We start from the raw sequence: 113,567 nt of genomic DNA, 5'->3' as shown, positions 1-113,567 counted from the left end.
GTTAACCAACGTTTCAGAGATCATATTGCCTCCATCATCAGGGCGATATTTGAAGTTTTCACAGCGGTGAGTCTCAAGATTTCTGTCTTCTGGGTTCTTGCGCTGTGTAGTCTGGTCGATGTTAACCAACGTTTCAGAGATCATATTGCCTCCATCATCAGGGCGATATTTGAAGTTTTCACAGCGGTGAGTCTCAAGATTTCTGTCTTCTGGGTTCTTGCGCTGTGTAGTCTGGTCGATGTTAACCAACGTTTCAGAGATCATATTGCCTCCATCATCAGGGCGATATTTGAAGTTTTCACAGCGGTGAGTCTCAAGATTTCTGTCTTCTGGGTTCTTGCGCTGTGTAGTCTGGTCGATGTTAACCAACGCTTCGGAGGTCATATTGCCTCCATCATCAGGGCGATATTTAAAGTTTTCACAGCGGTGAGTCTCAAGATTTCCGTCTTCTGAGTTCTTGTGCTGTGTAGTCTGGTCGATGTTAAAAGTTTTCACAGCGGTGAGTCTCAAGATTTCTGTCTTCTGGGTTCTTGCGCTGTGTAGTCTGGTCGATGTTAACCAACGTTTCGGAGGTCATATTGCCTCCATCATCAGGGCGATATTTGAAGTTTTCACAGCGGTGAGTCTCAAGATTTCCGTCTTCTGAGTTCTTGCGCTGTGTAGTCTGGTCGATGTTAACCAACGCTTCGGAGGTCAAACTGCCTCCATCATCAGGGCGATATTTGTAGTTTTCACAGCGGTGAGTCTCAAGATTTCTGTCTTCTGGGTTCTTGCGCTGTGTAGTCTGGTCGATGTTAACCAACGCTTCGGAGGTCATACTGCCTCTATCATCAGGGCGATATTTAAAGTTTTCACAGCGGTGAGTCTGAAGATTTCTGTCTTCTGGGTTCTTGCGCTGTGTAGTCTGGTCGATGTTAACCAACGCTTCGGAGGTCATACTGCCTCTATCATCAGGGCGATATTTAAAGTTTTCACAGCGGTGAGTCTGAAGATTTCTGTCTTCTGGGTTCTTGCGCTGTGTAGTCTGGTCGATGTTAACCAACGTTTCGGAGGTCATACTGCCTCTATCATCAGGGCGATATTTAAAGTTTTCACAGCGGTGAGTCTCAAGATTTCCGTCTTCTGAGTTCTTGCGCTGTGTAGTCTGGTCGATGTTAACCAACGCTTCGGAGGTCAAACTGCCTCCATCATCAGGGCGATATTTGTAGTTTTCACAGCGGTGAGTCTCAAGATTTCTGTCTTCTGGGTTCTTGCGCTGTGTAGTCTGGTCGATGTTAACCAACGCTTCGGAGGTCATACTGCCTCTATCATCAGGGCGATATTTAAAGTTTTCACAGCGGTGAGTCTCAAGATTTCCGTCTTCTGAGTTCTTGCGCTGTGTAGTCTGGTCGATGTTAACCAACGCTTCGGAGGTCATACTGCCTCCATCATCAGGGTGATATTTGTAGTTTTCACAGCGGTGAGTCTCAAGATTTCCGTCTTCTGAGTTCTTGCGCTGTGTAGTCTGGTCGATGTTAACCAACGCTTCGGAGGTCAAACTGCCTCCATCATCAGGGCGATATTTGTAGTTTTCACAGCGGTGAGTCTCAAGATTTCTGTCTTCTGGGTTCTTGCGCTGTGTAGTCTGGTCGATGTTAACCAACGTTTCGGAGGTCATACTGCAGCATGACATCCGAAACGTTGGTTAACATCGACCAGACTACACAGACAACAACCCAGAAGACGGAAATCTTCGTTTACAGGCCTGTTCAGTTAGTCAAAAGAATATCTCCCCCCACTTTTTATGAAGTCCGAAGGTTTAGTACCTTGTTCACAAAAGCCAACATTGACTCTATCTGAGAGATATGTATTTCAACATTACTAAAATCCATTTTAATAATATCCTCTTGCGCTTGTATACCTGCGACGACCAAGGAAATGTTTCGGTTATTGGAATAATATTTTTAAATCACGTATAAGTTTTATATATCTCGTTTGTGTAATAATTATCATTCAATAATTCTAATTACATATTTCATTAATACATATAATTTTTATTATATATTAATCTCCATCCTCATGTTACTTCTTATTTCTGAGTTACAGATATTCTTAGCACTTTATTCTGAAACGAAAGTCACCTTTAGTGTTCCTAGAAAAGATTGTTTTCGTGATTATTTTGTATCTTCTCTCTCCGATATGTGGCGTAATGTTTGCCTCTGACCTGCAGACAGACAGATGTATGCGTCGTGACAGTCACGGGGTATCCTCTATTTCATGCTAAGAGGAATGTCGGACATTCCAAGCGGCCTCTCTTTGTAGACCGGCAGAATTTTAATATCGATGTTAAAACCTCGGTCCGAGTTCAGTTATCCGCGTGCCTTCAAAAACACTTGAGCTCGTACCTCTCAAAAGATTTTTTGCCACGAATTTATCTTCCGTTGTCTTTGTAAATGAAAATTCCTTAGAACGAAAGGGGATTAAAAGTCCTCTCCCTTGACCGATCTTGTACATTTTTTTTTTGAGCACGGTCCGATCAATCACCGGTCTTACCACCAGACGTCGTCACGCAAGATTCCAGTTTCTCGCAACGGCTATTATGAAGACGACTGCCTTGTGGGATGTTGCGTCTTGCAATCTCTCAGAATTTTTCTGAGGTACTGACTACGTCCATCTTCGGGGTATCTAAAGTTTACTGAGGGAAAACATTTATGTTGAAACAAAACACAAATTATCCGAGCATTGTCTTGAGAATCGCGTTGAATGTACAAAATTTGCAAAGAAAATTAAAAGTGAAAATCGACCTCCTGCCTCAAGACTCTTGCCAAGCGATGACTCCTATTCATAATTTTTGTTACCAGAGTCACCACCGTCAGAACTTATTTTCATTTATATCCGTATCGCACAAGCGTGACGGACATTGGCTATTATATCAAGAGTAGATTATTTAATTCAAAACACTTATTACTGATTTCATTATTAATGCAGGTGGTTGGTTATTCAAGGAGTTTAAAGATGTTTCTTCATGACTGTGTATACATTCCTGTATAACACTTTTATTCTCAGCCACAGTTTTCATATGTTTCAGTGAATGATTTACAAGGAAGGAACTTCATTGTAATTACCTCATATCCGTAACCATAACTCTGATATTTCATTATTGTACAGGAATATCGAATAATCAATATTGCGGGCACTTTAATAGGCCCATAACAAAACTAACATGCAGAGGTCTATTTGTTACATGTGAGAACTTCCAGAAGCTTCTGTGAGGATATCGTCTTTCCCCTATTTTAAGACGCCATCGATTGCAAGACTTGCCCTTGATTTAGTAATAAGTTATATCGATTTTTAGACGCACTGTATCTTTGTCACTTTTCGGACAACAGAGCTAGAATTGTTGTTTGTGTAAATGAAACAGAACTCCATAGAGCAAACTCCTTCTCGAGGATCTAATAGTACCTTGACCAAGTCAGAAATTCCCCCTCCCCCAATTTGTGGTACGAAAATTTTTCTTCAAGTGTTAAAAAAATTATCTTCGTAAAGTATTTCTGTTTATGTCGAATCCCGTGTGGTCTAACTGATTTGTTTCTTTTGTCGTTTTAAAACAAATCGAGAAACGCTAACAATTTTTATATTACGCACAATATATCCTCCTTAAAAACTGTATATGTTTAATGCTTCAGAGGATCAATTAATTAAACGTATCCCACTTATGTTAACTATTCGTGGGTTTTCAGCAGTAAAAATTATTCTACCATGGAAATCCACTAACAAAACATCTCTGAATAAAAATCTGTATAAATTCTTGGGGACATTTCATAAAGCAGGGGTCAGATGGCGTGACTGCATACCGTGTCCTCGCTTACCAGTGAGAAATGTCGCTCTCAGCGTCTAGTAGCTTAACATTATTTGCCTTCATTGCAAAGTCATGGCCCACGTCAAAACATTTGTGTCCTCAAAAGGGTTAGAGCGATTGTCCGACTTTGCTAATGAACAGTAGAGAGCGTCTGGAATAATTTAACATCCTCCAACGACGCAGGTCAGATTGTGGAGAATTACGTGCACCTCATTTAATCTTTGAGGCAGCCAAACAAATCGCCAGACAATCATTAACTTCTCTAAACGACTCGTTTAATCAGACTCCAGATCGCTGTTAGCCAAAGAACTCATCTTCTGGTTAATCAGATAAACATTTGCCGAAGTCTTGGTGGTTTTTGAAGATGGTGTGCTATAATGTGTAAAACTGTTTTTGGATTTTGTCCAGATCTGAGTTTAACTTAACCAGGGGTCCCAAAAAATACGATTTTCGTCCTCTTCTACCACCCCTTCCACCTTATGATGGAAGCAGAATTCAGATTCCGAAACGTCGTATTTTTATAATTTTCTTATTTAGACCGTGAACAAGGTCTAAAAGAATATTTTGACAAAAAACTTTGTATTATTGTTATTTAAGCAAACAACGAATTACTCGTTAATCAGACTATTAATAATTCTCTATTTTACTTATGATTTAAGTTTTGTAATTGATTTTTTTTAAATCTACGAACCAAACGATGGCCGGTTTCTGTACAATTATTTTTAATATCGTGATATTTGGGATTCTGAGGGTCATGAAGACGTTGTTGTGGGTCTCTGGGTTTTAACACCATGTGGTCTTATATGCCTGAAATGGGAGGGGGTACTTCAGCCCTGCCAGGAAACGTGGTATCTATCTCCACACGCTGTCACAATCCACAAGACCAACATCGACACCTTTCGATTGTGTCCTCTTCTCATATTCGTTTAAGTAATCCTCAATTTTTCTCAGATTCCCTCGACACTTCAGAACTATCTCGAGTACGTTGATGAAAGCTGAAATATAATAGTTGTAAGAAAAATATTTAGATTATTTACTATTTTAAAGTCGGTTAATAAAACAGAATTTTGAACATTCTTGTATCAACACTTCTATCCTTGTAACTTACTGTGTTCTCTTTTTTTTAATTTTGCAAGTAGAATAATTATTTCTTATCGTAACCCAGGAGCTGGAGTAGCAATAGTATTGTGGAAAATGTAGTTGTATAGTATTTTATATTATAGTCGAATTGCAGAAAAAAGTAGAAGACTGTAACACTTGCTGTTACATTATACATAAAACAGTCCTGTGAACTACGTCTAGCTTTTTATTCATGGATCGTTAAGTTTACTGCTTTTTGATAGGCGGTGCCTGTATATTTCTTCTCCTCCTATTTTCCTGTCTTTCTATTGCTTTAAAGTCCGGGGCTCTATCTGGGTTCCATCCTTTCTTCCTTCCTTCCTTTTAACAATCAATATACCCTCACACCCCGGGGATTATCTGACACGAGCTGAACCTAAGGCCTTTTGTACATACTCCTCACAAGTGAAATGGTGTTTGAAAACTTTAGGATTACTTCAATCTCTCTCTTTGTTTTATTTTTTTATCTCCTTCCCATTTCTTTTTCACGACAGCAGCCTGTAATGATGGGTATCAGTATTAAAAGGGTCCTAGAATAAAAGCGAGCTAATTAAGTCGTGTTTCCATAGGATTTTAATCTAAAATTACCTTAGCTAAAACCTTGAAGATCTCCAGTCGACTTCGCTCAAACGCTTGGACTCTCAGGCTTATTGCATTGGAGACCTCGCTTCATTTCCAGTATCTTGAAGTTTTCTTATTCCGTAATCCACTTTAATTTCTTGTCGTCTACATCTAAAGGACATCTTCGCTAATGTTATTTCTAATCAATAAAATAGTGGAACGCCTAGAGTGATCTGTACGTCATATGTGGGTTTTAAGGCGAAATATTTCATGTAATTAAAATTTCTTGTATTGAAAGCAGACTGATTTTTAAAAACATGTTGAAAAGTTGTAACTTAAATTATTCATGGCTACCGGCTCTAATGTAGACTTCTGTCACACCAAAATTCGAAACTGTAGACATTTTGTTAAAATATATTTAAAAATTGCCCATAGGAAGATATGTTGTACATGTGACAAATATTTCTTTTTATTCGTACATTTCAGAAAGCACTCAGTCGTACTTCGAGAGGTCAGGGTTAATGTGTTAAACCGATTTGTTAATGATTGCCATTTTAGGCTAGTCTCCCCTATCCATAAATCACCTCAACACGCAGTTTATTTTCGTTTTTAAAAATTTGGCTACATATTTATATGAAGACATATTGCATTATTTCCTTGCAAATAACCGTTGACCTATTAGGCTTAAATGTAATAATACTTCCATCTAGTCCTGGAGCTGGGGTTTCTAATCGGAGATCCAAATGGAAACTTGACATGCCTGAACTTGCATTTGCATATCATAATTGAATCAGCGATTTAAAAAATCAAACGCCTACTTCTTACCATGGAATTCCCATGCATTGAAAATCACATACGCGTGGGGCTTCCCGGAACTCATATTTCCAGTTTAAATACGCTGACAATTAGATTCAAGGTGTACAGAACTTATACCCACCATCATAGGTTAGATTGTGTTAGGTTAGGTTAGGCTCATTTGAGCTGGGTTGAGTTGTTACCTTGGATGAAGTTAGTTTTAGTTAGGCTATCTTGGGTGAGGCTACGTTAGGTTTATTTAGGTGCTTGGGGGTGACGAATCGAGTGTCCTGAGGACTGCTGGCGGATGACACGAGTTCGTTTCCTGGTGGAGTGTATCTCGGGGGTTTCACTGGCGGGCGTCTTGTGGGATTGATGAACAGGTATTTTCCCCGAGGGTTAGGTGCTCCAGATGGTGTCAGGGGGCCCTGCAGGGGTTTCTCCAATGGAGGGGTTGAGTCCCTGAGTGGGACGCTTCACACCGGGTGAGGCGGCGTGACATTTCCAGTGGGGCGCGCTTGATGTAAATTTTAATCATAAAAAAGACAATCTTATTTTGTTACTTGTTTCTCGTGTTGTTACGTTCGTAATGTGCGTATCTTTCCGCAGGGAAAGCGCATAAGAATTTTAATGCAACGTATTTAGTTTTCCCCTTGAATCTAAAATTTAAACTCAGCATATGCAAACATTTTCAGGGATTATATTAGATGCTTATAAATTGTGAACTTTTTTATGTATTTTCCGAAATATTTCAGTTGGGTACAAAATAGAAGAATTGAATTCCAGGAAATGATTTTGTTTTAAATTTATGATTGAATGTAGTAATGCTGTAGACCGTATTTTAAACCTTGCTTTATCCACACTTCATTCCCAGCCTGTTACGCCAAATTTCTTTGCTACTCATAACAATACGTGACAGATTAAATTGAAATCAACTAAAAATTATTTTATCTCATTCGTTTATAAGATTATAGATGCTTAATACAATATAGATAAGATATCCGTCTTCTGCGTTATTGCGCTGTGTAGTCTGGTCGATGTTAACCAACGTTTCAGAGGTCATACTGCCTCCGTCATCGCCCTGATGACGGAGGCAGTATGACCTCTGAAACGTTGGTTAACATCGAACAGACTACACAGCGCAAGAACCCAGAAGACAGAAATCTTCATACTAAGAATCGCCCTGATAATGGAGGCAGTATGACCTCTGAAACGTTGGTTAACATCGACCAGACTACACAGCGCAACAACCCAGAAGACAGAAATCTTCATACTCATCGCCCTGATGAAGGAGGCAGTATGACCTCTGAAACGTTGGTTAACATCGACCAGACTACACAGCGCAACAACCCAGAAGACAGAAATCTTCAGACTCATCGCCCTGATGAAGGAGGCAGTATGACCTCTGAAACGTTGGTTAACATCGACCAGACTACACAGCGCAACAACCCAGAAGACAGAAATCTTCAGACTCATCGCCCTGATGAAGGAGGCAGTATGACCTCTGAAACGTTGGTTAACATCGACCAGACTACACAGCGCAACAACCCAGAAGACAGAAATCTTCAGACTCATCGCCCTGATGAAGGAGGCAGTATGACCTCTGAAACGTTGGTTAACATCGACCAGACTACACAGCGCAATAACCCAGAAGACGGATATCTTCATACTCACCGCTGTGAGAACCTCAAGTCTTACACAATCTTCTATCTTCTTATCTATTATAAAAATTTGTGATTCTTCGTATTATTATATATATATATTATAAAAATTTGTGATTCCTCGTTGTCGTCAAAAAATGACGTCATCAACAATGTCAACTTATGTTTGTTTATACTCGGCATTGTTGTGGAACACAACAATGTCGAGTACAACACAACAATGCCGAGAAAACAAATAACGCTTAGTACCAAGCCAGTCGCATTATCACTGCTCTACAAGCAGCACGTCGCATTCTTGAATATTGACTGACAGTTGGCCTAAAACATCAGGAAAGTGAAAGAAGACGTAATCAACTATTTGAAGTACTAACTCCAACAAGGTAAACTGACACTCATTCGATATATTACGATTAAGAAAGTATTATGAAAACTGACTTTTGATCGATATTAAGACGAAGATTTGCTAGGGTGGGTTTGGAAGTAGTTAGTTGACTAACCAAGAACTGTTGGCCTCTGATCAGCGACGTAAAGAAGTAAAATATCAGATTACAGGAAGCGCTCCGAAAGGATTAGTCGTCGTTGTCGTCAAAAATGACGTCATCAACAATATCACCTATATTTGTTTATACACGGAATTGTTGTGGAACAACAATGCCGTGTACACAACAATGCAGAGTAAAGAAATAACGCTTAGTACCAAGCCAGTCGCATTATCACTGCTCTATATCGTCTCCGAACAGCGGCATTAGACTATTTAAGAAATTAAGAAAAGTGAAAGAAGACGTTACCAACATCAAAAAGGTAATCTGATAATAATAATAATATTCATCCAAGTCATACTGTTCTTCAAGGGTTAAAACACTTGAATAAGACACTAAATTAACACCCCGAAGGGGGTTAGTTTAGTGTCTTACTCAAGATTTTAAAACGCAACCAACCCCCCGAATGGGGAGTTAGTCAAGTGTTTTAAACCCCCATTCGGGGGTGAGGGTTAGTTTAGTTTCTTACTCAAGGGTTGAAACACTTGAATGAGACACTTAACTAACCCCCCGAAGGGCAGTTAGTTTAGCATGTTACTTACCCCCTATTGTTTTAACCCTCAATTCGAGGCGGTTAGTTTAGTTTCTTACACAAGGTTGGTTGCGTGTTACAAACTTGACCAACCCCTCCCGTAGGAGCTCCGAAAGGAGCGCCCTGCTCTAGTATATATAAATTCCGTGAACAATACAAACAAAGCTTACTGATGCATACATAGAAACAGCGCATTGTCAAAAGCCTTCATTTCACAGAAATATATTCTGGGGATTTAGACAACACAGCACAGAAAATCTCTTTGTTATGATTTTTTTATGAGCGGTGTTAACTCTTTAAAATATGTATTTAACTAAAAATCTGTTATAAATAATTTATTATGATGCAACGAATTAAAATGTAGTATCCTTAGAAAAGTAAGCTAGTTGAAATTCTGTACGTTATAGATTTGATATTGTTGGATCCATTTTAATATTAACCTAGCGTTATACTGCATCTAATTTCTGAAAACTTAGCTTTTGAATTTTTCGCTTATTTCAGAGTGTAATTCTTCCATAAGACAAACGCGATATATGTTTACCCTTGCATTTGATAAAATTAATTAACGAATTAATTGAGACAGGTTCGTGGCGTCTGCTTCTTTCGCAGTGTGGCCATTTTTTGAACACATTGTAGCGCATCAGTGGGGAATATTTTGTTGCGTAACAATTACCTTGGATCACATTAATTCAAGAATGACTTACGACGCAACAATGTCCTCGGGCAACATTATTGCAGTAATGACGTGTGTGATCATCTACAAAACTCCATGTTTTGTGCGTTACAAATGTTGGTTTATACTATTCAGGGAAATAATCTTCGATTATTCTGAGAATTATACGAAATCTATAAATACACTTTGTGGGGAAAATTTATAGTCACTGATTGTTAAAGATTTGGATAGTTCTCGATGTTTGATGGGGCTTATCCCCGAAACCCGAAGTGGGAAAGTAAGAACAATAATTTATCTGCCATCCTTTAATTAATTAGTTTATTAAATTTTTGTTTGGTCACGGAACTGTCCATTTATTAAAATAATTCATCTAACATTTATTACTTTATTCATTCATCCATTCAAGCATCTGTTCAGAACACCACGCAAAGTTCAATAATCTTTTCGGACACAAACTTCCTAATACTGTACAGTCCGTGAAATGTTGGTCCGGAATCATCAGCGGGTCACACGGTATCATTCACAATTCCCTTGTCCACTGTCCAGGATTCGACATTTCGACTGGTCGAGTCTGGTTGGCAAGTGTCTCAACATGATCCCATCTGCAGAATGTCTGTCCTTCGCTGGCTTTGAGGGACGAAATGGCACGCTTTTAAATGAAAGTTTTAGAAGGAAAGAACGGAAGAAATAGAATAAGAGAAGGGTTTGTCTGTTGCCTCTGTATTTTATAAACCTTATAATTCATCATAAAAGGAACTAGTCGATGTTTGTTTAAGGACATTCTGACGATATGATCGTCTGTACAAGTGCTGCATAATTATCTACCTGTAAGCGTATCCTGATTGATGCATGGATAAAGACGGAGTTGGTAGTGCGAGCTTTGGAAAAATGTGATGTGGCAATTTTTAAAAAAAGAATTTAGCTAAGGGGAGTACGTCGGTTTCGAGACCATTTCTGTTGAGATATCAGATGATGCAATTTCGAAGTGATCGTAAGATTAAATTGGTTACTGTATCATAATCTTGTCTGCTTAAATTGCGATTAAACATCGTGGTTTAGTTACTACGGAGACACCGTATGAGACAGTTGTTCACATAAAGGAAGAAAGAAAATGTAAGGAGAATGGTTTGATTCAAACAAAGAGAGTTGAGGACAAAAGGGAAGTTGGCCGACGGGCAGGCAGACCTGCGCCTGACAGTCCTGTGAAGGGAGCAACTCCATGACGGGCCACGGGGGACCGTGGGTAGGCACTGGAAGTAACAGACAACTACAGTAACTGTCAACCAACAAGTGGAAAAGCACGTAAGAGGCCTCCCTCTCACAGTCAGGCACAGAAACGTCGTTCATACTAAATTCTTTTTACCCCCCCTTGTCCTTTTAAATTGTTCAATGCTGCTCACGAGATATCTCGCATAAAACATGCTCTTATTGTCTGAATTAATGCAGTGTTTTTGAATACGTTGACAGAGATGTGTCCGTCGTAAAAAAAATACCCGGAAAACTCGTTTTTCAACAGTAGCAGATATACATTTTAATGAACCAACAAGATACGAGTATTTCAATAAATTATTCGCGTAAAAAAAGTTCACGACGCTCAAGGGCAATGCAAAATTTTACAAGGATCTTCTTCTTTAACTGCGGCTACTGAAGCTGCTTAGCTTTATTCTTCATCACGAGCAACTTGGTGGAATTACATCCCGTTACCATCATTTTCATGGAGGGACGGAGGAAAACCACTGACACATTAGCCAGGAGAACCGGTATCCGCGCCGAGATTCGAATACTGGAACTCCCGAATACGAAATAATTACTCTAAACGGTACACTCATTTCATACTTACCATATCGTAACAAAAAATGATGTATCATAGCAACAGTTAATCGATTATAGAATTCAGAGATTGTCTTAAGAGATCCAGGAGTGGGCTAGATAAATTATATTCTTTCCTCGTTTAAGTTAGTGGCGAAACAACACTAATTTGTACATCTACGTCTTTATTATGAACGAAGTTCTGAGACAAATACAAAGTCCTGTGAGTAATGGATGAAAAAGGCGCAAAACTATCGCTTCCTTTCATACTAAATTTCCGCTCGCTTTGGTATTGGAAACACAGTAAAAGGGGAATCATTTTTAAAGCGCATGCCAGAATGTTTCAGGAAGTGTAAACAGCTCACTAACTTTACTCATTAATCATAATCAGAATTACAAAAAGAGAAGCTTTCAAGAAGTTTAGAAACTTAAACTTTTCTTCTCGCCAAAGTTTACAGCTTCTAGTCCACTGCTTCTTAGTGAGTGTGATGTATATTGTCCATAATATGACTATAAGTCTTCACAATTAAGGCAGTTGAGGGCGATCATATTATGAAGCAAAACAAAGTAAATGCTTTTTAAATTGGATAAACTGTCTGATGAGAGAGAAGTGTTAATGACATTTCAGTATTAATAAAACCTTTATTTGGAAACATTGGAGCAGAGGAACCTCAAAACGAGTTACGCGACGTTTATCTCGGTGGAAATTACTTTGAGGGCCTAACAGAATGTAGGAATGTTAAACGGAATATTCATACTGTTTTATCTTCTCCAAGGATTCGTTGAGCAAATCAGTTAGGATATGGTGGGTTAGATGTGCGTCGCCTGTGGAGTCCCAGTCGATTGAAACCTTCAAATTGTGGCAGTAGACGCTTTCCTGATTTCCTGCCAGAATAGTAATTGTCGAAATTATACTCTTTCTTCTTAATAAGTAATTTTATTTTCCACAGTTAGACCGTGCCGTACATCTCGGCGTCCTTACATTGTCAGAAATAATTCAATTGATACAGTGTTTCCCTACGTTGTAGGCGTGTGGAGTTAGATTTCCAATGAGGTGGGATTTTTAATCACCATGTCACCAACTAAATTATTACTAGCAATGTAGGTGTCTCTACTTACAAGATTTTTGATCTAACATTAAATAAAGTGGACAATAAAATTGTGAATTAAAAGGAATTAATCGAGTTTCGATACCTGATATTTTGGCTATGATGTGAGAGGAGGATCCACAGTCACACTTCAGAAACAATCGAATCGGTGGGTTTTAATAGACCGGGTCCCAGTTTCATTGGCCTCGTGATGTAAGTCTCCTATCCAGACTGTAGAAAACTTCGTTGGAAATGCTCCTTTTATGGTTTGCTCAGCTTCAGAAAGGTTCGCTATCTGATATTCGATTCCTTATGTGAGCCGGGTAGTCTATTCTTGGCGCATCCTCCATTTTAGATGTCTGATTGGACAGACAGACCCAGCAGTAGCTGTTTCACAAAGAAGAATGCTGGGATAGTCACGAGGTACAGGACTAGAAGGCGATGGTTCTGAGCAGAGTAGAAGACCATCTTCGGAGTTTGCTTGTTGGTCGGAAACTCGGCGTGGAAGTATTGTTAAGTGTCTGCCTGCTTGCCTCTCAGAAGTGCCAGTAACCCGGTCCTCACTACCAATCTCAGAGTCGTTCTACGTGATTCCATTATGTTGTCTTTCCTTCCTTATTTCTCTATTCCTTCTGACCTCGCTTCATTTCCACACGGCGTGGTACTAAAGTCGCCCCGTTCCTCTCCCATTAATTCTTTATTCTTTGTATTCCTTACTTACATTCTTCGTTCATTCAATATTTTTTTATTTCACTGTTTAGTTACTTCTCATTTTTTGGTTGGTATTTCTCCATTTTTCTTTCGCTCGTCCATTAGACTTTTTTTGTATTTCATAATTTATCTCTTTTCTCTCATTTTTCTTTATCTTTAATACTTCATTAAATCAATCATTCTCTTTTCCTTTATTTCCTCTAACGGAAGTTCTTATATTTTTCTTCTGTTTCTCGCTTTTTGCTCGTGCGTACATTCTCCTTCTCTTGTCTCTACTTTTGTCTTATCCTTCTCGTTCATTGAATTAATGTTTAATCCGTCTCTCACTTCCTTCTGTTGTCAATCTGTGTTCTTCATGATTCGACCCCTAAATAAACTTGTCCACTCGTGCTGCATAGTTTAGTACACAGGAAAGGAAAATGGGACTTTTCACTTTGTCATTCGCTATCAAAGGGGTTTCTCCATGCTTTTAATATTTATATACAAAAAGAACGTTCTTCCCACATCGTTAAATAAAAGCTCTGTGTATGTGTGTGTTGTTGGGTTGTGCTGAGATTTGCGCTGGAGTGATGACATGGCACACAGGATGAAATATTTGAGACTTTCCTTCGGCAATGTCAGTGCAAATATGTACCAAAAGTTCAGTCCTTAACATTTACAGGAAAGGGACTGCTTTGGCTTTCATTTGATGCCATGGATGCATTTGACTGTGATGCCTCTTTCTCTGTGTGGAGCTTTTAAAGACTTGCATGTTCGTTGAGTATAAAATTCCATCAGTGATATTGTATTTGATCCGTTGAAGCACGAAGCTCATCTAAATAATAGACTACCTAAAAATTAATTTCCTACCACAAATAAATAAATAAATAAAAAAACACGTGTTTTCATTGCACAAATCCGTTTCTTATAGTTGTTCTGGAAAATAATGGGTATTTAACCTGAAAATAACGCAAAACTCATAAATATATTATTCGGGCAGAATAACAAAGTTACTTGATGTTAAAGTGTGTAGTAACACCGTGCTCGAAAGAGTAAATTAACATAAAATGTAACATCTGATAATTAAAATTTGTTAGTTTATCAACGCGCAAATTTTATTAATTTTAACACGGCAGAAATTTCAATATGGCTGGCAGATTGCACAAAGAGACTCGATTAACGTGTTATTATATACATTAAATCCACCGTAATATTTGGCGGTAAATAATCTTTAATTTTGTGAATTTAATTAACTCATTAAGCACTCACTCAGGTAGTCGAAAACTCTTCCACATTTGTAACCCGAATATTCATTACGGTGTTCATAAAACGCCACCACCAAAACCTATGCTAAACTAGTCAAATCCAGTCCAACCCCTCACAGTATAATTTTTCAAAGTCATTTTAATATTATCCTGTTATCTACATCTGTGTCTCCAAAGTGTTTTCTTCACTTTAAGTATTGAATCTCTTGTGTTTATTTTTCGTCAGTCCCATGCAAATTCTATGAAAAAGGAAGTTCTCGGTCTTACCATTCCAATGAGACTTAAGACATACTGAAAAATAAAACCACGTCAAGCTTGTTTACAATTCTGGAGAGCCAGTTTTGGTGAAAATTGCTGAGATAATTATATTCCACGTTTTCTGATTTGCATCTGTCGGAACCGTACTTGAGGCGAATTATCTGACGTAGAATCAGAATCAACTCCAGAAAATTCTCTAACTTAAAGAAAGTAAAACCTCGAAGTACCCAAGACAAAGCTGACATTTTATCCAAGCGATATTCAGTTCGAATCTTGTACAACGACACACTCCCCACCTTGTCGAAGGCAAATTCGTCAGCAGTTCCTCAAATCCGTTTACACATTCACCCTGTCCCATTCACAATTCATAACAAACGTAGCATCAGCCATTCGAAGCCGCCTGTGAGATTAATGAAACTCTGTGGCACCATAATCTAAAAAAAAGATTCGATCCAATTCCTGTCCCCTCTTAAAACACGCCCGAAATATCGGCTTCATCCAATCGCAGTAGACTAACATGTTGGCATCGGCTAACTCCAGTTTCCTGGTTCTTCTCAGTTACTTTATCATTCATAACCATCCTGTCATATTTAATTAATGGATACGGAACATTATCAGTTGACAGAGTGTTGTAGAAACAAAACAGAACACTACCTTATAGGTCATTGTAAACGCCTTCTAACGGGTTTACCCATCAAACTACGTGTATCTCAGCCCCCGTGGCCAATGTCCGCAAATACCTCAAATCAGTCAAGGAGGCCAAATTACCACAAAACCTTTTCTGATATTTGGGTAACCACACAAATTGTACAGCACTTTACTTTTGAGACATCTGGTGGCATCCGTGTTAGTCGACAGTAATACAGACTGAAGCTAGTTTTTTGACGTAAATACGTCTATAAGGAAGGGTCATTCGGCAAAAAAGGGAAACGAAAAAGGAGAACGAAAAAGTGTAACAAGTGTACCTAGGGAACGTCGTGTTTACTCTTCATTATTGTTTCCTAGGAAACGTTACATTACATTTCATTACATTCAGCTACCACAGACCCATCTTAAGCGTAACTAATTCAAGTTAAATAAGCAATGTCTTAATCAAACTTTACGTAATTATGAAGCATGAATAAAGGAAATATTTAGAATAAAGCCAATATATAAACTTCCTTTCCGTATACAGTTACAGTGGAACCGTGGTTCCACTGTATCTTTTTAATTTTATTGTATCCATGCAAGCACCAACAACATAAGTACAGTAACAATGTTAAAATGGCGTGGATAGGAATGGTGTAGGAGATCCAAAAAGACCTAGGCGTCGATGGGTCAGTATTATAAACGAAAACACATTTGAGAGAAATAGGGTTGGAGGGTACGTACTAGATTAATCTGGCTCACGAGAGGGGTCCTTGGAGGCTCCTATGAAATCAACTGTGAGCACAGATATTACAGCTAGTGGTTTTCTCGTTTCATAATGGGCTAGAATTTCTTGGGTAACAAAGCATTGGCTTTTCGAGATCTCTGCACAGTATAGTTACTTAATTAGTTGAGACGCAAGACTAGTTACATAACCTAAAAATATTTATACTTTCGTGTCCCGCGGCCTAGCCGCGCGGTCTGAGGCATCATGAATGCGCGCTGGTTCGAGTCTCGGGGGGGAAAAGAAATTTTCTCATGAGCTTTCGACCGTGTATGGGACCGGTGCCAACTCAACATCGTGAGGAAATTGGGGAGCTACAACAAGTAGCGTAATCCGGTCATGAAAACTGGCAATGGCTGGGGGTTCGTCGCGCTGACCACACGTCATCCTATATCTGGTTGGATGAACGTTCACCTCTGCTTAGGCATGTGAAACTGAGGCCAGCAGCCAGGTAGTCGGCTTTGGCTCTCAGAGGGCTGTTACGCCACGAATTTCATTTCATTTTCACCTATACTTTCGTCCTAAAGACGGAGTTTCATTCCTCATGTCGTGTCCTACAGATGCTACGATTATACTGGTATGATTCTTTTAGAAATGGAATTCTAGGTTAGTAATAAATTAAGAAAACCTTTGTTTCTTTACACTTTCTTTCCCAAAGTACAGTTCTTGCTGCAGTGCTATATTCTAACACCTTGACAACTTCAGTAAATTATTCTGCAAAATGCAGTAAGGTAAGAGTATAAACTTACACCACTGTCCAACGCAAATTTTCATACACATTAAAAATAAGTGCATACAGTCATTTCCTGTAAGTGAAAAATTTGAATTTACGTAGCCTTGCAAACATGTCATAGAACTGTACACGTGAAAATGCACTTATGTTCTCTCCTAATGTCTTTGGCATTCCTACACCTGTTTTTGACGTAAATACGTCTATATTTTAGGGTCAGTGTCATTCGGCAAAAAAGTGTTACGAAAAAGTGTTACGAAATAGTGTTACGAAATAGTGTTGCGAAAAAGTGTTACGAAAAAGTGTTACTAAAAAGTTTTACGAAAAAGGGAAACGAAAATGTAACTTCATTGTTATGTTACCTGGGAAACGAGAAAGTATAACTTCATTGTTATGTTACTTTGGAAACGTCATCTGTTTATCAACAAATAAACAACAATGGTTACCTACATAGTTACATTACATTACATTACTTTACCTTACATCAAATTACCTTACCTTACATTACCTTACCTTACATTACATTACATTACCTTACCTTACCTTACATTACTTTACCTTACCTTACCTTACATTACCTTACCTTTCCTTACCTTACATTAGCTTACATTACCTTACCTTACATTACATTACTTTACATTACATTCAGCTACCACAGACCCATCTTAAGCGTTACTAATTCAAGTTAAATAAGCAATGTCTTCATCAAACTTATCTCAATTGTAAAGCATGTATAAAGGAAATATTTAGAATAAAGCCAATATATAAACTTCCTTTCCGTATAGACGTATTTACGAAAATGTGTTACGAAAAAGTGTTACGAAATAGTGTTACGAAAAAGTGTTACGAAAAAGTGTTACGAAAAAGGGAAACGAAAAAGTGTTATGTTACTGTTTACTCAGCATTGTTGTTACCTAGGAAACAATATATAAAATTCCTTTCCGTATAGACGTATTTACGTCAAATTCTCCGGAACCGTGGTTCCACTATCACTTTTCATCTCCCTTTGCCTCATTCTTGCTTATGTTGCTACCACGTTAAGTTCATGATTATAGTTTTAGTAGGTGTATAATTTCCACACTTTGTAAGTAAGGCTGTTCATTTATGACGTAAATACGTCTATAAGGAAGGGTCATTCCGCAAAAAAGTGTAACGAAAAAGGGAAACGAAAATGTGTAAGATGGTTACCTAGGGACATGGACTGACAAAAATGGCCAGCTTGTATGCATTGTTATGTTACCTAAGAAACGTCATCTGTTTACTCGGCATTGTTGTGTTACATTATTGTCGTCAACAATCCGCTTTTGTTATTGCGGAAAGAGCTGAGCTGTGATTCGCTTGTATAAGAAGTGCGTCGTATAGTAGATTATTTTGTGCTGGTAAAAACGTTTCACAATATCACAGGTAACATATTTCGCTTACCACAGACCCATCTTAAGCATAACTAATTTAAGGTAGGCAGTTCTGTCTTACTCAAACTTTAATCAATTGTAAAGAATGTATAAAGGAAATATTTAGAATAAAGCCAATATATAAACTTCGTTACCATATAGACGTATTTACGTCAAATTCTCCGGAACCGTGGTTCCACTGACACATTTTTTTCCAAACAATAAAATGGTTTACGTACAAGGATTTAATGCTCCTGTGGTACTCTGAATTACTGAAAATGCGCCGTTAAATAAACTATGAATAAATAAAAAAGTTACAGTGGAACCATGGTTCCGGAGAATTTGACGTAAATACGTCTATACGGAAAGGAAGTTTATATATTGGCTTTATTCTAAATATTTCCTTTATACATTCTTTACAATTGAGATAAGTTTGATTAAGACAATGCTTAATCAACTTGAATTAGTTACGCTTAAGATGGGTCTGTGGTAGCTGAATGTAATGTAAAGGAATGTATTTTAATGTAATGTAATGTAACGTTTTCTAGGTAACAACAATTCCGAGTAAACACGACGTTCCCTAGGTAACCATTGTTATCGGATCTTACAAATATTCCTGTCACTTTTTCGTTACACTTTTTTGCCGAATGACCCTTCCTTATAGACGTATTTATATCAAAAAACATGGTCTACTATAACCACACAAAATCAGCAGATTTATTTGGAAACACCCGATAGTTTATAGGCCTCATCATTAAACGTGCGTTAATACGATCGTAAAATTACCCCAGAAACCAACATCCTAAAAGAAACTCGAACCGAGGAATGTGTATTCGAGTCTGTGACCTTAGACCCCGTAATTTCCTCTCCGAAACGAAAGAATTTTGCCTTGGCGTCGATCTGTTTTCGCGGTTACGTTCCCGTCAACAGAAACCATCCTTGTCGGAACTCGAACACAGTGTCGAGGCCTTCGTTTCCGTAATCTCCTCTTCGAAACAAAAAACTCTGATCCCTTCTTCTGTCTCGCATAGTTTCGGAGCTACAGGAACCGCCCTTGAAGGAGATCGAACTCAGGACACTTTTCCCAGAGGTCTGACATTCCTGTGTTCTCTCACTGATCAAAATGAATATTCGGGATTCGAAGGGAAAAACATTTTCCCTCGCCCAGGGGCGATGGGTTCAACATTGCCCGGGCCCCTCAAAAATCGAATTTGAAATGAAACAAGTTTAAAAAAAACACGAAGTTATTTTTAAACAAGGGCAAATTAAAATTCAAAATTCACATCAAGCCTCTTATCATTGCTTTTAAATTCATTTCCTTTCACAGAAAATATTTAATATTAATTATTGACTTCTTCCATTAATGATGGAATGTAACCAAATTATGACTTGGAGTAATTCAATTTGTATTTCTTTAACTACAAAAAATGTGTTCATATAAAACACGAACACCTGCAACAATCTCGGCCGGCATGCCATAAGGTTCATTTCTCATTTCTTATGCACGCCTGAATGAACCGTATTGCACACCATTCCTTTACTCACTGTTGCGTCATAGGTCACGTCAGCATTGTTGTACTCGAATAAACAGCAGGCGACAATCGACTTTCGTCAGTCTGGAACGAATTTTGCTGTGAACCGGTTGTAGGAGATACTTTTGTGTTGACGTATTTAGTGAAAACTTTCGGAATAACTCAAGTACTTTTCTTGTGCAAATTCCACTCTGTTCATTCTATCTTGACGGAGGATTTCGACGAAGAAACTAATGAATACCGAAACGTCCGTAGACATGTCGACCTTCAGTACGCAGGCAGATCACCAGGCTGGCTCTGGGACGAAAAGGAAATTACTCGAAGAAATTAACTCAACGCGCGCGAAGAAGTCGAAGAACGAAGATTGTGTGGGCACAGAAAACTGTGGCCTTCCGACCACAATCGAAGTTTTGACTTCAAATGGACAAACTGTTCCTTTGGCCACTGCCGATTTGCAATGGGCGACAACGCAGGAAATTGACTTGAACGAGGCTTGTACTCTCGGAAATAAAAATGGAGGAGTTGAAATTTCTCTTTTGGATGTGGACAGTATTTTAAAGCAGCTTTCTGATAGTTGCACGGATTCCAATGCAGACTTTTCTGAATCCATTTCACAAACGGAGCATCCAGTGGCAGAATTCCAAGACAAAAATGACCCCGGCGACTTCGGTGAAGATGATCTTTCGGGGCGTATGAATTTTTTAACCGACGCGTCGTCTAACGCCGCTGAAGTCGAGGACGGCCACAAAAGCGGAGGAGGAAAAGAGGAAGAAATCGCGTCCTCTGGTATGTGGACTGCGCTTTGTTCTTTGCGTTCTGTATCAGATTTTCCTAAAGAACAGAGTCTCCTTCGCATTTTCTCTGTACAATGATGTTACTGGAACCTCGCCCCTTCAACGCACACTCATTTTCAGAAACGTGGACACAGCGTATTCTATTACTCCAGCTTCGTATGTCTGTAACTCTTGAGGTACATTGCGGACAGCCATGTTTCTTTATACTGTTGGCCATATTCTGATCCTTATAATTTGAAAACTATGTTATAAATGGATTCTATTATTCTTTCAGGTAATAATAATAGCCTCATCGAGCGACCTGATCTGAAATTAGCAATTCGGCCGAAGAGACGCTGTCAACTTAAGGGCGGAGAGAAAAAGTGCAAAGAAATGGCAAAGAGTCATCCTGTTGCGAAAATACGACGACCGCCGAACGCCTTCATACTCTTCTCGAATGAATGGAGGAAGAAGATTGCTATCAAACATCCAGGAGAGAGCAACAGACAGATCAGCGTGAGGTAAGTTGCAATACAAAGTGTACTTAAGGACAATTAATTGTTAACAATTTAATGTGCACGACAAATTGTCTTCAAAGGCATTCGAGTTCAGCGGACATGCAGGACCATTGTACGCAAGTTAACGATTATAAACATGGCGCCGGTGCGAACCTGTAAAATTACGTGTGAGATTTCCCGTGTTCAGAACGCGCACTTAGAAATTTGTTCTACCCAAAGAGAGAAAAAGGCAAACAACATATTTCGTGGTGACGCTGATGATTGTGGTGATGATGAACTATGAGCCCTAGTAATTGAAAAAAAGTTGTCAATGGAACCACGGTTCCGGAGAATTTGACGTAAATACGTCTATACGGAAAGGAAGTTTATATATAAATATTATTCTAAATATTATTATATATGTAATGTAAGGTAACTATGTAGGTAACCATTGTTGTTTATTTGTTGATAAACAGATGACGTTTCCAAGGTAACATAACAATGAAGTTACATTTTTTCGTTTCCCTTTTTCGTAACACTATTTCGTAACACTATTTCGTAACACTTTTTCGTAACACTTTTTCGTAACACTATTTCGTAACACTTTTTCGTAACAATTTTTCGTAACACTTTTCCGTAACAAATTTTTGCCGAATGACACTGACCCTAAAATATTTACGTATTTACGTCAAAAAGGTTGACTCTTGTAAAATTCAGCACATTAAGTTAAAGGCTAGTTTGATTTTCATTGCTGGATTATAAACCTATATCTACCTAATTATAAACTTAACACATGATATGTAGGACAGAAGTCTAGCCCATGGTAGAGAAGTAGAATTTATGAGTCCGCCCGGAACAATTCTTCCACTGTAAAATTGAAAAGGCTCCAAAATTGGTAGAGAATGCATGAGGTGAATTCGAAATTGGATATCTCATTTCCATTTGCTGAAAATGTTCTGATCGTCGAGAACAGGTGAAAAATTTCGTGCGCTCTCGTACGGCACTGTCTTTGCCTTTACCCAGCTGCAACCCTTGGACGTTCGTCCTACAACCTTACAAGTTTTGCTTATTCTATATGCAGACTTGGCGGAATGTGGAACGAAATGGAAGGAGTGCAGAAGATCGAGTATTTTGCCCGCGCCCGCCAGGCGGTCGCGGAGCACAAGAAGAAATATCCCGGTAAGTAAACAATTCTCTTTTAACGTCAATAAGCAGTAGAAAGATTCCAAAAAATGCACCCGAGAATTCTGAGAAACATCAGCGATTTTGATTTATTTGGGATTGACTGCTAGCGATTTTAAGTAAGAGAACTTTTGCAGAGTATTTATTTTCTCCAAAACCTTTTCATCTACTTACGAGTCAATGAACCAGAACCCAGATATTATAATATTAAAATGGGAGGAACTTAAACATTTAATTTTGCAATTAGATATGATCAAAAGTCATTGTATTGTTCCTGTCTTTCTGTAATAAAAGACGCCAAATCACGCGATCAGAAGCAACCGTTTACGGAATGCTGTGACCTGAATGTCAGTCTTTCCGTTTTCAGATCATGTCTACAACCCAAAAGCGGTCCGCAGACAAAAGCGCCTTCGAGAGCAGACCCGTGGTAAGAAATTGAGACGCCTCACGACGACACAGACCACCATCGCCCGTCTGATGACTGCCCAAAAACATCGAAGACGAGGAAGATTCCCACGCACACAAGTTGTCGCTTTGTCAGAGGTAAGTCGTCGTCATACTCTCTGGACGAAGTCACTCGCCTGCCATCTGTCGCTTGCACATGGAAAACAAACAAGTGTGGAAAGTCAGTGGCGAAAGATGACTAGAGTAAACTATCGATTATTGGGGTTGGTTGGGAAGTTTATCTTCCTCTGTTTGTAAGAACGCATTGCAGTTGAACTTATTTAGCGGATTCCACTATTTAAATCCATAAAACTCTACTCTAAGTTTTAAACATTAATTTATCTGCTCTCGTATTTCTTTAAAAATAAATTGGCTGTTGAAAGCAAAGATATCTTACAAATAGCTTATATTTATAAGGTTGAAGTCTGTAATTCACATAAAAGTTCACGTAAATAGAATAAGTCCAGTGTCTTTCACCTTGAGTTTCGTCTCAAATTCCTTCAAAACCTGCATCCGTAGAGATCGCCTAACGCGAGATATTCGCTGCATCAGTTTCCATACTTGTTACCAATAATTCCAGTTCCTGTTCTGATCCACATGTTTATTTCTTTTCCAGATTCCAGAAATGGACGATATTCACTTTACATCTACTTTGTGAAATATCATGACAAAGCCAATTTAGAATAGTTAAGTGCTTAAATAGTTAAATTATTTACAGTTAAATACTTAAATTGTTTTAGAAAATTATTTAAATTATTTTTTTTGTTAAGTAGCTAAATTGCTTATATTAACAAAATATGAGCAATTTAGCTACATAACAAAAAATAAATAATATTTCAATTTTTAAATAGTTTGTAATTAAATATGAATTATATATTTAAGAATATTAAATAAAAAACATGTTCACAAACTTTCCTCTTGTTAATTTGGCAAAGTAATATTTGAACGAACTTGTCGTCCTCAGTGCACTAGTGGTTTATGTGGTCGCCACTGGACCCAAGGTACGTGGGTTCAAACCTGACCGAGGTCGATGGATTTTTGAGGGGTATAAAAGTTGTCAGTGGAACCACGGTTCCGGAGAATTTGACGTAAATACGTCTATACGGAAAGGAAGTTTATTTATTAGTTTTATTCTAAATATTTCCTTTATACATGCTTTACACTCGAGATAAGTTTGATTAAGACATTGCTTTTTTAACTTGAATTAGTTACGCTTAAGATGGGTCTGTGGTAGCTGAATGTAATGTAATATAAGGTAAGGTAAGGTAATGTAAGGTAAAGAAAGGTAAGGTAATGTAAGGTAAAGAAAGGTAAGATAATGTAAGGTAATGTAATGTAAGGTAAAGTAATGTAATGTAATGTAACTATGTAGGTAACCATTGTTGTTTATTTGTTGATAAACAGATGACGTTTCCAAGGTAACATAACAATGAAGTTACACTTTTTCGTTTCCCAGGTAACATAACAATGAAGTTTGACGTTTCCTAGATAACATAACAATGAAGTTACACTTTTTCGTTTCCCAGGTAACATAACAATGAAGTTTGACGTTTCCTAGGTAACATAACAATGAAGTTACACTTTTTCGTTTCCCTTTTTCGTAACACTTTTTGCCGAATGACACTGACCCTAGAATATAGACGTATTTACGTCAAAAATCCATAGCACAACTTCCTTCGGAGGGAAAGTAAAACCAGCGGTCCCATGCCGTAGATTTACGGCACGAAAAAGCATGAACGAGATGTTTCGTAAGGAAAACTCGCCGGCCATTTATCACACAATAAAAGGACAGAGTAGAAATTGTGCGGAGGCAATGGGCTGGTCACTCAGTACTGACAAATGCACACTTCGAAAAGTCCAGGAGAGAGAATATTTTAACTTGGTATCGCAATACACGACTATGTGCGCTGAAACATTTTTTATTTCAACATTCTCAAGATAAATGATCGCTGCTACTTACGCGACATGACTGAAACTTCGGCCAGTGAATAGGAGATGCAAAACAACCCAAAAGGCTCAAAATTGTAATCACTTTTTGCTTATGTACGACATGCTTAATTTGGCCCACAGTTTAACAACGCTCCCCTCTGCATTTGTCTTATTACCAGTCATATTTCGTTCTATGTAGGATTTGAGGTTGTGATGATGCAAGCAATTTTTACAAGTATGAAAACCTAGCTCAGTGTTCTGCTAACTTCTCACTGGAGTCGGCTTGCGTGTGTATAAATATAAACAATTAGTCCTATTTAATGACCGTAATAAAATAATGATTATCTGGCTTGCCACTTTGAATCACAAGATCTAAAATCACGACACTAATAAATATTTCACTTACTTTTTTTACTTAAGATATGATGAAATATCTGTCAACATGGTTGTCACATCGGCAACAGTCAGGACCCAGTGGTTATATTGAGTCAGGAGAAAAATTTAAAAGAAAACAGAACATCAGGCGACCGGTGTAAAGGAATAGCTATTCCGATATACAAGAAGGGATACATGAAACTACAAAGGAATTGCAGTGTGTGTCAGACATTCAAAATTTACAGGATACATTGTAATACAGTCAAAAATGTCTTAGGCTGCTCTCAGACAACCGTCCCTTAGCTGGAACACGCTGCTGCCACCGTTGGACAATTGCTGTAAGCAGTTCTGAAATGGCTCTTTCTGTAACGTCATGCAGTGCATCTTCAGTTGCAGCAATAACCTCTTGTTGGCTGTTGAAATGAAAACCTCTCAAATGATGTTTTTATCTCTTGAGTGAAGACTCATTAGATGGTGAGATATCATGCGATTAAGGTTAACAGCGATTGTTGCACAAGAATTGAGAGGTGTGCAGGTGTGTTCTCATGCAAGAGATTTATGTCACTGGTCACTGGTCAACTCCTGCAGCTGGTAAAACTTTTGTTTCATCTTTCCTAGTTGAGAGTTACATCTGAAATGAATTTGTAGTGCACAGTACCACATAGTCAAACTGTCGCTGAAGCTTTTCTGATCACCGTAAATGAGAAGATTTCCAGATCGACTGTTCATGCTTTGTTTGTTAGTTTTCTAGAATAAAAGTCTCATCCATGACAGTGATGGATCGACGGAGCAAGAGATGTTACCAGGTGTCACTGCAAATTGTCATCCACTCACCTTGTGCAGAGTACAAAGATGACAGCTTCAAATAAGTTATATTTATTTCCTGGCATAAAACGGGTTAAATCTTAGATTAAGGTACAGGTACAGTTTGTGCCCACAGTCTAGCTCTAATCAATAATCAAATGAATAATCAAATCTTAGAACCTTGCATACTGTGTAGAGTATTAGAATATAAAATGTGCATACAAACAAGTGTCGAGGTTGAAACGCGTTTGGCATTAATATCATACATAGTGTGAACAGTTGTTTGTATGCACATTTTATATAGAATAATCAAATATTCATAAACCAACTAAAGTAATGACTGAGCAGGTTAAAGAAGGCAGAGGTGCAACTGGGGCAGCGTGAACAGGTTACCTGATCTTGGTGTATATACAGGGATCGATCATCTGCTTAGGCCTTTGAGTTTATAAAGTAGAAAATCGTTAATGAATTTTTGTCAGTCTGAAACAAACTTTCACAAAATGTCCAGCATCAATGCTCATAAATTGTCTTTAATTATTTCTAGGAGACTATAAAAGGTCTGGTTAGCTGCTACTTTCTAGATGACATACACTTAAAAAAGAGATATGGTTTGTCCTCCTTTTACTATATTATATCAGAACTTTTCTGGAGGTTCCTCAAACCTCCGTTCTTATGTCACATGCATTACTACTGATTTAACAGGTGGAATTGGCAATTAGGCACTGAGGAACTGGATGGGTTATAATTAGTGTTAATCATATTGATAAGTGAGAAATGTTACTAACTCAAAATATCAGGGTCACCATATCAATTTTACCATTCCACACTAATATCTGGTAGGAATTTGGCTAAGAATAGCCATGATTTGAATTTATTTTTCTTCATAAGTTGCATATTTTACTGTGTATAAAAAGGAAATAAAAAAGGACATTTTAGTGGAATTCCAGCGGGTAACTGGAAAAGAAGAGGACTAAGAGAACTCTGGAAAAAAGGAATTCAACAAACCATGACTGGTCATGAAACTGAACTAAATGATTTACAATAATAGCAATTATAGTAGTGATCATGACTACATCATAACATTCAGTCTTAACTGACAACCCTCATATTATTGTATCAACTAACTTCTAAAATTATATATAGCATATTGCAAAATGCCAGCGCTGAAGGTTAAAGAGAATATACAACATCTAAGTTCAGTATGAATAAAAGGGCAATTAAAATAGAGACGTCATCCTAACACTTTAACTTTACCCACTGTCTCATCATGCTTTCAGATTCACCACGAATTGTTTTCAGTGCTCACTTCTGTCATGTGCCTCAGAACACACATACCAACAGTGCAAAATAATTTACAGATAGTGGTGCAATTTTCTGTAATTGTTGCGTTGGTTGTGAAGTGAGGTAAGGAAGTAAAATTTTTATGATCTGAACCATTCACGGACGCTAAGTATAATAATTTTTTCTCGGGCTACCAGCCAAGAAGAATTCATTATAAGTAAAATTTGGTTTAGTTTTGAATAGGTCTTTATGTTGGTTAACTATTTCAAACCCACTGGTAATGATATGCATCACCTGTTTTAATGACCAGTTCTGCATTTTACATGCTGAGTATACTTATTGGTTTCAAAAGTAAATAGTGACCATTTCCTTAAACAATAAAAACAAACAGATCTTTGTAATGCATACGTGCTGTATTTTCTCTGAGGTGGAGTTTAAATATTATTTTGATGAGCTTCGCCTGCAAAAGGTTAACATTTAATACCTGGCTATTTTTATTTTCAGCTTGTGTCAAGTGCAGAGCAGAAATCTTTATCAGTAGTATCTAATGATAAAATGTAGTTATTAGTGTAACTGAAAATATTATAACATAACGGTATTACTAAACATAACCTACGTATTCTGGCGACAATTGCCCTAACCTATCACTGATATTTGTGTATAATTTGCCGTCACTAGAACAGACACGAATCAATTCATCTTAAAGAACGTTAACGGTAATAGCAAAGGAAAGTCACACCAATATCTATATTTAATAAAGTAAGTCTGTGAGGAAAATAGTGGTCAACATCAATCTCCTTATCCTGAAATGGAATACTCACCGGTAAACAAATCGAATTCTTCGTCTATTTGGATCAATTTATATGCACTTCTTGCCCTGAAACTACCCTCTTTCGCAAGTCGGTAAAAAACATCACGTTTGTCCCGTGAAGATTTTCCCATTTTACGTCCTCATACAAATTAATTCACACAAAAATACATCAAATATAAATAACGTAATTTATTGCTCGGAAGTTACTCAAGGATGCAATCGATTTAAAAGCGAGGGTCAATTCGATTGCTACAACCTATCGAGGAAGTCGAAAACTTGAATGTAGCTGTATAGTGCACGCAAACGAACAGGGTGACAGTCGTCTTCAGTTAGTGAATCAATGATCGCGGTCTACTCTGGCACGTAATCCAGCACTCGTAGAATATAGTTCACTTCTGGGGTGCCATTGCACCTGTAGTATAGAATTATTTATATGTTTCGTATTTCGCACTTTATTCTTGTACACGGCTAAGTAGGTGGCTGCAGATCTGCAGGTCCTCTTAACAGTAGATTCACCTTTGCAACGGTATATGATGTCAGCAAGCTTGGTACGAACGGACTTCTGTAGCACATATCTGCCGTCAGTCAGCCGTGATTATGGCTTCGAGTAGCAGACGTTTTTTGTCTCCTCAAGACATTGATAGAACTGTAGACGACCGAAGCATAGTGTGTTGTGAACATTTTGTTCAAAGTTTCACTTAAATTCATCAATTATTAGGGAAGTTGATACAATATTTTTATTTTCCGTCTATACACAAACTTAAAATAATGTTGTTTAAAATTATTTAAAATTATAACATTCTCAGTAGACACTGCATCTTGTTATTTTAAGTTTGTGTATAGACGGAAAATAAAAATATTGTATCAATAAAACACAAACATGACGCAATTACGATATAAATTAGGGAAGTTGTGCCCATATAAGTAAAATGATGCACTTTCAAGCTCAAAATTAAATACCCAAGCAGAAAATCCTCCCACAGCACAGCATAGACTTCGGATTTAAAAATTACCAGTTCGCCTGTAACTTACAGTATAGTCAGCATGCACAACTACTTTGTCGGAGAAGTTGCCTGCGCTGTAGGCTATTTTAAAATAAAACTTGACCAGTAAAAACACTGCATGGTGGAGGTGGGGTGTGAATACATCTTAGCCTGAAACTTCAAAAGAGACCTAGGATGAACTAGACATAGATGGGGGATGATATTAAAATAGACCTTAGGAAGAACGTAGGATGGTGTCAATTGGATTCATTTGGCTCAGAATAGAGACCGGCACTGACTGTTGTCAACACGGCGATGAACTTTCGTGTTCCAAGAAAGGGTATGAATTTTTTGAACAGCTGAGCGCCTATCAACTTCTTGGGATGGCCTCCATTGCATGGAGTTCGTTTGTCAGATAGTTGCTGGGTCTTCGCAGAGAAATGTAGGCCTAGCAGTTCTTTTGTATCTGTAAGGGGTCACGGAAAACTGGCTTGCATCTTTGGTGTTGGGAGTCCGTTGCCCATTAAAAAATGTTACTTACCTGTATTTTCCTGTTTTCATATTTCTTGAATAAACTCTTTTCGTTTTAGGTATTTTTTTGGTTTTTACTCTTTATAATACAAATATTAGGCCTATTAGAATGTTTATTTTCTTTGTTCGAAGTATTTTAACAGATTTTTACTTCTTAGCAAAATATTTATGCCCATATTAAGGCATAATAAATTGTGTTTATTTATAAAATACACATCTTATCTTTTTTCTTACTTGGTGCCTTAATCTTCCACTTATTGTTAAGTATTTTCTTTGATTTCTAATTATTTAACTTTTTATATCACAGTTCCCTGTTTAAAAAAATATGCCATTTCCAAAAGTTAAATATTAAACTTCCTCTGTTATTACTCGTATGCTGATTACTTTCTGTCTCACAAGACACTCTTCCTTCAAGCTTAATAGTTTCTTGTTAAGTTTCTTCTGTTAAAATATTGACGAAAGTTACCTACTTTGAAAGTTATTTTTGAAGGTCTTTTGATTTCTAAATGATAATATGACCATCGGTTAATTGTGGAGACTTTAAATAATTATATTACTCAACTGTAGTTAGCCAGCGTGTTAATTTCTTCTTTCCATTTTATTTAAATTTTATTGTGATAAATATATTAGGAGCTACATTTGAAGGATTTACATCAGAATAGAATCAGCTTCCGAATTTGCATTTGTATTAGAAGCCCACGCTTTTCTAACAGCTGACAGCCCTTCGCGTAACAGAATTTTGGAATTATACTCTAAATGAGAAAATTAAGTACAGAAGTGAAAGTGATTATACTATATGAGTCTGAAAAGTTTTAAACGAAATTGTGTCCAATCTGGAGTCACAATGGCGTTCTGTTCTGCGAATAGTAATAATAAGAAGAAGGCGCGATGTGGGCTCTTTTGAGGGTTACACTGCGTCTTTTTACAGATGTTGATTCTGAACTCGATTCTGAAGAAGAAACTTTGTATTGCATATAAGTATATTTACGTTATCTTTTTTTCTTTTATCATTATTTTTCTCTATTTTCTTTGTTTCTTTAGAAACTTGCAAATTTATATTCAATCGAAAGTCTTTCTTAATCCGGAGACTTAGTTTTCAGCTTATCTTTTATGATCTCGAAACAACCTAAAATGATCTGTAAGGACTTGTAACGAATCCGATATGTAGCAAAGCTGTGAGCTGTTTGACAGAGTGGTTAATCTTATACACAGCCTCCTCCTATTTTCGGAGCCCACATTAATACCAGCTGCAATCAAAACGAGTTCCTTGATGTTTACAGGGCTGTGGCCATTGAGCAATCTCATGTAATCGTGAAAGTGTTCTGACTGCCTCACAAAGCCAAGCCTGATGTCTCGTACATCGCGTTCCTCAGACAATGGAAAATTCCAGGTGTGATTGCTGTGTAGAGCATCAGTCACAGTTACAAACCCATGAGTCCTTACAGTGCTGCCATCATCATGAGAAATCTTTTCTGCTCGCAACTCTCGGTCGTGGACACCGGACGGACGAGTCAGAAGCTAACGTCTGAACTCAAGTGAGTCTGCGGTTGGAAAGGACAGTGTTCTACACGGACCAACACGCACAACCCTCCTGACCATGAAACTGGCGTCTGAGAATTTGCTAACAACACGCAACTTCACTGCAGTCATTAAAATAACATTCAACAAATTACAATCAGATCCAATTTAATTACAAAATTTCAATTAATAATACAATAACGCTGGCCTTGTAATCCTGGGGTCTCGGGTTCGATTCCCGGCGGTGCCCGAATTTATAAATTGTGTTGGGCAAGGCCGTGGTCTAGGCAACACGGAGTTTTCCTCCGGGGGCTTCTTCCCCGGTTTCTCCGTGGCATCCCAACAATTACTCCATTCACACACAGAAGAAGGCAATGGCAAACCACTTCTGGATCATCTGCCAAGAACGTATATGAACAGGTCCCAGTCCGAGAAAAGGATGGAAGGATCCTGTTCATATGGACCTGTCGTCAGACAGAAAACTAAATAATAATTATAAGATGAGGTGGTCTAGCGGTTAGAACGCTGGCCTTGTAATCCTGGGGTCCCGGGTTCAATTCCCTTAGGTGCTCAGATTTATAACTTGTGTTGGGCAAGGCCGTGGTCTAGGCAACACGGAGTTTTCCTCCGGGGGCTTCCCCGGTTTCTCCGTGGCATCCCAACAATTACTCCATTCACACACAGAAGAAGGCAATGGCAAACCACTTCTGGATCATCTGCCAAGAACGTATATAAACACGTCCCAGTCCGAGAAAAGGATGGAAGGATCCTGTTCATATGGACGTGTCGTCAGACAGAACACTAAATAAATAATAAGATGAGGTGGTCTAGCGGTTAGAACGCTGGCCTTGTAATCCTGGGGTCTCGGGTTCGATTTCCGGCGGTGCCCGAATTTATAACTTGTGTTGGGCAAGGCCGTGGTCTAGGCAACACGGAGTTTTCCTCCGGGGGCTTCTTCCCCGGTTTCTCCGTGGCATCCCAACAATTACTCCATTCACACACAGAAGAAGGCAATGGCAAACCACTTCTGGATCATCTGCCAAGAACATATATGAACAGGTCCCAGTCCGAGAAAAGGATGGAAGGATCCTGTTCATAATAAGTCGGCAACCTCCTGTAAAGGAGACGGCGTTATAAAGAAGAATCGCTTCCATCTTTAGAGTGTGTGCCTGACGTTTACAATTATGAGAATAATGCATCAGTCCTACTCTTGAACATAGACACATGGTTTAAAGTATTCTGCATTTCCTGCTTTCTGTTATTAATTCTCGACACAGGGTTACAAACTGTGGTTGTAAATAATCTCGAAAATTGGAAGTATTGTGATAGGCATAGACTGGGGTATATTGAAATTAAACAAAGACGAAAGACTGTAATAATTTGGCTGACATTAGGGAATATTGACAAGTTCCTATGAACCCTCCTAAAATGTAACTTCTTAACAGACTGCTCTCTGAAATGTTTCTTATGGATGTGAGTAAAGCTGTCCCACTCTACGCCATGCAATTTACTGATTTACATCTTACGAAGTATATGAAAAACTATATATGTATTGTGTGAATTCACAGATCCAGCACTAAAATTTAAATGAGTACATACTAGAAATTATGACATTAATTGACAAATTTGTATATTCTCTCTTCCAGTAAAGTACTTAAGTAAATTCCTCCCAAAACATTTTGCCAACAGACAAAGCTGCCAACATTCTTATAAAATCTATGGGAGATAGGAGTTGAAGGAGACTGGATTTTGTTGGCCCAGGACAGGGTCTGGTGGAGGGATTTGGTTAATTCGGTGATGAACTATCGGGTTTTATAACCCATCTAGTTAGTTATGTATAAAATATTAAAGAAACTGATAACAATATATTATGTTTATTTTATTTGCATAACAAGTTCATTCTACATCATTTTTTACACAAACACACATAACTATGACTTTATTTTATTCTATGCACCTTTCACATTCGGAATTAATGGAATTCTATCAATCTGGCATATAATAAAATACACGATAAACACTTTCTTCGAAATACACAGTTGATGTTCAAACGTGATACAGATCTGAAACTAAAATCAAAACATCGCAGTTAAAAAAGCTTGAAAAGAATTTGAATACACATACAATTTCAAACTGATTTTCACAACAAGGGCATGTAGGACAGTAATGCACTTGACAGTTTCTAAACATTGGTGTTATGTACGTAGTTAGCATTCCAGCTTCATCTTTGGTTCAATTCTTAGACCAGAGTCTGGTTATCCTGAGGTCCTCTCAGTCTCTCCAGGCAAATGTTAAGATAATGTCTTAAAATAGCAGTGACTATTTCCTCCAAATCTTCATAGATTGGTTTGTCACAGTCATCCTCCCCTTCAATGCCATACAACATATAAAGCGACTTCAAACCTATGCAGTTACCTCTAACTTTAATTACAAAGACTGATGACTGTAGCAGTCCTGTGTCTGAAGTATTCACGAAGTACTTCTGACTAGTCTTGCACATCCGACATTCTCGGCAATGGTTTTCCTTAGTCCAATGCAGACAAATGGTACCCGGAAATAAGCTATGAATGGCTTCCATCCATTCCTTTCAAGTTCACCTTACACAGTCCTCTCAGTTCATTAAATGATAACCACAAAAGCGTATAAACTGTAGCTAAATCATTGTAACTGAAACAACTGAACTATCTTTAACATAATGAGACCTTCATATTAAATCTCATGCAAATTTCCATTATGTGCCAATTATAGAAATAATGTCTTCACATGCACCGAGTTTCCACAATTTGTTCAATTACTGCCAATAATAAACACCCGAGAACAGTAGTAGGAATTAAACTAGGTCTTGGACACTTCACGATATCTCCACCAGTCTCGAGGAAGGAAAAACTTGGGAACTTATGTGAAGAAAATCAATGACCAGAATAAAATCTTAGTTTTCAAATGTCTTTCTTACAGGAATAACTTACATACTTTAAATCTAGATCTAGAATTTATATTACTTACCTTTCTATACAAAATACATAGGAAAGTCCTTTATAATCGCTTTCAAAACAGAACTTTCAAAGTACTTCCGCTGTTCGTTTGCAAGATTTGTCAATGTTATCTTTCTCCTGAAAAGAGAAAACAAGATGGTTACTTTCATATTTTGTAGAATAAAGATAGCCTGTACTAAGTGATCTGCCACCAATATTCCAGTCCGAGGACATAACACAATGGGGAATTCAAAGGTTTAATGGTAACAGGAAAGCAGATCGGTGTTTAGGTTAATTTTTTAGGGCACATTTTCTAAATATTCTTCTGAAGGGATCTTCACTGAGTCACATAACCAGGGCCGTGGAGTCAGAGCCAATTAATCAAATGGCATAGGTCTGATATCTTGACTACTTAACTGCTGTAAACAGTGTGACTATCGTGAACTCAAGGTCCTTCAGACTGAGAGAAGCATTATGAAAATAAAGTAAATAATTCTGTTTTTGGTCACTTACATCAAAAGCCAAGTGTTCTATAGAAAACAGACTATAGGTAATATAAGACCCACAGTCTTAAAGTTCATAATATCATTGATGATACTAAATAACACAATGAGAGCTCAACCATTGCACTTGTTGGCTCATGACTAATTTTAAGCAATATTTTATAAAACCATAACTCCTGAATACATCCTTATACCCGAATGATTTAAAGACTGTGCAGGAATTCCAATGGAATATTTAGTACTAATTACAAAATCACCTTCATGTTACCATCATTACTAGAATATAACTAATTTTTTCTCAGCACATTCAATACATAGGTTTCTAACAGATATACTCTTCCTAATAAAATATTCTTACTGTTTCTATCACTGTAACTAGCAGATTCACTAGTACTGTCATCATCATCGTTAGCATAGTTATTTCCACTCAGATCAGTCACTGTGTTTCTTAGTATATACAAGAGTCAATAAACACAAAATTCTTGGGTTTGCAAATCACCTAAATTGAACAAATCATATTGATAAACTGATACCTAAGTTAAGTGGCGCATGTTACGCAGTTAGATCTCTGTTGCATGTGAGAAACACCGACACACTCAGATCAGTATATTTTGCCATTTTCACTCTTTGATGAAGTATGGAATAATTTTTGGGGGTAATTCATCAAACAGTAAAACAATATTCACTTTACAAAAGAAAATTATTAGATTATTGGCTGGTGTAAAACCTAGAAATTCATGTAGAAGTCTATTTAAGACATTAGAGATCTTAGCTCTCGTTAATGAACTTTATTGTAAATAACCAAGAACTCTTTCAAACTAATTCTGCTGTACACAGTGTCAACACAAGGAATAAAAATCAGCTTCATAGACCAGTTGCCAACCTCTCATGCTTTCAGAAGAGTGCATATTATGCAGGGATCAAAATTTTCAAATCTCACAAGTCTTGTAAATAAGAAGGAGGAATTTAAGGTAGCATTAAAAAGATACTTAATTACACACTCCTTTTACTCTGTCAATGAATTTATGTTGTTTACAATAAGTGATAAATTTTTCTTGTGTGTAATGGGTAGATCTATTTGTAGCTTATCATTTCTCTAGGTGAATACTTTGTTTTGTATTATGTGAAATTTATATAGAAGTACAAATTGTACTTTATAATATGTATTGTATTATTATTATTTTTATTATTATGACTTTTTTCACATCCTATTGTCATCTGACTGTCTTATGGATCCATGGAATGTAAATAAATTATTCGTAGTAAGATTTAAATGTTCTCACAGCAGCAAATATGAAGATGGCTGTCATCTGGATTGCTACACCACGTAGTCTTTTAGAAGTTCACTAATGTTTCAGAGGTGTTTGGTGCCTCCATCATAAGGATGATGAATGATGGAGTGTTTCTTATTAACTTCCCTCATATGCAATATCATTTAATGGTCCATTTTGACTTGGTTAAACTTTAATTTTGGCATTTCCACAATTACACACCACCTACATGAAAATATCAGACCACTGAGCCTATAGGAGCTCTGTTAATAAAATTATTGGAAATCATTTCTGATAAATATTAGGACCTTGATCCTATTTATGTCAATAATTTGTTAATAAAGCATCACGTGCCATTTTCATTCACTTTCCCACTTAACCTTGATAATCAAAGTGGATAATAACTATACCAAGGATGTATAGATTTTTCAAGCTACTCATTTCTTTTAATTTCATAACAGCAATTCTATACTCACCCATCGAGGTACACACGAGCACGAGATGCAGCCAAATGTGCATTGTATGTGGGAGCTGGATAGGACACACTGCGTGTGCATCGTGAGAACATGTGACATAAGTAATATGTAAGCTGTTCAAGATCATCAGTTGTCATATCATTATCATCATTCCACAACAAATGATATTTGGTTGGTCGACTCACACCCTGCAAAAACACATTAACAGTTAAAGTAAGATAGACTGTAATTGACAATCTATTCCAATACCAGTGAGAATATTATAAAAACATTAGTTTTAATAATTTATTTCAATTATCATTAGTCAGTCTTTGTGGATGACCATATGTCTGCAATTTTCCTTTTAGCTTGGCATTAACCTTTTAAATACTTGTTGCCAGAATACTGGCCGCCGTATGTGAAAGCTTAGGCATCCCTTACTAAAACTTGGTCTAATTCAATTGTACACTGGATATTTAAAAGAATACAGTAAAGTTAATGAGTTTGACACCCAAAATCCCAATCTAGCAATTTCTTCCTGCTAATATATGTAACATAGGGAGAGGAGTATGCAACAAATAAAACACAATTTTATGTGATATACAAAAAGACTAGTTACTTTATATCTTCATATACAGGCAAATAAAATCATTCTTAATAACTGAGTTTTTATTTGGAGGTTCTGGCTTAAAATATAATAATACAATTTATTTTATAGTATTCTGCACTTTGACACCTTTAAATGGTAATTTAAACCAGTGGTAAGATTATGAACAAAGTATTTAAATTCTATGCAATAAAGGTTAATAACTTCTTAAAGAGTACAAGTCCCTAATGATCACTAAAGAATAGCCAAAACCACTTGGCTGCTGTTTAAAATATGTTCAATTTGATGTTACTGAAGTAATTAATAATTATACTGAAGTATACTGGTAATGGAAACTAATACTAAAATATATTACCTGTATGCTGGCATGGCTCACTAAGAAAAAGTCAAACTCAACAGGGTGTGTGATCTCAGAGTCAACCAGAGTACCTGGGGGTACATTACGGTTCTTCCCATCTTCATCCTCCCTACGTGTGGGAAAAAATCTAGTATGATGTCGTTTCTGAACAACAAGAAATGTCACCATTGGTTTGTATCCTTGCTGCACTGAAGAACAGGCACGTCTAACAGCAGTCAGCTCACTATTCAAAACCTGTAAAATAATAATGTGAAACAGATAAGCTTTTTCAGTAAAAATTTCTTCTTGGCCAAACAACATAGACAGCAGTATTATAGAGAAAAAATCTGTTTAACCAAACTCCATATTAAGAATTAGACAGGATAGCTCAGTAAAATGGCTGGATTCATGCTCAATGACTGGGATTCAATTCACGGTGTCAATCAAAAACAGACCACACCAATCATACAACAATACTTATTTCATTTAATTCTACATTGTATGTATGGTTACAATATAAAGAAAAAAGATTTAAACCTTCAAGTAAAGTAGCAACTGCAAAATTCCCTCCCATGTTCTCTCAAACTCACATCAACCCCTCAATAGGAACAACTATACAACAGACAATATACCATATTTACCCAATTATAAGACAAAGTTTTCTTACTTTATTCTCATTAAAAATAGGGGTATATTATAACCATAAAAAAAATGTGTAAAAGATTGATTCAGTGATATCTGGGAAAACAAGACATAATACAAAAACTCAAAAACAGAATAATTTATCAATAAGGCTATTTCAGAAACAGAAATCATTACATTCTGGTTCCTCTTACTGCCATACAAACTAGCTAACAAGTTAATGAACTTCTGTATTTTTTATGCCATAACTATCAGAAGACTGATAACATTATCACTCGTGTTGTCACTTATCAGAGATCACAGAAACTATTTGCGCTGTAAATTATCAGCAATCTCGCTACTCAGCATAACATCAGGTAAACACAGTACAGTAAAACCCCTCTAGTTGGACACCCTATATCCTGGACACCCCTCTATATTGGACACTTTTAATTGGAACCGGCGAATATCCTATAATTTTACATGTCCACAACACTCTATATCTTGGACACCCCTCTATCCTGGAACTTGAACACCCCTTTTGTTGCAAGTTGGACAGGTTCATGCACTTAGCTTCAATGCTTTTATGGGAAACATTTACAGTTAGTATTTTGTTATTTTGAATTTCTGACTGATGAATGCCTTCTACCTGAGGATTAGCTTATAATTGAGGGTGTGAGACTTTGAACCCATCATTGGAATGCAGTGAAAGTGTATATTTATTTTTTTGTTGAACCCTTCACTGGACTACAGTAGTATTGCTGGTACAGTTCTAACTTTGTCAGTACTGTGCTTGCAGCTGAGTTAGCTTGCAACAGTGTTAACAGAAATTGGATTTTTCTTTTTGCGATGGGAAAACGAAAATTGGTGGAATTAACTCTGGAAAAGAAGAAAGAAGTTTTGGATCTTCTGAAGATAGGAGAAAGTTGCAGGAAGCTGGCAGAGAAATACGGCATCTCAAAATCTACTGTTTCCAACATCAACAGCAACAGAGCCGCAATTACCGATGCGTGGGAAAAGAATTGTAATGCAGACAGAAAAAGACTACGAAAAACACCTCATGATGAACTAAATGACAAAGTGTTAGAGTTTTTCCGGTGTTGTCGTGCAAAGAACATTCCCATTAGTGGCACACTTTTACAGGAGAAGGCTAGAGAAATTGCAACTAGACTCCACACCGAAGATTTCTCGGCGAGCAATGGCTGGTTGGATCGTTTCCGTAAACGAAATAACATAAGTCTGCACGTCCTTTCTGGCGAATCAGCTTCTGCTGATCTTCAAGCTGCTGAAGATTGGAAACGCAAACTTTCAAGCCTTTTGTTGGGATACGCAGAAGAGGACATTTTCAACGCGGATGAAACTGGATTATTCTACCGTCAACTTCCAACGCGATCCTTAATAGAAATGAGAGAGACATGTAAAGGAGGGAAGAAATCTAAGGAACGGATTACTGTTTTGCTATGTTGCAATTCGCGAGGAGCGAAATTAAAGCCATTAGTTATTGGAAATGCTGCACGTCCTAGAGCTTTCAAAACGAACAATGTGAAATTGGACGACCTTCCCGTAATTTGGTGTCACAACAAGAAGGCTTGGATGACATCTAAAATTTTTTCTGAGTGGTTGAACGAGGTCAACCTTAAAATGAAGCGGGCTAATCAGAAGATATTATTGTTTGTCGACAACGCTACAAGCCACGTCAGTTCAAATCTCTCAAACGTCAGTATACAATTTCTGCCGCCAAATCTGACCAGCGAAGTGCAGCCACTAGATAAGGGCATTATTCAATCTGTGAAACTGCTCTACAGGAAGCAACTAATGCATTCACTAATCAATGCTGCAGATAAGTGCAAAGACGTGACCGAATTTTCAAGAAGCGTTACAGTCTTAGATGCCATTCGGTGGATTCATGGTGCCTGGGCAGAAGTTTCTCCTCAAACCATTGCAAAGTGTTTCCGACATGCAGGATTTATGGCAGATTCCATTGAGGATGAAGCGGAAGCGATGGAAGAAGACAGTTTTCATGAAGAAATAAACTGTCTTCCTGAGGAGTATCGCAACCAAATTCCTGATGTCCAAGCTCTTTCAACGTTCGACAACATTCTAGAGGTTCACGACGATGTTGCTGGAACAATCGATAATGTGCTAGACAAAGTGATGACTTCAAGTGACGATGTGTGTAAAGAATCTTCAGAGGAAGAAGAGTTATCTATGTACGAAGAACCACCAACACATCAGAGTGCTTTGCAATGCATGGAAGAATTAGAACGGTATGCTTTCGCTCATAATCAACCAGCAATGGTTGAAAATTTATTCGGATTGCGGCGAAAATTAGAAAGAGGATGGGCAAATTCAAAGACAAAAGCAAAAAAGCAGTGTCTTGTGACGGACTTTTTTACAAGAATTAAGTGATATCATATGTTGAGCTAATGCTGTAAGTACAATTAAAAAAATACATTTTGAACATTTAAAATTTCATTGAGGCTGGGGTGTAATGTGCAACCATGAGAGTGGGGTTCAAAAGATTATTAATACTATTGTCATTAATTCTTAATTCAAGCAAGCCTACAGTAGTTAGATTATGTAAAATAGAATACATTGTCGGTAAACGTAAGGTATTGGTGCCCTTCTTTGAGCTTATCCATGTAAGTTTAATTTAGTGAAAACAAAAGTTATGAAAATTTAATTTACCCCTTTGATTTTTCTTATCAATAATTTCCTTTTTGGGAAGGGCTCCATAATACTTCACAATTACCACATTGTCATTACACCACAATATGAAAGGATATTTTCCCCTTTCCCTCTATCCTGGACACCTCTGTAAGTTGGACACATTATCGTGGAACCGCAAGTGTCCAAGTTAGAGAGGTTTTACTGTATATTGTCACCAAACCTGAGGAGTCTTATAAATTCATTATTTAATTCCCCTCAATCCTGTAACTCTGAAATATACCTTTGCAAACTCTCCCTCACTGACACCATCTCTATAAAATATTATCCTGTTTGGCAAATAACGTGTGACGTCACGGAAGTACAACAGCTGGTCTTTAATAATAGCTTCCAAGTCTTGAATTATCTCAACTTTCGGAGGCTGCAGTCGAATCTGAATGTTGTATTTGAATAGTGCTTTTGGATCATGACTGGCACACACCTGCAAAAGGTACAGAAAAGTTGATTAGATTAAAATAAGGGAATTTCTACAGATATCACAGCAAGACCCCTGATGATCTAACAAAGTATAACATCTACTGCACACTTGCTTCTTGCATCATCAAATTAAAAAGAAAAGTTTGGGTCTGAAATGAAGTTCCATCTCATAACCAAGGTTATGTTTACATCCTGGCTAGTTTGGCCTACCTCGTCAGGAATTATGAAAGGAGCAATGGTGCAATGACCATCAGCAAGAGAAAAATCAAGAACTTGGAGGAAAGCCTATCATAGTGACCTTTTGGTATCAATTTCAATTCTATTTTGGATAACCTATCTTCATTCACTATACTGCAAAACCATTTATCAGTATTTGGTTTTAAATCTTCTTGTAATTTATCAATTTTACCCTGCCAACATATTCCCAGTATAGTGTACACATACAAAACATCCATAAAGTTGCATGCAGTGCATTATCATCACAATGAGTCTACATGCGCAGCATGGCTGAACATCAGTTTCATTTCTAATCCACTTCACTTGAATATCAAGTGTGTCACATGAGACAAGACAGCACACATTCTGTGCAACATTAAGGAATATTTATGATTATTTTTAAAAAACCTAGCCTTCAAGTTCAAGTTTGCACCAACGAGGAGCATATGAAAATAATCTTGTAACTTTATTTGTGGATAATATACACAAGTAAACATCAACATTAACGTAGAAAAATAACATTACTGCAAATTAAGTTGCCAAGTAACCATTTAAATGCCAACACATGGTGTTAAAAGATAAAATGTGTAATGATAAACAGATAAATGCATATTATATTCAAATATTTTAAAATGCATTGAAGCAGCATTTGATATATTTCTGTCTGGCTGATTTCTGTCCTAGTTCTTTAAGAGGTTCACTAACTCTGTTTCCAAGAAGATACTCACATTTCTGCTGAACCAAGTGTTGCATATAAGAATCTGTGTAGAAGGAAAGGGAATTTTATGCTTGTCCGCTTGCTTACATTTCTTTTGCAGTGACTTCCTTAACAACTTAAAAATTTTATCCACAAAAATGAGCCAGAGTTTTATTCACAGGAGAAACTCTTTATTTTTGATAATCAATCAAAAGGTTAATGCCCATATAAATCTGATGAATTCGATTCAAGAAAAGAATGCAGACCGTGTATGCACATACTTACAGCAACAACAGAGGGTATATCTTTTTGATCAGGTGAAGGATGAGTCACATCAGCTCCAACTATCATTACAGGAGATTCAAAGAATGGCGGCCTGAGAACAAAGGAAAACTCTTTCATTTCTTATAAAAAAAAATATTAGTTTTAATCATAAAGCCAGCTGTAAGCTGCCACTACAGCACACTTAATTTTTGTTACATAAACAAAGGTAATCTCAATGCTATTATATGGACACATGTTAGCACACATTACTGGGGAGGCTCTGTTACTTCATGCGCTGAGTTTAAAAATACAAGTCTCCAAATAAATATTATGTTGCAGATATTTAAATGCTGTTGCCACTTACACAGGTGGTTGTAAAAGGGATGGCAATTCATGGCACACTGTGTGGTAAAGGCAGCACAAAGCACAACCACCTCAAATCAGACTGTTCATCCAGAATAAATAATGAATCAAGGTTATCAAACTGGAAAGCCTAAGTTAAAATCTTGTATTCAAAAACTTCAATGTGCTACCTGTGGAAGAAGACCTGCGTCATGTATTAAGACAATAATGTTCGGCCACACACTTCTAACAGTGAAAATTATTACACTTAATGTGGCACTACATGATTCTCATTTGTTTCGAAAGCTTTCAAGGGTATGACATGTATTTGGATGACGATCTTCACATATAAGAGCAGCACTTCAGAATGTAATAAGTTGAGGCTATAAACAGGTACTTACCACTTATATAAAGTACTTGAAGGGAAGTTATGGCACTGAAAGAGGGTACTCAAAGGCAATAAAGTGGCACTGGAAAGCAGTAATGACTAACAAAGTGATGAGAGGTATTGTGCACAAATTAAATGAACAGCCCAGGGTCTGATACACACCTCAGAGATGGCAATAGAACAGATGAGCATTGATCAAATAATGAGTGGCAGAAAGAAGACAAAGTACTCAGTGCAAAATTTGTAATACTACCACATATGGACTGTCTTGGGATTGAAACTGGACTTTCATGTTAAAAAGCCTACTGTTCACAAGGTAGAAATCATTTTAAAATTTAATTAAAATCAACTACTTATGCCCAAAAATATTACTACATCTCTCCAGAGAAGAAATACATGAGCTCATGTCCCAGTTTCCTTAAAAAGTTTAACTCACATTTGCAGCAGAGCAGGTGGCTCACTTTGTATTTTACATTAAAAATAGCCTACAGAACACTTCCAAATCGTTTTCCAACCCACAATTATCCCACCACTTGACACTACATAATCTATGCAGTTGAAAAATTATCAAAAAGGGAAAGTTGACTCAAGTATTTAATTGGAAATTGGAAATAAACAGTACAATATCTTTTCCTGTGGTAAATACAGTGTAATTTCAAAACATTACTCAGAATGTAGTTAATGTTCAGTTTCAGATATTTACTTCAGTCAGAAAGGAAAATTAACTGGACGTTTTTGAGCAAGAATAACAGATAAACAAACAGAGAGGAAGAACTAAATATTATGGTTGTAGTTATGGATCCCTTAGGTTAAATATTATGTAAATATGTAATAATATGCTAAAAGTTACTTCATAAATGAGACTTACCTTGACACAGATGAAAGTGTGTGATTCACTCCATTCAGTTTTGAATTGACTTTCAGAAGAATATTGGAACACGTAGCTTCATTCATACGTTGCATTGTTGTTGACTTTATACATTGAGTTAAGACCCCAACATTCAGTTCTGCAATTTGCTTCACCTTGGCTACAACACAGTTGAAAACAAATGTTAATTCATACAACAAAACAAGAAGACCACAAAAATTATAATAAAATAGAGAACACATTTCTTAATTAGAACTTCCTAGGTGAAAGTTATTTACATGGCAAGTTTTCTGCAATGTCAGTAAAGTTCTACCACACTATACAGCACAACATCCTGTACGACAGTAATCTTTATGTTTATATGTCAACAATTCCAAACTTTGAGGTTATATCAGGCAAAATTAAAATATTCAAAATGTGTACCAGCCAAAATTATATACATACATGGAACACTAAAGTGTATAATTATTAATTTAGTTCCTGCTAGCCTCACCATACAGACCAAAACATTTGAACAGACAAAAGTTAATCAAAGAACCTCTTATTTAAACAAGGGTGGAAAAGTGCTTTATTCATACAATAGACCTCTTACCATAACTGTTTTTCACATTTGGAATCACAACAACAATCAGATCAACTCTCTGTTTCATTGAAGTGAAGAATGCCTGCAATTCAGATGTATCCCTTGCTAGAAACCGCAAACTTTGTGATGGCAATGGACGTGCAATATTCATCCCAAAATTCTTCCCTGTTTTCTGCATTAATTCTCCAAAACGCCTGCAAATTTTAATTTTAAATATACAAAACCATTAATGAAATGGAAAGAATAGGATAAATGACTGTAGACTCAGTGGTAGTATTACATAAACAGAAGACAATAACTAGTTTTCCAACTGAATAGTCACTCTTTAATGATAATTATTAATCATTCTATTCTTGGAACAGTGTATTTCAAGTCATCTGATTTAACATCACCTGTGCTATTTTAGTCTACTTCCCTCTCTGGAAAGATTTTCATGAAACTAAAATGAAGGGCATGCCATTAAAGGACACCCCACCTACTTTTTAATTTCCTACTATCAGTAACACTGCTGTGGTGCAACAACGTCTGAAGCTGGGGTGACACAAACATCTCATATGCAGGCACTTCAAATATTGTGTGCCATTTAATTTTTAAAAAGTATTACTTCCATTAAGGCATGTTTCTTTAATGTTCAACAATACCAGGTAAGTTTCGCAATATATATATATTTGTTTTGATGGCTATCAGTTGATTAACTAATGGAGATGAGCATGAGGATGTTTTACTCATTTGTTATTTATTTAATGATGCTTTGTGCTGTGAGGAGTTCCAATTAGAAACAGATAAACATTTTACTCAATTATTTTCCTTATAAAATTAGTTGATTTGACATTGTTATTATCCACTCACTTAAAAAGTACATAAATATTACATGGTAACTATTTTATCATCATGCAGGGTGATACAATAATACCAAAAATTAATGTGTGATATATAATACATATAAGTAGGCTGCAAGCTGAGAACTATATGATTTCATTCTAATTTGCATTCAACCTATTTAGAGCAAGGGGTGGTGACTTTCTCTGGAACTAGATACAACTTATATTAGACCAACACTGATATTTTTATGTCCCATTGTTTGCAATGGGCTACTTTTACAATTTTTAATTTACAGTAATGCTAAAATCGTGATACAGAACAAGAATTTTGAAGGAAATCAGGCTTCATAAATTCTTCCAAAAACTTCTTATTAAACAGGCTTCTACCTAATACATGTAAGTTCTGTAATAAAATAAAATATGTGAATTATAAGTTGACGGTGAGTCAGATGGCTCTTCAAGTACTGTATTAAGACAAAATTTAAAAAATCATTAGATGAAAAGTATTGATTTGTCTATAAACTATTATCATCATACTCATCTACTGATATTTCAGAAGTACTTGCAGTCTTACAACAAAGCTTTCTCACCTCAATCTTATGTATCACATTATATTTCATAATTCTCTGCTAAAATCAAAGCAATAAAATTGACATCACATTTGGTTAATACTCACCTGAGTGCATCTTCTCTTACATAACTGTCTAAGTTGAGAATTATCCAAGATTTCAAATTACCGCTGATAACAAAATTTGATGCTCTCCACACACCACTCCTTGGTATTGTAGGAGATCTCTGATTCTGAAAATAACAATTCTATTTAAGTCCATTTTATGTACTTTATGTTAAAAAACACAACTGTACAAAACTGAACTGGAAAGATGTGAAAGGACATAGTCAAGGCCTAATCTAAGGCACTATCCCTGTATCTGCCTGGAGGGACTGAGGAAAACTACAAAAAACCCAGTCAGGATAGGCAGTCCCCAGGCCAAGATTTTAACATGGGGCCTCCCAAATAAAAAATAGGATTGTTAACCACTTGGCAATGATTTTCATTTTAAACACTGTCAATGTATGTTTTTAAATATGTAACGTATCTCATCTACGTATTTAAAAATGAAAACTTGTAATGCAGGATCCAACAAAATATTTTTAGCCTGTATATTTTTAAAATTTTATTATAACCTACTGATAGCAAACTATTCTACAATAATAATCAAAATTACACAATGACTTTCTGTTTCACATATTTTATATTTTGTAAAATGGAAGCCTGAAGATTGTCTATTATACTGAAACATGTTGTTCAAAAACATACATCTGTGATAATAACTGAATTATTGTTGTATGTGATGAAAGACTACAAGTTACATTAAACATATTTGTGTAATAAACCCCAAAAATAAAATGCTTGAATATAATATGTCCTTGAAAAATGAACAATGTTTACAAGGACACCCGCTATATGAAGTTTCAATTAATGTACTCACTTCATATTCCAACTTCGGAGCATCCAGGATCCGAGCACTTACTTCTTCAAACTTTCCTCCAACAGAGAGACCAAATTCTCTGACACAAGGGTCTTCATTGAATCTCACTGACCTCAACTGAAATAAAACCAAAACACACTAAAATATGTAGCTTGAACAACAACAAATTATGCAAAATTTTGAGGATGTCAAAGATAAATACATTACTTAAGTATGTACTCAATCGAAGCAACCCACAATACTTTTGTATATAAAACACAACAACCACATATTACACTTCATTCGATACGTGTGTGAAACCAACAAAGTTAAGTAGCATTTGAGGTTTTCACGGCGGTGATTCTGAAAATGGCTGTCTTCTGAGTTGTTGCACCATGTAGTCTGGTAGAAGTTTACTGACATTTCAGAGGTCCTTGCTTCTTCCATCATCCAGACTACACAGTCGAACAACCCAGAAGACAGCCATCTTAAAATATAAAGTTGTTAAAATACTAATATTGTACTTCATCACATAATTCACATTCTCATTTTTATGTTAAAGCAACACCAAAATTGAAAAGTAATACTCTTTGGAAGACACAAAGGTTACAAAAGTGTACTTTACACCACACACTGCTTAACATTATCCCCTTAATCATATATAGGAATAGTAATTGATCCTTCCATTTGCTATCACTATTCTTTTCACACACTCACATATTTATCTTCTTAATCCGCAAAAGTGATACAGTTACAGATTACATCACAGAAATGCAATACTTAATTTTTAGAGAGCTCACTAATTCACTTCCATCCACAGAACATACTTTCTTCTGATATTACTATAACAACAAAGTAACTTAATACATTATGCTGGGTTGAGTCCAAACATTCATAACGTTCGTAATATTCATTACGAGAACTTGAGATGTATGAATATGAAATGGCCTCTAATCATAATTCACTCCATGACAAATTATGATCAGCCCTTCTCAACATATATGGCAGAACATAAAAGTTCATACAATAAGAGATACACGGAACCATGATCTTTGCTGAAAAACATGACAGACAGATGCCTACAAATTAAATTTCAAGGACAAGATTGGGTTTGAGTTAGACCATGGACTGAAGCTTGGTGAGAAAGCCCAAGGGTACCCTCAGGGGGAGTACACCCCACAGGTTCTCCACACCTTTCCAGCTGATTAGATGTGTGAGCACACATAATGTCCAGATCTGGGGTACCAAAAAGTCACACGCTATTTATCCAGAACAATGGTTTATGGTCAGATCTTTTTTGCAGAAAGCACAATTACAGGCATCATGTATCTCATCAAATTGCAATAGTGGTTAACGCCACAACTGTTAGAAGATTTTCCACAAGAGAATTCCTAGTTCCAGCAGGATTGTGCACTGAAACTCTGGCATTTGGAAGTCGGTGACTACCTTTATGAAAACCTGCCTTGCACGTGGCCTCCGAGAACCCCTGACCTGACACTAATGGGGTTATGCAAAGGATGCAGTTTACTAACCTCCTCTGCCACACATACTTCATGAATTAAATACACATATCCAAATTCAGTGGAAATTGTGACACCTTGGACAAAGTGATGCAAGAACTTAAATAGTTCCTTTATGTTTGCCATGTGGTAAATGGCTCCCATATTGTAAACCTCTACCTTGATGCAAATTAGAAGGTTACATTTTTCATCTGTATGTCGTTTCATTGTACTGTCACTTGTAGTATTTGTTCAATAAATTTATGCAATGCTGTCCAACATTGAAATAGTCCAACGTAGGTAAGAAAATACTGGCACAATGAATGTGTTTAGTGCTGCTCATTAAACAACACTTTTTTAATTGCACAGTTTATATAGAGAATATACTGCTGAATGAGAAGATATAGAATTTTGAATTGTGAAGGAATTTGAAGTAACCAGTCATGGCCTTGTCTTAAAACACTATCCCAGCACTTACCTGGAGAAGTTGAAGAGAATTACTAAAATCTCAAGCCACAATAGCTAGGCCTTGGACCAAGAACCTCCCAAATATTCAGCAGAAGTACTAATCACTCAAGTGCGTGTGTTTCACTTTATGAACTTTATGAAATGTGTGTTTAAGTCATGTACAAAGCAAAAGTTCAGAATGCAAGACATACTTGAGGTAATTTAACAAAATAAAAAAACAATATCAGCTACAGTAAGAAAGACAACCAAGATAACATACCATGTCCATTATTTTTTGTTTTCTCTTATCAGTGCTTGTTGCAGTATGCCTTATCATTGCAGAAGTCTCTTTGTTACTCATTTTCTTATTAATCACTTGATGTTTTGAGATTGAGCACAACTGTAAAAAAAAACTGCATTTCAATGTATGATCACAGCAGATTCATAATATCATGAAATTTATCAATGCATGTTCATGTAAATTACAGGTTTCAAACAAAGTGAAATCATTCAGGAATATGCCCAAAATGTAAATCTTAAACACATACTGCTTTCCAAGAGTATCCAAAATAAAATTCTGCTTGTATTTCTTGCTTCCCCACCTGATCTACTTTTTCAGCCCCCTGTAACCAGAGCTTTCTTTGTGGCAGCATGCACCAGTAAGGAATACCTGCAATTTTGCTTTAAAATATAAAAAATAAAGATTGTCAAAACATGTTAAAATTGTCAGACATGCCATAAAAGCTGTGCCTGTTCTTTCTAGAAATATGTCCTGGTTTTAACTAACTTAGCGATACAGAAAGTGTATAAATCATTGTTTAACTCAGTTCACAAACCACTAAATATATTTTTCTTACATTTGGTACTCTTAGAACTCTGTTTTTAAATATTTGAAATTAAGCACTGTAAATATGAGTAAAAGAACATGAACACCTTCTAGTGTTTTAAAAAACAGACTGGGAGACCAAGCATGAGGACAGACTAAGTGAAAGAAGACATACAGATACAAGAGGAGAGTGAAGAATGGAGAAGGTTTTCTTATAAGACAGTCCACACCAATGAGAGGAAATCCAAGGAAGAATCAAATACAATAAATGGAAAAGCAAAATTTACCATCTGTATGGAAAGGAAAATCCCCTTCTATTACATAAAATGACAATAATGTCAGCTGTATTAAGAAACAGTCCAAATACAGTCAGAGAGTAAACAGTCCCACCCTGTTCTATAGGGGCTGATTTACAGTGCATAAAGAATCATATATCAATTCAAAATAAGATTTCTTACAGTGTAAGACTGTAATCTTGAGACTTTCGGGGTGAGGAATTGGGGTGAAGAAGGAAAGATAACATCAGCCTTTAACACTTCGGACTTCCTGCATTCCTTGCAAGTCTCAAGATTAAAGTCGCGTACTATACCTCTGGTGGAAGATATATTGGCTTTTCTCTCTTAAGTGAACCAACATGAAGGCATGGAAGATGTGGAAATCTCAGTTGTATACGCTTGACATGGGCAAAATATTCTTGAACTGACATCCTTTGACCATCATCCAACTGAAATCTTTATAATAAAAAAACATTACATGTAAATCAAAATATTCCTGTAACATCATAAAATATACTCATAATGCAATCCCAGGGAAACTGAATTTTTACCATTTTAAAAAAAATTCTGTTTATTTCCAGGAAAAATAATTTAAGAGATTTCAGCAGATGGTAGAAATTATCAAGGCAAACTTGTAGCTATCATATTTCTCATTTCATATAACTGCACATGTGAAGTCAGAAACATTCCTGTACATTCACAGCTATCTACTGATGAAAAACATGTAAACATAAAGATATGACTGTAGCTCACAAAAGATTGAACATACCGTAATTTTGCTGGACATTCAGCAATTGCGTTTACCCTGAATGTTCGCTTGCTGGTTGGGTTGTTAGGGATCATATAATCAACCTTTAAGTCTGAAACAAATAAAATTCAAGACCAACAACCTGTATACTTTTAGACTGCCACATATACAATGAAGGCACTTGACAGGACAGGACATAAAGCTGGCATATGTTCTTGACCTCTGCATTACATGGGAATGATTCGTTCAGCGGCATGCCCTATCCAAGCTTTACCCCTGCAGAAAGGCCCATCTACTACCCACGGGAAAGAAGTCTGGGCGGGCTACAGAGCTGGTCTGGATGCAAGGACTTGAAGAAAAATCCTCTGCCTCTGCTGGGAATCTAATACTAGTCATTCAATCCATAGTCATACTAAGCTAACTGGCTATATTAACTTCTAAAAGAAGTTTGTTTTAATAGAAGACTCTGACTGCAGTTTCATTAAGCTTTCAGAAATGCTATTTAAACTAGAATTCAAAACCTTCATGCAAAAAGGAGATAACTCCTATGTACCAAATAATGTTGCTGCTTAGTAGGACTTGAGATTTTCAAGGTGATGAGCATGAAGATGACTGTCTTCTGGGTTATAGTGCCATGCAGTCTGGCAGAAGTTCCCAGAAAACGGCCATCTTCATGTTTTGTTATTCAAATAGCTAAACCAACAGTCGGATGTTATAGTGTGAGGACACAAATCTGTATGTAAATAAATTAACAATAGGCCTACACACATTGCTGAGTATTTAAAATAACTTTGTCCCTCCTGAGAAAAGTATATAATGTCACTTCTCCTCTTATGCCTACAATTTAAAAGACCAGCAAATGGTTAGCACGGACCCTATAGTTCAAACACCTTACTTGAAAAGGCCACATTTGAAAACCTTAAGAAGTGAATTTTAAAGGGATATAATGGTCCCTGATCAACAGAGTTTTCAACCATATTATTTTCTTCATAACTTTAAATATTTGAAGTTCAGTGTTAACTACATGTTCCACCTGTTTTAACAATCAATATCTCTTATAATTAGCATTTATGGTTTAATGATTCTCAGAATAAACAGCAATTATTTCCTTAAACAGCATTATCCAACTGATCTCTGTAATGCTTTTGCTGTGAATAACAATGCTGACAATGAGTTTGTTGTGGTTTCCTAGCAACTTGTATTAATTGTGTTCATAACTTTTTGATCTTTGGAGAACATAATTTTAAATGTGAAAATTCAATGTTAATTTGAAAATGTATTTTGCAAAATGAACGTTTTACTTGCTTTTAACAGCTCATATATGAACACAGTTCTGTTGAATGTGTAAACTACATTTCCAAAGAAAAATATATCTCTTAACTACAGGTCTTCCTTTTCAAACAAAATTGCTTCGCAGTCTTATGGCATAATGTACTGGCTTGGTACTAAAAGGGATAATGCAGTTTTTCAGTAACTATTCTCACCCTTACCACTGATATAGTTCTTGAAATCCTCCTTCTGATTGTAGTTCAACTCACTGTGATCTTGAGGTCTGCAGATTTCATAAATGGCATCCACAACATTTTGTGGTGATGGAAAACCTTTATGTGTCACTGTAAAACATAATTATCACAATTAAATCAGAAATAAATGTAACAAATAAACTTAGTGCTGCAGTATGATTACTTCAATATTCATACTCGTCCAACGATTTTACAGTTCCACTGAAGGGTTCTACATAACAGATGGCCAATTTTTAAAAATGTACATGACTATAAATTATTTTATTTTACACAACTCTGCAAACTTTATCAATCTTCTCAAAATAAGCATCACATATAAAAACATTTACAAGTAATACGTATACCCCATTCACATCCACAACTCTTATTTCAAATCTTTTTTAATGTGATATAATTTTAATTCAATACAAGGAAAAATAATTTTCAACTTTAAGCAGAAAACCTGTAAGTCATTAAAAAATCATGCCAAGTTTCGTATTCAGAGCTAAAAACTGGACCACCAACCCAAAGCTTTTGATAAAAAAATGCCTTATTTGTCACCACTTATGTGCTTAGCCCCTTTGGTGCCAAATTATTTTAAAGCAGTTGTACAAACTAATGATAATGAGAATGATTTGAGGTTTTCACAGTGATGAGTATGAAGATTTCTGTCTTCTGGATAATGAATTTCATTGGAAACAATTTTATGGCCTGGATTATTTAAAAAAGAAGTGATAGACCTTTTTCACAATTAACCTTTATAAAATAAAATGTTATTCACAATAGCAAACGAAAATGAAAAAGGTAACAAATACTAAGAATTGTTAACAATGGAAAAAATATTGCTTATTTTTCATAAAAAGCTCATATGTATTCTATGTTTTCAATGCCTGATGTATTTTGTTTCCCAGAAAATGTTCAGCTGCCTGTAGTACACATGACCCATTAATAATAAACATTACCATAAATCTTGGCACACCAGCTCAGAAAAACACCTCATCTTAGGTAAACAGAAAAGTGTCTTTTTCAGTACCTGGTTATGTATTTTGGTGCACATGTGATTCTGTTTAGAGTTGACATTTAACTTTCAAATATGCCTACTGACAATATCTGCAATAAATTTTTCAGGGGGTTGAGGAATGTTGTCCAACTAAACAAGGTACCTAAAAATATAGAGGGTAATGCTACACTAAGACAAGCCCCTGTATCAAGTACCAAGTATTACCAACCATTAAATATACTGACCATCAATGTTCACAAATGGCTTCCAGCCCAAAGTGGCACTTTGGAACATTCCATACCACATTTCAAGTCCATCACCGAGTTTCAAAATTGTACCGCTTGGAGGAGTATAGAATGAACGTCCAACTTGCACAAACCTAACAAGATAAACATTAATACCATTATCTTATTAAACACAGAAAAACAGTTTCAAATTAAATTCTTCATGCACCTCAACAAAACAGCGACATGAAATACAATCATCACTAAAGCGAACTTCAGGGTTGAAGTCTCAACAGGTATGAGACTGTTAATGTCCTGCATAGTCACACACTGCACTGACAGTATGGAACACTGTTTAATCAATAACTGACAGGAAACAACAAAAGAACTCAGAAAAAACCCACTCCAGTAACACTTTATCCACCATAAATCCCATGCAGACCAAGCCTCCATAGCGAAAAGACAGCATCTGACTGTCAAAGAAAAACACAGAATTATCTTCTTGTTAAATGCCTCATGAACTGCATATGTTATACAGCGTTCAGTGAAAGAATTAATGAAATTGGGAAGTAGTAGTTCTGACATATTTTAATGCATTATACCAGAATTTTGGTGGAGAAACTCAGGAAAACCACAAATTACTTAGTCAGAAACCAGGCTAAAGACTCATTACGAACTCACTTCAAACTCTAATGGATTTATTTATTTCTCATGCTTCAGCACTTCATGTCTACTGCACAATTTACAGAATTATACTGCGATTACATCATGAATTCTAGTTGATATATAGGAAGCAGTAAAGCCATATTTTTAAGTATCTTGTTGGGAAAATGAGAGAAAAATATGAATGACATGCCAATAATGAGCTGATTTCTGGTACTTCATACAATTCGTGTTTCTCGTTTATCATCTGAAAAAGCAGAGCTAAATTTTAGAACGTCAATTTATTTACTGATACAGTGTTTTAAGGTAAAACTAAAATCAAACAAAATTATACTCCAAGATAAAACTGACATAAAGCTGAAGCAAGGAACAAATAAACAGAAAATTTAGCAGTTTGTAAATACACTTCAAAAAGGTAAAATCCTTTCAGAATTCTAATAATGTATAGTCATGAAAGGTTTGGAGAGATAAAACACAGTTTATAATTGGTCTAGCCAATGAGTCTGCCATGGACCCCTGAGTTCAAGCACACACAACTAAGCTGTAAAACGAAGGTATCCACATGCATTCTGTATACCATATACCTGCTACTCCTTTGAAAATCCTAAGTACTAAGCAGTTATTTTCCAGGAATCTTTCAGTAAAAAGAGGGTAGGGAAGTGGCAACTGGTAGAAACAGTCCCAAACACTTGAGAATAACGGAGTTGCAAAGTGGCTTAGTTGGCAGCAATCCGAGAAATTAGAGTGGATTCATCCTCTTTGTAAAGCTGCCTGTGTTCTTTCTGATAAACATTGTGTTGTATGTACGAGAATCATCTTCATCAACATTAATAAACCATATACTATATAGTATATACCAGTGTTAACAACTGTGGCAAAACTTGACACTCCTGCAACCTCACCACTTCACAGCAATTTTCTACAATCCAGCTGGTGATCATCCTTATTCCCCATGTTAACCCTGACAGAAAAGAGATCTCACCAGTAACCCCTTTCACCCACACAGACCCAAACATACCCACCAAAGACCCATCCGGCCCTGCACAAACAGCACTGATTGATAAAAAATGTACTGATCACAGAAAAAAATACTTTGAACAGAATCAATTGGAATTTTATATCACAGACTATTATTTAAAATGCCATAAAAATTTGGGATGAAAAATTCTAGTTCTATCATCCTGCAGATTGACCCTTAAACCAAAAAATCTCTCTACAAATAATAACTAAATACATACAGAGTTTTACAATACTCATATCCATTTTAATCAACATTCATAATTATTTTGCAAGTTTTAAAATTAACGAACAATTATCATGTCACAATCCTCCTCAAGATCATGATCAGATCTCAGCCAGGTTTTCTGGTTACCATGATTCAGTGCTTTCTAGCTCTTCCTTGGCCCTGCAGGCAATACCAGTGAGTATCTTGAAGTAGACATCTTTCAAGTGTTTACATACTCTCATTCACTTCATTTGACACTACACAATCTCTGTAACTGACACAGTATTGATGAATACCTTACAGACCAATCAGATGTTTCTGGTACACCAAGAGTCACAAAACAGCTAATTAACTACTTACCCATGCAAAGATGGTGCATTGCGCAGCACAACATCCACAGCCTGAATAGCTTTCTGTGGGATTTCCAGTGTACGGTCACTGCTCATATATGTAGAGAGGGATTCCAAATTAACTTGAGATGTGTATTTGATGGTAATCTCACACTCTTTAACCCTAACAGATTCATCATCTTGCACCATGAAATGATCAGTTATCTGAAAAACAAAAAAAACACTTCAGTACTTTGCTACAGAGTATCACAGTACCTCTTTCAATAGTTGTATGTACCACAATTTTCAGAACTGAAGACTTATAAATCTTACAACAAATTCACAGGAAAACAAATTTACAGTGGTACAAAGGAAAAACCAACTTTTTTAATTAACTCTGATATGGCAAAATTTGAGACTTTCATAATGATAAGTATGAAGATGGCTGTCATCTGGGATGTCGCACTGTGTAGTCTGGTAGAAAATGATCAATGTTTCAAAGGGCCAAACTGCCTCTATCATAAGGTTTATGTCTTTACATCCACATCAACATTACCAGCAGCAACAGCTTACTGTTGTTAAATTAAACCAAACATACCTCTGGCAGCTCTCGAGTACTGTACAAGTTTTTCCTCCCATCAAAAGCTGGATATCGATCAGGAAAGTTTCTCCGCCTGAATTCTTCCATTGCACGTCTGAAATAAGAGATTATGTATAATTACACAAAATGTTATACAGTTTCAACAGTAATTCTAACAAAACTAGAAACATACAGAAACATGATATATTTATAAGCATAAAAATTCAATACAACATACACAATCTGCATAACATACATGTTTATAATAGAAGCAACGTAGTCTTCTACACTGTGCAATAACATTTTAAGACCTTTAATCTACCAAGATTCTACTGAGGCATAATAAAACAGCAAGATTTTTTTACATTACAGACCAAACTACTTTGGTCTTAACAATGCTAGAACCTGTAAATGTCAATAACTTCAAGAAAGCTAGATGCTACATACTATAAGTTTATGTATCAACTTATATAATTTGAATCTTTATTGTTATACAAAACAATGTACATAACCTCAAATCAAAATATCTCTTATGACAAATAAACATAGTTTATATAAAGCGCATGCAATGGACCCACACCTGAAGAATTTCATGAAAGTCTGACTGAATAAAGCTGTGCAAACAGTTTATCATTAATAGTTTTATTAAATAATGGAACTGTTCTTATCAGATCACTACAGTTCATAAACTAACCAAAGATCCTCATTGTATCCTCCATGTGTGGTTACAAATGCAACAATCAGTGAGGAAAAGGTTAAGCTTGTCACCCTTTCAAGGCACCATCACAAATCATTCTGACCCACAAGTTCAAAACCACTGGATTGTTACAAAAACAAAAATTTAGGATTTTTTTAACATGCATCTACAAATAATGCTATAATGGAGGCAGCAGTCATTAATTCAAAATCACAATGAGAAAGGACCTGCTTGCAATGTACTGTTAAATGAAGCAACACCTGGCAAACCACATTACGTTTGGTCCCTAAAGTTTTGGCTAGCTCCTAAACTTGTAATGAATTTTACCAACACTGACAATGTTGACAATAACAAACTGTAAGTATATAAGCAATGCATTGATTCTACCAAATTGTATAAATACAAAACATTACATTTAGCCTCCTACTTATTAACAACAACACACAAATTACTGTGAGAAAATTAACATCATAGTATTCTGAGTTATCAGAGAAGCAAAAGGTCTTTATTACATGCAAGTCATTAAAAGTTTTAATATTGTTCAAACTGACCTAAACAAGATAGACAACAGGTAAGAAATTCATTTTTGCTGCTAGCTACACAAATATCCATGGATGTCCAAAGTCTTTGAAGGCAGAAAAGTTCAGTATTTGTTAGATTTAAATGTATTGGTATTATAGCAAACACATTTTCACATGCAACATATCTTCATAACATCGTAAAAACTGATTTACTTCCTAGATTTGTGGGTAAAATAATTTAAAAAAAATAACAGTGCATTGAAATATGTACAATTAAAATCATACCAGTTACCAAATAATGCAAATCAGAGTGAATTATTGTAAAACTAAATATAACCATTTTGAAGCTAATGTTAACATAATTATTATTCATTATCCCATAAAAATCATACAAAGTTTACCTGTACATATCATATGCAAAATATAATGGGGCTATACACACCTTAAAAGTCTTTTTGGAAATGGTGACGGTTTAAATTCCACATCATAATGAATTGCAATTTTGTTCCGAAGCGTTGACAAGTCCAGTGATAAATAGTTGGTTTCTACAACAGTTTTTCTTCCTTTAGTCCCACAACCTGTCCTATTTGGGATCGTTAATGTCTGAATTCCTCTAGTTATAGCTGCAACATCAGCATCTCCAGTCTGTTGCTTTACAGTGCCTGCAAGTTCATCAATGAACAACAAAATATATTTAAAATTTATAAATATTCTTTATTCAAGAATATAAAACTGAGATCAGTTCAACACAAGGATGGAGTTCCAGGCTGAACTCATAAAGGTTATTTTAGTAGTTTACAGAATTAATAAAGATCAGTCTATGCTTGTGTCAGCATTATAAAGGAAAGAGACTAATGTTACGTTCGTCAAACATAACCTTGAAGATTAATACTATTACTACATTTGCACGTGTTGATATGCAAACATTTTGCACAAATTTGTAGGTACTTTCACACTAATACTATTATTCCTAGTCCCAATGCTTCAGCTGCTATCACTGCAAAACTGAAAGCCAAAATAAAATGTTCACACACTCACTACGTTGTTTCACATTCTATACAGAATATCCATAGATGTATTTCAGGAATCTCCAAAAAGTGATACTAGTGTTGCTCCTACCACATAACTTTTTGTTTATGCCCTAATGTTGTTACTGATTACATAAAAATAAAATTACAAGGTTGTAGTTATCTCATACAGCATAACTTAAAGACCAAAATTCATTAAAAGAGATAAAGTGGCTCAAAACATGAAAATAATGACAAACAGGTACACACACAGACAAAATGGTAATCTAATGAGATTAATTTTGTATTCCATATGGAATGAAAATAGGCCAAAAATCAAACTATTTTGTGACTTATTATTTGAGCTGAAAAAGTACAGTTAAGTTAAAAATTATTTTAAAATTAAATTTCCAACACAAAACTTTAATTTTAAAATGATCAATCAAACACCTTCCTGAGCACAATATCAGCATTTTCGTAATGAAAATAAAAATGTGCATATGGATACAAAGTAAAATATACTTCAGGCCACCGACATTTTTGGATTTTGTAATAAGAAGTGTCTTAGAGTGTGGGTAAACAATTATTTTTACTCACACTCCAGAGGCAGAAGAGCCTCACTAGAAAAATTCTTCATTCTAATAACAGTTAAACACTTATTAATTATCTGCAATGATAGAACATACAATATGCAAGAATTAGGCCATGACCACTTCTTTCCACATTCTTTCCAATTCATTATTTACCATCATCCTCTCATTTGATGCTATATATAGTCTGAATACGAGCAACTGAAAAAGTGTTGTTAAATAAACACAGCTGTATCATCAAATACTGCACAATCTTTGACAAATTGTAGGCCATCATAGAATAAGATAATTGAGAACGGTATGAAAATATGGCAAATATCTGAGTTAATAACAATTAAGAAAAAATTGTTTACATTTCAGTAACAATTTTGAAGTGGTTTTGTATGACTTATGAAAGGCAGAACACAGGAAGACGTAATGGGGTGATACTGTTGACAAGAATTCATCTGCAGCATTAATATAGGATTCAATAAAAAATGCAGACAAACATTACATATTCAGAAGGCATTCTCCATCAGCCAAATACAGAATGTATTAACCCAAGACCTTGTTTCAAGTACCTGCTTGGGGGTTTCCTTGTCCTCTTCCTCTGCCAGCATCTTAAGTAGGAGGTTTCAATGGCTGTTGATTCTGAGGTTGTGAACAATATTGTGGACCTTGATCCCTTTGTCCCTGTGACTGCTGTGATGGTCCAGCTACGCAACCACCTGACAACACTGGGGGTGCCTCGTGTTGCTTTTGAAGCTCCTTATGTTGTGATGATCCCACTTGCTGCCTAACAGTTCTCATCAGAGGCTGACCTCCTACTGCCTGCTCCTCTCTCTGTCCACTAGATTTCTTCCCTAAATAAAAATTTTACATTAAAATAAGATTTTGCTTAACTAAATCCATGGAACACAGTCCTTCTTGAGAATTTTATGTCACTCGACCTATCAAGGAATTCAATGCCATTTACGGAACCTCAAGGTTATGTTCACAAGAGCCTGTACTAGTCCATGCCCTGGGTCTAATAATTCAGGAAAAACTAAAACAATTAAAATATTTATGTTACAACAATGGTTGACAGGATGCCAATGGCAAAATTTAACACCATGTTACTTATGAATATATCTCTCAATTAACAAAACAAGTTTAAAGAAGTAAATGGTAAAACAGTCTGAACTAATAAAGATTAAAATAGATGAACGCATATGGACAGGCAGGCAGACAAGCATGATTTTAATAGGTGCTTCAATGGATTGCATGCTCCTGAAAAGTTAATGTCTTCCTCCAAAATTTCTGGGCTAGCTCCTAATACAAACAAACATTTTCACGACCTACAATAACATATTCCTCCCACTGCTCTGATAATTCTTTCTGCTTCAGAATAAAACTAATAAGTCTGCAGATCTCAAAACATATCAACTGTAGCTGTAACTACTGCATGAATCAACTGTGCCAGAATCTGATCAGTAGATGGTGAGTTAAGCCTTTTAAACTTTTAAATAAAAATCCCAACCTCTCACAAACTATTCCTAAGTTATAACTCAGCTGTATGCATCTCATTTTGCCTAGCATCATTAACATCATGCACATTCTCTAAAATATTTGAAAAAAGTTATGTATAAGAGAGTAAGTGATTTCTTAAACTCGAACAACATCCTTGCAGGTGAAGAATTTGGATTTTGAAAAAAATCTCTCAACTGATAAAGCCCTGTTCAACATACAGAATAAATTTTAAGAGCACTAAATAATAAAGTGCATGTTGGTGGAATACCTTGTGATCTTCCTAAAGCATTCAATTGTGTAAATCATGAATTTTTACTATCAAAACTAATTTTTTACGGAATTAAATATATAGCTGGTCAGTGGTTTAAATTATACCTTCATGACAGAAAGCAACAAGTAGAAATAAAATCATCAGATTCAAATGATAGCGCCTACACAAATTGGGGTGTTGTAACAGATGAAGTGCCTCAAAGTTCAATATTTGATCCTCTGATTTTTCTTGTATTTATCAATGATCAGCCCCAACCATAAAGTCTCAGTCTAAACCTATACTCTTTGCTGATGATACTAATATTATTATTTCACGTCCAGAAATTGCCTGTTTTCAAAATTACATAAATGATGTCCTTGTTAGATTAAACAAATAAATTTAAGCCAGTAAACTCACATTAAATTGTGACAAAACAAATTTCATGAAATTTTGTACTAACAGCAGAACTTGTGTAAATCTAAATATATGGTATGACGAGTAGATAAAATAATGGAGGAAATTGATTCAAATAAAATTTCTTGGCCTACAAATTAATAACAATATAGACTGGAAAACAATACATCATCCTTAAACTGAGCTCGGCATGTTTTGCTATAAGGGCAGTTGCAGCACTAATGAAAACAGAAACTTTAAAATTAGTTTATTTTAACCTACAATCTGAGGTAGCAGTCCACCTCACAGGGCCATATCTCAGAAATGGCCACCTTCACTATTGCAACGGTAGGCAGTGTAATTAAACTAAATATATTAAGAACAGAAACTGTTTTCTACCCACTAATGGATAGGCTGTAAAAAGATATACAGCTACTTGTGAAAGTTCTCAAAAAGTAAAAGGTCACAGAGAACTGGGTCTCCTTAATATTATATCAAACAAGACACAAAGTGGCCATAGCTTACCGTTCTTCCTCACCATGTCAGGACCAGAATATCTACAACAAAATATAAAAAAATTACAACATAAATATATATTAATTAACTCTAAACTTGTTTCAAACGTTAATTTTTATCATGAAAGAGATTATTAATCACAAGCAAATAAATGTTGTGACATAAATTTCACAATTTCACCCAAAACCATTTCTTCGGTGATCTTACTTTCTGAGCAGGCAAGATTACTGGATTTCACAAATCTGAATTTAAATGCTTTTATGTAAGTTAGACTTAAGGTTCCTACTCAACTGCGTACTATTAAGTGCCAAGAATAAAACGATCTCTCAATGACATGGATTTTACAATTAACTTTAATCACAATTCTCTGCAGCAAATTTTACATTGCTAAAAATAAATATGTTAATGTGGAAACCTTTTAACAATATTAATAAAATACCACTTAACCAGGAAGTGAGTACAGACCGATTGATATTTGATACTCTTGCCACGAAGATGTCAACTGTGCCCCTCAAGCGTAATGACAGCACCAGAACCCAGAAAACAACAACATTCAATCCATTCACCAACCAAATGTGGCGAAGTCCTTATCACCTCGCCTTTATATTTTGAGTTTCTGGTTCAAATTTTTACCAGGTTAACTGTTGTAACATCTTTTGTGGGTTTCCTCAGGGCCTTAAGCAAATGGTATTTTAGTCATACATAAATCTTCTAAAAATTGGAAATATTAGTTACATGTAAAATATAATTTACCTGCAAGTGTTTATTGTATTTAAAAATGGGCAACTAATAAGCTCATACTTGATACTATCAAAATTCGGAATTCCAAATCTGAAACATTTATACATAACTAACTAGATGGCTTACCGAACCCGAAGGTTTATCACCGAATTAACCAAAGCCCTCCACCAGACCCTGCCCTGGACCAACAAAATCCAGTCTCCTTCAACTCCTATCTCCCATAGATCCCACCTGAGATTATCCTCCCATCTACGTCTAGGTCTCCCCAGAGGTCTCTTCCCCTCAGGCTTCCCAAATAGTGGACCCAACCAACCAGATGGCTTACGGAACCCGAAGGTTTATCACCGAATTAACCAAAGCCCTCCACCGGACCCTGTCCTGGGCCCACAAAATCCAGTCTCCTTCAACTCCTATCTCCCATAGATCCCGCCTGACATTATCCTCCCATCTACGTCTAGGTCTCCCCAGCGGTCTCTTCCCCTCAGGCTTCCCAACCAATAACCGGTGCAAACCTTTTGTCCCATCCATGCACGCTACATGCCCCGCCCATCTCATTCTTCTCGACTTAATCACCCTGACAATATTAGGGGAGGAGTACAGATTTTTAGGCTCATCATTATGCAGTTTTCTCCACGCCCCATCGTCTTCTCTCCTAGGCCCAAATATCCTCCTCAACACCCTGTTCTCAAACACCTGCAATCTGTGTTCCTCCATCTGAGTGAGAGACCATGTTTCGCACCCATACAAAACAACAGGTAAGATTATTGTTTTGTGTACTTTAATTTTCAGGTTCTTAGAAATCAGACTTTTATATAAGAGATTAGAGCAAAGCGCTCTTTTCGGAGCGCTTTCTCTAGAGTCCTTGTCTTCCTTTCTCGATAATTTCGCGTTTTTCGTCTATCGGTTTCTGTTGATATTTAATATTTCGTTTATCAATGTAAGTCTTCCTTCGCTTTTCTTTATTTGTTAAATAGGTCTGATGTTTTAGTTCTTTACTTCGCTGTTCAGAGGCCAACTGTTCTTGGCCAGTCAACTTTCTACGTTCAACCCCACCCTTGCTAATCTTCGTCTTAAAATCGATCATAAAGTCAGTTTTCATAATAGTTATCGTAATCGTAATACATAGAATGAGTAGTATTATTAGTATCAGTTTACCTTCTTGCTGTTGGTACTTCAAGTAGTTGATAACGTCTTCTTTCACTTTTTATTTCTTAAACAGTTCTGATGTTTTAGACAATGAAAGGAAGGTAGCTGAATGTAATGTAATATAACGAAATGAAATGTTATGTAATGAAACACAATGTCAAAATTATTTAGTCTACGACGCACTTTTTCTACAACCGATTCACAGCTCAACTCTTTCCGCAATGACGAAAGCGGATTGTTGACGACAATATATACTAATGCAACAATGCCGAGTAGACAGATGACGTAACAATTAGTTTCTTAGCTAACATAACCATTGTTGTCAATCCATATCAACAATGTGTAAACATGGACCGACAACAATGGTCAGTTTACTCGGCATTGTTGTGTTACGTAGGAAACGTCATCTGTTTACTCGGCATTGTTGTGTTACATTATTGCCGTCAACAATCCTCTTTCGTAACAAGATGGATGACATTGAAGATAACAATACATTACATTACTTCCATTTATGCAAATTGGGAGGTTAAGACATCAATTGGGTGCATTTGGGATACTGGGACAAGTTATCAATGTTCCAGTAGATGTTAATAATATGGCAACGCTACTACCTAGAGAATTGGACGATGATTACAGTTTCAACGTCCATATAAAGAGAAACTTGATTCACAAATCTACGTATCTGGTAGGAATAAAGTATAAAGGAAATATTTAGAATAAAGCCAATACATAAACTTCCTTTCCGTATAGACGTATTTACGTCAAAAAGGATTTAGGAGCCATCACCCTCAAAGTTACTCCCATATTAAACTTCAGTTACTCGCACCGACGTTGCTGAAATGGCTTGCGGTAAATGTTACATTCCTCAACAGAACAAATTGTAAGATTTGAGGTTTCCACAGCGGTGAGTATGAAGACTTCTGTCTTCTGGGTTTTTAACCGACGTTTCAGAGGTCATACTGCCTCCATCATCTGGGCGATGAATGCCTCGCAAGTTGGTGGTAAGAAATGTAAGGCATTTCTGAGAGCCCTGAAGAAAGGAATCAATGGAGTGAACTGAGGTTTGTGAACATAAATCTCTTTTTTTGAGTTTTACAACTTTTTATGATTGGTGAGAAATAATTGAGTGTTTATTTGAAGTAAAGACATTTTCTCTTTTGCCCTGTTCAATTTGCATTGGCCGTACTTGTGAAAAGAACATGGTAGGTGCAAAACCAAGGGTAACAAGACCAAGATGGATGCTGGAATGTGGTTTCCTAAATGCCTGATTCTATGGAGGTTCTGAGGAAGAAGGGTTTTTCCTCATCCGCCCCCTTCCTATTTCAGGTGCAGTTAACTAACTTGCAGAGTAGTGTCCTTTGTGAGGACCTAGTAATCACCCAGCTGTTCAAGAACTTCTGTTCCTGTTTTGGAAGCTGAACCACAAGAGCCCATTTGTGGACCTGAAGTCGAGCCAGATTATTATGATTAGGTCTACAAAGTCTTCTCTTCAAGTTTCTGACTAAAATTTTATATGAATTTTACATCTTCCCTGTACAAGTTATTTGCCCTACTCATAATATATAATGGTAAGAAAAGAAGTTACCAGTGTCGAACAGAACTGTATTGAAATAAAACATTCAAATATAATAGACAAAATCATAAGAACGTGAATATTTTGAGGGAAGTCAGTGATTCAGAAAGTGCAGCAGCTGACGTGCCATCTACAGGAGGTGTGTATTTTGTTCCAGCATTTTCTGGCCTCTATGCCCCATACTGGCGTAAGGATGCACAAGAGTAAGAATACATAGAATGAAAGATTGTTGTGAAGAAATGATATGAAGGAATTCATAGAAAAGGGTCTTTTTGCTCAGCTGGTGAACAAATAACCAACTGTTCATGGAACATGTCACAGTATTGTGTTCTGAACCAGTTGCGTTCAGGCCACACCCTCACACTCCATTCTCTGGCCTTTGCCTAGCCTTCTATATGGTCTCTTCCAGTAAGATATTCGAAAATTCTGTTCTGATTCTCTTTGATTACCCTGATAATATTTGCTGCTTCTTATTACGTAACTTTTGTTTTCAGCTTATTAGCTCCAAATATGTTTCTCAGCACTGTGTTCTTAAATTCCGTTATCCTTGCTTCCTTTTAGAGAGACAAGTGTTCATCCATTCAAAACAGAAATTTTAGATACAAAACAAAGTTTTATACGTTTCTTGTTAATTTTGTTGAGATAAATAATATTATAATTTCTTTAAGTTATTCATATTGAACCCCATGTTTAGTATCAGACAAGTAATTTAATCTTAATTTTGTATTATATTTTGGAGCGGCAGTTTTATGTATTCATTTGGTGTGCATCAAGATCATCTTCATGAACTGCAGAATTTAAACTTTTCAATGTTTTTAATTTATAACCGTTTTATGTTTGTAGCATTATCTGTGGTCTGAGCCAGTTTACAACGGGGAATCACATTATTCGTGCTGCGCTGGAGGCAGTATGCTTTCAAACGAGAGACATTCTAGAAGCAATTGCCAGGGACTGTGGTCATCATTTGACCAAACTGCAAGTGGATGGCAAGATGACTGAAAATAAGTTGTTGATGCAACTGCAGGCAGAACTCTGCAGAATTCCTGTTGGTAAGTATTGTGCTTTGTGTCTGTAAAGGGATAAGTATTTGGAATCATGTTATTGGTGTTTCATCCCCACAGTTCAAGAATGTGCGTACCAGATATAGGCCAGTAGAGACGTTAATACAGGGAGTGTACCCTACATATGGCAGTAATGGCGAATCTCTCTACTGCTTGGTGTCATTTTACATACAAATTAATTTACCTCTAAGAAGTAATGTTATCTGCCCTTGATGCTCCAGTGCCACCTGGTGTACATAATTAGACATCTGTTTCTGCATTTTTTGATACAAGTTTTCAGTCGTTTGCTTCTGTGTGGGTGTTATGAAATGGCACAAATGCCAAACGTGCCTCATGTGTGACAACTTTTTAAATCTGTTGTTGTTACAAAGTTCCTCGCAGACAAAAATAGTTGTTAATAATTATTATTGCCAGGAATACACAATACTCTGTTGTGTTCCTTTGTAGTTCCCAACCTCTGAATAATAATTTCCAGTATTTAGAATGGAAGCATTAAGTAACAATGAAAGTGTATTGACCTTTAAATATTATAACTTGGTGAACTACTGAATTACCTAATGGTTCATAATGTTAATAAAGGCAGAAGCTAATCACTGGTGGTTAACAAAATCTTGGTCAGTGCCACATTTGACATGTGTTAATGATTTTCCATCCTTGTTGTACTGTTCCCATTGCAGTTGACAATAGGCATACTCCCTGAATAAATTAATCAGAAAATGGTTTCATTAAAATTTCAGCTGTTCCTTTCAGTTTGCATGCTGGGAAGAATACACAGTTGTTTTGAAACAGATGTGGCTTCAGTGTTGTTAAGTGTCAGTTGAATATTGACAATGGTATTCAGAATAACTTGAATATTGTGAAATCTGAGGGTCTCATGGCAGTGAAGATGACAACATTGTTCTGGGTTGTGATACCATGTGGAATCCTGGGTAGATATCAGGATTTTGGAGAAACATACTATGCCCATCCTGTAAGATGGAGACATTAGATTTCTCTGAAATGTTGGTATTTGTATGTGAGTACATGGTGTCACAGTCCATAAACACATCATCTGCTTTGATATTGGATGCAATACCATTGACTCAGACACAATGTTACTTGAAAAATCATCAAAATATAACTAAGTATAGGTGGGGGAGGGGGGGGGGGGGTTTGGGCTAGATCAGCTATTATATCATTGATATTGAATGCCATACCATTATCACTTAGAATGCCACAAAGTTGTATTGCCTAATGAAGACAAATCCTTCTGCTTAAACAACTACACAAATTGTAAAACGCTTAACATTAATGAAAGAAAATAGTTTACTAAAATGTATGAATCCAAAACTATGCTATGAAATATTTAGAAAATAATAATAACTGATTTATATTTTGATGGGTTTTCAAGTGACACTGAATTCAGAAAGGTTATAAAAAAAGAATTAGTTTTGTTATTAAGATGGCTGTCTTCTTCAGACTCACCATCATGAAAACCTCAAATCCTACCTCATTTTGTTACGACTTCTGCTTAGAACAAACACCTGCATACGTCAGGATGGAAGCTCTGGGAATAGCAATGGTTGCAAGCCAAGCTGAAGAGATTGGTGTTTGGGATTTGTATAAGGAACCTGAAGTATCAGTTGTCCATGACACATTTATTCCCACCACCACTCACGAAGGTAAGATGCTGTGGGATGCAAACTGACTTCAGTATTTTCGGATATAAAATATAATGCTTTCTTACAGTTAATTAAAACTTTTTGCTAGAAATTTTATAGTGCTTTCTAAGTAGTAAATAGGTAAGTATGTTTCATCTTCTGTGGCACAAGTGTAACCATTCTATCAGGGTAGGTGGAAATACTATCTCAGAACCTCTCCAGAGGTTAACTAAATGTGAGGATCCCTGCCACTGGACTCTTATTCGTCAGCAAGAAATTAGTAGGAAACATCCTGCTTTTGATTTACATGTGGGTATTATTAACCAGAGATGCTAATGATGACAATACAAGCTTGAATGACAGCTTATAGGAAGACTGTAAAACAACAGAATAATTGAAGCAGATTTTAAGATGCAGATGTAAGGGGTTAGAAGTTTAGGAGGAGAGCTGAGGTGATGACATGATATGGGCAGGCCACATGAACCAACACCAAACTTGATAATGAGTTCATGAATCCATCGCCCTGATGATGGAGGCAGTATGACCTCTGAAACTTTGGTAAACATCGACCAGACTACAAAGCACAACAATCCAGAAGACAGAAATCTTCATACTCATCGCCCTGATGACGGAGGCAGTATGACCTCTGAAACGTTGGTTAACATCGACCAGACTACACAGCGCAAGAACCCAGAAGACAGAAATCTTCATACTCATCGCCCTGATGACGGAGGCAGTATGACCTCTGAAACGTTGGTAAACATCGACCAGACTACAAAGCACAACAACCCAGGAGACAGAAATCTTCAATGATCTCTCTGTTTGAACAGAGACTAGTGTGCTGAGAAATGTGCACAGCATATGTGAAGGCTACAAACAGAATTATCTTTTTTAATATTCCTATGATCTTCATTAATTGGCACAGCCAAAATTATCAATGCTTTAAATATTTTTCTGTCACTGTTTGACAAAAATGCCACTCATTTACTCCAAAATCTGGGGTAATTACAAATACTTATGAATTGATCACAGAGATAATACTAAGAGAATTAAAATCTACAAAATGAAAGCATTCTCCTTTGTCACAATTTTCAATTATCAGCTGATCACAACATTACTATTTATTTTATATTACATAAGATTTTTGTTCATTTCATTATGTTTGTTTTGAGGGTTATGTCTTTATAGAGAGAGATGCCCGTTATAGTAAATGGAAAATGGCTGTGAAAAGAAGTCTTCGTTGGGCTACTGCCAAAAAGTCTCTTGCAATGACAGGTAATAATACTATTACTACTGCATAACAGTTATGTTGCTTTATAGATCCTTTAAATCTGAATAGTCCTTCCAGAGTAGCATGTCTCTATATGGAACTGTAAGTCTGTACATCAGAATGCATATTTACAAGCATTATTAGCTGGGCAAGTTAAACCTTTTTGTGATGTCCTAATTTTTCCAGGAGACATGGATCTCTTGTCTCTGTTTGCTCGTCTGCAACCACTTGGTCTCCCAATGAGTACAGTACGCAGGATACAGGAGATCATGTCCAGCACTTCGCATAACACATGATCATGTATAAAACTGGTGCAGCACATATTAGGATAAGTGCAGACTAGTGGGCATGTTTTTATGTGCCCTTGCAGGGGCAAAATGTGTTATGTCTCTTATAAGTGTTTCCTTGTTTTTAAAATGAGTTAGGAGAACCCATAATCTGGAGATCAGTAGCAGACATACAGGTGCTGGGATGGTGATACCTTTAAAATGTATGTAATCGATTCATTTATAATACAAGCATTTTAGAAATAGCATTTTTGTGACTACTTTCATGTCTTCATATATTTATAATAATTAACAGTGAAGACCGATTGAAATGATTTGGGATGCAATTTGTGCTTCACTTTTTATTCCACGGGCTAGCTTAAACACCCAGAATTAACTGCCTGCTGCGTCCTGGATCCTTTCAGAGTAATGTAGTGTAGTGAGGCCGAGGTCATTGGATCATTGCTAGGCTTTCTGTAAAGCATGAGTGCCTTGAATAATATGTGTGTGTCTGCAGCCAAGTTCAAAGATTTGATAATAACGGCATCAAGGTGTGCGCCTGCATCGAATTTGTGGTTCTATGACAGTGTTATGTCATAGGGTTCTCAAGAAGAAGTCATATTAAGCAAGTCTTCTGAAAATACTTGAAAAGACTTTGTAACTTATATATATATATATATATATATATATATCTTCATGATGTGGTGCTTAAAGAACACCAGAGTCAAGTTTTCCTTAGAAAATTACTTACTGATTGGCAAACAATTAATTTAGCTAAAGTTAGAAGTTTTTAAGATAGTTTTGTGTTGTAGCAAGATTGAAAAGAAACAATTATTGGAGTATACTGACATTCCAGAAGTGTTCTTGCACAAATGTCATCTAAGGTCTTTGCACCTTAAACCATTCTTGCACTAATATTATCACAGGCTGTTGTGGTTTATAACATTCTTGTATTAATTTGACCTGATGCTGTTGTTGCACAACAGTTGAACTTGACCCAAGACCTGCTTTCCACATGGTTGGGGAAATGTAACCAACCAAACAAGTTTTATTGAGTATGAACCTTATTAAATTTATTTTATGTACATAATGTCCACAAATATTTAAGCTTTAATGAAAAATTTGCCTTACTTACATAAGCATCAAAATCGCATTCATTAAACAAGTAACTTGTGATTTCATCACATTACCAACGATAAACTTTTTCAAGAGTTGCTGCTAATGTTAACAAGTACGTATTGTTACAACATGCTTTGGCTTGTTAGTCCTTCTTGAGGTAATAGTGAACTGACAGCGAGACGCACTGTGGTAACGTCCTCAATAATCAATATGCAATATTTTTGTCCATTTTCACAATGACAACGATTATAGCTTAGAGTGGCAGAAGTGTTAATTAAATAAGCAAATGACTTCATCACCTGGAGCGATGTCTGTTGTTAAGCACAACGTTGAAATCCACGAAAATGGCAGCTTTTGGGCTTATCGATTTTTGGGTAGTGCATTTGTGTCCTTTCACCTTCTTCAAGTTATGCAGAGTCATTCATAATTCCCTGACACATTACAAAAAATCGCTGGACTCGAATGGTCCAATGGATGGTAACACAGGACATGCCGATAGAAAGAGAAACTCTCCAAGTTTATTTATATACCCTGTATTTATCACCAAACAACTAGTGCCCTGTTAATCGTGACCTTGGCCTATTGTTACGGCCTGAATAATGATACAAGATGGCGTGAGTGGACTCTAACTTTGGCAACGTGTGAAGCGAGGAGAATATTATAAATCCAAGTCAAATACCTTCTCATAAATGGCTAATTAAATTTATAATAAATAAACAATGATGAATACCTCAAGGTCTTATCAATATACTGAACACATACACAAAAATAAATACATTTCTACAACGTCCATTCCAGACGTTTTCGGCTGTGCTTAATATTTCACAGAATAGTTAAATTCGCGACAAATAAATTACTGCACCCAGTGAATGAAATTTTTCGCCCTGTTAACACGAAAGTTGATTCTGATCACTGTCTTATTAATTGCATTTCCTCGTAAGTTAAAAATAATTTTGTTTGTATAAACTCCGCTCGCTTCCCTGTACACATTTTCTTACCAATTCAATTCAAAGCCATGATCGAAAGCAGCAGAAACTTTAATTAATTCTTGATATTCAGAAAATTAAAACCCAACGCTTCACGCAACAGCGGATTCACAGAGAGAGGCGGATCGAATGGCAAATTCAATTTTCCTTACACAATAAATAGCCTAGTTAGAACTGACAAACACACATTTCTGAACAATTTATTATTCTCACAGTCAGGAATTGAATGCCCCGCGCCCAACCCAAAAGTCGGAGAATCACCCCCATGTCGGCTGTCCGCGAATTCTTGTTCGAAACACTCCGTATCTGGCGGCCATAGTAGATCGTGATCCTGGTTTTTTGTTGCCTATGGGGCGAAGTTCCCTCCCTCTCTGCGTTCAGTCTCTTTCTGGGGCCCACCTAGCCTGGTATCCCGTGCCCACCGATGGTCAAGCTGGCCGAAGCGTGAAGATGACGCTTGAGCACAGGAACAATTATCAAATCAATTAATTATCTGAGGCAGAATCAGAATCAACGCCAGAAATCTTCGTACCTTAACGAAAGTAAAAATACGAAGTTCAGAAACAAAAAGTATATAATGCCGACAGGTTACATAAGCGATATTCAGTTCGAATCTTGTACGAGACAATTTCTAACTTATCCGACGCAAATTCCTTAGCAGTTCCTTAATATCATTCACAAATTCACAATTCATAACACACTTAACATCCCCTCATTCAAAGCAGCCTGTGATATTAATGCAACTCTGCGTCACCATAATCTAAAAAAATCGATTCAATTTCTGTTTCTTCCAACCGCAGTAGACTAACATACTGGCATCGGATATCCCCAGTTTCCTGGTTCTTCACAGTTACTTTAAAACAAGTCGAGAATATTCTCTAAACATCCGTCATATTTAATTAATGGATACGCAACATTATCAGTTGATAGAGTAATGACCCCGCGAACATTTTCAGACCAATTTACTTCCTTGGGTATCCTATAACACGCATAGAAACATCGACATCCCAAAGCTATGTGACCTGCTTTGTCCTCTATTAGTAGACACGTGAACTAATGTAAAGATAAGTGAACTGCCGCGCCATATATTGGCGAGGACATGAACTAATGTAAAGATAAGTGAATTGCTCTGCCATCTGTTGGGAAGGTATTAAGTAATGGGCCCCCGCACATTTTCTGACCCATTTCCCTCCTTGGGTATCCTATAACCTGGATAGAAACATCGAATACTCGAAGCTAAACTCCCTGTTTACGAACGCTCAATTTACGAACATTCGCTATAACGAACGTTACAATTCATTCAAAATTTCTTAAATTCGCCAATTGATAGAGTTCCTTATAAAACGAAATACCAAACATATAGTGAGTAATTGTAAGATTTAAATAAATAAACTTTCAAAAAATGTATTTATTACAATAATTATCGGAAAATTATTACATGATAATTATACTGAACTGTCCTTGGATATTAAAACTAATCTAGCCTTCATAGCACAGTGGTTATGCAGAGACACTAAATTTATATTGGCTTTATCATATCCTGTATAAAACAATGTAGGTTAATTGCAATACTACATGCATGGTTACAACACAAATTTCAAATACATTTTCACTATAAATGGCATGTTTCGTGATTGAAACGGCCCATGAAATCAGGAAGATACTGATAAAAGCAATTAGCCTACTCCCCCCCCCCCCCCCCCCCCCCCCAGAAAAATGTAATTATTTCCATTCATAATTTCTGCTGTGTCAAAACTGAGATAAAAATTTGTTTGCACTATATCTGTGTGTGTGAGATCTGTAAAACATATAAAAAACATTTCATACTAAATTTGTCAAAATGTTTATAATCTATCGCCATATCAAAATTCATGTGCCTAGCCAATAATAGTATTGTATATATGTGAATACTGCCCACAAAATCATTAAAAACTAGAACTAATCTAAAGCCACACTATAGAAAATTCTCGGATCAGAAACACTCAAGACAATTGTAACTAACACAACTCTAACCTCAGATTTTATAAACAGCATCGTCCGTTAGCTCTTCAGACAGTTTACTGAAGTCATCAAATTTCACAAAGTTACTGCGTCTGAAGCACCAAAAACTGTTTCCCCCTTTTCAGATAAGTTTGTAACGCAACTAATGCCTGGAAAATGTTAAAGTTATGAACACTGTTTATAGTAGAATAACATGAGTGACTGCAAATGGCCATGTGGTTGCATAATGGGGTTGAACAGCATGATATGCATACAACTGCCCTGTTTCCAAGTTCTATGGAAGAATTAATTCTGCACCTTTTATCTGCTGCAACAGTAGCTCTTGGCCTGAATGCTATTCTTGTATATCTATCATGATGAGAGGAAGCAGATATCTTTCACAAGTGAAATTACTATTCCGTGTAACACAATTACAGGATCCACAGTCACAGCTTCAAAACTTGGAATAGCTTTCATGAATATTGAAAATATTCACTGAAAACAGGCAAATTGTATTAAAGTACATGCACGGAAAAACCATAATAAGATGCTTACATTACACATTATTTGTAACACCAGAGTTGGATGAAATTCAAACATGTCACTAAACGTTAATAACCTACCGAAATAATTACCAAATGTCAACTTTCATTACTCCCAACACTGTGATGCAATTTCTACATATAACAAATATATCCATAACATTTCACTGACGATCATTTAAGTTGCGTCTAGCACAACAAAAGGTTATAAACCTCTGGACCTCTAACAATTAGCTGAGATAATACTTAACCAAACCTGATGTATTACACCTTTAACCTCAAAATAGATGATTTCTAGTGTACAAGTGTACATTACAGATCAAATTAAATACTAGTTCCTACACACATTTACATATTATTACCAAAGCAAAATAATTTAAGACTCACAAGACTGCAATAGACATTATTTGTTTAACTAAAAATGTAATAAAGTCTTACTAGGTTTTGGATTATATTCACATTTTTGTTTACTATGATAGAAATTGCGTAGAATTGTTTGAATAGTAAAACGCCAAATTATCTTAACGGGTGTTTGGGTGATTATTGCAACAACACGCCTATTCCCTGTACTCTGCACACATGGCCATACAATGAAACTCAACATTAACCTAAAATTACAACAGGGCCTTAACCTGGTTTATTAACTGGTCCAGGGTACTTGACATCCTCCCTGTATTTTGCATGACTGCTGTAGCGGTTATTATTTTCTTATGCACTGGTTGTGCTGAGTAAACTCCAGTTGTCAGGATGGTTAAGGTTAGATCCCTCAGGCATCATGTGAGTACTGGACATCATTCACCCTTCACTTTAAAACATTAATTCAAGAAAACCTTTCAAAGATGATTTTATTAAGAAATAAGAGACAGCTGTTGATAAATCTACAATCTTGACTAAACATCCTAAGGACATTTATTGATCTGGAGTAAGTATGGAATCAGACAGCACTTCATCACCAAAATATTGAGCCTTGACAAAATATCAGGCAATGCCCACACAAGCTGAACAACTTATACTAAGCAGATTCAGGGGTCAGCCTCACCACTGATATGCCCCTCTGATGCCCAAAATATAGGAACGACTGTGGCGGTACATAACACCCAGGAAGGAACTAAATCTGAGGGGCTAAATGCACATGTCTTTGTTTTCTGCAAGATTTTCCTCTGAGCCACCCAAATTTGACATGATTGTTTATGAAATGAATTCACTGTCATATACTTCAGACAGTAATTAAACAAAACTAAAATGAATCTCATTACACTCAGACGCTGCAGTTAACACATCTCTGATATCCTTGTCCACTCCTGATGTTGAGTGTCAGCTTACTGGTAACTCGGAGCAAAATAAAAACCAATTTTTAATCACATCTGTAATCCAGTCTGTAGTCATACATTGCCACTTCAAAGGTGACCTGATAAAACTGACAAAGAATTTTCATGCAGAATTAAACCCAGTAGGCTTCAGAACATTGAGGATGATGTATGGAATAGCATTTAAAATCTTCACGTTCTGAGACTACCTGAACGTTCATTTTTTGAAGGGCAAATGGAATCGTTTTAATTCAGTTTTTTTAAAGCAAGACAAAGCTGCACAAGGCTGTTATCAAATGAATTACCCCAAAACAATTCAGAACAAGCTATTAGTACTTGGTGAGAGTTCAGGTTTTCATGGCGATGAGTATGAAGCTGGCTGTCTTCTGGGATATTGCACCATGTAAGTACATGGTACAACAAACCAAAAAACAGCCATCTTCATACTTGCACTTCGGTTGGCGGTTGTCATTCCGAAGACTGCTTGGGAAGACAAAGACAACACTTCTGTTCATGAACGTAAGGTTTTATTTAGTCATAAATCTTCACATCTGTCTTATATACAGTATATTAAAATTACTGTTGAATGTTATAGGGCAGAGGTTCCCGAAGTTTGTGGCACGCCCCCCTGGGGGCCATGTTGTTTGTATGAAAAACTTTTTTTAACGAAATATGGAGAAACATTTTTAAAATCCTTTGCTTGGTTGAGGCAGTTTAGTTGTCTTACAGTGCTGTAGAATTCAGACTCATACAGGATCGGTGGTTTTAGGAAGTAAACGGCAATATAAGTCTATTTACAGTTAGGAACCCATCCCACTAATCCAGATACAAAGCGTATATTTTATTACAGTTTTTTAAATTAAATGCATTGAATAATACATACTAAATTATAAATAAATGTACACTCATAGCTCAATTTTATGTCAAATCTGTTTGCTTGCACTTGTTCTGGAAGGGGGACGTGAAATTTATGAAATGTTTTAAGGGGGGACACAAGGTAAAAACGTTTGGGAACCTCTGCTATAGGGGCTACACTATACTGCTTTAGTGTGCTTGTATTAACAGTTTTATTGTGTAGCAGCAAACTGCCAGGCCTGCCATTTGCATGCACTGTTTGGAAGGATACTGCTTGTGGCAAAATGAAAGACACTTCGAACCAAACTGTGCTGACCTGTGCAAGACTGGGGAGCTTTACTCAAAATACAGAGGTCTCTTCTCTGCAACCTCATCAGGAGGGAAATGAACAGGTCTGTCAGCTTTTTATAACTATAAACTAGTGGTCAACAACTTTATCACAAGGAAAGACTGAATAGCATTTTAACCACAGAGACACCTCCAAAGCATTCCACGTCTTCCCCTCATTATACCTGGCTATGTATGGAGCAGGCAATTTAACTGTGGTAACAAGCCTCCTGACGCATTTAACCGGTGGACCTTTTCTCAACATGTCATTTTATACAAAGCCAAAATTTTATGAAACCCTCAAGGCTAGATCCGTGGCTTACACACAGTGCAAAGTGTAAATGTGCACTCTAAAATTCTGCCCTTAAAGCACAACGGAAGAATTGCAAAAAATGATAAAAGAGGTAAACATATTTGTAGATATTTTAGAAGAAATATTCACAACAAATTTGGAAGTTAACACTAACTGATGCAGGCAGTAAATTACTTTCTAAAATTACCAATGGAAGAGTCAATAAGGCCTAAAAATCATTCACAGGTTGAATGTAGGAAGATATTTTACCCACTATGAAATTAAACAGGCAAAGCCCATTCATCCACCTGATTAAGATACGCAAATGAGGTAAAGCCTTTTGAAGTGTTCAGTTTAGTGGCTAGGTGGCAACAGCTCCTTATTAATACTGTTATTTGTATTTGTTAATTGTAAGAGACTGAGCAGGGTAACCACCTTGTATTACAACACTGTGCAATGAATCAACAAGTTTTTTTAAAGATTTCTGTCTTCTTGGTTGTTGCACCGTGTAGCATGGTAGATGTTTACCAACATTTCAGAGGTCATACTGCTTCCGTTATCAGGGCGCAACAACCCATGAGACAGAAATCTTCATACTCACTGCTGTGAAAACCTCAAATCATAAAATTTTTTTGTTTGTAAGATTTGGAACTTCCATGGTACATGAATGTTATAAAATCAGTAACAAATCTAATGTAATTATAATAAATACCAATAAGTCACCATAGCATTATAATTTGTTGGTTAAAGAGGCATCTGATTACCTTTAAAGTTGTATGTATACCTAAATAAATATTGTCGATACGAGACAAAGTCGTAAAACCTTGCATACCCTGCAGTGTGATATAAATATATAAAATCATGCATACAAACAAAACTGTTTATACTTTGAAACTATACAAGTTCTCTGTTGCCCATCCCACAAATAGAATTAGATCTCATTGATTGTTTTAACCAATCAAACTTCTGAGGGCACTGTTGAGTGTCCAGTCCATAAGTACTCACAATTTGCTACACTGGATTAAATCAAGAATGCAAAGTAACAGAGATAATCAGCAGGAATAGACCAGGGATGGACGATGCACTGTAGATGGATGTAATTAACTTTGTGGCAAAAAGTAGTGAAAAAAGAAAATCTGTTACAGGATGGCTTGTCTTCCTTTAAAACATAAATTGTTACTCATCCAAAAGAATATCAATAGAAATGTGTAATTACAAAAAATGTATTAAGTTAAAATAAAATAACTGCACGTTCAAGAACTACCTCCGGGGTTAATGTAATTATTTGAATGCCAAACTGCTGGCTAGAAGTCATTGTGCATATGGAAGGCCCTACAACCGGACAACTTGACTGAGGTTTTTTTTCCTCATTCCTTGCGCAATGATCAAGTTGAAACTAAATTCAATGTTAGACCTGCATGCATCCCATTCCAAAATTAAACCACTGTGACCAACAGCAGCACTGCTCCTCACAGTGCCTCTTGTTCTTTTATCATCATATCAAGAAACAGCAATCTGTGCGTCAGTAAAAACATCACTGTATCGCTTGATTCAGAATGAGAAAACTTTAACAGATGAATTACCAAGAGATAGGTACCTCACCATATCCGAGTCATGATCTGAGATTCTGCACAGCTCTGCTAATAATTCTTTATGTTGCAAACAAGACTAAGACACCTACTATGGGCAGATGCTACAGGATGACGTTCAGAGTGGGTTAGGAACGGAAGGGTCAGGCAATGGGTTGCCATGTGGTGTCTCAAAATTCTGAGGGAACTTTACTTTGGTATAGGTTGTCCCCTCTGGGCGTTATGGATAAGAAAAGTTTCTTTCCTCCAAACCTGAGTACAATCACGGTTAATATTTCATGTGGCATGTGCCCCCTTAAAAATAATCAAAAGAAAACTATGACGTAAAAACCTCGAATGGCAATGATCTGAATTCGTTTATGGGACAAACTATTCTCTCCGGGCGTCCGACGGTTAATTTCAATATCTATGTCAGGGGTGGCCAACCCAAATGATCTTTCGGGCCACTTTGGAAATGCATCATAACTCCGCGGGCCACATATAAAATTATATATCCCCATATTAATTATTCTGCGAACTCATAACTGTAAACTCATGAATAAAACAGGCAATATCTGTCATATATTCGCAAGAATATTATTTTAAAATCAAAGTTAATTTTTTCTCATAATTTCGACAGATAATTTTTGAATATATGGATGCACAAATAATGTATTTTTTTTAATACATTGGTTTTCACTACTTTGGCCATTATAAAATAAATATATTTTGTAAAAGTGTGATGAATCTCGCAGGCCGGAAAAATGTTCAAGGCGGGCCACATGCGGCCCGCGGGTTGGCCACCCCTGATCTATGTTATTGACGTTTTACGATGCAATAATTAGAATGTTTCATGGAGCCGAAATGCGTTCGGCAAAGTAAATAACTACAGACATTAATAGTGGTAAAGTAGTTGGTTGATGTAACTACTTTTCTTTTCTTTCCTTATCTTTCATGCTAATCAGAGCTTTCTTGACGACATGATAGCCACTCCGCTGTTATGGAAGTTCCTGCGTTTCATGGATCTTACGGTTAGATTAGTGTGCCATGTTTGTAGGACGCCAGTACTGGCGAATGATTTATCCGAGGGGAAAGAGCTTTCAGTATGAACTATGTAGGAAGCCATGTGGGCCCCAGAGCTGGTCTGCCCCTGCTGGGAATCGCACTCTGATTATGTAGTAAATGGCGTAGACAGACACACACAGACAGATCTTACTCGGCCGAATAATAAAACAATTGTACTTTACAACAGAAAGTGAGGTGATACACGATTTGTTTACACTGTGCTGCCCGAAGTAATATCAATTAGTTAACAAGTAAACCGTGTATAAAAATTTACAAGACCAAATGCTTAACCCATGATTGGAAAAATAACGGCACTGATTATCTTCTGTAAAACATTTCATAAAATATTTTCATATCATACATCATAAAATGGAATGACACTTCTCATTCTCTTTAAAACATACTTTTCAAACTGGACTTTCTCCAGTCCATTGCTGAACAGGAATGGACTGGGACAAACATTCCTTTTGACAGTATGAGGGCTCCATAATCACATGAAAATAAAAACAAAAATTATGCGCAAGTACCTCCCAGCTGACAGTGGTGGTAAGCACATGGTCCTAATTCAGGAACTGTTTGTCATTTTATAATAGAAATATACTTTTATAATGCTGCACATGCAAAGCTCAGAACTGTAGCCCATTACACTGAAAGACTTCGCATGAACCAAGTTTTACTTTACAAAGTGCTAGTTTAACTTAGATATTACTCTCTATTCAAATTTACTTAATGCAGTCTCAAATTAAGAGCTTTATTTGAAAGTTTTAACTTTACATCTATAGGATGCAAGTGGTATTTTACTTTAAGAAAGTGTTACACAGTATAAGAGTTTCAGAATGACTAATGAAGTAAATGCAGTTAAATATAAATGCTACATCATAATACCATCTGTTCACAGCTAGTAACTTGTATAAACAAATTGCCAATTCTGAAATAAGAGTGTCCACATATTTTTCATAAAAGAGAAGAACAAAGGAAAGGCATGTACGTCACACACTCTTTGCAGCGAGAAAATCATCTTGCTTAATCCGCAGAGCCTTCACACCTAAGTTTCTCTAAACCAACTTCTGTGCGGAAGTTTTTACCACATGCTATGCAAATGAAGAAACACTATCTGAAATGAAGTTTTCTGTGATGTACAATGATGTTTTCTGGAAAAGTTTTGTTGCAGTACTGACAAAGATGTCTCGTATTTTCTTCAGTGATCATCAGCAGTCATGTTGCTGGCAGCAATTGCAGAGGTGGCAGTGGGAGAGCAGACTGTAGTGACATTTGCATTCCTGGAAGTTTTCTCAGTAGTCATCAGGGACGTCTTTAACTGCGAGTAACACAGACGCTGAATCTGAAATTGGCATACAGTTAGCAGAAGATGTGATGGAAGTTACCGTATTCAAAGTTGAAGTCTGCACACTTGTGGGTAAAGCTGAAACAGTGGGTGTTAGCAAACTGATAATGTAAGAGGAAACCGGGATCATTATTTCCAGTTTGGATTCAGTAGGCACTCCTGTATCAGTACTTAAAGTCGTAACAGTAGGAGACAGAGCATGCAATCCAACACCCATTAAGGATGTTGTTGTTGTTGGTGTAACCCTGGAGAGTGTAGTAGGGGCTCCCAAACTGACTGAACTACCTGCAGTGGGAATTCTTGCAACTGTGGCTCCTGTCACAGTGCCATTAACTGCACTGGTAGCAGCTGTTCCATTATCTTCTGAAGAAACACCCTGGGCATGAACAGGAAGCACTGCAAATAATAAAGTACAAATTATCTTAATGAATGAAATATTTCAATCTTATTAAAAGTAATGTTTTAAAGAACCCCAAGAAAGGCATAATTAAATATGGAAGAAACTAACAACTTTAACACAGTAAAAAACTAATAACAGTGAAACAAAGTGTAAATGTCTCATCAACCTTAAATTGGAGAAAGCACAACAATGTGATGCATATACCAATGGATAACATTACGCTAAATGTAGCCACAAATAATCCTTACAAATATGCGATTTACTTCAGTTCCTGAAAGCACAAGTCTTCCGTTTTAAAAATGACCCTGTAATTTCCATCTCAGCTTTAAGAAGGCACTTACTCCTAAAATCCCAATAAGAACTCTCCTCTATGCCTAACATTCTGCAATTCACTGTTTGGACGCACATACAAAATACACTGCTAAAACCAAATACAACAAAAGAACATGATAACTACGATTATTAATTTTATCGTAGTTATCATGTGTTTTGCCTACAAAATATTGCACACCATCAGTAATTAAAAAGTAGTGACCTGTGTCAGCTAACAGCACGGACACAAAGTAAGTCTTTGTTATCACAGCATTACTCTGTCAAAACAAAGATGATGAGGAACTTGTACCAAGATGCATTAAAATAGAACAGCCGCAAGATTTGTTAATTTGGCTTGCAAGTGGAAGTCTGTAGGACATTCCCCAAGAATACAATGCGCTCTGGTGGGCAAAAGATGTGTGACAAGTCCTGTTAAAATGTGGTTACCTTAGATTTGGTCAACTCTGTATAAAGTTTATGAGTTACGCATTTCCTGAAATTTTTCATCTTCAACATTAAATTGTAAATACAGGGTTCCTTGCACACAACATCATCAAATAATTTACTAGTTAAATGTTCTTGTTGCCATACCTTGAGGACAGACGCTCCCTCTCCAAATCCACTACCTGCTGATTAACACCAAAAGATGAACTGTTTTGAATGGCATTAGAAACATTAATCTGGCAACTTTTTGCTGACAGTCTTGGAGCCACATGTGCTATTTTTCTGGCTTCAGCAGGTAATTGTAACAATGAAGCTGTTTTGGTTTTAATCTTCCCTACTGAAGAAGGTGAAGTGGTCAGAGACCATGTGTTTTGTTGTTGAGAAGGCACCACATTACTGGAAGTTGTAATTAATACATTTGGGGGTCGGTTTAGTCGTACACTGTCAGCAGGGAACATGAAACTAAGACCTGGTTTTGAAATCATATCTTGAGTCTTGGCTTTTGTAACAGGTGCAATTGCACACAGAGTAGTTTCTCCATTCTCTGGTAAAGAATATAGCAGATGCTGTTTTGCCTGCTAAAGCTGATTGAACTAATGTTTTGGTGTTTGTTTCTCTACATGTTTAATTTCCTGCAATTTAACTTCCACCATCTTTTGCAGTAACAGTGACGTTTGATTTTTCAACTGATTGGCAGAATTCAAGCTGTCAGCAATTGAACCATCCTGCTTGCCTGTTGATAAACTGTTTACAGAATTTGGGATGTACATCTGTGGCCGTCTTACAGCGCTATGCATTGGTTGTTGAATAATAACTGGTACAGCAAAATCCACAGATGAAGGAATCACATACTGACTGCTCATTCAATGTCACTGCCACATCAGATTCTGACTGGGTTCCTACACTAGGAAAAGTTCCTAAAATCTTTGATCCTGTACTTGTAGGAATATTCACTACATGCCGGCCAACTGATGATGCTTTAGACACTATACCAGTTGCCCTAAACTGCTGCTGTTCTGAAGCCGTTGTACATACATCTCACTGGATGGAACCACATTATATTGTGACAAATCTTCAGTTGGTGGACCAAACTGGGAAACCTGTTGAGGGGTCTGTGTACTTTCATCATCATCTAATGACACAGATGGCAATGTGGAACCAATACCATTAGAATCACCACTACCACATTCCAAATTCAGGTTATGATGTCTTTCAGTTTCAAATCATCTTACTTTTGGTCTTGGTTCATTACTTCTCTTTTTACTGGATATATCTTGCAGTTTTACTATAGTTTTGCCAAATTTCATGAAAGGTTTACTCCAGCTCACAGTAGGCTGCTGCTGTGCAATAACATTTGCCTGAAAAAATTATTAAAAACTTTGTCAAATTATGAGTTGTATCATGTAGCATCTATTGCAAGCACATGCCAGATATACCATTTATGCACATGCACAGAAACACACCATACACAGCAGGTAAAAAAGTTTCAAAACTTCAGCACATATTTAGTCAAGATTGGCCTCAGATGCTGGGCTGTCACCAAAGTCAGACAGACTTCAGTATTTCACAGAATATTATCAACACAGTTTCTTTAACTAATCAAAGCCCGGGTGTGTTTAATTTTATGGTCTTTGTTGCATCCAATCTGTACATTGTACAATAATGTGTTCAGAACAAAACTTTCACTAGTCGTAAGTATGCAGAGTTATCAGATAACAATGATGAAAAACTATGTACTCATTCTAGACTCTACGATAGTGTAATATGACTAGAAGAGATTTTCAGCTGTTTCACGTGAAAACACCTTGCAAACGCATAACATCAAGCTTTCTTATGAAAACTTATATTTAGGTAATATACTATAGCTCCTGATCAAATCTAGAAATGAAAAAGTTATCATTTGGTCAATTTTAAATGGCTATGAGCAACAGCTTGCTCTATTGCTCATGATGTGAAATGAATATCATGGGAAGCATAAGTTTCCTGTCCATCAAGTTCAACACCTTCACATTTTGCCTGGAGAAAACTCTGCAGAATGTACGGTAAGAGCAGAAGTTCCTCTATACCTGGCCTTTCAGTTTGGGGTAATATGATAAGATCCCCTTGTGAAGTTGCTGAAACCCTTGAATCTTCATTTGCTTCCATCAGCAGCTGTTTGTGTAAAATCTTAGAGCAAGTGGTTAACCACCAATTTACATGGACAATGGAACACCATGGCCACCTATCTAATTCCTAGTGTTCATTCAGATGTCATCACTCAAGAGTACATCACCTGTTCCAAACTGCAGCATTTTACATTATATGTACATAATATACGGGGTGGTTATAAATTATTGAGCGCATTTCAGAGATGAATATAAAAAGAATAAAGTAAAGTACTCACGTGTATGTTGTTTTCTTTAATAGGCCATTTCAAATAGTTTTATTTACAACATTTTACCACTTTCATAAACTTTCACATGAGCTGCATGTGTGGCACATAAAATATCCAGGTGGTATTCAATTCCACGCCATGTCTTACGGAGCATTTCGGCAGTTATTCCTCCAATGACTCCACTGATTCGTCTTTTTAGTTCACCAATGTCGCGAACATTCCTTGTGTACACCCTGACTTTGACAAACCCCCAAAGAAAAAATCCAGGGGTGTAATGTCGGGGGATTGAGGTGGCCAGGGAATCGGTCCTCCGCGGCCAATCCAACATTCAGGAAATTTTTCCTGTAGGAAGTTCCAAACAATTAAACCCCAGTGTAGAGGTGCGCCATCTTGCTGGAAGTAAACGTTCAGTTGTCAGTGTTCCATTTGTGGTATTGCATAACCCTCTTAACATGTTGAGGTATGTAGTGCTAGTCACTGTAGGCTTGATGAAGAAGAATGGTCAGATCGCTTCATCTACAGCCAATGCGCCCCACACATTAACTTTTGGGCTATCTCGTTCTTTCTCTCGAACTTCATGAGGGTTTTCTGCACCCCAAATCTGACAATTGTGACAGTTAACATAACCGGAAACGTGGAAGGTTGCTTCATCAGAGAAGATTATTTTTCTAAGAAAGAGTTATCTTGGTCGATTTCATCAAGGATGCACACGGCGAAATATAACGACGTGGTTTATCAACTTGTACTGCATGCAACAACTGGATTTTGTATGCATGAAGTTTTAAGAGCTTATGCATAACCTTCATAACTGTCAATCGAGGTATTCCCAATTCCAAACTCGCGTGACGAGTTGATTTACCTGGGCTTCTCGTAAAAGCTTCTCTCACTCAATCACCAACGTCTTCGGAGACCTGTGGTCTGCCAGCACCTTTCCTATGTTCTACATTTCCTGTATCCTTAAATTGCTGATACCAACGATTTATGGAGTTCTTACTAGGAGGATCATAGTTGTACTCTGAACAAAACCGTCTTTGAACAGTTATTACAGATTTGTTTTCATGAAACCACAGAATGTGCATCGCTTTCTCCTGCATGGTAGCCATTTTGGTACCCAACCGCGCCACCTATGGTCGGCCAAGGTCAGCAACAAACTCTTTTAGCTGCTCTATCATCTGAAACAAAACAGAGGTCGCTACGTTATTGTGTTCTTTTTTTAATTCATCTACGAAATGCGCTCAATAACTTATAACCACCCGGTACGTATGTCTAGGGTTCTAGGCAAAGTTTTCCTATCTCCACACAAAATAAATAAATAAACTGTGGTAAAATAAAGATACAAAAAGCATTTCAATAAAAAATACTTTTCCCTGAACTATAAAGGGAGAATACTGCATAAGTAGTTATGCTTTGCCTAGAACCTAACATACAGAACAAAAATTTGAGAAAAGTTCATGTGTAACAGATAAAACTTACATCATTTTGGACCTGATGAAGTGGAGTTTCAACAGGTAAATTATCTTTTGCTGACTCAGTTTGGGTGAAATTCTTCAGCAGCCTCTTGATGGTATTCTGTGCATTCACACATCCTGAATACAATTCATAGCTAATGTCTAAATGGTTCAGGCACCTCAAACATATCTGTTTAGGGAGATCATCATCTTCTTTAATCTGATAAAATAATTACCAAACCACTATCAATTCATGTTCCCACTCGACTTCTGCTGTCAGGCTACAGACAGACATATGCTTGTCTAAGCATATCAGTAATAAAAAAAGATAAAATCAGTATTTAATTTAATTTAATAACAGTAACAACAATTTATATCTTAATTGCGTCATGCTTGTGTTCTTCAATATAATAATTTTATTCACCGTCTTTACACAAGCTTATAGATTGTTAAAATCACATAAAATTATAACATTTCTTCATTTGATATTGTTACATTTTAAAATGACGACATGTTTCGATGTTCATCCCATCATCGTCAGGTCTATCAATTAAAATTAAAATCTGTTGATAGACCTGACGATGATGGGATGAACATCGAAACATGTCGTCATTTTAAAATGTAACAATATCAAATGAAGAAATGTTATAATTTTATGTGATTTTAACAATCTATAAGCTTGTGTAAAGACGGTGAATAAAATTATTATATAGTAACAACAATGTCTCCTTCAATTAATCTGAAGTAATGGACTAAAATACTTTCTTACTGTCTGAGACTGCATAGATACGAGTATAAGGCTCTCTTCAAACACCCAAACAGACATTTTCAAACAATACTTTCCAAGCTTCTCAAAAATGGCTTACCACATTTCAAAATATAAATAACTGTTTCATTAAGTACCTATTCAATGTTTGATTACTGTTTTCTTTAAAAATTTTCCTAGAGACCATTATAATGGGCAAATATTAAAATAATTACCATGTCAATAGAACAAAAGTATGCGCTGGATAGACGGTCAGACAGTCGTGCCAAAATAAGATCATCGCATATGGAGTTAGGTCTGCAAGATTTTCTTTCTAACTAATCATGCAGGAAGGTTATATAATCACAATTGATATAGCACTAAAATAGTGTGCGAAAGTAAACACGTTGCTTATTATATATATTTGTAGGTTGGTGTCACTAATTTCACAAGAACGCCATTCTAGATAACGGTGTTTGCAGATAATGGAGGCCACTGATAGAAAATTAATTTGTAGATTGTGTGCAAGAGAAGATGAGTTATGTATAGAAGTTTTTGGCGAGGATGGAATAAAACACAGTATAGCAAACAAAATCAGGCTGTGTTTGCCTATTGCAGTAAGTTATGTAGGGAGTATCTATGTATAGAGATTTACGTTATGCGGGTTTGAAAGTTCTTTGGCATACTTGTCGAGTGTTAAGTACAGACATTTAGAGGGAAATGTAACATGATATGATGTTATTATAAACAAGAATACTGAACTGTGTTAAAAGAATAAACACTGGTATGCCTTAATGGATGGTCACATGTAACTGTGTGTGAATCTGAGTTTCACTTTTAATTACATGACATGACATGAAAGTGTAATCCATATAAGCAGCTTTGATTTTAGATTATGCTTTCAGCTATTACACCTTACACAGACCATTCTAATCTATTTAAGTGATCTCTATATTGAAAGGTATACCCAAAAATTGTTATTTGGTTTTGACACAAGTTGTTGAGAATGCAAGACTCATGACTGCAGGTAAAATTAAACTTATGTATAAGCTAAATTACAATACATGGTGAAATATGAACTATTATTAACACATAACGTCTGCCCTTACAGTCTGTTCAGATTAACTGGTTTTCAACCAGTTTGTCATTGTAATGAAGTAGGGAGGCGTGCCTTGCATTTTTTTACATTTCGGGATTTAATATAGCCATGGACTGTGGTTTATGAGAGGTTTGATGTTTCCATCTAACTACTGGTGGTAGACTGCAAACAGGCTACAGCTTTTACCCATCATATTCCTTTTATTTTATTTATATAATTATAATATTTGTTAGTCTCACAAGTAAACAGATCTGGCGTAGCTCAGTCAGTATACTGACTGGCTACAGACTGGAAAGTATTGTTTGAAAATGTCTGTTTGGGTGTTTGAAGAGAGCCTTATACTCGTATCTATGCAGTCTCAGACAGTAAGAAAGTATTTTAGTCCATTATTTCAGATTAATTGAAGGAGACATTGTTGTTACTGTTATTAAATTAAATTAAATACTGATTTTATCTTTTTTTATTACTGATATGCTTAGACAAGCATATGTCTGTCTGTAGCCTGACAGCAGAAGTCGAGTGGGAAAATGAATTGATAGTGGTTTGGTAATTATTTCATCAGATTAAAGAAGATGATGATCTCCCTAAACAGATATGTTTGAGGTGCCTGAACCATTTAGACATTAGCTATGAATTGTATTCAGGATGTGTGAATGCACAGAATACCATCAAGAGGCTGCTGAAGAATTTCACCCAAACTGAGTCAGCAAAAGATAATTTACCTGTTGAAACTCCACTTCATCAGGTCCAAAATGATGTAAGTTTAATCTGCTACACATGAACTTTTCTCAAATTTTTGTTCTGTATGTTAGGTTCTAGGCAAAGCATAACTACTTATGCAGTATTCTCCCTTTATAGTTCAGGGAAAAGTATTTTTTATTGAAATGCTTTTTGTATCTTTATTTTACCACAGTTTATTTATTTATTTTGTGTGAAGATAGGAAAGCTTTGCCTAGAACCCTAGACATTATGTATTATATACATATAATGTAAAATGCTGCAGTTTGGAACAAGTGATGTACTCTTGAGTGATGACATCTGAATGAACACTAGGAATTAGATAGGTGGCCATCGTGTGCCATTGTCCATGTAAATTGGTGGTTAACCACTTGCTATAAGATTTTACACAAACAGCTGCTAATGGAAGCAAATGAAGATTCAAGGGTTTCAGCAACTTCACAAGGGGATGTTATCATGTTACCCCAAACTGAAAGGCCAGGTATAGAGGAACTTCTGCTCTTTCCGTATATTCTGCAGAGTTTTCTCCAGGCATCACATAAAGGTGTTGAGATTTTGTTCGCTATACTGTGTTTTATCCCATCCTTACCAAAAACTTCTATATATAATTCATCTTCTCTTGCACACAATCTACAAATTGATTTTATATCCAGAGCCTCCTTTATCTGTAAACACCATTATCTAGAATGGTGTTCTTATGAAATCAGGGACACCAACCTACAAATATATATAATAAGCAACGCGTTTATATTCGCACACTATTTCAGTGCTATATCAAGCACTAGATGGGGGCGAGTGGTCAGCATCATGCCCCGGCTGTGCTTTACCCCTGGGAAAGGACCCCGGTACCCATAGATAGGAGACTGGGTGGGCCCCACAAATGGTCTGGATGCAGAAGCTAGAGGAAAAATCCTCTGCCTCCATCGGGGATCAAACCTCAGTCACCCAGTCCGTACCCAGTCACTATACTGACTAAGCTATGCCAGATCTGTTTACTTGTGAGACTAAAAAATATTATAATTACATAAATAAAATAAAAGGAATATGATGGGTAAAACCTGTAGCCTGTTTGCAGTCTACCCCCAGTAGTTAGATGGAAATATCAAACCTCTCATAAACCACAGTCCATGGCTATATTAAATTCCAAAATGTAAAAAAGTGCAAGGCACACCTCCCTACTTCATTACAATGACAAACTGGTTGAAAACCAGTTAATCTGAACAGACTGTAAGGGCAGAAGTTATGTGTTAATAATAGTTCAGATTTCACAATGTATTGTAATTTAGCTTATACATAAGTTTAATTTTACCTGCAGTCATGAGTCTTGCATTCTCAACAACTTGTGTCAAAACCAAATAACAATTTTTGGGTATACCTTTCAATATAGAGATCACTTAAATAGATTATAATGGTCTGTGTAAGGTGTAATAGCTGAAAGCATAATCTTAAATCAAAGCTGCTTATATGGATTACACTTTCATGTCATGTCATGTAATTAAAAGTGAAACTCAGATTCTCACACAGTTACATGTGACCATCCATTAAGGCGTACCAGTGTTTATTCTTTTAACACAGTTCTGTATTCTTGTTTATAATGGCATCATATCATGTTACGTTTCCCTCAAACTGTGTGTACTTAACATTCGACAAGTATGCCAAAGAACTTTCAAACCCGCATAACGTAAATCTCTATACATAGATACTCCCTACATAACTTACTGCAATAGGTAAACACAGCCTGATTTTCTTCGCTATACTGTGTTTTATTCCATCCTCGCCATAAACGTCTATACATAACTCATCTTCTCTTGCACACAATCTACAAATTTATTTACTACCAATCGCCTCCATTAACTACAAACACCGTTATCTAGAATGGCGTACTAGTGAAATCAGGGACACCAACCTACAAATATATATATAATAAGCAACACGTTTACATTCGCACACTATTTTAGTGTTACATCAATTTTAAAGAAAACAGGAATGAACCGGTGAATAAGTACTGAGAATAAGCCTATGATTGCAACATTATATGACAATATTACACTTCTACTAATGAGCACTTTACTGTCAAGTGAGCCATATTTATAATCCCAAATTGGCTCCACTGTTCAGATTTAAAATTGATTAAGGATTGGAATTTGCATTGGTATCATTCTTGCGAGGACTAGTACATATCACAATTAGAAGGCTAAATATTGAGTGTTTAAAAATAATTTTAAGAATATTTTAATCCTTAAAGGTGTTATTATCCCTTCAACATTTGTTTTAGCGTGCTGCCATCTATCGGCAGTCCTACAAATTACATGTTGGTTGCCCTGATGACATCATTTTCCGAGATATTGTCATCATGGATGTTTTCAGACCCGTTACACTTGTTATGGACTTTACGCTGTTGGTTCTTAGTCAATAATCTTCCTTTTTAGATCCTTCAGACGTTAATACCAACGTAACGGGTTGTGAAAATCGTGAGATGGGAAGGTGACGACTCCATTAGGAATTAATCTCTGTGTATACATGATAACGCCAATGGACTTGGAAACATGGTATGCCTTGGTGAGATCATCTCCCAGGTTGTTGTCTGCGTACATGTTATTTATTATTCGAGTATGGCATAGCAGGTTTTAATTAAATATCATCTATAAGTAATGTCATTGGAAGTAAATGTATTGTCGTACTTTTTGATTTCTTACAATCTGAGATCCCACCAAGCGCCTACATGGTGTATAGTTAACAGCTTTGCTTTGCATTCACAATCCGCAATACCAAAGCGATGGATGCCCGAAGTCCTCAGTTGAGAAGACGATCATCTACGGTGACGTAGTGGCACATCGTGCTGCCATGTTCTGCATCCAAGAATCAAATTACATTTTAATTGCGTCAGTTGCTTACATGTAGAATAAAAACTAACGCACCTCCTAGGTCAACAAAAGACAGTGAGTTGCAAAGTATTGCCACTGGGATAGATGCTTCCTAACCTGCTTCTCTTTCGAATCTCTGATCGTTCTATCCTTTTCTTCCACGAACTTCAAAATCACAAAGATGTCCAGCCTACAGTTTTCTGTGACAATTATTGGTGCTGCAACATATCGGTGACATTTCAAACTGCTGTTGCGGCTATCTATCATTGGAGGTATGAACTATTCTGTGGCGGTTAACAGTGGTTCGTTGTGGCATCTATCAGTGGTTACGTGAATTATCAACGTTCGAGTGGCCGTACCAAATACAGTGGGACAATGTCCTTCGTGAGCGATAAGAAGCGAGCTATGCGAGCTGTATAAGCAGCCTCGGGTGTCATATGAAGCGAGATAATCGCTTGTTGTGTCCTGCGTGAGAGACGCGTGGGGGGGGCAAGACATTAGTATCCACGATGGCTTGGTCAGGTAAACGTGACCTTTTGCTCGCGGAAAGTGCGTTCTTGAAAATGTTAATAGTTAGGAAAAGGAAGGCAGCCAAAAGGAAAAGATCACCAACAAACACCATTAATTGGGGAGGGAAACGTATGGTGCTATCCGTTTCCTTATGATATTGATACTAATGGTAAACGTTTTATCTGAATCTGTTGATTGGATTAGATGGTTATTTAGCGAATTTATCCGTTCGCAACTGAATATCGACGCATAATAAGCGTTCAGGGAGTTGGCCTTTTCTATTTGATCTGTGATGAGGTTTCCTTTAACGCCCTTGATTGCAGGAATAGTTTCTCTATTACCCTTAGGTCTTTTAACATATTTGTAAAACTCTGTCCAGCTTCTCCCTTCGCTTTGCAAGACCGAAGTTAAGAATGTCTCCTGAGCCTTATTTTTCACTATCAGTAACTAATTGGATAACCGTTTCAGCTCCGCTTGGTCCTGCCCTCCAGATTTTCTCCTTTTACACACCCTCCTCACCTTTACTTACAGAAGTTTCACTTCCTTGGTATAGTATTCCGGATCCGGATTTTTACTCAGGATTCTTTGAGGTACAAAACGATCGATACCCTCGAAGACTATATCCTTATAACTTTCCCATATCTCTTCCACGCTACTACCATTTCCAGCCCATAATTTAAACTTTTCCCGAAGAAAGTTTTGTAATCCTAAAACATTTGTTTTATGGAACATGGGGACTAATCTTTCTACCTGCGGTTCACAGCTTTTTTCTTCCCATTCCACTTCTAATAATACCCCACTGTCGTCACTGATCCCCTGTACAATGCTGCAAGAGGTGAGCGAACTTTCAGGCCGGACCAGGTAAACATCCAGCAATGCATCACCTCGGGTTGGCCTATCGACTACCTGCGACACCAATTAATAACCTCGTTCGAATTCATGCAATGGTCATTAAAAGGGTATCAGAAATAATTGCGTACTTTCGCTTAGTAAATGTCTATTTTTGAATTCTATCCTGCTTGAAGTAAATCGCCTGTGGTCATCTGAACCCGTACAAATAGATTCCCCATCCTCGCACTCTTTGAGCAAGAGACGTTGGATTCAATTTACGTAATTTACCGCGGGTACATTTCCCGTTTTGACCGGCTTTAACAAATTTATTGAAAGTTTTGTAAAAAGCAAAACGTCGATATTTATCATTCAATTCGTCTCCCACGCAATGTGACATTTTAGGTTCTAAGGTTTTTCGTAATTTTTCCTCTGGACACGGCGATATTTTGCGAATACGACGCTCCGAATGACTTATGCACTTTTCACAAAATGCAGACCGCAATGTAAAACTTGCGTTGTTACTTATCATCTTCTCGTTACCTTGAACTTAAGGTCGCCGACAGGAAGTTTGGCCTACGGAATTCAAAGAAACGCCACTTAATATTTCTTGTTCCGGATAAATGCTAAAACATTTCCTTTCAGAAAACTTTGTTGCACTCTAAGTATTGGTTTTCTTGAGGTCTGCTCCTCCGACGCGAGGCTGCTACATATGCAGAGCATCTCCAGTGCCAACGCGGAGATCCGTCGGCCCGCCATGTCTCCACGTCTGTGCGCTGGACTCCAGAGATCCAGATCCATTTTAAGTTACTGCATTATTTATCAGCAAAATAAAAAGTTACACTGCTCACAATTATTCAGTTTAATTTCAAAATTTTGAAACACTTTCTTGTATATTAAAAATGTGTGTCTTATGGAAATGTAAGTGAATCAAACAGGAACCTAACAAGTCAGAACGAAATCACGTGTTCAGTTGATGAGCGATATAAGTCTCCATTGTGACATGGATTATACCCAGAAAGAGATAACAATTATGATTTCCATCTCAGTCTCCTTGAAAAGAGGGATCTGCCAACTTCAGAGGCGATTACTGCGAAACATGGGTCCCGCAAAATGCGAGCGGCCCCCTGAAACATTTTCCCTGGCGCAGAGGTGACGGGGTCAACAGCCTCGGGCCCTTGAAAAATTATTTTTAAAATTAATCAAGTAAAATAAAACCCGACGTTATTTTTCAATAAGGGCAATTAAATTGCAATTCCTCCGTATGTACCTTCCCATTATTTTTAAATTTATTTCCTTCTGATAAGGAACACATTCAATATTAATTATTGACTCTTTAAATTTATGACTGAATGTAACCAAATTATAAGTTAGAGTGATTCTCTTTGTATTTTTTCAACTACCAACAATGTGTAGACATGGACCGACAATGGTCAGCCTTTACGTGAACTCCTGCGTGCATAACAATGCAAGAAAAGCATTGGAATTTCTAACCCACGCCTGCAACAATCTTGGCTGAGCATGCAGTAAGGCTCTTTTCTCGTTTAATATACATGCAGTATAATATCCCGAATGAACCGTATTACACTCGATTCCTTTACCTAAGAAACTAATTATTACGTCATCTGTTTACACGGCATTGTTGTGTTTCATTATTGCCGTCAACAATCCGCTCTCGTCATTGCTGAAAGAGCTGAGCTGTGAATCGCTTGTAGAAGAAGTGCGTCGCAGAGTAGATAATTTTGTGCTGTTAAATCATTTTAGAATATCAGAAGTACTTTTCTTATAAAAGAATTATTGAGAAATCTGTGAAACCGCCCTCCACTTTCTCCATTATATTTTAGATTAGATCGATCATTGTCGGTGGACGTCGTGGTCTCGTACACTTGAACGAAGTTTGAGGTAAGGGATTCCTATTTAATAATATTGTTGTTCATCACATTTAATGTTTTCGTCTGCATTTGTGAACTCGTGTAAAAGAATTAGGCTTGTCTTCTTTTTAACACAATTTCAAGTAACATTCGATTGACTTCTGTTTGTTCACGGCGTCATTGATAGTAAAATAATATTCCGGTAGGCAATTAACATTTTACAATTTTAAAGGAATAAAATGTGTTTCGTAGCTCAGAATCTTAATAAAAATATGTGGATCTTAAGAAGTGGGGTTTGTATTCTGAACAATAATTCTAAAACTTTACATCTCTTGATACATCGACATTTTAAAGCGTTTTGGGGAACTGTGAAGAATTTTTATTTCGGATTTAGAAGAATAAATATCGACGAATCTCCATCTCATTATCTCCCTGCAACAGCAGATTAAATCCGGGGAATGTTTGCTATTATTCAGTGCAAAGAATTTATGGGTGCAAAACGTGGTCTTTCTCTTTGAGGGAGGAACATGGACTGAGGGTCTCTCAGAGCAGAGTGTTGAGGAAGATGTTTGGACCCAAAACGGGAGTGGGACAGATAATAGAGAAAAATGCTTGACGAGCTCCTCACCCGATGTTGTTAGGGTGAGTTGAGTGTTTACAAGGCCTGAAGGGAGGAGACCTCTGGGAATACCTCAGCGTCAGTGGGAGGATAACATTAAGATGGATCTTAGGAAGATGGGACTCGATGTAGCGAACTGGCTCAGGATAGACCCTGGTGGCGGTCTTTCTGAACACGATGATGAACCTTCTGGTTCAGTAAAGGAGGTGGGCTATTCTTTGACGAGCCGAGCTCCAATCGTCTTTTCATAGAATATCCTGCACATTTCAGTGTGTGAGTAGCGTGATGTAGGCCTGATCTACGAATGCGGTAGAACAACTTAGAGCTGTTGTGACTGTTCCCAACTATAATTCTCTCGTTCGTTTGATAAATTTAAAATACATTTTGTGATCTTGGTTTATATAAACGTGTAACTTAGGCAGGAAAGTCCTTAATAACGTAGCTCTTAAGCACTTTTAGTTCTACAGAGAGAGAAATCGAAAATTTTATGTTTATGAAAAAGCGAAGCCTTCTTTTTCAAAAATTAGTTTGTTAATTGTCTGGTTCTGCATTAAAGGTCACGTAATTTCTATGGCATATTTTTGTCGTAATACTTTTTTAAATCGATTTACCAGAGTAGAAGCTTCTAAGACTTTATAGATTACATTGATATTTTATACGTAATGTCTACGTAGATTACATACAAGAAGATTTAAATTTATGCGCGTAATGACAAACACACGGCATGACTTAATATTGTCTAAATCAGTCACATCTTCAGGGTGATTAAGCCAAGAAGAGTGAGATGGGCGGGGCATGTGGAGTGCATGGATGGGGCGAGAGGTGTGCACCGGGTATTTTTGGAAAGCCTGAGGAGAAAAGGTTGCTGGGGAGACCTAGACGTAGATGGGAGGGTAATCTCAGGCGGGATCTATGGGAGATAGGAGTTGAAGGAAAATGGATTTTGTTGGCCCAGGACAGGGTCCGGTGGAGGGCTTTGGTTAATTCGGTGATGAACCTTCGTGTTCCGTAAGCCGTCTAGGAAGTTAGTTAGTTATATCGGTCACATTTAGAGCTTTGTCATTTTGTGTTGGATCTCAGCAGGCATTTCTGTAACTAAGAAACAAACTCAGCTTGAGAATTTAACAGTAGCCCAGGTGATCATATGTCTCGCATTTTATGAAACAAGAAGTTTCATGTCGTGTTTACAAGACTCCGCCTCTAAACCACATCCACAAGCAGATGAAGTCAAGTCACATCTTCATTCCCCACCTCCCTAAGATCCATTTTAATATTATCCCAGCAACGCATAGGACTCTCAAATGACATTTTCTTTTCAGGTCTTCCGATTAAAAAGTTGCACTTCTTGTCTCTGCCATGTGTTCTACATGCCCCGCCCATCTCATCACCCTTGATCTGACAGCCTACAATTTATTAATTAGTGAAGAGATCTATAAATCTCCATGCTACGCAATTTTCGCCATTCCGTTGTCAGTAACTCTCTCGCGGAACCAGATATTCTTCTCAGCATCGTGTTCCCTCCCAGTCACTCTCAGTATGAAGAAAAACCTGTAACAGCCATGGACTGTCTTTTCAGGAGATGGAGTCAAACCAAAGTCGCAGTTGTTTTCAAGTCGGCGGCAGGTGCAAGTGCACCGAAACATTGGTCCCTCTGAAGGAGCTGAGAGAGAGGAACCTCTTTTGTGACGCGGTGTTGAGGTTGGAGGACGGCGGCGTCTTTCCAGTCCACAGATTGATTCTGTCAATGCGCAGCGAATGTTTCAGGTTTGTTTATTTACTGAAAATTAAAGTATGCAAAACAATAATTCTGCCTGTTGTTTTGTATGGGTGCGAAACATGGTCTCTCACTCAGAGGGAGGAACACAGATTGCAGGTGTTTGAGAATAGGGTGTTGAGGAAGATATTTGGGAATAGGAGAGAAGACGATGGGGCGTGGAGAAAACTACGTAATGGCGATCTTGAAAAATCTGTACTCCTCCCCCAATATTGTCAGGGAAATTAAGTCGAGAAGAATGAGATTGGTGGGACATGTAGCGCGCAAGGATGAGACAAGAGGTGTGCACCGGGTATTGGTTGGGAAGCCTGAAGGGAAGAGACCGCTGGGGAGACCTATACTTAGATGGGAGGATAATCTCAGGCGGGATCGACGGGAAATAGGAGTTGAAGGAGACTGGATTTTGTTGGTCCAGGACAGGGTCTGGTGGAGGTCTTTGGTTAATTCGGTGATGAACCTCCGGGTTCTGTAAGCCATCTAATTAGTTAGTTAGTTAGTTGTTTACTGACGTGGTTGATTAACACGTGATAATTTCTACGAGACAACATCCCAGAAGACGTACGTGGTTTTTGTACTAATTTTTAAGAGCTGTTGTATCAAGGTGACATTCAATCGATCTGGAGGGAGAAATATAATCAATCCCCTGCCAAAACGTCTTCCTTTTAATACCTAAAGACGACCGACAAAGTCCAGAAGAAAGTTGGTAATGCCCGGAATATTGAAAGCTGCTGTGTGTTGCTCTGTCTGAAATATAACAAAATGTAACAAGGAACCTCGCGAGAAATGTTTCATTATTACGAGAGAATCGTTGGAGAATTTGTGCATACGTTAATTTGTTTGTGTTTTAAATAAAATCGCGGTGCGTTCTTGAAATGAGAAATGAATTTTAACCGTAAACCATTGCTTCCAACAGACGTGTCTCACGTCTTTTTGCGAGCTGTGCCCCTTTTTCAGTTTACAGGCATTCAAATTTTTCTGTTTCTCTTGCATTGCAAAGCCCTTAAATTGTAATGGGAAAATGTTTGCTGGTTGGTGATCACATCTTAAAGGCCGCGTAGAATCATCGGCTTTTCTTTTAAGTTGTTTACTGTCGGGAAAATGTTTTGAGAGAACAAATAGATTTCATATTTCGAACTAATCAATCAGTGGAATGTACAGCCCGCGATGAATGTTGAAATATTTGCGTTGGCTTTAAAATTTCTGTAGTGGTTGTTATAACCTGAGATTTCTCTTGAAGAAGTCAAGGGTACTTAAGAAACGAGGTGGCCATTCTATAGTACAAATGTTCGCTGCTTGCTTTCCGATTTTTAAGTAAAATTTTGTTAAGCCTACGCAAGCACTTCACCCACTCGCAGTTAATCCGGTCCCATTCGTACTTATTCTGGGAGTCTTTTAGGTATTAAGGTAGCAAAATTTCATCCACCACCTTGACAAAATGATACTTTTATTTGGCTAAGTGAGTCATAAAAACTTAGAGTTTATACGCATGACTTGTAATTCTCTGCTCGCCGTTTCTCAAAATCGACGTTTCAGGACACTCTTCACGACAAAACTGCACACCAGTGAGGAGACAGATATTCTCCTCCGCGGAGTCAGCTCGGACATGATGACCCAGATACTGGATTATGTTTATTTTCGCGAGGTGGACATCCGCTCCGACAACGCGTTACGGCTGCTCGAGACGGCTGAGTACTTGTGTGTACCAGGAGCTACTGAACTCTGCTGCGACTTCCTCAAGGACGCAATGGACGTCGTCAACTGTATATTCATCCTGCAGTTCGCAAGGTAATTGATGTTCATTTGTCATTTGCTGTGACGCCAGCCTTCGTCGCTGGAGCGAATCAGCTTTACTCAAGAGAGCAGCCGGGTCGGAGATTAAAGCCTCTGACTGAGGAATGGGCAAATTAAAAAGCGTTGTAGGTCAGGTCTGTTTGGCGGGTTATTATTAACGTCCATGTAATTTAAATATTCTGAATTATGTTTTGATCGTCATTATGACCAGCAGATGACTAATTTCACCATGTAGAACATTAATCACGACCTATTGCAAGGTCATAATTAAATCTGTCTTCTTCTCGAATTAATTTCAATCATTCTTTCTTTCTCTGCGACATTCCTTGCTGATTACATAATTCTCCCAAATATCAAAATCAACATTCAGCCCGACATCTTTCTGTATCCACCAAAACCTCTGTTAACCGAGCCTCGATTACTCGATTCCCGCATTAAGCGACCGAATTTCAACCAGATCGTTTGAGATTGGATTCCACCGGCGAAAGTGTTTAAAGCGATGTCCACGCGGTACAGTTCATTGATCTAACCTCACCCCAGATTTTGCTGATTATTATGAACACTTCAAGACATTTAGAGAAATGGTTATTATTAAGGGCAAAGACAAATACCAACCCGCTGGTTCCCGTAGAAGATGAACCCTTACTCCTTCTTGTTGAGGACAACACAGCAAGCAAATCAACTGACATCGACAGAATCACATCAGAACCTCCAGTTCATGCGATGGACAGAATGACTGATAAGTTCATAATTTTAGTACAGGGACTTCCTCGAACAGCGCTCACGAGTGACAATCGCCGTCGGCTTGTGCGTGCGACACGCCCGCATGAACCGCAGTCGAGCAAAATCTGTATTGAGTCTCTACTTATTTGTTCAGTTCCATGACCACGTCCCCCTTTCCCACGGTCGTCCGACTTATCGGCTTATCCGACCCGTGGTTTCCCCCATTTAGTCCGGTTACACGAGGTTTCACTAAATTAAGATACACAGTTAACACAACGTCGTTTCCCCAAGGTTAATGCCAGAATTCAAAATTCTACACTCCTCATCTCACTGCCTTCTTCACTTGCGTACTCTTGTTTCAACCTATAACCTTATCGCGAGGACAAGCGGGCATTGCCTGGGACACTTCAGAGTCGAAAACTTTCTATTTTGCTCCGGTTAAACGAAGCATCCATCGTCGTAGCCTCTCCACGTGTCTGCTCTCAGTCTCGCTCATTTGGGCTTCAAACGGCTAAGGCAAAAACTGCAGGCGAAATACTGTGGTGTGGTAACACTTCAGAATTCAGTTGTTGCTGTAATATTTCAATGTGTCAGACTTAGGATCTGAGTCGGCTCTTACCCTCGCTGTCGTAGCTTACACTGCATCGCCGACCTCGAGACTCACGCTCGTCGCTTCGTTCTGCGCCACTTCGTGGAAGTGTCTCAGCAGAGCGAAGATCTTTCGGAACTGCCTCCAGAGGAGCTGCAAGCGGTAATCGAGGACGAGCAACTGAACGTGAAGGACGAGAGAGTTGTGTGGGAGTGCATTCTCCGGTGGATCAACCACGACCCGGACAACAGGAAAGGTCACATCGCGGGCCTTTTGAAGGGCGTCAGACTGGGACGACTTGACGCAAAGTTTTTCAATGAGACGGTCAGTATGCCCCTGAAATCGTGGATGTTTATTGGAAGTAAATTCCGCATTTTCAATTTCATATTCGCACGTGTTCTTAACTAATTAATGCAAATCGTGAGCCTTTTTCATCGTCACGTGTAAGTCCGTCTGTCTGTCTGTCCGCAGATCCAGCTCGAGAACGTCTAAACGGATGATCATTAGATTTGATACTGATGAGCTTTAGCGTAATCTGTTGACACATTTCAATTCTGGTTAAAATCTTACAATAACAACGTGAAAATTACACAATGATTTGAATGCCTTCTTCTGTGCAAAATTTCCTGCGTAAGAAATCCCCAGATTCCCTTAGTTTCCATGGTTACAGTAACTACTTGTGGAATGCCGCTGGTAACACGCTCCCATACGCCTGTGTATGTGCAAAACAAATATTCGATTCATCATTTGATGCGGAAATGTAGTTCGAGTTAATAATCGCCTTTTATTCATCGTTTGTAAGTTTTTAAAGTCCGTCTGTGCTACAAAATTTGTTTGCATTCTCAGCGTTTATTGAGATCCATTACGTGTTTCAGTTCAACTACAACATTCCACCGTTAACTACATTCAATCGTCCACTCAGCTTGAATAGGAAAATCCTCCAACTGATAAATCACTTCTTCTGGCTCAGCGTTCGACTTAACCAAAGATCCTACTGCCATAAGAAGCGTGTCTTAGCTGCTTAACAATTTCACGCATCTCCGACGATATACATAGCCAACCAGAGATCACTTTAGCGCGATAAGCCTCAGCTGATTGACCACATAGGGACAACAGTTATCCGAAATGTTCAGCAAGATAGCTTCGTTCTACATCCAAGAGGAAAGTACCCGAGGGGCTTCAAACTCATAGACAGCTCACGAACCAACCTTGCAACTTATGGTATTCTTTCTTCCATTTCATAACGAGCTTTAACCCCAGAGAAAAACGTTTCTACTCTAGGTGAAATTCCCTGTGATTTCAGACACTCACCTCTCACGAATATTTGTGAAACAATCGCACGGATTCATGAAAATGTTATCTGCGTCAAATGTCTTTACAACTTATCATTCGTATCTACTAGTTTCGAATACTTAAAGAGAACCACCTGAAGATGTCCAATTAATGTCGAAACATGCAATGGATTTTAATAGACATCGAGCCCATAACCATACGCTGTTGTGTTGATGGGCCTTCCACCCAACCATCAACATGCAGAAGGTTGCCTCCCTTGACACTCGAAGCAACTAATTGTCATAATTTTCTTTCGATGTTACGTAATTTTGACGACTAATTAAAGTTATCGAATCAAAAAGAATGTGCATCTCGCATGTGTGAATTTCTTGTCTCCTCTGCAATGGAACATGGAATCCCTTCCTAAAAGTTCATAAGGTCCACATTGAACTGTTCAACAGGTGTCAAAGCACCCGTACGTGTCGGAAAACGAGGCGTGCAGACCCGTGATCTCGGAGACGCTCAAATTCCTGAAAAGGTTGTCGAAGGACGACAAGGACCACGTGACACCAAGGATTGCTCGCCCGCGAATCCCACAGGACATTCTGTTTGCTGTTGGTGGGTATCGCGACAGTAGGCCGTTAGATGTGATCGAAGCCTACGACGTACGAGCAGATCGGTGGAGTGTGGTGAGTTGCGCGTATTTCGACTCTTACCGCGCCTTGTTAAATGACGCCTCCGAGAAAAACTAACTTTTCGTTTGTTGCTTATTTCTACTAAGTAATTGTTTATTTAAGCTTAATTACAAGGACCTCTTAGCCTCTTTATTTCGTGTTCGTTTATTTCCATTGCACTAAACACATTTTTAAGAGAAGCTCCAAACACATGAATTAAAAAGAATAAATAAACAAATAAATAAATTACTTAAATGCTGAGTCTCGTGTATAATGCAAGTTCTAATAGGAATCGACTAAGGATCTGAAGTTTTCCATAAATACCGTTTACAATAAGCGTCCTACTTCAACTGTCATGGCAACCTGTCTGCTGATTTTAGACATCGTTAATCGTCAGTGGATTTCAACGTAATAAATGAAGCACTGATCAGTGTCGATGTCGGCCATCTGCGTGGTCACGCCTCGTGAATTAGAAGGCTTTGGGGTGGGGTGGGGGACGTACTGCCTCCATCTCTGCGTCGATAAAACCCAAAACACCAACATCTGTCTTTACTATCTTACGAACCTGAAATGTCAGCTGTTGATCAGAAATTAATTCTACGTTTGTCTGTCGAACTTGACGAGAGCTTCTCTTCGGGTCTTCCTGGATCCTCCGTCTCTCTTATAATTCCTCAATTGCTCCAAGTTCATTCTCACGGTCTTTGTCGAGTGCCACCCTCCACGGTGTAGCAATTTTGGCTGCACCTCTGCTCCGGTGGTTGGTCGCTTCGACTCTAATGTAAGGACTTCACTTCAGTAGACCGAATGACCCAAAGAAACATAAAGCCATAACCTGTTCTTCCTGTGCAGGTGGAGGGGTTCGACTCGATCGGTCCTCGAAGGAACCATGGCACGGCAGTGGTCGGTTTCGACATTTACGTCATCGGTGGTTTCGAAGACATGGCATCCTTAAACACATGTATCTGCTTCAACGCTGCTACGAAGACATTCCGCGAAGTGGCGCCTATGTATGAACGCAGGTAAGATGCAGCTTTTTAACTAAGGGAATCCTTGGAGCAGAGTCTGTTTAAAAAGCTGATAGTCGCTGTCTTAGTCAAGATGTAAATCTGGGCAGGGGCTGTAAAATTGTACCACTCACATACAGGAGCATCGTGCAAAGTGTGAATAGGTAGGAGGACTTCTGCGTCAATGTTGGTTTTAAGAATGCGATTTGCTTGTTAATTCATTTGAGTTAAGATTCAACAATGACGAGCGAACAATTGCGTTCTGCGAGAGGAAATGCATCTCCATCAGAAATAAATGAGCATAGCAGAGAGTGTACTTTTACCATTTCAGACGCAGTTTAAGTGTGGCAGTTCTCCGAGGCGCAGTGTACGCCATGGGCGGTAAAGATAATAGTAGGTGTCACAGAACGGCTGAAAGATACGACTGCAAGACGAACCAGTGGTCTTTGATCGCTCCCATGAACACAGAGCGACACAGTACAAATGCAACTGTACTGAATGGTACGTAAATCCTGTTAAATATAAGTGTGTGAATTAGTGCTGAAGGCTGTCTGTGTGTCCACGTGTGAGAACGCAAGGACGTTTGAAAGAATCGCGGGATTTGAGGTTCTCACGGCGGGGAGTACGAAGATGGCTGTCGTTTCGCTTCAGCCGACGTTTCGGACGAACTTTACGCCTTCATCATCAAGGCATTCCTCTTCAACTTGATCATAGTTTCCCCCACTCCATTAACCCAAAATCCTTTAATAACCAATTCTTTTATCCGTGCTACTTACTACGTTATTTCACAGACTGCAACGGCTTGAATTTCCGAGTGCGTGATGGTTTCTTCTGCTCTTGTAAGCTGTCCCTCGACATGGTCTTCTGCCTTTTTATTGTACACTAGGAGTGAATGCAAACAACCATCAAACTATCAAACTGGCTCTCAAATAATATAGATTTAATATGTTTTTGAGACAGTTAATAATCTCGTGTTAATAGCGCATAATATTATAAATGTAGAGCAAATTTTGGCAGCTCGTACCGTACATCTAAGGTATCAAATTTAATAAAATTCCTTTCACAGAAGATTTCCATTACGCATTAATGTAAGCACTTTGTGCTGTTTATGTTAAATTTTATCAGTTACTCTCATTTCCTTTGACACGCTGACTGTCTCCATTCGAAACAAAGAAACAGATGAACAGAGACGGCCGTGTCTGTGCAGTTTCTGTGACGTAGCGATTGTCCATGTCTGTGCTCTGCACGGAGCAGTTTTAACGCCTCTGCCTACACCAAATATGTGTACAGTTCGTGTCATATAGCTAATTTGTTTTTACAGGCAAAATATACGTCGCTGGTGGATCATATTATAAGAATTATGTAAACTCGGTGGAAGTTTATGACCCGGACACCAACCGATGGACGTTCGTTGCACCAATGCTATCTGGACGTGCCTTCCATTCTTGCGTCGCGTTCCACGGCTGTCTGTACGCCCTGGGTGAGAACTCTGGACATTCTGAGTGATGCCCCTCTATCCTTTTTACAGAAGTCGCTGTTGTGAAATGTCTTCCTGGTTTTCTTTGAGTGACTGAGATTTTATGAACAGCATTTTTCTCCTGTCATTACAGATTTAGTTTGTCAGTAATTTTAACCTCGATTCGTGGTTTCGATTAAATTCTCCACAAAGAACACTTAACTAACTAACTAACTACCAAACAACGCATAATCTCTTGTGGTATCTCAACTAACGTAAGCCCCATTTTTTACACAGTCCCAATTTGAAAGGTAAATATTTTGTTGTTGTAGCAAGGAGATTTCAGTATGCCTTGATGTTATCCCCCAAAAAGCCGATGATTTAAAGCAGTCCCTTCGCAGTCTTTGATATTCGTCACTTGTTTGTGTAACGCCGTTTTGAACAGTGCATCTTGCATTGTTGATATTTAAGGCTATTTTCGCACACACTTTCATGGTACACAAGTACACAATTAAATTCACCTAACCACTTTTAGTGCAGGCCCACAGCACTGATGTTGCCTAGTTGCTTAGTTGGGTAAGACGGACGGAGCCTGAAGCATTGAAGTTACGAGAAATACAAACATGTAGAAAGTTATAATTGGTAATGTTGAAGATAAGATACCACTTGTGATACATAGGCGTAAAAGGAAGGATAATATTAAAATGTTTTATGGAACTAGAGTATGTAGGAAGGGTTCAACTGCCGACTTTTGCGAATAAGGCCATGAATCTTGTGGTTCCATAAAGTTCAGACATTTCAAGACCAGGTGATATAGTAATAAATATCAAGAAGGTCCCCGCTGAATGGGTTAAGATAAGTTTCGTTTGGCAGCTTTTTTATATTCTGTGACCTGTTACTGAATGTGTGTGTGCAGGAGGGCACAACAAGACATCAGACGAGCTGAGTATCGAAAAGTATGACCCTGCAGAAGACACGTGGGCTGAGATCCCTGGCATGAATTTCCATTCAGATTACTTAAACGCAGAAGTGATCGACGACACGATCTTCGTCATCAAAAGATCTTCTAAGAAGGACGACTTCTTCCCCCACGTCGCATATTTCAATGTCAAGGAAAATCGATGGTTTGCTTCTTTGTTTGTTTGTTTCTTTGTTTCTTTGTTCAGGACTGAAAGAAAGATCACGTGGGAACTGTTCTGAAATATGGTGAGGGAATCGTATATCGAATTCCGATTGGGGGAATTTTTTTTAAGGTTGCCAGGAAACAAAATACAAGCAACGACATTTCGGTGGAAGCTGTGCCCTTAGCTTCAAGCAGTTTTCCATTCTACCCAAAGACAGAGCCAGTCCATCAGACATGGATATTTTTAGGCAAAACATTTTACGTCTCCCAAAGATAATTCTTTTATGCTTATTCGACACCGAAATCTCTGATATTTTAGAACCCCAGAAGTAAAATTATATATATTTTTAAGAAAATGAATAATGTCTTTACATAAATGCACTGACATTCAAATTACATTTCTATTAAGTTTATATGAAATGAATTATTTATGGTAGGAGAGGCATTCCTTCGTGAGTTACATCATCGCATGTAGAGCTACATATTTTCTTTAATTGTGTCAGTGAAATGTGATAAAAATTGTCTTGAGTGTAGATTATACTAATGGACGATGAAAGAGAATTTGTTTTCACTTTCAATATTTCAAATTACAGGCACCAGGCGGCAGACATGAATGTTCTTAGAGACGGGATTTCGACTTGTGTCATCAAGGACTTGCCGAATGCAAGCGACTACTCCTACAAACACAGTGACAAACTGATGGAAACGGAAAAAGAATGTTGGATTTAGAAAATCAATAGTTTGCAGTTGATTACAACCACGACGAACACATAAATTTTAATTACTTTCCTTACGAAAATAATGTAGAAAACTAGGAATTGATGTAGGAGCTACATAAAGAAATATTGTTTGCAGCAAAGAAGGAGAAATTATTTCATCTCGTTATTTTCTGCTCAAGAAGTCTTCTTAAAATTAGTTATTTTACAGGCGTTTAATTTTATTACTCCCCATTAACACAGAGCAGTTTAACCTTGCGTCTTGTATTACATAAATCCACTTGTGGCGACATGTTTCGAGTTACGAAACCGTCTTCATGGTATTAGGGAAGATTAAATTTTCTTGCTTCATGAACATCGTATACAAAAACGTCATTACGAAGGCAACACACTGAGTATTTTGTATTGATTTCTGATCTGCGTGTGATATTTTAAAGAAATTGCAAAAGTACGTTTGGCTGAGTTGCCCAATTTACCGGGTAATTGTGCCATGTCCCTGAGGAAGTACCAACCTTTTCAAACTCCATGAAGGAACAGACGATGCTTTCAGATAACAGATGTATTTATTTATTCACGGTATTTTATACGGTAATTTTAGGTATTTTAATGAATAAGTACAAAATACAGTAAAGCCTCTCGAATTCGGACACTGGCGGTTCCACGATAATTAATGCGTCCAACTTACAGGTGTCCAGGATAGAGGGAAAGGGGAAAATCATCCTTTCAAATTGTGGTGTAATGACAATGTGGTAATTGCAGAGTATTATGCAGCCCTTCCCAAAAAGGAAATTATTGATAAGAAAAATGAAATGGGTAAATTAAATTTTTACAAAAATTTTCACTAAATTAAACTTGCGTGGATAAGCTCAAAGGGAAGGGCACCGATACTTTACGTTTACCGACAATGTAATCTATTTAATTACATAATCTAACCATTGTAGGCTTGCTCGAATTAAGAATTAATGACAATAATAATAATCTTTTGAAACCCACTCTCATGGTTGCACATCACACCCCAGCCTCAATGAAATTTTAAATATTCAGAACGTATTTTTTTAATTGTACTTACGGCATTAGCTCAACAAATGATGTCACTTAATTCTTGTAAAAATGTCCGTCATAAAACACTGCTTCTTTCCTTTTTCTTTGAATTTGCCCAACCTCTTTCTAATTTTCGCCGCAATCCGAATAAAGTTTCAACCATTGCTGGTTGATTATGAGCGAAAGCATACCGTCCAATTTCTGTTAACACTATTTAACTCAGTTGCAAGCACAGTACAGTACAACCCCTCTATAACGCGGTTCGCTATACCGCGTGCAGCAAAAAAGAAAAAAAGTTCATCAATTATCCTTCACACAGAACTCAAAATTATATTAAAATGCAAGCCAAATTAATTATTTATTACTTCTTCCGTAAAAATCAATCGTAGCATAGTCAAATAAGTATGTATACTCTTAAATGGCGATAGTCTATCAATACAGTACGTCCAGTACTTGTACCGATTTTTCTGATGCACTCCCGTAATAACGCGGGTTTACCCCTGTCCCCCGCTACCCGCGTTACAGTGGCGTTGTACTGTACTGACAAAGTTAAAACTGTACCATCAATACGTACTGTAGTCCAGTGAAGGTTTCAATGAAAGAATACCTATACGCTTTCACTGCATTCCAATGATGGGTTCGAAGTCTCACACCCTCAAGTAGAAGGTAATCCTGAGGTAGAAGGCATTCATCAGTCAGAAATTCAAAACAACAAAATACTAACTGTAAACATTTCCCATAAAAGCATTGAAGCTAAGTGCATGCATGGACCTGTCCAACTTATAACAAAAGGGGTGACCAAGTTCCAGGATAAAGGGGTGTCCAGGATATAGAGTGTTGTGGACATGTAAAATTATAGGATGTCCGCCGGTTCCAATTAAAAGTGTCCAATATAGAGGGGTTTTACACGAGACATATAGAACACATGGTTCATGCAAGAAGTGCATACAAATTGTTGGTCGAAACGTCTGAAGGGAAGTGACCACTTGGGAGTCTTGGTCAGATAATGTTAAAAAGGATCTTAGAGAAGTAAAATTTGAAGGTGAGAACTGGATGTAACTTGATCGGGATAGAATTCAGTTGCGCACTTTTGTGAACACGGGAGGAAATTTACAACCATCGGCACTAGGTGAGTGATCGTCCACACACACACAACGATCACTTTCCACAACGGAGAAATAATCGCCACTGGACAGGAAGATGGCGTGTTGCTCAGATTTGATTCCGATCAGAGAAATCCATCTTTCTCACTTTAATCGAACCCCTGTCATCCGGCCTCTATCCATAATATTATTAGTTGAGCCATCCGAGAATTGGTGTTGTGATTTTTAACTATTAATCGTGGTTTTCTGGGTTAACCACCAACGAGTCCACACGGCGTCACAACTTATAAGAACTTGAATGGATTATCACAAATAGCCCGAAGATATGGATGTGTCAGTCAACAACATCTTTTCTCGTGTGTGTTTATGAAACGGCAGTTTCAACACCTGCAAGGTCCCCTTTAACTTGCGTGAACCTGGGACACTTCTTTTCCGTTCTGTGAATTATTGGTCCTCTGATAGCATTCTCTTAACTTTGCTTGCTTAAAGGGCGAAAATAAAAAAACTTAAAAAGACGTGGCGGTAGAGTGTTCGGAAAAGGACAGTTAAAAAGAGAGAAAGAGAATCAGCGACAGAAAAGGAACGAAAAACGAAACATTACCTAGGAACAAAGAGTAACAACGACATATCTCCCTATGAAGGCGAGATTTCAGTTTCTCACGGCGGGCGAATATGAAGGTGACTGTTCTTCGAGGTTGCGCCCAAACGGATTTTAAATCCAACGAAGACAAACGAACTGTAATTGACCGCGGCGGCCGGTCATGTGCTCAGATAAATTTTATCCCTACGATCACAGGAACACTTTGCCGGGTTCGGTCCTACATTTTTAAATATATTTTTCAGCTATGTTTCTGATTAAATTAAACATTTTTAGAACTGAAACAAGGTATTCTGTCAAAATAAATGGACCTTAAAGGCTTTATACCTTTTGCCAACTCCCCAAAAAGTAACTAGTTGAACTTGGGTTAGGTTGCTTATGGTCACCCTCGTATGGAATTTGATATTTCGAAAGGAAGTTGCTACTAACTGAAGAATCTCGGCAGAGAAAGCTTCAAAGACTGAATATAAACGACAATGAACATTTACCCTCACTTACAACTTTGTTTGTGAAATAACGCCATTTTCCTTTCAAAATATTATGGTTGAAAGATGTAGGTTCAAAGCGTCTTTCCGACCGGAGTGGAGGATTTGAGACACTGCACAGTGACGTCTGATATAAAAGTGATAATATGTTATTCTGCCTGAATATAATATCAGACTGATGAGTAGAGAATATAACAAGCTTGTTTGTTCTGTACAGTGCCACGGCCTTTTGTCTGGTACTCGGTCCTGCGAACTGATGAAATACAATTGAACCCAAATGAAACAAGATCATTATCACCGTTTCCTTCACATTAACAAATAATCGGTGGTTAATAATAATAATAATAAAAATTAAATTACTTTATTAGAGTCACTGATGATACAAAAGAGCATGTGACACTCAAATTATAATAAATATATGTAAATACATTTAAAAAATGAACTAAATGCACGGCAGTCAATACAAAGACTTGTATCGAAAAAAATAACCTCAAAGGAGACAGGTTTTGTTAAAAATATCAAAAAAATTGCAGATATAATTTGCATCTATGATTAATCTAGTTTAAGGACCGTGTATTAGCGCACTGGTCTCCCTTTGAAGACATTTCAAAATAAGGTATTTCAAAACAAACCTCTTACGAAATAAAGCAGAAAACGAAATGTTAAGCAAATATCTGGTGATATTCGTTTCCTTTAAAACCGCTTCCATTTATTCAGTGATTTAGTATCGCCTTTCAAAGATTTTAGGATATATTTGTATGGCCATAAACAAATAAAAAATTCTAATTAGTTGCGTATTGATCCGGAAACGACTCTATTTTGATCCATATATTTTTAAAATTGATAAGTGTTGCAAAATTCTTGGATCGTGCAGACCGTGCATGTACATAAAAATTAACTTTAATGTAACTTTCCTCTGCACAATGGTAAGAATTTTTTAGCATCGTCGTCATTGTACATTATTATGAATAGAAACAGTAACGTAACTCCGTTTCTGAGCCGAGTACCAAAGTAAAGTTTCTACTTTGTAGTAGGGGCCTTTGACGTTTTAAAGATACGTATTGCACTTAATAAAAATGGAGGAATTTTACATTTTATTTATTATATGGTAAGGAAAATAGGCGAATAAACACACATGTAATAGCAGCTGATGTTAAAATAACTTCTAGGTAACAGGCGGTTGGGAAATCTACTTCTACTTAAGATGAATTCTTGGCATCTTTAATAAGGATAATATGCGCATTCCTTGTTTTCTATAGTTCATTTTGCAAATAGGTAACATAGAAACACTCTCCTTTACTTTAATGTATAAACGAAGGCACTTGACACCTAGAATCATACGTCATCTGCAAATCACAGATTAATATTCTAACAAGGCAGATAAGTACCATGCTGACCAAGAAATTTCCAATCCGGAATCTTTCAGCACGTTCTACATGTAAACATCAAGTTGGCCTAACTCATTATAGTTTTTTATGGACCAGTATGTATTTAAATTATTTACTTGCTTATGAAATAAAACGTAGCCTCACTCTGTACATAGAAAATATAGCAAGAATTATAAAGTAACGATTTATTTATCTTAAGGATTTATTCGTTCACACAATGGCCAGTAGTGTGCGCTTTTTAGAGGCTAAAGTTTTCGTTCCATTATAATACTGAGTTTCTATGCCAAGAAATTTTTTCAAAAATGTGTGATTGTGTTCATAATTCATATTCATGACATTTCACATAAAATAAAGGCGTTAATAATTTTCTTGCTTTTATCTAAATGTCCTTACTGCTGCCACGGTGTCGTTATTAAACAGCACACAAGAGGAACCATCTTCAATATCCATACCAAATTTTTTCAGAATCTGTCGACTGTTTTGATTGTTTTTAAGGGTGAACATGGACGTGGTAATTCTTCACATATTTCTTAGAGAGAGGCACGTAATATTAAATATTAGAAATAAATTTCGTATTTGTCAGTGATTGAGAGGAGAAATAAACTTTTAATGCATTTATTAAACAAACTGTCGCTGTAAAAGATGCAAGGGTAATTTAAGGAGGAAACGAGTCTTTAAGTCTACACCTGAAAAATAACTTGATGTGTTTCTTCTTAAGCTCGCCCATAAAACGCCTAATTAAGCACGTGTAATCCAAGGCAATGCGTTTGATTTCCTTGAAAAGAAAACTCTTTTTACAGTTTGTCTGATATCGCGCGGTTTTGCCGTTTTCGAATCGCACGATGGAACCTTTAGGAGCGAAGTTCCTATCACATTCGAGAACCGCCCTCCCCAACTCCCTCTGCAATAAATATTGAAATGAGCCACTTTTGCGCGCACGTTATCAAGGCCTCACATGTTTTTTTTAGCGAGTTAAAAGTTTTACGACGCAACACAAACCGTAGCAAAGTTTGTTTGATGTGTTTCTCCTTGCGTAACGTTTCCTTCTCTGCGATTTCGTGTTCTTGTGTCCAATTTTGTCACCGGAAGACAGATATGGCCCAAACGTGTTCAAAACTTGTGGACTGGCAGTCTTAACTCCCATAAAACTTGTACAACCAGCAGCAAATATTTCCACACTACAACGACCACAATGTTTTCAATTCACTAAATTTGATTACAATTAAGGGAATAATATTAATTACCGCTAGACACCAAAGGGAAGGGTATAAATTGAAGGAGTAACAAGTTAAACAGGAGGATATCTGAAGAGAGTCGAAAGAGGACGTAATAGGAAGATGTGGAAAATTACTTAACGAAGTTTTCAGTGATTTGTCTCCGACATACTGACATACGACGCCGCCATATAATTCTAATATAAGACTTAGGTTGCAATGGTGTATTAAAATAATCAGCGCAGATTAGATTATTATAGGGGTAACAGGATTCGAAGATCAACAGACTTCTCAGGCGATAGAGCACCATTAAATAACCTAGGGCCCAACCAACATATAACAAACGTTGTTGCATTAATAATTGGACCTTAGAAAAAGAAAGCCTTTAATCAAGTTGCAACTTTCTTTTACCGTATTTTCAAATCTTTAATGAACATTTAGTGTTACATCCTACTATAAAAGTTCGGTCTATGTTCTAAATATCTGTTCCAGCAAAAGAAATTCGATTGACAATGTAGCAGACTGTCATATTTGACACTTCTTTGCTAAAATGAAACATGTTTGTTAGAAGTACAAAGGAAGACGAGAGGTATTCCTTCGACAAAGTTTCGTTACTCTAAACACGGAGCAGGTGGAGGCCGTTCCGGTGAAAGGTTTCCTCTAAGTAATTACTCCTGTAGATGCAGACACAAAATTAATATCAGCCACGTGGACACATTAATTAGCGTATCGTACTCCTATTAATTTGTACGGCACATTCAACTGAATTATGGCGAACTGAAGACTGAAGCGTTTATCTGTCTCCTATTATCCGCTGGCCAATCACCCGACGGGTTACATGTTTTTGACTGATTTCTAGTTGTATGCAAAACTCTTCCTCCGAAATATTAATTTTGTCACATTAAGGTACATTTTTAACAACTACAAGCTCTGCAGTCATGAAATTTGACACATAGGTATGTATTAATGGTATTTTGTATCTGCTGACTTTTTCATAGCGCATGACGTCACTTCAATGCACTCATTCAGTCGTAAACACGACTAATGCAGTTTAATAAGACGCTTGAAGTTCAATAAACGAGAGCTGAGTTCAGGCAGACCTTAAATGTGATACGAAGGGGTATAAAGGGGTCCGGCAGAACTCGAGCAGAAATTTCTTTCTGAAACAATATTTCCATACTCCTCCCTCCCTAACCCGCTTTTAATTCCCATCTCCATCATCACAACACATTTCCCCACTCCGTCTTCTTCTCGGTCTTCCGAATAGGCAAACTTTTTATAACGTTGAATCAAGTGCACGCCTCAAACGCTATAATGCAGGCTTTCAATGCCAAATTTAATCAAAATTCATTCATTAGTTTCGGAGATGGAATATGCATACAGAAGGACACACACAAGTTTGCAACCATTGTGTGTTCACTGTCTCCCAGCTGTTTTCTTACCTTCCAGTCGTCCAAACAATATTCGGTAAGCATTTCTATCTGTTATTCTGATTCCGTAACACCTGTCAGCATACAGGGGTTTTATCTGCGTCAGGACCAGCAAATTGCATTGCTTTAAGCTGCAAAGTTGAACACTAGCCAGTTACAATTTTGGTTACACATTGCAGTACTTATAAAAATAATGAATGCAATCCCATTAAACTATAGTTGCACGCGATGTGCACATCCCTTTAATACCACACGACTCAAACTCGGTGCACATATTCGTAATTCTCTATTGTAAATACGCACTAGCTATGATCTGATAGGTGCGGTGATTTCAGGGACTGGTAAGCAGCGGTGAATCTTCGGAGAAACGAAGCCCGGTATCAAAATATGAAATGGAAATACAATATCTACTAGTACAGTAAAACCTCTCTAACTTGGACACTTGCGGTTCCACGATAATGTGTCCAACTTACGGAGGTGTCCAGGATAGAGG

At 37.2% G+C, this 113,567-nt stretch overlaps 5 protein-coding genes and 2 long non-coding RNA genes across 19 annotated transcripts; 3 read left to right on the top strand and 4 right to left on the bottom strand.

Annotated features, from left to right (window-relative positions):
* Positions 1 to 19,957: 19,957 nt before the first annotated feature.
* Positions 19,958 to 23,698, top strand: LOC147872038 (uncharacterized). Its single transcript, XM_087359290.1, has 5 exons — positions 19,958 to 20,678; positions 20,961 to 21,186; positions 22,244 to 22,341; positions 22,712 to 22,887; positions 23,405 to 23,698. The coding sequence occupies exons 1-5, from the start codon at positions 20,126 to 20,128 to the stop codon at positions 23,444 to 23,446; spliced, it is 1,095 nt and encodes a 364-aa protein (XP_087215416.1). The 5' UTR covers positions 19,958 to 20,125; the 3' UTR covers positions 23,447 to 23,698.
* A 457-nt stretch (positions 23,699 to 24,155) lies between these two features.
* On the bottom strand, positions 24,156 to 28,588 carry LOC147872037 (uncharacterized). Its single transcript, XR_015538022.1, has 2 exons — positions 27,999 to 28,588; positions 24,156 to 26,386 (listed from the first exon to the last, which is right to left on the bottom strand). It is a non-coding gene; the product is annotated as an uncharacterized LOC147872037 (long non-coding RNA).
* Positions 28,589 to 32,878: 4,290 nt separating this feature from the next.
* Positions 32,879 to 71,350, bottom strand: LOC147872035 (protein argonaute-2-like). Of its 7 annotated transcripts, none has more exons than XM_087359523.1 (21): positions 70,905 to 71,350; positions 61,368 to 61,399; positions 59,272 to 59,553; positions 57,557 to 57,776; positions 55,915 to 56,011; positions 55,348 to 55,541; positions 53,121 to 53,254; positions 51,864 to 51,986; positions 50,395 to 50,485; positions 49,940 to 50,081; positions 48,805 to 48,924; positions 46,600 to 46,716; positions 45,786 to 45,910; positions 44,298 to 44,482; positions 43,706 to 43,865; positions 42,129 to 42,219; positions 40,737 to 40,934; positions 37,184 to 37,420; positions 36,243 to 36,430; positions 34,024 to 34,130; positions 32,879 to 33,089 (listed from the first exon to the last, which is right to left on the bottom strand). In XM_087359523.1, exons 5-20 carry the CDS (start codon positions 56,002 to 56,004, stop codon positions 34,028 to 34,030), a joined length of 2,298 nt encoding a protein of 765 aa, XP_087215649.1. In that variant the 5' UTR covers positions 56,005 to 56,011; positions 57,557 to 57,776; positions 59,272 to 59,553; positions 61,368 to 61,399; positions 70,905 to 71,350; the 3' UTR covers positions 32,879 to 33,089; positions 34,024 to 34,027. The 7 variants fall into 7 exon arrangements, with proteins under 7 accessions (XP_087215649.1, XP_087215650.1, XP_087215648.1 ...); XM_087359524.1 differs by lacking the exon at positions 70,905 to 71,350 and adding an exon at positions 70,191 to 70,875; XM_087359522.1 differs by lacking the exon at positions 70,905 to 71,350 and adding an exon at positions 70,474 to 70,875.
* On the top strand, positions 67,275 to 69,254 carry LOC147872036 (glycerol kinase-like). Its single transcript, XM_087359255.1, has 2 exons — positions 67,275 to 67,540; positions 68,708 to 69,254. The coding sequence occupies exons 1-2, from the start codon at positions 67,321 to 67,323 to the stop codon at positions 68,818 to 68,820; spliced, it is 333 nt and encodes a 110-aa protein (XP_087215381.1). The 5' UTR covers positions 67,275 to 67,320; the 3' UTR covers positions 68,821 to 69,254.
* Positions 71,351 to 79,833: 8,483 nt separating the features above from the next.
* On the bottom strand, positions 79,834 to 87,123 carry LOC110837207 (uncharacterized). 7 transcript variants are annotated; one of them, XM_087359545.1, is made up of 6 exons: positions 86,401 to 86,735; positions 85,445 to 85,639; positions 83,981 to 85,143; positions 81,745 to 82,955; positions 80,727 to 80,837; positions 79,834 to 80,438 (listed from the first exon to the last, which is right to left on the bottom strand). In XM_087359545.1, exons 4-5 carry the CDS (start codon positions 82,080 to 82,082, stop codon positions 80,798 to 80,800), a joined length of 378 nt encoding a protein of 125 aa, XP_087215671.1. In that variant the 5' UTR covers positions 82,083 to 82,955; positions 83,981 to 85,143; positions 85,445 to 85,639; positions 86,401 to 86,735; the 3' UTR covers positions 79,834 to 80,438; positions 80,727 to 80,797. The 7 variants fall into 7 exon arrangements, with proteins under 7 accessions (XP_087215671.1, XP_087215673.1, XP_087215676.1 ...); XM_087359547.1 differs by having other exon boundaries at positions 85,445 to 85,609; XM_087359550.1 differs by lacking the exon at positions 86,401 to 86,735 and adding an exon at positions 86,189 to 86,390.
* Positions 87,124 to 90,653: 3,530 nt separating this feature from the next.
* LOC110837210 (uncharacterized) lies at positions 90,654 to 91,059 on the bottom strand. Its single transcript, XR_002545620.1, has 2 exons — positions 90,983 to 91,059; positions 90,654 to 90,850 (listed from the first exon to the last, which is right to left on the bottom strand). It is a non-coding gene; the product is annotated as an uncharacterized LOC110837210 (long non-coding RNA).
* A 2,844-nt stretch (positions 91,060 to 93,903) lies between these two features.
* On the top strand, positions 93,904 to 107,044 carry LOC147872034 (kelch-like protein 10). The gene is made up of 10 exons (XM_087359352.1): positions 93,904 to 94,105; positions 96,270 to 96,457; positions 98,001 to 98,252; positions 99,615 to 99,894; positions 101,304 to 101,531; positions 102,366 to 102,535; positions 102,852 to 103,021; positions 103,842 to 104,000; positions 104,893 to 105,100; positions 105,693 to 107,044. The coding sequence occupies exons 2-10, from the start codon at positions 96,273 to 96,275 to the stop codon at positions 105,826 to 105,828; spliced, it is 1,788 nt and encodes a 595-aa protein (XP_087215478.1). The 5' UTR covers positions 93,904 to 94,105; positions 96,270 to 96,272; the 3' UTR covers positions 105,829 to 107,044.
* Positions 107,045 to 113,567: the final 6,523 nt, after the last annotated feature.

This window comes from Zootermopsis nevadensis, unplaced genomic scaffold (genome assembly GCF_977971745.1).
Source record: "Zootermopsis nevadensis isolate Lab colony 2312 unplaced genomic scaffold, Znev_1.0 Znev_ptg000031l, whole genome shotgun sequence".
NCBI lineage: Eukaryota > Metazoa > Arthropoda > Insecta > Blattodea > Termopsidae > Zootermopsis > Zootermopsis nevadensis.
Note: the sequence above shows the minus strand (reverse complement) of the source record. Positions and strands in the feature narration are given on the sequence as shown.

Coding starts and splice junctions, on each gene's coding strand:
- LOC147872035 (XM_087359520.1), bottom strand. Junction 53,255..55,347: donor AATGCACCATCTTTGCATGG/GTAAGTAGTTAA, acceptor TTATCTTGTTAG/GTTTGTGCAAGTTGGACGTT. Junction 50,082..50,394: donor GAATGTCCAGCAAAATTACG/GTATGTTCAATC, acceptor TTTATTATAAAG/ATTTCAGTTGGATGATGGTC.
- LOC147872038 (XM_087359290.1), top strand. CDS start 20,126: ATGAATACCGAAACGTCCGTAGACATGTCGACCTTCAGTACGCAGGCA. Junction 21,187..22,243: donor AACAGACAGATCAGCGTGAG/GTAAGTTGCAAT, acceptor TTCTATATGCAG/ACTTGGCGGAATGTGGAACG. Junction 22,342..22,711: donor GCACAAGAAGAAATATCCCG/GTAAGTAAACAA, acceptor TTCCGTTTTCAG/ATCATGTCTACAACCCAAAA.
- LOC147872034 (XM_087359352.1), top strand. CDS start 96,273: ATGGAGTCAAACCAAAGTCGCAGTTGTTTTCAAGTCGGCGGCAGGTGC. Junction 103,022..103,841: donor AAATGCAACTGTACTGAATG/GTACGTAAATCC, acceptor TTGTTTTTACAG/GCAAAATATACGTCGCTGGT. Junction 104,001..104,892: donor CGGCTGTCTGTACGCCCTGG/GTGAGAACTCTG, acceptor GTGTGTGTGCAG/GAGGGCACAACAAGACATCA.
- LOC147872036 (XM_087359255.1), top strand. CDS start 67,321: ATGGCTGTCTTCTTCAGACTCACCATCATGAAAACCTCAAATCCTACC. Junction 67,541..68,707: donor TCCCACCACCACTCACGAAG/GTAAGATGCTGT, acceptor ATGTCTTTATAG/AGAGAGATGCCCGTTATAGT.
- LOC110837207 (XM_087359544.1), bottom strand. CDS start 86,245: ATGTCTGTTTGGGTGTTTGAAGAGAGCCTTATACTCGTATCTATGCAG. Junction 85,640..86,188: donor TATCTATGCAGTCTCAGACA/GTAAGAAAGTAT, acceptor TTATTTTATCAG/ATTAAAGAAGATGATGATCT. Junction 82,956..85,444: donor TTCATCAGGTCCAAAATGAT/GTAAGTTTTATC, acceptor TAATTTTTTCAG/GCAAATGTTATTGCACAGCA.